Source organism: Nannobrachium achirus (genome assembly GCF_963921795.1).
Source record: "Nannobrachium achirus genome assembly, chromosome: 1".
Lineage (NCBI taxonomy): Eukaryota > Metazoa > Chordata > Actinopteri > Myctophiformes > Myctophidae > Nannobrachium > Nannobrachium achirus.
The window spans coordinates 18,832,124-18,976,302 of record NC_137810.1 but is presented as its reverse complement, the minus strand read 5'-3'; the positions used below and the strand labels follow the sequence as shown (position 1 = coordinate 18,976,302).

Sequence of the window (144,179 nt, the reverse complement as noted above, 5' to 3'; positions counted from 1 at the left end):
TCCTCATTGGGAATCAGTGGGAGCATTTAAATGATTTGCAGTCCAACAAACCACTACTTGGTGGTGCTGACTGTTGGTCTTGCGACCTTGGTCTCATGTTTGTTTTATTCTTTGCTCTGCCAGGGTGAGTAACAAGTGACATGTACAGTACTTGATGTTTAATCATGATGTTGACTGCTACTGTAACACCATTTTATTATGTTCAGGAGTTCATGTGCCTATGAGGTGATGAGTTCATGTGGCAAGTGGGCTAGGACAAAACACTGCAACTTCAGGTACACCACTCAGAACTTGTATTGCTCATGTGGTTAATTGACAGTGTACTAAATGAGTGTTTATATTCTCCCTCCTTTAGAACGCCACTGCTGTTTTGTTTAGGCTGTTTTATTATTGTTGGTCTTGGTTTATTGAGCTATTTCTTATTGTTTGTTAATAAATGTTTTTGTCTTTTTATTCTTTCCCCAAATACTGAGCCCTTTACATGCCATACATCCAGAGTCCGGAAGCCAAGTGGTGCAGCCGACAGGGGTTATAGGTCTCACAGTAGCCAGCAGTCCTGGAGGTTTGATTTATTGTAGTGAATGCGTGCACCCTTTTCACAGTGGCACTCTTTATCTCTGCATGCTCTTTGGTGTGTGTGTGTGTGTGTGTGTGTGTGTGTGTGTGTGTGTGTGTGTGTGTGTGTGTGTGTGTGTGTGTGTGTGTGTGTGTGTGTGTGTGTGTGTGTGTGTGTGTGCTTCTAGGCTCAGGTGGGCATAGTGTGGCCTTAAGTTCTAGCCTTTATGCTAACTTCCCCTATTGATGGTTATCAGTCACCCACTGGCAATTGACTCTGTTTAAGTAGGTTGTAATGCTAAATACAGTGTACTTTGGCCTTGATAATGGTATTTTAAGTTAAGTGCTTTTAATTAGGAGCTTAATGAAGTGTCTTATTGCATTATGAATACATGTACGCTATTTATCTTTCCTGTCCTTTAGTAAAATAAATAATGTGTTTGGGGGAAAATCATGTCTCGAGTCTCATTGTTTTGAACATGTGCACATGGGGAACCCAATTTATAGAAACTACATTTATTCTTTTCCTTGATATAAACTTCAAGGTGGCGTTGTCTTACATTATTTATAATAAAGGGTAAATTCCTTTGCCCACCCTGCTACATTCTGGCGTTGTCGGCAGCTTTCAATGAGACAAATGAGACATGATTTTTGTATTTTTATTTTATTGTGGTGAAATAGCTCAAAGTAGTTGTCTAACAAAACAGCAGTTGGTGCTCCGTGGGACCAGCTGATGATCTTCCCAGAGTGACATCAGAGGTGTCTGTGGGCTATGGCTGAACTCCAGCACCTGAGAGAGTTGGTGCGGCAACTGCAGGCCGAAAAGGAGCAGCTATGGGTTGAACAGATGACAGAAATTAAAAGCATGTTAAAACGGCAGCAAGAGCAGCTTAGTATTCTTTCACAACTCCTCTTAGCGCTACAGTCAGAATCTAAACCTTCTCGTCCAGCCTCTAGGCCCTTCCAGCCTCACTTTTCAGGTCCAGTTGTATGCTGGAGGTGCCAGAGAACAGGTCACCTGGCCAGAGACTGTGATAATGATCGGGTTGTTCAAGCGAGCCAGCAGCCACGACGCTACCAAACCATGGGCATCTTGGCGCAGGACTGTGCTATAACCCCGCTACCGGTGACCGTACTGCGAGCTGCAGGAGTAAGACAGCAAACAGTCACTCAGACAGCCAATTCTGCCCCTCCAGAACAGTCAAATATTGACCTGGCAGCCCTACAAACTGCTGATTCCTCGATAGGTGCTCTGCTGCAGTTCTGGCAGGAACAACGGATGCCGGGCGTACTGAGAGGCAAGGCCTTCCTTCCGAAACCAGGGGCCTCCTTACACAATGGAACCGTCTCACCCTGAAGGACGGACTGCTGCACAGGGTATACAGAAGACCAGACGAAGGGGGGAAGGTCTATCAGCTTCTGCTTCCAGAAGGTGTGAGGGAAGATATGTTCCACCAGCTACACCACAAACATGGTCACCAGGGCACAGAGAAGACCACTGAAATGATCAGGCAGAGGTTTTACTGGCCAGGCATGGGGCAGGCAATCAAAAGATGGTGCCTGCGATGCAAAGGATGCAGCTTCCTAAAGGACACATGGGCCCCCACCATCCATCAGGTTGTCCAGCCCCCTAAAGGGCCATTTATAGTTACATATGGTTGATTTTGTGTACGTTTTGGGTGAGGAACTACGTACGGTTACTGCGTCGCCATTCATAGTAGACATGCACGTTATTTATGTGCCGACCCGCTCTCCGCTCCAATTCTGCTCCGGTTTGCGTCCGCGCGCCACATGAAGGTGGTTCTCACACGTGTAAAAACCGAAGCATTTAGCCAAAATATGTAGAACCACAGATTTTTGACCCGCCGTGATGCTTGGTACAGTATAAATACGTGGTAACAGTCTGGACTGGATCTGCTGTCGGCAACATTATTATCGCGGTAAATGCAACTCCGCGAGGGTACACATTTAACCACATGGATGCGGACCCGGAGTAGGCTAATTATAACAAAACACACGTACACACAACCGCTCATATATTGAACATAATTCCCAACCCCAAGTAATAAATGAGCCGCATCATCATCTCTTCTTGTGACTTGTGTGCCTCGCTGTCTGTGCTCAGCTGATGACTGTTGATGCGTGATGAGTGAGTTGAGGCGTCCTCTTCAAGTGGTTGTGTAACGATCTTTTTTCCGTTTCATGATAAAATATATTTATTATTGGGACACACAGTTTGAGAACCGCTGTTAGAGCAGAGTGTGAGCTGTGTGTGTGTGTGTGTGTGTGTGTGTGTGTGTGTGTGTGTGTGTGTGTGTGTGTGTGTGTGTGTGTGTGTGTGTGTCAAGCCGTCCTGTTGCGAGTTGCGACGTTCCTTTTCTTTTTTTTTTTTACCGTTTCTTGATACAATATATTTATCATTGGGACACATAGTTTGAGAACCGCTGTCATAGAGCAGAGGAAAAGTAATTTTCCTCACTACTGCGCCTATGTTTGACAACGGTGGCTGTGGGTACTTCTTGCTACGGATACATCTTCAGTCCGTTCAGTCCGTTCAGTCCGTTCAGTTGGGTGCTGTCCGTAAGCGTCCGTATACGGAGATAAATCATCCGGAGTGTTACGTACTGGGAGTCAAACCGGACCAAACGGAGTAAAGTTCTCTCCCCCTCCGTTTCTTGTGTATTCCTGCGGTCCTTATGTACGACTATGCATGGTACTTAAGCCAGAGGGTTGTGTTCACACAGTGGCACCACACACAGCTCAGTGATCAAGCCTGTGCCATGTATCAGTTCTGTTTCTCCAACCATTGGGAACCAAATGTCCAATGGGCTCAGTGATACAGAGGAAGAATACGGCGAGTTCTACGTCATGGTAAACCCTGCTGACTCGCCGGTGCCACGTCCAGATGTCACAGCCGGTGACACCCCCTCCCCTGGCCCGTTGGTAGTGGTGAGCTGTCCTCCTGCCCCGGTGCATCCACCAGCCCCTCCCGGTGAAGTGGTTGTAAGAAGAAGGTCTCCCCATGAGACAGCCGGTAGACATTCAAATCCACATCACCTACCAGTGACGATGGGGGATGGGATTACAAATTCTCTGGTGCCTGGTGTAAGCACTTCCTCCATTGTGGCTTTGTTTAGGCCGTGGTGTTAAATTGGTACTGTACATTGTCGGGACGCCAATGAAAAGAAAAATCACACCCGTGTGAACTGAGCGGTGGTTTACCCACCTCATAGATCATGTGTACCGATTTTTGTGACATTTGAAGAAAATATGTAGGAAAAGGAGCAAAAAGTGTGTTTTGGAGAAAATTCAAGATGGCGGAAATCTATCCTGGCGCAAATGGGCTTGGCCTATATGGGGAGATGCGTCTTGACCCAAGGAATCCAGGGAAAAAAGAATCTACGGTTCAAGAGTTACGGGCAAAACGTAAAGTGGGCCGTTATAGCGCCACCATGAGGCCGAGTGATGTAATTATTTTTTGATTCATTCTTAAAATCATTATGAATCTCCTCTCCGAGGTTTGAAACTGTAGCTCCTATGGTTTACGAGAGAAAAATACTTGAAAGTGATTTCTTGCAGTGTCCCATTATAAGTCAATGGGGGGCACGGTGGCGCAGTCAGTAGTGCTGTCGCCTCACAGCTAGAAGGTCCTGGGTTCGATTCCCGCCGGGGGACACTGTGGGTGCTGGGGGCGTGTTCCCTCCTCCGCGTCATCAGTGCCCACACCTTAGGTGGGGTTGGCAAAAGGGCCTTTCTGTGTGGAGTTTGCATGTTCTCCCCGTGTCTCCTAGGGTAGATACCCTCACAAAAACATGCAGTAATCCTGGTCTCTATAAAGCCTCCCCCTGGCCAGCCGGGGCGCCTGATGGAGGGGAGTGGAACTGGTTGGAATAACGTGTTCCTTCCACGCGCTACGTCCAACCGGGGAAGCTCCCCCTGTCAGGTGATAAGAAGCGGCCTGCTCACTCCTCATGCATTGAAGGAAGCATGAGCTCAGTTCGGGGCCCTCCCCAGGTTGGCAGAGGGAGAGTAGAGCCCAGGATCACAGCTTAGGCAATTGGCACCGGGTGAAAAAATGGGTTACAAAAATCGTGGGATAAAAATTTTAAGAAAAAAAAATAAGTCAATGGGGACAATTAAGCGTCGTTTTTTGCCGATTACGTCGGCATGGTAAGGCGGATCGGAACGAAAGGTAATAGCACACCATTCCCGGCCGAGCCGCACATTTTGATGTATATATTGCGCGAGTGGCGTAAATGGTGCGGCACTAGTTACGCGCCGAAGTTTAGGCTACATACAGACACGGACGGAGACAGACCCACACACACGGCCACGTATAGGAGCGTTGTGACCACCGCTCAAAAATGGGGGTAAATGTAGCCAGTCAGAGATGAGCCTTAGAGGCCACCATAGGACAGCTGCACAGTCACTTCACTTCCTCATTGGGAATCAGTGGGAGCATTTAACCCTCGTAGGATCCTCGTGTTTTAGTCACACCCTGCAGGGCTTTCGGGTCACTTTGACCCGGCTCATATTAAACCATTCTAAAGTAGTTAGAAATCCCAAAAAATCATATTAAACACAATTTGATTGTCATCAATTCAATCAATATTTTGTATTATCCCCGCCAGGCCGGGATGGCCAAAGGTGCCCAAAGGTGAGGGATTATGTTTTCACTTAGTGTGAAACTACACACACACACACACACACACACACACACACTCCTGGGAGGCCTAGGAAGAACCTCCTCCCCAAATTCTTCACATTGGCCTCTTATAGCGCCACCATCAGGCCGTTGTGTGAACAGCTAATCTCAGGCACCACTTCAGCATCAAACTTGGCACACATACACACACAGAGGCCTAGAAAGAAACTCCACTAGACATCTTTCCCATCTGTCTTTTATAGCACCAGATAGATAGATAGATAGATAGATAGATAGATACCTTTATTATCCCAAGGGGGATTTTGCACCACCATGAGACTGATCTTTGCAAAATATCTTGTTGGTATTACCATGTAGACTTTGTCCAAACCTCACACCAATTGGTACATATTATCCCTATTGTCATTTGATCAAGAACTATATGTCAAATATTTCTTTTCCCATTCTGATTTGCACAAAGTGCTACAGGTGCTCGGGTGGCACAGTGTCCCTGCCACCACCACAGAGGTTGTGGATTTGAATCAATTGTGGGGCATCTATGCAAACACAATTGTGGAAAGGGAAGGGAAGCTGGGTGGAAAGGGTGATAATTGTCACTACATGTATTCCTACAGCCAGGCTGGGCGGCAGCTGGTTTTGGGAGGGAGGAGTAGGACGAAGGGCGAAGGCCCTACGTCCTCTCGGTGGGGGCTCCTCACTGCCAGGTTATTCGGTAGGATACAACAGCAGTGACAACATAGGGGAGGAATCAATTGGCATAAGCACTGGATTGGTGAGAAAAAGAGGGTAAACCATAATTGGCTACTCAAAATAAAATATAATAAATGCTACAAATCACATCGGAATGCTGTGGAACTTGGAATTTGTAAAGTGGCATAGGGATGAAGTTCCCATTTGGTAGCAAAATGTGCCACTCCCGCAAAAATCGTAAGCATCTTTGGAATCATGGCCAATCTGAATAGAACATGTGACACATACTGTAGGTCATGACATTTATCAAATGACCAGAGAAAATTGGTATTGTAAATATCCCCCAAAACTTGTTTTGCTCAATTCTGCCTCATGGTGGTGCTATAACAGGACGATTTGGGGTTGAATATCTTCCTAGGCCTCCCGAGGGAGTACATGTAAAGTTTCACGCTGACTGGTCCAGCGGTGACTGAGATTAGCTGTTCACAGACAGAAGCAACGAAAACATAATCCCTCACCTTTGGCCATCCCGGCCTGGCGGAGATAATATTGAATTAATTGTTATCAATGTACTTTGTAATGGTGTGCAAATTATGTACTCGAAAATCCATATGTCCAATGTTTTCTCAGAAAGAAATGGCCTAAATATTAGCCATTTAGCATACACTTTCAATGGCCGGGTCAAAGTGACCCGAAGACCCTGGGTGTTATATGTTGATACAGGGGGGTGTTGCAAATGCATGACATGTACCATTTTCATATCACATGTTTAGTACAGTAAATAAGCCAAGCAGTAGAAGTTTCATGGAAAAAAAACATATTTTAACATACTTTTTCTTGATGTTGAAAATTGAAAACTGGGTCAAAGTGACCCGAAGACCCTACGAGGTTTAAATGATTTGCAGTCCAACAAAACCACTACTTGGTGGTGCTGACTGTTGGTCTTGCGACCTTGGTCTCATGTTTGTTTTATTCTTTGCTCTGCCAGGGTGAGTAACAAGTGACATGTACAGTACTTGATGTTTAATCATGATGTTGACTGCTACTGTAACACCATTTTATTATGTTCAGGAGTTCATGTGCCTATGAGGTGATGAGTTCATGTGGCAAGTGGGCTAGGACAAAACACTGCAACCTCAGGTACACCACACTCAGAACTTGTATTGCTCATGTGGTTAATTGACAGTGTACTAAATGAGTGTTTATATTCTCCCTCCTTTAGAACGCCACTGCTGTTTTGTTTAGGCTGTTTTATTATTGTTGGTCTTGGTTTATTGAGCTATTTCTTATTGTTTGTTAATAAATGTTTTTGTCTTTTTATTCTTTCCCCAAATACTGAGCCCTTTACATGACATACATCCAGAGTCCGGAAGCCAAGTGGTGCAGCCGACAGGGGTTCACTATTAGGTCTCACAGTAGCCCACAGTCCTGGAGGTTTGATTTATTGTAGTGAATGCGTGCACCCTTTTCACGGTGGCGCTCTTTATCTCTGCATGCTCTTTGGTGTGTGTGTGTGTGTGTGTGTGTGTGTGTGTGTGTGTGTGTGCAGTGGTGCTTTGGGATTTCTTTTTCCGGGCGGACGGTCATTTATTGACGTCACGTGCACGCGCGTGCACGCGCCTCTAGAGGCTATTTAGATAGAAAGGATGTCAGCAGATCTAATGGTGGGAAAACAATAGTTTTCTAGTCTTAATTACATTTGCATTGTTACTTAAGATTTTATGTTCTACTTTCTTTTAATTCATTTGCAGTAGGATAGAGAAACAAAGTTTGGCTTGAACGAATCTCAAACACTAAATACCACAGTAATATGGAGCCATGTATGAGGACACACACACATCGACACATGCACAATGCACATTCAGTCACAGCTGGAAACCTAGGTGTTAGGCTATCATATGAATAGAGGCTTGAGGACGCTCAGCACCTCTAGAAACCTGTTATGCAAGTAGCCACTGATAAAAGTATTGCTTGTAGTTATCGCGGATTCGCGGGGTGGGGGGTTGTGTGTGTGTGTGTGTGTGTGTGTGTGTGTGTGTGTGTGTGTGTGTGTGTGTGTGTGTGTGTGTGTGTGTGTGTGTGTGTGTGTGTGTGTGTGTGTGTGTGTGCGCGTGCGTGCGTGCGTGTGCGTGCCAGGATAGGGCGCGACCGAGTATTTTACCTGCCTCCGCTGCTCCACCCTGCATGATCAGCGCATCGTTGCTGTGTGTGGTTCTGTGTGCAGTGTGCATGTATGGATGTTTGTGGGTAGCCCTGAATACAGGACTCTCATATACATGAGAGTCCTGGTGCCGCCTCAACATGAGGAGTAGTGGGCAATCGAGCCCTTAACGGTTTGAGCTAGGAACGTCAGATTTCAAAAATAAAGTGCTTACCTAAGCCAACTTTGATAACAATTTGACGCCGCACAACGTTCATTACACGCCGCTACCGGATTGTTGAATAAAAAGCATTTTTGTCCGAAATTATTTTGCTTAACATAGGACGTCCGCCTCTAGTGGACAGTCGCGTCATCTCCGGTTGATCATTGTAGTGAACGGAGATGATGCGATGACGCGTCTGTCCTGACACATGACCAATCAGTGAACGCCTCATGATGGCAAGGCAAACAACTGTCTCTCAGTTTGTATTGCTACCGTGTCTTGCGTGGGATTATCAGAACGAGGTGGCTTTGGAAAATGGTAAGAAATGGTAAAATACAGACTACATGATTTGAAGGTAACAGCTGAGCATGAAAGAATGGTCTGTTAAATTGGATATTAAAAAATATACATAGGATACATAGACTAGTGTAAAGTAAAGTAAAGTTTACATGTTTGGGAACCCCTGCCGGGCCAGACAGACCACTATGGTAGAGGCTGGGGTTGTGTACAGTCGTTACCTTGCCATGATGTAACAAGAATCTAAAATATGTTTTCAATTGACTAGAAATTGATCATTACAGTTTTTCTTTTCTTTTTCTTTCATTTAAATACCAAGTGCTTGAAAATAGGTGATCTACAAGCTCACGGTGTGTGACGTTGCAACACGCTCTGAGCTTGTAGCCTACACCCCAAGGCAGAAGAATAGGGATGCTAGATTTTATTATAGGTCAAATGTCTTTAAATGTATGATGTATCTGTGTGTGTGTGTGTGTGTGTGTGTGTGTGTGTGTGTGTGTGTGTGTGTGTGTGTGTGTGTGTGTAATAGCCAAAAGGATGAACATAAGAAAGCTGTCAGGCTTATTTCCATTATGGTCCTTTCCAATACAATATAATTAGGGCTGGGATGCGATTAAAATTTTTAATCTAATTAATTACAGGCTCTGTGATTAATTAATCGCAATTAATCGCATTTTAATCGCACATCGATATTTGACCTGAGAAGCATTTTTTTTCAAGTAAAACACATTTTGTTTTACGAGTGAATCAACGAGTGAGTTTTTTAAATCTAAATTTCGCATCCACTGGGCTAAGCAAAGCGCTCTGATCGGTTAAAGTCCCAGCCTTAAATATAATACAATAATACAGTACAACAATATTCTCTAAATTAAAGCATCTTACTGATTTGATAATATTTGGAATTTATTTGGACACTTGAAAAAAACATTATTTAGTATAATTTTAAACTTGAAGTACAAAGTTATTTTCAGTCAGTTCTAACCAAAATGGATATTATCTCAACGTTTTCCTCGCAACATCACTAAAATATCGTCACTGTCGGGCAGAAACCTTGTATCTCCAAGTTTCAAATGTGTACGTCTTTTGCCCTGCTTCATCATACAAGACTGTCGCACAAAACTAGCGAAAACAGCCGATCTACAAGCACAGTGCTTGTAGATCTGCTGTTTTCACTAGTTTAGTACATTTTATAGATGATAAATACAAAATGAACGGTTTACCCGACAATGACAATATGCTATGGGGATTTCAAAACATATTTATGGAGTGCCCTGAGACAAAAAAAGTTTGGGAACCCCTGCCCTATGCCCATCTACCCCATAATACACGCATTTAACTCACATTTAAAATCACATTTAATGCCTCATTTCAACAATTGCTAAAACCTGTGGATGTCATAATGACATAAACAATAAGCTGAAGGGTACATTTATGAGGTTCAAATAATTTATAGTCTAGCTAACGTTATTTAATACAAATTTCCAAAGCATTATATTATTTAGGCTACTTTTGCAGTTTTACATTGGCAGTGGTTTGCAAAATGTGAAAAAACACAATACATATCTGGTGTATAACTGAAGCATTGCAATTCATGTCTGAATAGAATAGAACTTGTAACAACCATGCTAGTTGTGATGTAGTAGATGCAGGTGTATGTAAGCCATGTATGTACATTAAACAAGAAAGTAAACATGAAAATAAACATTCCTTTGGCTTTACATTTCTAGTTTCCCATCAGCCTGTTTTATACAGCTCCCAAGAATGAATACATGTAACTGCATCTTTTACATCACAAGTAAAGAGCTGTGGTTTGACTGGTTTGATTTTAACTCGAGAAAGTAGAAAGTGTGTGCACCAGACACAGCTGAGGATTGTAAAGTTTCAGTCTAATTCATTTTGAGTAGGCATACTTTTTAAAAGTACTTGGCCTGTGTATCCATATCGATGTCTGTATACAATCTTTTATTTCCTTACTAGAAACGGTTCGTTATCATGCTATCATGTACTTTTATTCGACTACAAATTATTTTAAGAACGGTTTAAGCATCACTAGTTACGTTATGAGTAAGCAGTCGTCGTCCAACACCCGTTAGTAGTTACAAACTAACTAGTTACTAAGCCTCAACGACCAAAGTCAATGTCGGAGTGCCGACATGTCGGGATGGCGACGTTAAGCCCTATACATTTCGGCCATTTGAAAATAGCCGATCTACAAGCTCACAATGTGTCTAGAGTAATTCATTTGAGTAGGCCTACTTTTGTAAAAGTACTTGGCCTGTGTACCCATATCGATGACTGTGTACATTGGAGAGACAGAGCTGTTGACAAAAGACGATACAATCTTTTATTTCCTTACTAGAAACGGTTCGTTATCATGCTATCATGTACTTTTATTCGACTACAAATTATTTTAAGAACGGTTTCACTGGTTACGTTATGAGTAAGCAGCCGTCGTCCAACAAACGTTAGTAGTTACAAACCATAGTCTTGTTGCGCCGTTTTTAGCCCAAGGAATGTTTTTTTGTGCAAAACAGATGCTTGCAATGGATTCAGAATCATGAAAAAGCTTTGACCCCTGATATGCTACTTAAAGCAGATTCATTTTTTGCTTTTTCCCCCCTGTATATTAAGTTAATGGGACACCAACTCTAGCGGCTGATAACACCAATTTAGCTGTGTCTCAGAAAGGGTTATCATACCAAAATATAATCTAGAGCTTTTCAAAAATGCATGATAACCTTTGCCACCTTTCGGATACCGACATCTCGTATGGCCCATGGACTAAATGTAGACTATAGAAAAGGGGTCTTCAACGTTTTCAGGCCAAGGACCCCTTAGTTGAGAGAGAGATGAAGCAGCTGGAACCCCACAATATTTTACAGCAATTAGTTTGGTAAAACATCACTTTCTTTAATTTTGGTGAATTCTTATCTGCAATTTCAGTGGATTTTCAGGGTTCTACGATCAATAGCGAACATATTTTGAAGTGTAGAACCTTGAAAGTCCTTGTGCCCGGCCGGTCTGGGCACAGGCCGTTCTCCCAGTCATAATTGACATTTATGAAGCATAGCGTTAGTTTATGCAGGACACGTAAGTCTCGCCGGGGTCCACCCTATGTTCCCCAGGTTCTATGTTCCCCACAGGTTAACCTGCATTCGTTTTACTCAGGTTAGGGTTAGGGTTAGGGTTAGGGGTAGGTTTAGGTGGTAAGAAAGTGGGGAACATAGAACCTGGGAAACATAGAACCTGGGGAACATAGAACCTGGGGAACATAGGTACAGTCCCAGTCTCGCCCACCTCAGCTGTCAGTCAGACCCTTTTCTCATTCACAGATCTGCTGATCATTACATCACATTGTCATAATCCAATCAGAGCTAATTCAAGCTAATATGTCAATGTGTTGCTATTGTACTACTATTGTAGCCCTATGGGGGGGTTTTACTTAAAGGAGTAGTTCACCCCCAAAATGACTTTTTTTCTATTGATTAGTCACGCCATGGAGACTAGAGTTCAATAATATTTTTAGTTTTTTGTCGCATTCCTAAGACAAAAATGTGATAACAATAAATTTACCCCCATTCGTTCCCGATGGGGACCCGTTTCGAAACGGGTCCCCATCCGGAATCAATGGGGGTAAATTTACTCTAATAAAATTTTTGTCTTTGGAATGTGACAAAAAACAAAAAATATTATTGAACTCTACTCTCCATGACTAATCAATAGAAAAAAGTCATTTTGGGGGTGAACTACTCCTTTAAAGTTCCCTGATTTTGCATAGCAGGTATGCTTGAACAACTCAGGGAACATCTCCGAACGCGGAGCCCTTTAACGCCAGAATAGAAAAAAGTCATTTTGGGGGTGAACTACTCCTTTAAAGTTCCCTGATTTTGCATAGCAGGTCTGCTTGAACAACTCAGGGAACATCTCCGAACGCGGAGCCCTTTAACGCCATGTTTAACTGTATTCCATTTGTTGCAATAAATGGTTAAATCTACTTTGATGTGAGTGTTCCTGACTAAAATGTATTTTCTTCTTGTTTGCTTCCAGGCGGAGGGGGTCCAACCACCGATGGCAGCAGCTCAGCAGCACGCTCAGGTCAGAACCATAGACTGTAAAAAAAATATGGACAGTGGGAAGCCACTGTTTTCTATGGAGCGAAAATGAAGTAGCCCAGGCGGGCTCCCTAACCATTCAGCTATGCTACCTAATTTATTTTGGCTTAGTTTTTTTTTCTTCTTTAATAAATCAAATAGCATAACCAACTAAAATGTTTATAGTGTTATAATGGGTGGCTGACTACATTTTTATTAAAAGGAGTTTTGATAAGACTGACTGATGCTCGGCAAATGTACACAGAATGTGTGTGGTTTACAAATGACCACAGAGTTACCATGGCTTGGTGGTAGAATCAATGTAATACAATTCTAGAGAGCAAATGAAATGTAGCTTTCCGGAGCTTTTCCTGGTTTATGAGGCTAATGTCTCTCCTCCTCCTCTCCCCTCTCTGGTTCCAGGTTCTAGAGGAGCCCTCTCTGCTGCTGGCTAGCCCCAGGATGCTGCCTCCCAGCACCCCCCTTGTCGGTCCAACCCCAGATACAGCTGCTGCTGCTGCAGCAGCAACTCCAGCAGCAACAGCAACAGACACAAGTGGCCGTGGCACAGGTAGGGGTCTCTCTCAAATAAATCGAGAGAGAGAGAGAGAGAGAGAGAGAGAGAGAGAGAGAGAGAGAGAGAGAGAGAGAGAGAGAGAGAGAGAGAGAGAGACTTGGTTGCTCTTCTCTTTCTCTCTCTCTTGCTTTGCTCTTACTCACTTACTCAATTGGTGGGTAGCCTGGTAATCAGAAGGTCACTGGTTTGTACCCCCTGGCCCCAGTCCATGTGTCAAAGTGTCCCTGAGGAAGACACTTTGTCCTTAACTAATCCCCTCTGAGTGCTCAGCATAACCATCAGAAAAGCCATCAGCTGGGTGAAGCTGAAACTGAATTTCACCCACAGGGATAAACACGCGGGTCTCTCCTCGCTCCCCCTTCTCTTACATTAACCCTACCGGTATGTCTCTCTAACCTCGTAAACCAGCCTCCACCTGAAATGGCATTTCCATTTGATTTCCTAGAGAGCAAATGAAAAGTAGCTTTCCAGAGCATTTTCCTGGTTTATGAGGTTAATGTCTCTCCTCCTCCTCTCCCCTCTCTGGTTCCATGTTCCAGAGGAGCCCTCTCTGCTGCTGGCTAGCCCCAGGATGCTGCCTCCCAGCACCCCCCTGTCCATTCACTACCAACAGCAGCAGACACAAGTGGCCGTGGCACAGGTAGGTCTCTCTCTGTCTGTCTGTTTCACTCACTCACTCACTCACTCACTCACTCACTCACTCACTCACTCACTCACTCACTCACTCACTGACACAGACACACAAAATACTATTTTTGGGTTGCAACTACAGAATTCTATTTTTGGGTGCTTGATTGATTGATTGATTATTTTATTAGACAAAAGTGGAGAACAGTACAAGTATAGTCAATACAATTGAAATGTAGTACAGTACAAGTACAGTTAAACACCCTGCCTAAAAGGAACATCTCAAATAAGACTTTTTATGGTCTTTTGTACGTTGAAAGCCCTCTGTATTTAATTAATTAACATAATAAACAGCAAGCAAAGAAAACATACAATAATATCGCAGTTATAAAAACAATATCACTAATGGTGCTTTTTCTTTTTTGGATATTTGCGTGTCTTTTACACCGGCTGCCTGCATTATATATAGTTCTCGGAAGAAGAAGAGGAGAGTGATGTAAGTATCCTGGAATCTTTAACCTTGACATATAACTGCATTGATAGGGGGAAACAAGGGGGTGGGGCTAAGGTAAACGGGTCATCAATCCCAGGCCGGAAACGTTAATATTAAGTCCATATATGTACTGTATATGGATATATATTACTAGTAAGACACTTGAGGGTGGAATGCGACCTCAGGGAGACATGCGACCTCGCCCTAAAGGCCAACCACAGCGTTTCTCTGACGATTCTAGTTGTTGTCATTCTGGGGGGAGTTTGTTCATGTTTTTGTGAGGGTATCAACCCTAGGAGAACATGCAAACTCCACACAGAAAGGCCCTATCGCCAACCCCACCTAGGGTGTGAGCGATAGGGCCTAAACATGGAGATGTGGAGAACACTATATATGGAGATAGTCCAGTCCATCATGTCATATGGGACTACCGTCATAGACAGTAGCCATTGTTAGGCCGGAGTCAATGGCTGTCTGTCTGATTGTCTGTACAGGAAGTGATGTCACATGACATACTTTTTATGCCCATATATGAGTCATTCTGTACCACATCTCCATGTTTAGGCCAAACAGGTTCGCTCCATTTCTCCATGTATAGGTCCAAATGCCCAATGTCGAGCTTGACAAGGAGGATACCGCACATTGTACCTCCTCCACCCTTTCTTCTCTCTCCTTTTGGTATCTTTATCCTCCTCCTCCTTTTTTTCTTTTTTATTCTTCTCTTTTTTTCACAGCGTGAAAAAAAAAATGTGAAAAAACACAATACATATCTGGTGTATAACTGAAGCATTGCAATTCATGTCTGAATAGAATAGAACTTGTAACAACCATGCTAGTTGTGATGTAGTAGATGCAGGTGTATGTAAGCCATGTATGTACATTAAACAAGAAAGTAAACATGAAAATAAACATTCCTTTGGCTTTACATTTCTAGTTTCCCATCAGCCTGTTTTATACAGCTCCCAAGAATGAATACATGTAACTGCATCTTTTACATCACAAGTAAAGAGCTGTGGTTTGACTGGTTTGATTTTAACTCGAGAAAGTAGAAAGTGTGTGCACCAGACACAGCTGAGGATTGTAAAGTTTCAGTCTAATTCATTTTGAGTAGGCATACTTTTTAAAAGTACTTGGCCTGTGTATCCATATCGATGTCTGTATACAATCTTTTATTTCCTTACTAGAAACGGTTCGTTATCATGCTATCATGTACTTTTATTCGACTACAAATTATTTTAAGAACGGTTTAAGCATCACTAGTTACGTTATGAGTAAGCAGTCGTCGTCCAACACCCGTTAGTAGTTACAAACTAACTAGTTACTAAGCCTCAACGACCAAAGTCAATGTCGGAGTGCCGACATGTCGGGATGGCGACGTTAAGCCCTATACATTTCGGCCATTTGAAAATAGCCGATCTACAAGCTCACAATGTGTCTAGAGTAATTCATTTGAGTAGGCCTACTTTTGTAAAAGTACTTGGCCTGTGTACCCATATCGATGACTGTGTACATTGGAGAGACAGAGCTGTTGACAAAAGACGATACAATCTTTTATTTCCTTACTAGAAACGGTTCGTTATCATGCTATCATGTACTTTTATTCAACTACAAATTATTTTAAGAACGGTTTAAGCATCACTGGTTACGTTATGAGTAAGCAGTCGTCGTCCAACAACCGTTAGTAGTTACAAACCATAGTCTTGTTGCGCCGTTTTTAGCCCAAGGAATGTTTTTTGTGCAAAACAGATGCTTGCAATGGATTCAGAATCATGAAAAAGCTTTGACCCCTGATATGCTACTTAAAGCAGATTAATTTTTTGCTTTTTCCCCCCTGTATATTAAGTTAATGGGACACCAACTCTAGCGGCTGATAACACCAATTTAGCTGTGTCTCAGAAAGGGTTATCATACCAAAATATAATCTAGAGCTTTTCAAAAATGCATGATAACCTTTGCCACCTTTCGGATACCGACATCTCGTATGGCCCATGGACTAAATGTAGACTATAGAAAAGGGGTCTTCAACGTTTTCAGGCCAAGGACCCCTTAGTTGAGAGAGAGATGAAGCAGCTGGAACCCCACAATATTTTACAGCAATTAGTTTGGTAAAACATCACTTTCTTTAATTTTGGTGAATTCTTATCTGCAATTTCAGTGGATTTTCAGGGTTCTACGATCAATAGCGAACATATTTTGAAGTGTAGAACCTTGAAAGTCCTTGTGCCCGGCCGGTCTGGGCACAGGCCGTTCTCCCAGTCATAATTGACATTTATGAAGCATAGCGTTAGTTTATGCAGGACACGTAAGTCTCGCCGGGGTCCACCCTATGTTCCCCATGGTTCTATGTTCCCCACAGGTTAACCTGCATTAGTTTTACTCAGGTTAGGGTTAGGGTTAGGGTTAGGGGTAGGTTTAGGTGGTAAGAAAGTGGGGAACATAGAACCTGGGAAACATAGAACCTGGGGAACATAGAACCTGGGGAACATAGGTACAGTCCAAGTCTCGCCCACCTCAGCTGTCAGTCAGACCCTTTTCTCATTCACAGATCTGCTGATCATTACATCACATTGTCATAATCCAATCAGAGCTAATTCAAGCTAATATGTCAATGTGTTGCTATTGTACTACTATTGTAGCCCTATGGGGGGGTTTTACTTAAAGGAGTAGTTCACCCCCAAAATGACTTTTTTTCTATTGATTAGTCACGCCATGGAGACTAGAGTTCAATAATATTTTTAGTTTTTTGTCGCATTCCTAAGACAAAAATGTGATAACAATAAATTTACCCCCATTCGTTCCCGATGGGGACCCGTTTCGAAACGGGTCCCCATCCGGAATCAATGGGGGTAAATTTACTCTAATAAAATTTTTGTCTTTGGAATGTGACAAAAAACAAAAAATATTATTGAACTCTACTCTCCATGACTAATCAATAGAAAAAAGTCATTTTGGGGGTGAACTACTCCTTTAAAGTTCCCTGATTTTGCATAGCAGGTATGCTTGAACAACTCAGGGAACATCTCCGAACGCGGAGCCCTTTAACGCCAGAATAGAAAAAAGTCATTTTGGGGGTGAACTACTCCTTTAAAGTTCCCTGATTTTGCATAGCAGGTATGCTTGAACAACTCAGGGAACATCTCCGAACGCGGAGCCCTTTAACGCCAGAATAGAAAAAAGTCATTTTGGGGGTGAACTACTCCTTTAAAGTTCCCTGATTTTGCATAGCAGGTCTGCTTGAACAACTCAGGGAACATCTCCGAACACGGAGCCCTTTAACGCCATGTTTAACTGTATTCCATTTGTTGCAATAAATGGTTAAATCTACTTTGATGTGAGTGTTCCTGACTAAAATGTATTTTCTTCTTGTTTGCTTCCAGGCGGAGGGGGTCCAACCACCGATGGCAGCAGCTCAGCAGCACGCTCAGGTCAGAACCATAGACTGTAAAAAAATATGGACAGTGGGAAGCCACTGTTTTCTATGGAGCGAAAATGAAGTAGCCCAGGCGGGCTCCCTAACCATTCAGCTATGCTACCTAATTTATTTTGGCTTAGTTTTTTTTTCTTCTTTAATAAATCCAATAGCATAACCAACTAAAATGTTTATAGTGTTATAATGGGTGGCTGACTACATTTTTATTAAAAGGAGTTTTGATAAGACTGACTGATGCTCGGCAAATGTACACAGAATGTGTGTGGTTTACAAATGACCACAGAGTTACCATGGCTTGGTGGTAGAATCAATGTAATACAATTCTAGAGAGCAAATGAAATGTAGCTTTCCGGAGCTTTTCCTGGTTTATGAGGCTAATGTCTCTCCTCCTCCTCTCCCCTCTCTGGTTCCAGGTTCTAGAGGAGCCCTCTCTGCTGCTGGCTAGCCCCAGGATGCTGCCTCCCAGCACCCCCCTTGTCGGTCCAACCCCAGATACAGCTGCTGCTGCTGCAGCAGCAACTCCAGAAGCAACAGCAACAGACACAAGTGGCCGTGGCACAGGTAGGGGTCTCTCTCAAATAAATCGAGAGAGAGAGAGAGAGAGAGAGAGAGAGAGAGAGAGAGAGAGAGAGAGAGACTTGGTTGCTCTTCTCTTTCTCTCTCTCTTGCTTTGCTCTTACTCACTTACTCAATTGGTGGGTAGCCTGGTAATCAGAAGGTCACTGGTTTGTACCCCCTGGCCCCAGTCCATGTGTCAAAGTGTCCCTGAGGAAGACACTTTGTCCTTAACTAATCCCCTCTGAGTGCTCAGCATAACCATCAGAAAAGCCATCAGCTGGGTGAAGCTGAAACTGAATTTCACCCACAGGGATAAACACACGGGTCTCTCCTCGCTCCCCCTTCTCTTACATTAACCCTACCGGTATGTCTCTCTAACCTCGTAAACCAGCCTCCACCTGAAATGGCATTCCCATTTGATTTCCTAGAGAGCAAATGAAATGTAGCTTTCCAGAGCTTTTTCCTGGTTTATGAGGTTAATGTCTCTCCTCCTCCTCTCCCCTCTCTGGTTCCATGTTCCAGAGGAGCCCTCTCTGCTGCTGGCTAGCCCCAGGATGCTGCCTCCCAGCACCCCCCTGTCCATTCACTACCAACAGCAGCAGACACAAGTGGCCGTGGCACAGGTCTCTCTCTGTCTGTCTGTCTGTCTGTCTGTCTGTCTGTCTGTCTGTCTGTCTGTCTGTCTGTTTCACTCACTCACTCACTCACTCACTCACTCACTCACTGACACAGACACACAAAATACTATTTTTGGGTTGCAACTACAGAATTCTATTTTTGGGTGCTTGATTGATTGATTGATTATTTTATTAGACAAAAGTGGAGAACAGTACAAGTATAGTCAATACAATTGAAATGTAGTACAGTACAAGTACAGTTAAACACCCTGCCTAAAAGGAACATCTCAAATAAGACTTTTTATGGTCTTTTGTACGTTGAAAGCCCTCTGTATTTAATTAATTAACATAATAAACAGCAAGCAAAGAAAACATACAATAATATCGCAGTTATAAAAACAATATCACTAATGGTGCTTTTTCTTTTTTGGATATTTGGGTGTCTTTTACACCTGCCTGCATTATCTATAGTTCTCGGAAGAAGAAGAGGAGAGTGATGTAAGTATCCTGGAATCTTTAACCTTGACATATAACTGCATTGATAGGGGGAAACAAGGGGGTGGGGCTAAGGTAAACGGGTCATCAATCCCAGGCCGGAAACGTTAATATTAAGTCCATATATGTACTGTATATGGATATATATTACTAGTAAGACACTTGAGGGTGGAATGCGACCTCAGGGAGACATGCGCCAATTCTTGACTATCTGGCCAACCACAGCGTTTCTCTGACGATTCTAGTTGTTGTCATTCTGGGGGGAGTTTGTTCATGTTTTTGTGAGGGTATCAACCCTAGGAGAACATGCAAACTCCACACAGAAAGGCCCTATCGCCAACCCCACCTAGGGTGTGAGCGATAGGGCCTAAACATGGAGATGTGGAGAACACTATATATGGAGATAGTCCAGTCCATCATGTCATATGGGACTACCGTCATAGACAGTAGCCATTGTTAGGCCGGAGTCAATGGCTGTCTGTCTGACTGTCTGTACAGGAAGTGATGTCACATGACATACTTTTTATGCCCATATATGAGTAATTCTGTACCACATCTCCATGTTTAGGCCAAACAGGTTCGCTCCATTTCTCCATGTATAGGTCCAAATGCCCAACGTCGAGCTTGACAAGGAGGATACCGCACATTGTACCTCCTCCACCCTTTCTTCTCGCTCCTTTTGGTATCTATATCCTCCTCCTCCTTTTTTTCTTTTTTCTTTTTCTCTTTTTTTCACAGCGTGAAAAAAAAATGTGAAAAAACGCAATACATATCTGTGTAACTGAAGCATTGCAATTCATGTCTGAATAGAATAGAACTTGTAACAACCATGCTAGTTGTGATGTAGTAGATGCAGGTGTATGTAAGCCATGTATGTACATTAAACAAGAAAGTAAACATGAAAATAAACATTCCTTTGGCTTTACATTTCTAGTTTCCCATCAGCCTGTTTTATACAGCTCCCAAGAATGAATACATGTAACTGCATCTTTTACATCACAAGTAAAGAGCTGTGGTTTGACTGGTTTGATTTTAACTCGAGAAAGTAGAAAGTGTGTGCACCAGACACAGCTGAGGATTGTAAAGTTTCAGTCTAATTCATTTTGAGTAGGCATACTTTTTAAAAGTACTTGGCCTGTGTATCCATATCGATGTCTGTATACAATCTTTTATTTCCTTACTAGAAACGGTTCGTTATCATGCTATCATGTACTTTTATTCAACTACAAATTATTTTAAGAACGGTTTAAGCATCACTGGTTACGTTATGAGTAAGCAGTCGTCGTCCAACAACCGTTAGTAGTTACAAACCATAGTCTTGTTGCGCCGTTTTTAGCCCAAGGAATGTTTTTTGTGCAAAACAGATGCTTGCAATGGATTCAGAATCATGAAAAAGCTTTGACCCCTGATATGCTACTTAAAGCAGATTCATTTTTTGCTTTTTCCCCCCTGTATATTAAGTTAATGGGACACCAACTCTAGCGGCTGATAACACCAATTTAGCTGTGTCTCAGAAAGGGTTATCATACCAAAATATAATCTAGAGCTTTTCAAAAATGCATGATAACCTTTGCCACCTTTCGGATACCGACATCTCGTATGGCCCATGGACTAAATGTAGACTATAGAAAAGGGGTCTTCAACGTTTTCAGGCCAAGGACCCCTTAGTTGAGAGAGAGATGAAGCAGCTGGAACCCCACAATATTTTACAGCAATTAGTTTGGTAAAACATCACTTTCTTTAATTTTGGTGAATTCTTATCTGCAATTTCAGTGGATTTTCAGGGTTCTACGATCAATAGCGAACATATTTTGAAGTGTAGAACCTTGAAAGTCCTTGTGCCCGGCCGGTCTGGGCACAGGCCGTTCTCCCAGTCATAATTGACATTTATGAAGCATAGCGTTAGTTTATGCAGGACACGTAAGTCTCGCCGGGGTCCACCCTATGTTCCCCAGGTTCTATGTTCCCCACAGGTTAACCTGCATTCGTTTTACTCAGGTTAGGGTTAGGGTTAGGGTTAGGGGTAGGTTTAGGTGGTAAGAAAGTGGGGAACATAGAACCTGGGAAACATAGAACCTGGGGAACATAGAACCTGGGGAACATAGGTACAGTCCCAGTCTCGCCCACCTCAGCTGTCAGTCAGACCCTTTTCTCATTCACAGATCTGCTGATCATTACATCACATTGTCATAATCCAATCAGAGCTAATTCAAGCTAATATGTCAATGTGTTGCTATTGTACTACTATTGTAGCCCTATGGGGGGGTTTTACTTAAAGGAGTAGTTCACCCCCAAAATGACTTTTTTTCTATTGATTAGTCACGCCATGGAGACTAGAGTTCAATAATATTTTTAGTTTTTTGTCGCATTCCTAAGACAAAAATGTGATAACAATAAATTTACCCCCATTCGTTCCCGATGGGGACCCGTTTCGAAACGGGTCCCCATCCGGAATCAATGGGGGTAAATTTACTCTAATAAAATTTTTGTCTTTGGAATGTGACAAAAAACAAAAAATATTATTGAACTCTACTCTCCATGACTAATCAATAGAAAAAAGTCATTTTGGGGGTGAACTACTCCTTTAAAGTTCCCTGATTTTGCATAGCAGGTATGCTTGAACAACTCAGGGAACATCTCCGAACGCGGAGCCCTTTAACGCCAGAATAGAAAAAAGTCATTTTGGGGGTGAACTACTCCTTTAAAGTTCCCTGATTTTGCATAGCAGGTCTGCTTGAACAACTCAGGGAACATCTCCGAACGCGGAGCCCTTTAACGCCATGTTTAACTGTATTCCATTTGTTGCAATAAATGGTTAAATCTACTTTGATGTGAGTGTTCCTGACTAAAATGTATTTTCTTCTTGTTTGCTTCCAGGCGGAGGGGGTCCAACCACCGATGGCAGCAGCTCAGCAGCACGCTCAGGTCAGAACCATAGACTGTAAAAAAAATATGGACAGTGGGAAGCCACTGTTTTCTATGGAGCGAAAATGAAGTAGCCCAGGCGGGCTCCCTAACCATTCAGCTATGCTACCTAATTTATTTTGGCTTAGTTTTTTTTTCTTCTTTAATAAATCAAATAGCATAACCAACTAAAATGTTTATAGTGTTATAATGGGTGGCTGACTACATTTTTATTAAAAGGAGTTTTGATAAGACTGACTGATGCTCGGCAAATGTACACAGAATGTGTGTGGTTTACAAATGACCACAGAGTTACCATGGCTTGGTGGTAGAATCAATGTAATACAATTCTAGAGAGCAAATGAAATGTAGCTTTCCGGAGCTTTTCCTGGTTTATGAGGCTAATGTCTCTCCTCCTCCTCTCCCCTCTCTGGTTCCAGGTTCTAGAGGAGCCCTCTCTGCTGCTGGCTAGCCCCAGGATGCTGCCTCCCAGCACCCCCCTTGTCGGTCCAACCCCAGATACAGCTGCTGCTGCTGCAGCAGCAACTCCAGCAGCAACAGCAACAGACACAAGTGGCCGTGGCACAGGTAGGGGTCTCTCTCAAATAAATCGAGAGAGAGAGAGAGAGAGAGAGAGAGAGAGAGAGAGAGAGAGAGAGAGAGAGAGAGAGAGAGAGAGAGAGAGAGACTTGGTTGCTCTTCTCTTTCTCTCTCTCTTGCTTTGCTCTTACTCACTTACTCAATTGGTGGGTAGCCTGGTAATCAGAAGGTCACTGGTTTGTACCCCCTGGCCCCAGTCCATGTGTCAAAGTGTCCCTGAGGAAGACACTTTGTCCTTAACTAATCCCCTCTGAGTGCTCAGCATAACCATCAGAAAAGCCATCAGCTGGGTGAAGCTGAAACTGAATTTCACCCACAGGGATAAACACGCGGGTCTCTCCTCGCTCCCCCTTCTCTTACATTAACCCTACCGGTATGTCTCTCTAACCTCGTAAACCAGCCTCCACCTGAAATGGCATTTCCATTTGATTTCCTAGAGAGCAAATGAAAAGTAGCTTTCCAGAGCATTTTCCTGGTTTATGAGGTTAATGTCTCTCCTCCTCCTCTCCCCTCTCTGGTTCCATGTTCCAGAGGAGCCCTCTCTGCTGCTGGCTAGCCCCAGGATGCTGCCTCCCAGCACCCCCCTGTCCATTCACTACCAACAGCAGCAGACACAAGTGGCCGTGGCACAGGTAGGTCTCTCTCTGTCTGTCTGTTTCACTCACTCACTCACTCACTCACTCACTCACTCACTCACTCACTCACTCACTCACTCACTCACTGACACAGACACACAAAATACTATTTTTGGGTTGCAACTACAGAATTCTATTTTTGGGTGCTTGATTGATTGATTGATTATTTTATTAGACAAAAGTGGAGAACAGTACAAGTATAGTCAATACAATTGAAATGTAGTACAGTACAAGTACAGTTAAACACCCTGCCTAAAAGGAACATCTCAAATAAGACTTTTTATGGTCTTTTGTACGTTGAAAGCCCTCTGTATTTAATTAATTAACATAATAAACAGCAAGCAAAGAAAACATACAATAATATCGCAGTTATAAAAACAATATCACTAATGGTGCTTTTTCTTTTTTGGATATTTGCGTGTCTTTTACACCGGCTGCCTGCATTATATATAGTTCTCGGAAGAAGAAGAGGAGAGTGATGTAAGTATCCTGGAATCTTTAACCTTGACATATAACTGCATTGATAGGGGGAAACAAGGGGGTGGGGCTAAGGTAAACGGGTCATCAATCCCAGGCCGGAAACGTTAATATTAAGTCCATATATGTACTGTATATGGATATATATTACTAGTAAGACACTTGAGGGTGGAATGCGACCTCAGGGAGACATGCGACCTCGCCCTAAAGGCCAACCACAGCGTTTCTCTGACGATTCTAGTTGTTGTCATTCTGGGGGGAGTTTGTTCATGTTTTTGTGAGGGTATCAACCCTAGGAGAACATGCAAACTCCACACAGAAAGGCCCTATCGCCAACCCCACCTAGGGTGTGAGCGATAGGGCCTAAACATGGAGATGTGGAGAACACTATATATGGAGATAGTCCAGTCCATCATGTCATATGGGACTACCGTCATAGACAGTAGCCATTGTTAGGCCGGAGTCAATGGCTGTCTGTCTGATTGTCTGTACAGGAAGTGATGTCACATGACATACTTTTTATGCCCATATATGAGTCATTCTGTACCACATCTCCATGTTTAGGCCAAACAGGTTCGCTCCATTTCTCCATGTATAGGTCCAAATGCCCAATGTCGAGCTTGACAAGGAGGATACCGCACATTGTACCTCCTCCACCCTTTCTTCTCTCTCCTTTTGGTATCTTTATCCTCCTCCTCCTTTTTTTCTTTTTTATTCTTCTCTTTTTTTCACAGCGTGAAAAAAAAAATGTGAAAAAACACAATACATATCTGGTGTATAACTGAAGCATTGCAATTCATGTCTGAATAGAATAGAACTTGTAACAACCATGCTAGTTGTGATGTAGTAGATGCAGGTGTATGTAAGCCATGTATGTACATTAAACAAGAAAGTAAACATGAAAATAAACATTCCTTTGGCTTTACATTTCTAGTTTCCCATCAGCCTGTTTTATACAGCTCCCAAGAATGAATACATGTAACTGCATCTTTTACATCACAAGTAAAGAGCTGTGGTTTGACTGGTTTGATTTTAACTCGAGAAAGTAGAAAGTGTGTGCACCAGACACAGCTGAGGATTGTAAAGTTTCAGTCTAATTCATTTTGAGTAGGCATACTTTTTAAAAGTACTTGGCCTGTGTATCCATATCGATGTCTGTATACAATCTTTTATTTCCTTACTAGAAACGGTTCGTTATCATGCTATCATGTACTTTTATTCGACTACAAATTATTTTAAGAACGGTTTAAGCATCACTAGTTACGTTATGAGTAAGCAGTCGTCGTCCAACACCCGTTAGTAGTTACAAACTAACTAGTTACTAAGCCTCAACGACCAAAGTCAATGTCGGAGTGCCGACATGTCGGGATGGCGACGTTAAGCCCTATACATTTCGGCCATTTGAAAATAGCCGATCTACAAGCTCACAATGTGTCTAGAGTAATTCATTTGAGTAGGCCTACTTTTGTAAAAGTACTTGGCCTGTGTACCCATATCGATGACTGTGTACATTGGAGAGACAGAGCTGTTGACAAAAGACGATACAATCTTTTATTTCCTTACTAGAAACGGTTCGTTATCATGCTATCATGTACTTTTATTCAACTACAAATTATTTTAAGAACGGTTTAAGCATCACTGGTTACGTTATGAGTAAGCAGTCGTCGTCCAACAACCGTTAGTAGTTACAAACCATAGTCTTGTTGCGCCGTTTTTAGCCCAAGGAATGTTTTTTGTGCAAAACAGATGCTTGCAATGGATTCAGAATCATGAAAAAGCTTTGACCCCTGATATGCTACTTAAAGCAGATTAATTTTTTGCTTTTCCCCCCCTGTATATTAAGTTAATGGGACACCAACTCTAGCGGCTGATAACACCAATTTAGCTGTGTCTCAGAAAGGGTTATCATACCAAAATATAATCTAGAGCTTTTCAAAAATGCATGATAACCTTTGCCACCTTTCGGATACCGACATCTCGTATGGCCCATGGACTAAATGTAGACTATAGAAAAGGGGTCTTCAACGTTTTCAGGCCAAGGACCCCTTAGTTGAGAGAGAGATGAAGCAGCTGGAACCCCACAATATTTTACAGCAATTAGTTTGGTAAAACATCACTTTCTTTAATTTTGGTGAATTCTTATCTGCAATTTCAGTGGATTTTCAGGGTTCTACGATCAATAGCGAACATATTTTGAAGTGTAGAACCTTGAAAGTCCTTGTGCCCGGCCGGTCTGGGCACAGGCCGTTCTCCCAGTCATAATTGACATTTATGAAGCATAGCGTTAGTTTATGCAGGACACGTAAGTCTCGCCGGGGTCCACCCTATGTTCCCCATGGTTCTATGTTCCCCACAGGTTAACCTGCATTAGTTTTACTCAGGTTAGGGTTAGGGTTAGGGTTAGGGGTAGGTTTAGGTGGTAAGAAAGTGGGGAACATAGAACCTGGGAAACATAGAACCTGGGGAACATAGAACCTGGGGAACATAGGTACAGTCCAAGTCTCGCCCACCTCAGCTGTCAGTCAGACCCTTTTCTCATTCACAGATCTGCTGATCATTACATCACATTGTCATAATCCAATCAGAGCTAATTCAAGCTAATATGTCAATGTGTTGCTATTGTACTACTATTGTAGCCCTATGGGGGGGTTTTACTTAAAGGAGTAGTTCACCCCCAAAATGACTTTTTTTCTATTGATTAGTCACGCCATGGAGACTAGAGTTCAATAATATTTTTAGTTTTTTGTCGCATTCCTAAGACAAAAATGTGATAACAATAAATTTACCCCCATTCGTTCCCGATGGGGACCCGTTTCGAAACGGGTCCGGTCCCCATCCGGAATCAATGGGGGTAAATTTACTCTAATAAAATTTTTGTCTTTGGAATGTGACAAAAAACAAAAAATATTATTGAACTCTACTCTCCATGACTAATCAATAGAAAAAAGTCATTTTGGGGGTGAACTACTCCTTTAAAGTTCCCTGATTTTGCATAGCAGGTATGCTTGAACAACTCAGGGAACATCTCCGAACGCGGAGCCCTTTAACGCCAGAATAGAAAAAAGTCATTTTGGGGGTGAACTACTCCTTTAAAGTTCCCTGATTTTGCATAGCAGGTCTGCTTGAACAACTCAGGGAACATCTCCGAACGCGGAGCCCTTTAACGCCATGTTTAACTGTATTCCATTTGTTGCAATAAATGGTTAAATCTACTTTGATGTGAGTGTTCCTGACTAAAATGTATTTTCTTCTTGTTTGCTTCCAGGCGGAGGGGGTCCAACCACCGATGGCAGCAGCTCAGCAGCACGCTCAGGTCAGAACCATAGACTGTAAAAAAATATGGACAGTGGGAAGCCACTGTTTTCTATGGAGCGAAAATGAAGTAGCCCAGGCGGGCTCCCTAACCATTCAGCTATGCTACCTAATTTATTTTGGCTTAGTTTTTTTTTCTTCTTTAATAAATCCAATAGCATAACCAACTAAAATGTTTATAGTGTTATAATGGGTGGCTGACTACATTTTTATTAAAAGGAGTTTTGATAAGACTGACTGATGCTCGGCAAATGTACACAGAATGTGTGTGGTTTACAAATGACCACAGAGTTACCATGGCTTGGTGGTAGAATCAATGTAATACAATTCTAGAGAGCAAATGAAATGTAGCTTTCCGGAGCTTTTCCTGGTTTATGAGGCTAATGTCTCTCCTCCTCCTCTCCCCTCTCTGGTTCCAGGTTCTAGAGGAGCCCTCTCTGCTGCTGGCTAGCCCCAGGATGCTGCCTCCCAGCACCCCCCTTGTCGGTCCAACCCCAGATACAGCTGCTGCTGCTGCAGCAGCAACTCCAGAAGCAACAGCAACAGACACAAGTGGCCGTGGCACAGGTAGGGGTCTCTCTCAAATAAATCGAGAGAGAGAGAGAGAGAGAGAGAGAGAGAGAGAGAGAGAGAGAGAGAGAGAGAGAGAGAGAGAGACTTGGTTGCTCTTCTCTTTCTCTCTCTCTTGCTTTGCTCTTACTCACTTACTCAATTGGTGGGTAGCCTGGTAATCAGAAGGTCACTGGTTTGTACCCCCTGGCCCCAGTCCATGTGTCAAAGTGTCCCTGAGGAAGACACTTTGTCCTTAACTAATCCCCTCTGAGTGCTCAGCATAACCATCAGAAAAGCCATCAGCTGGGTGAAGCTGAAACTGAATTTCACCCACAGGGATAAACACACGGGTCTCTCCTCGCTCCCCCTTCTCTTACATTAACCCTACCGGTATGTCTCTCTAACCTCGTAAACCAGCCTCCACCTGAAATGGCATTCCCATTTGATTTCCTAGAGAGCAAATGAAATGTAGCTTTCCAGAGCTTTTTCCTGGTTTATGAGGTTAATGTCTCTCCTCCTCCTCTCCCCTCTCTGGTTCCATGTTCCAGAGGAGCCCTCTCTGCTGCTGGCTAGCCCCAGGATGCTGCCTCCCAGCACCCCCCTGTCCATTCACTACCAACAGCAGCAGACACAAGTGGCCGTGGCACAGGTCTCTCTCTGTCTGTCTGTCTGTCTGTCTGTCTGTCTGTCTGTCTGTCTGTCTGTCTGTCTGTCTGTCTGTCTGTTTCACTCACTCACTCACTCACTCACTCACTCACTCACTCACTCACTGACACAGACACACAAAATACTATTTTTGGGTTGCAACTACAGAATTCTATTTTTGGGTGCTTGATTGATTGATTGATTATTTTATTAGACAAAAGTGGAGAACAGTACAAGTATAGTCAATACAATTGAAATGTAGTACAGTACAAGTACAGTTAAACACCCTGCCTAAAAGGAACATCTCAAATAAGACTTTTTATGGTCTTTTGTACGTTGAAAGCCCTCTGTATTTAATTAATTAACATAATAAACAGCAAGCAAAGAAAACATACAATAATATCGCAGTTATAAAAACAATATCACTAATGGTGCTTTTTCTTTTTTGGATATTTGGGTGTCTTTTACACCTGCCTGCATTATCTATAGTTCTCGGAAGAAGAAGAGGAGAGTGATGTAAGTATCCTGGAATCTTTAACCTTGACATATAACTGCATTGATAGGGGGAAACAAGGGGGTGGGGCTAAGGTAAACGGGTCATCAATCCCAGGCCGGAAACGTTAATATTAAGTCCATATATGTACTGTATATGGATATATATTACTAGTAAGACACTTGAGGGTGGAATGCGACCTCAGGGAGACATGCGCCAATTCTTGACTATCTGGCCAACCACAGCGTTTCTCTGACGATTCTAGTTGTTGTCATTCTGGGGGGAGTTTGTTCATGTTTTTGTGAGGGTATCAACCCTAGGAGAACATGCAAACTCCACACAGAAAGGCCCTATCGCCAACCCCACCTAGGGTGTGAGCGATAGGGCCTAAACATGGAGATGTGGAGAACACTATATATGGAGATAGTCCAGTCCATCATGTCATATGGGACTACCGTCATAGACAGTAGCCATTGTTAGGCCGGAGTCAATGGCTGTCTGTCTGACTGTCTGTACAGGAAGTGATGTCACATGACATACTTTTTATGCCCATATATGAGTAATTCTGTACCACATCTCCATGTTTAGGCCAAACAGGTTCGCTCCATTTCTCCATGTATAGGTCCAAATGCCCAACGTCGAGCTTGACAAGGAGGATACCGCACATTGTACCTCCTCCACCCTTTCTTCTCGCTCCTTTTGGTATCTATATCCTCCTCCTCCTTTTTTTCTTTTTTCTTTTTCTCTTTTTTTCACAGCGTGAAAAAAAAATGTGAAAAAACGCAATACATATCTGTGTAACTGAAGCATTGCAATTCATGTCTGAATAGAATAGAACTTGTAACAACCATGCTAGTTGTGATGTAGTAGATGCAGGTGTATGTAAGCCATGTATGTACATTAAACAAGAAAGTAAACATGAAAATAAACATTCCTTTGGCTTTACATTTCTAGTTTCCCATCAGCCTGTTTTATACAGCTCCCAAGAATGAATACATGTAACTGCATCTTTTACATCACAAGTAAAGAGCTGTGGTTTGACTGGTTTGATTTTAACTCGAGAAAGTAGAAAGTGTGTGCACCAGACACAGCTGAGGATTGTAAAGTTTCAGTCTAATTCATTTTGAGTAGGCATACTTTTTAAAAGTACTTGGCCTGTGTATCCATATCGATGTCTGTATACAATCTTTTATTTCCTTACTAGAAACGGTTCGTTATCATGCTATCATGTACTTTTATTCAACTACAAATTATTTTAAGAACGGTTTAAGCATCACTGGTTACGTTATGAGTAAGCAGTCGTCGTCCAACAACCGTTAGTAGTTACAAACCATAGTCTTGTTGCGCCGTTTTTAGCCCAAGGAATGTTTTTTGTGCAAAACAGATGCTTGCAATGGATTCAGAATCATGAAAAAGCTTTGACCCCTGATATGCTACTTAAAGCAGATTCATTTTTTGCTTTTCCCCCCCTGTATATTAAGTTAATGGGACACCAACTCTAGCGGCTGATAACACCAATTTAGCTGTGTCTCAGAAAGGGTTATCATACCAAAATATAATCTAGAGCTTTTCAAAAATGCATGATAACCTTTGCCACCTTTCGGATACCGACATCTCGTATGGCCCATGGACTAAATGTAGACTATAGAAAAGGGGTCTTCAACGTTTTCAGGCCAAGGACCCCTTAGTTGAGAGAGAGATGAAGCAGCTGGAACCCCACAATATTTTACAGCAATTAGTTTGGTAAAACATCACTTTCTTTAATTTTGGTGAATTCTTATCTGCAATTTCAGTGGATTTTCAGGGTTCTACGATCAATAGCGAACATATTTTGAAGTGTAGAACCTTGAAAGTCCTTGTGCCCGGCCGGTCTGGGCACAGGCCGTTCTCCCAGTCATAATTGACATTTATGAAGCATAGCGTTAGTTTATGCAGGACACGTAAGTCTCGCCGGGGTCCACCCTATGTTCCCCAGGTTCTATGTTCCCCACAGGTTAACCTGCATTAGTTTTACTCAGGTTAGGGTTAGGGTTAGGGTTAGGGGTAGGTTTAGGTGGTAAGAAAGTGGGGAACATAGAACCTGGGAAACATAGAACCTGGGGAACATAGAACCTGGGGAACATAGGTACAGTCCCAGTCTCGCCCACCTCAGCTGTCAGTCAGACCCTTTTCTCATTCACAGATCTGCTGATCATTACATCACATTGTCATAATCCAATCAGAGCTAATTCAAGCTAATATGTCAATGTGTTGCTATTGTACTACTATTGTAGCCCTATGGGGGGGTTTTACTTAAAGGAGTAGTTCACCCCCAAAATGACTTTTTTTCTATTGATTAGTCACGCCATGGAGACTAGAGTTCAATAATATTTTTAGTTTTTTGTCGCATTCCTAAGACAAAAATGTGATAACAATAAATTTACCCCCATTCGTTCCCGATGGGGACCCGTTTCGAAACGGGTCCGGTCCCCATCCGGAATCAATGGGGGTAAATTTACTCTAATAAAATTTTTGTCTTTGGAATGTGACAAAAAACAAAAAATATTATTGAACTCTACTCTCCATGACTAATCAATAGAAAAAAGTCATTTTGGGGGTGAACTACTCCTTTAAAGTTCCCTGATTTTGCATAGCAGGTATGCTTGAACAACTCAGGGAACATCTCCGAACGCGGAGCCCTTTAACGCCAGAATAGAAAAAAGTCATTTTGGGGGTGAACTACTCCTTTAAAGTTCCCTGATTTTGCATAGCAGGTCTGCTTGAACAACTCAGGGAACATCTCCGAACGCGGAGCCCTTTAACGCCATGTTTAACTGTATTCCATTTGTTGCAATAAATGGTTAAATCTACTTTGATGTGAGTGTTCCTGACTAAAATGTATTTTCTTCTTGTTTGCTTCCAGGCGGAGGGGGTCCAACCACCGATGGCAGCAGCTCAGCAGCACGCTCAGGTCAGAACCATAGACTGTAAAAAAATATGGACAGTGGGAAGCCACTGTTTTCTATGGAGCGAAAATGAAGTAGCCCAGGCGGGCTCCCTAACCATTCAGCTATGCTACCTAATTTATTTTGGCTTAGTTTTTTTTTCTTCTTTAATAAATCCAATAGCATAACCAACTAAAATGTTTATAGTGTTATAATGGGTGGCTGACTACATTTTTATTAAAAGGAGTTTTGATAAGACTGACTGATGCTCGGCAAATGTACACAGAATGTGTGTGGTTTACAAATGACCACAGAGTTACCATGGCTTGGTGGTAGAATCAATGTAATACAATTCTAGAGAGCAAATGAAATGTAGCTTTCCGGAGCTTTTCCTGGTTTATGAGGCTAATGTCTCTCCTCCTCCTCTCCCCTCTCTGGTTCCAGGTTCTAGAGGAGCCCTCTCTGCTGCTGGCTAGCCCCAGGATGCTGCCTCCCAGCACCCCCCTTGTCGGTCCAACCCCAGATACAGCTGCTGCTGCTGCAGCAGCAACTCCAGAAGCAACAGCAACAGACACAAGTGGCCGTGGCACAGGTAGGGGTCTCTCTCAAATAAATCGAGAGAGAGAGAGAGAGAGAGAGAGAGAGAGAGAGAGAGAGAGAGAGAGAGAGAGAGAGAGACTTGGTTGCTCTTCTCTTTCTCTCTCTCTTGCTTTGCTCTTACTCACTTACTCAATTGGTGGGTAGCCTGGTAATCAGAAGGTCACTGGTTTGTACCCCCTGGCCCCAGTCCATGTGTCAAAGTGTCCCTGAGGAAGACACTTTGTCCTTAACTAATCCCCTCTGAGTGCTCAGCATAACCATCAGAAAAGCCATCAGCTGGGTGAAGCTGAAACTGAATTTCACCCACAGGGATAAACACACGGGTCTCTCCTCGCTCCCCCTTCTCTTACATTAACCCTACCGGTATGTCTCTCTAACCTCGTAAACCAGCCTCCACCTGAAATGGCATTCCCATTTGATTTCCTAGAGAGCAAATGAAATGTAGCTTTCCAGAGCTTTTTCCTGGTTTATGAGGTTAATGTCTCTCCTCCTCCTCTCCCCTCTCTGGTTCCATGTTCCAGAGGAGCCCTCTCTGCTGCTGGCTAGCCCCAGGATGCTGCCTCCCAGCACCCCCCTGTCCATTCACTACCAACAGCAGCAGACACAAGTGGCCGTGGCACAGGTCTCTCTCTGTCTGTCTGTCTGTCTGTCTGTCTGTCTGTCTGTCTGTCTGTCTGTCTGTCTGTTTCACTCACTCACTCACTCACTCACTCACTCACTCACTCACTCACTGACACAGACACACAAAATACTATTTTTGGGTTGCAACTACAGAATTCTATTTTTGGGTGCTTGATTGATTGATTGATTATTTTATTAGACAAAAGTGGAGAACAGTACAAGTATAGTCAATACAATTGAAATGTAGTACAGTACAAGTACAGTTAAACACCCTGCCTAAAAGGAACATCTCAAATAAGACTTTTTATGGTCTTTTGTACGTTGAAAGCCCTCTGTATTTAATTAATTAACATAATAAACAGCAAGCAAAGAAAACATACAATAATATCGCAGTTATAAAAACAATATCACTAATGGTGCTTTTTCTTTTTTGGATATTTGGGTGTCTTTTACACCTGCCTGCATTATCTATAGTTCTCGGAAGAAGAAGAGGAGAGTGATGTAAGTATCCTGGAATCTTTAACCTTGACATATAACTGCATTGATAGGGGGAAACAAGGGGGTGGGGCTAAGGTAAACGGGTCATCAATCCCAGGCCGGAAACGTTAATATTAAGTCCATATATGTACTGTATATGGATATATATTACTAGTAAGACACTTGAGGGTGGAATGCGACCTCAGGGAGACATGCGCCAATTCTTGACTATCTGGCCAACCACAGCGTTTCTCTGACGATTCTAGTTGTTGTCATTCTGGGGGGAGTTTGTTCATGTTTTTGTGAGGGTATCAACCCTAGGAGAACATGCAAACTCCACACAGAAAGGCCCTATCGCCAACCCCACCTAGGGTGTGAGCGATAGGGCCTAAACATGGAGATGTGGAGAACACTATATATGGAGATAGTCCAGTCCATCATGTCATATGGGACTACCGTCATAGACAGTAGCCATTGTTAGGCCGGAGTCAATGGCTGTCTGTCTGACTGTCTGTACAGGAAGTGATGTCACATGACATACTTTTTATGCCCATATATGAGTAATTCTGTACCACATCTCCATGTTTAGGCCAAACAGGTTCGCTCCATTTCTCCATGTATAGGTCCAAATGCCCAACGTCGAGCTTGACAAGGAGGATACCGCACATTGTACCTCCTCCACCCTTTCTTCTCGCTCCTTTTGGTATCTATATCCTCCTCCTCCTTTTTTTCTTTTTTCTTTTTCTCTTTTTTTCACAGCGTGAAAAAAAAATGTGAAAAAACGCAATACATATCTGTGTAACTGAAGCATTGCAATTCATGTCTGAATAGAATAGAACTTGTAACAACCATGCTAGTTGTGATGTAGTAGATGCAGGTGTATGTAAGCCATGTATGTACATTAAACAAGAAAGTAAACATGAAAATAAACATTCCTTTGGCTTTACATTTCTAGTTTCCCATCAGCCTGTTTTATACAGCTCCCAAGAATGAATACATGTAACTGCATCTTTTACATCACAAGTAAAGAGCTGTGGTTTGACTGGTTTGATTTTAACTCGAGAAAGTAGAAAGTGTGTGCACCAGACACAGCTGAGGATTGTAAAGTTTCAGTCTAATTCATTTTGAGTAGGCATACTTTTTAAAAGTACTTGGCCTGTGTATCCATATCGATGTCTGTATACAATCTTTTATTTCCTTACTAGAAACGGTTCGTTATCATGCTATCATGTACTTTTATTCAACTACAAATTATTTTAAGAACGGTTTAAGCATCACTGGTTACGTTATGAGTAAGCAGTCGTCGTCCAACAACCGTTAGTAGTTACAAACCATAGTCTTGTTGCGCCGTTTTTAGCCCAAGGAATGTTTTTTGTGCAAAACAGATGCTTGCAATGGATTCAGAATCATGAAAAAGCTTTGACCCCTGATATGCTACTTAAAGCAGATTCATTTTTTGCTTTTCCCCCCCTGTATATTAAGTTAATGGGACACCAACTCTAGCGGCTGATAACACCAATTTAGCTGTGTCTCAGAAAGGGTTATCATACCAAAATATAATCTAGAGCTTTTCAAAAATGCATGATAACCTTTGCCACCTTTCGGATACCGACATCTCGTATGGCCCATGGACTAAATGTAGACTATAGAAAAGGGGTCTTCAACGTTTTCAGGCCAAGGACCCCTTAGTTGAGAGAGAGATGAAGCAGCTGGAACCCCACAATATTTTACAGCAATTAGTTTGGTAAAACATCACTTTCTTTAATTTTGGTGAATTCTTATCTGCAATTTCAGTGGATTTTCAGGGTTCTACGATCAATAGCGAACATATTTTGAAGTGTAGAACCTTGAAAGTCCTTGTGCCCGGCCGGTCTGGGCACAGGCCGTTCTCCCAGTCATAATTGACATTTATGAAGCATAGCGTTAGTTTATGCAGGACACGTAAGTCTCGCCGGGGTCCACCCTATGTTCCCCAGGTTCTATGTTCCCCACAGGTTAACCTGCATTAGTTTTACTCAGGTTAGGGTTAGGGTTAGGGTTAGGGGTAGGTTTAGGTGGTAAGAAAGTGGGGAACATAGAACCTGGGAAACATAGAACCTGGGGAACATAGAACCTGGGGAACATAGGTACAGTCCCAGTCTCGCCCACCTCAGCTGTCAGTCAGACCCTTTTCTCATTCACAGATCTGCTGATCATTACATCACATTGTCATAATCCAATCAGAGCTAATTCAAGCTAATATGTCAATGTGTTGCTATTGTACTACTATTGTAGCCCTATGGGGGGGTTTTACTTAAAGGAGTAGTTCACCCCCAAAATGACTTTTTTTCTATTGATTAGTCACGCCATGGAGACTAGAGTTCAATAATATTTTTAGTTTTTTGTCGCATTCCTAAGACAAAAATGTGATAACAATAAATTTACCCCCATTCGTTCCCGATGGGGACCCGTTTCGAAACGGGTCCGGTCCCCATCCGGAATCAATGGGGGTAAATTTACTCTAATAAAATTTTTGTCTTTGGAATGTGACAAAAAACAAAAAATATTATTGAACTCTACTCTCCATGACTAATCAATAGAAAAAAGTCATTTTGGGGGTGAACTACTCCTTTAAAGTTCCCTGATTTTGCATAGCAGGTATGCTTGAACAACTCAGGGAACATCTCCGAACGCGGAGCCCTTTAACGCCAGAATAGAAAAAAGTCATTTTGGGGGTGAACTACTCCTTTAAAGTTCCCTGATTTTGCATAGCAGGTCTGCTTGAACAACTCAGGGAACATCTCCGAACGCGGAGCCCTTTAACGCCATGTTTAACTGTATTCCATTTGTTGCAATAAATGGTTAAATCTACTTTGATGTGAGTGTTCCTGACTAAAATGTATTTTCTTCTTGTTTGCTTCCAGGCGGAGGGGGTCCAACCACCGATGGCAGCAGCTCAGCAGCACGCTCAGGTCAGAACCATAGACTGTAAAAAAATATGGACAGTGGGAAGCCACTGTTTTCTATGGAGCGAAAATGAAGTAGCCCAGGCGGGCTCCCTAACCATTCAGCTATGCTACCTAATTTATTTTGGCTTAGTTTTTTTTTCTTCTTTAATAAATCCAATAGCATAACCAACTAAAATGTTTATAGTGTTATAATGGGTGGCTGACTACATTTTTATTAAAAGGAGTTTTGATAAGACTGACTGATGCTCGGCAAATGTACACAGAATGTGTGTGGTTTACAAATGACCACAGAGTTACCATGGCTTGGTGGTAGAATCAATGTAATACAATTCTAGAGAGCAAATGAAATGTAGCTTTCCGGAGCTTTTCCTGGTTTATGAGGCTAATGTCTCTCCTCCTCCTCTCCCCTCTCTGGTTCCAGGTTCTAGAGGAGCCCTCTCTGCTGCTGGCTAGCCCCAGGATGCTGCCTCCCAGCACCCCCCTTGTCGGTCCAACCCCAGATACAGCTGCTGCTGCTGCAGCAGCAACTCCAGAAGCAACAGCAACAGACACAAGTGGCCGTGGCACAGGTAGGGGTCTCTCTCAAATAAATCGAGAGAGAGAGAGAGAGAGAGAGAGAGAGAGAGAGAGAGAGAGAGAGAGAGAGAGACTTGGTTGCTCTTCTCTTTCTCTCTCTCTTGCTTTGCTCTTACTCACTTACTCAATTGGTGGGTAGCCTGGTAATCAGAAGGTCACTGGTTTGTACCCCCTGGCCCCAGTCCATGTGTCAAAGTGTCCCTGAGGAAGACACTTTGTCCTTAACTAATCCCCTCTGAGTGCTCAGCATAACCATCAGAAAAGCCATCAGCTGGGTGAAGCTGAAACTGAATTTCACCCACAGGGATAAACACACGGGTCTCTCCTCGCTCCCCCTTCTCTTACATTAACCCTACCGGTATGTCTCTCTAACCTCGTAAACCAGCCTCCACCTGAAATGGCATTCCCATTTGATTTCCTAGAGAGCAAATGAAATGTAGCTTTCCAGAGCTTTTTCCTGGTTTATGAGGTTAATGTCTCTCCTCCTCCTCTCCCCTCTCTGGTTCCATGTTCCAGAGGAGCCCTCTCTGCTGCTGGCTAGCCCCAGGATGCTGCCTCCCAGCACCCCCCTGTCCATTCACTACCAACAGCAGCAGACACAAGTGGCCGTGGCACAGGTCTCTCTCTGTCTGTCTGTCTGTCTGTCTGTCTGTCTGTCTGTCTGTCTGTTTCACTCACTCACTCACTCACTCACTCACTCACTCACTCACTCACTGACACAGACACACAAAATACTATTTTTGGGTTGCAACTACAGAATTCTATTTTTGGGTGCTTGATTGATTGATTGATTATTTTATTAGACAAAAGTGGAGAACAGTACAAGTATAGTCAATACAATTGAAATGTAGTACAGTACAAGTACAGTTAAACACCCTGCCTAAAAGGAACATCTCAAATAAGACTTTTTATGGTCTTTTGTACGTTGAAAGCCCTCTGTATTTAATTAATTAACATAATAAACAGCAAGCAAAGAAAACATACAATAATATCGCAGTTATAAAAACAATATCACTAATGGTGCTTTTTCTTTTTTGGATATTTGGGTGTCTTTTACACCTGCCTGCATTATCTATAGTTCTCGGAAGAAGAAGAGGAGAGTGATGTAAGTATCCTGGAATCTTTAACCTTGACATATAACTGCATTGATAGGGGGAAACAAGGGGGTGGGGCTAAGGTAAACGGGTCATCAATCCCAGGCCGGAAACGTTAATATTAAGTCCATATATGTACTGTATATGGATATATATTACTAGTAAGACACTTGAGGGTGGAATGCGACCTCAGGGAGACATGCGCCAATTCTTGACTATCTGGCCAACCACAGCGTTTCTCTGACGATTCTAGTTGTTGTCATTCTGGGGGGAGTTTGTTCATGTTTTTGTGAGGGTATCAACCCTAGGAGAACATGCAAACTCCACACAGAAAGGCCCTATCGCCAACCCCACCTAGGGTGTGAGCGATAGGGCCTAAACATGGAGATGTGGAGAACACTATATATGGAGATAGTCCAGTCCATCATGTCATATGGGACTACCGTCATAGACAGTAGCCATTGTTAGGCCGGAGTCAATGGCTGTCTGTCTGACTGTCTGTACAGGAAGTGATGTCACATGACATACTTTTTATGCCCATATATGAGTAATTCTGTACCACATCTCCATGTTTAGGCCAAACAGGTTCGCTCCATTTCTCCATGTATAGGTCCAAATGCCCAACGTCGAGCTTGACAAGGAGGATACCGCACATTGTACCTCCTCCACCCTTTCTTCTCGCTCCTTTTGGTATCTATATCCTCCTCCTCCTTTTTTTCTTTTTTCTTTTTCTCTTTTTTTCACAGCGTGAAAAAAAAATGTGAAAAAACGCAATACATATCTGTGTAACTGAAGCATTGCAATTCATGTCTGAATAGAATAGAACTTGTAACAACCATGCTAGTTGTGATGTAGTAGATGCAGGTGTATGTAAGCCATGTATGTACATTAAACAAGAAAGTAAACATGAAAATAAACATTCCTTTGGCTTTACATTTCTAGTTTCCCATCAGCCTGTTTTATACAGCTCCCAAGAATGAATACATGTAACTGCATCTTTTACATCACAAGTAAAGAGCTGTGGTTTGACTGGTTTGATTTTAACTCGAGAAAGTAGAAAGTGTGTGCACCAGACACAGCTGAGGATTGTAAAGTTTCAGTCTAATTCATTTTGAGTAGGCATACTTTTTAAAAGTACTTGGCCTGTGTATCCATATCGATGTCTGTATACAATCTTTTATTTCCTTACTAGAAACGGTTCGTTATCATGCTATCATGTACTTTTATTCAACTACAAATTATTTTAAGAACGGTTTAAGCATCACTGGTTACGTTATGAGTAAGCAGTCGTCGTCCAACAACCGTTAGTAGTTACAAACCATAGTCTTGTTGCGCCGTTTTTAGCCCAAGGAATGTTTTTTGTGCAAAACAGATGCTTGCAATGGATTCAGAATCATGAAAAAGCTTTGACCCCTGATATGCTACTTAAAGCAGATTCATTTTTTGCTTTTCCCCCCCTGTATATTAAGTTAATGGGACACCAACTCTAGCGGCTGATAACACCAATTTAGCTGTGTCTCAGAAAGGGTTATCATACCAAAATATAATCTAGAGCTTTTCAAAAATGCATGATAACCTTTGCCACCTTTCGGATACCGACATCTCGTATGGCCCATGGACTAAATGTAGACTATAGAAAAGGGGTCTTCAACGTTTTCAGGCCAAGGACCCCTTAGTTGAGAGAGAGATGAAGCAGCTGGAACCCCACAATATTTTACAGCAATTAGTTTGGTAAAACATCACTTTCTTTAATTTTGGTGAATTCTTATCTGCAATTTCAGTGGATTTTCAGGGTTCTACGATCAATAGCGAACATATTTTGAAGTGTAGAACCTTGAAAGTCCTTGTGCCCGGCCGGTCTGGGCACAGGCCGTTCTCCCAGTCATAATTGACATTTATGAAGCATAGCGTTAGTTTATGCAGGACACGTAAGTCTCGCCGGGGTCCACCCTATGTTCCCCAGGTTCTATGTTCCCCACAGGTTAACCTGCATTAGTTTTACTCAGGTTAGGGTTAGGGTTAGGGTTAGGGGTAGGTTTAGGTGGTAAGAAAGTGGGGAACATAGAACCTGGGAAACATAGAACCTGGGGAACATAGAACCTGGGGAACATAGGTACAGTCCCAGTCTCGCCCACCTCAGCTGTCAGTCAGACCCTTTTCTCATTCACAGATCTGCTGATCATTACATCACATTGTCATAATCCAATCAGAGCTAATTCAAGCTAATATGTCAATGTGTTGCTATTGTACTACTATTGTAGCCCTATGGGGGGGTTTTACTTAAAGGAGTAGTTCACCCCCAAAATGACTTTTTTTCTATTGATTAGTCACGCCATGGAGACTAGAGTTCAATAATATTTTTAGTTTTTTGTCGCATTCCTAAGACAAAAATGTGATAACAATAAATTTACCCCCATTCGTTCCCGATGGGGACCCGTTTCGAAACGGGTCCGGTCCCCATCCGGAATCAATGGGGGTAAATTTACTCTAATAAAATTTTTGTCTTTGGAATGTGACAAAAAACAAAAAATATTATTGAACTCTACTCTCCATGACTAATCAATAGAAAAAAGTCATTTTGGGGGTGAACTACTCCTTTAAAGTTCCCTGATTTTGCATAGCAGGTATGCTTGAACAACTCAGGGAACATCTCCGAACGCGGAGCCCTTTAACGCCAGAATAGAAAAAAGTCATTTTGGGGGTGAACTACTCCTTTAAAGTTCCCTGATTTTGCATAGCAGGTCTGCTTGAACAACTCAGGGAACATCTCCGAACGCGGAGCCCTTTAACGCCATGTTTAACTGTATTCCATTTGTTGCAATAAATGGTTAAATCTACTTTGATGTGAGTGTTCCTGACTAAAATGTATTTTCTTCTTGTTTGCTTCCAGGCGGAGGGGGTCCAACCACCGATGGCAGCAGCTCAGCAGCACGCTCAGGTCAGAACCATAGACTGTAAAAAAATATGGACAGTGGGAAGCCACTGTTTTCTATGGAGCGAAAATGAAGTAGCCCAGGCGGGCTCCCTAACCATTCAGCTATGCTACCTAATTTATTTTGGCTTAGTTTTTTTTTCTTCTTTAATAAATCCAATAGCATAACCAACTAAAATGTTTATAGTGTTATAATGGGTGGCTGACTACATTTTTATTAAAAGGAGTTTTGATAAGACTGACTGATGCTCGGCAAATGTACACAGAATGTGTGTGGTTTACAAATGACCACAGAGTTACCATGGCTTGGTGGTAGAATCAATGTAATACAATTCTAGAGAGCAAATGAAATGTAGCTTTCCGGAGCTTTTCCTGGTTTATGAGGCTAATGTCTCTCCTCCTCCTCTCCCCTCTCTGGTTCCAGGTTCTAGAGGAGCCCTCTCTGCTGCTGGCTAGCCCCAGGATGCTGCCTCCCAGCACCCCCCTTGTCGGTCCAACCCCAGATACAGCTGCTGCTGCTGCAGCAGCAACTCCAGAAGCAACAGCAACAGACACAAGTGGCCGTGGCACAGGTAGGGGTCTCTCTCAAATAAATCGAGAGAGAGAGAGAGAGAGAGAGAGAGAGAGAGAGAGAGAGAGAGAGAGAGAGAGAGAGAGAGACTTGGTTGCTCTTCTCTTTCTCTCTCTCTTGCTTTGCTCTTACTCACTTACTCAATTGGTGGGTAGCCTGGTAATCAGAAGGTCACTGGTTTGTACCCCCTGGCCCCAGTCCATGTGTCAAAGTGTCCCTGAGGAAGACACTTTGTCCTTAACTAATCCCCTCTGAGTGCTCAGCATAACCATCAGAAAAGCCATCAGCTGGGTGAAGCTGAAACTGAATTTCACCCACAGGGATAAACACACGGGTCTCTCCTCGCTCCCCCTTCTCTTACATTAACCCTACCGGTATGTCTCTCTAACCTCGTAAACCAGCCTCCACCTGAAATGGCATTCCCATTTGATTTCCTAGAGAGCAAATGAAATGTAGCTTTCCAGAGCTTTTTCCTGGTTTATGAGGTTAATGTCTCTCCTCCTCCTCTCCCCTCTCTGGTTCCATGTTCCAGAGGAGCCCTCTCTGCTGCTGGCTAGCCCCAGGATGCTGCCTCCCAGCACCCCCCTGTCCATTCACTACCAACAGCAGCAGACACAAGTGGCCGTGGCACAGGTCTCTCTCTGTCTGTCTGTCTGTCTGTCTGTCTGTCTGTCTGTCTGTCTGTCTGTCTGTCTGTCTGTTTCACTCACTCACTCACTCACTCACTCACTCACTCACTCACTCACTCACTCACTCACTGACACAGACACACAAAATACTATTTTTGGGTTGCAACTACAGAATTCTATTTTTGGGTGCTTGATTGATTGATTGATTATTTTATTAGACAAAAGTGGAGAACAGTACAAGTATAGTCAATACAATTGAAATGTAGTACAGTACAAGTACAGTTAAACACCCTGCCTAAAAGGAACATCTCAAATAAGACTTTTTATGGTCTTTTGTACGTTGAAAGCCCTCTGTATTTAATTAATTAACATAATAAACAGCAAGCAAAGAAAACATACAATAATATCGCAGTTATAAAAACAATATCACTAATGGTGCTTTTTCTTTTTTGGATATTTGGGTGTCTTTTACACCTGCCTGCATTATCTATAGTTCTCGGAAGAAGAAGAGGAGAGTGATGTAAGTATCCTGGAATCTTTAACCTTGACATATAACTGCATTGATAGGGGGAAACAAGGGGGTGGGGCTAAGGTAAACGGGTCATCAATCCCAGGCCGGAAACGTTAATATTAAGTCCATATATGTACTGTATATGGATATATATTACTAGTAAGACACTTGAGGGTGGAATGCGACCTCAGGGAGACATGCGCCAATTCTTGACTATCTGGCCAACCACAGCGTTTCTCTGACGATTCTAGTTGTTGTCATTCTGGGGGGAGTTTGTTCATGTTTTTGTGAGGGTATCAACCCTAGGAGAACATGCAAACTCCACACAGAAAGGCCCTATCGCCAACCCCACCTAGGGTGTGAGCGATAGGGCCTAAACATGGAGATGTGGAGAACACTATATATGGAGATAGTCCAGTCCATCATGTCATATGGGACTACCGTCATAGACAGTAGCCATTGTTAGGCCGGAGTCAATGGCTGTCTGTCTGACTGTCTGTACAGGAAGTGATGTCACATGACATACTTTTTATGCCCATATATGAGTAATTCTGTACCACATCTCCATGTTTAGGCCAAACAGGTTCGCTCCATTTCTCCATGTATAGGTCCAAATGCCCAACGTCGAGCTTGACAAGGAGGATACCGCACATTGTACCTCCTCCACCCTTTCTTCTCGCTCCTTTTGGTATCTATATCCTCCTCCTCCTTTTTTTCTTTTTTCTTTTTCTCTTTTTTTCACAGCGTGAAAAAAAAAATGTGAAAAAACGCAATACATATCTGTGTAACTGAAGCATTGCAATTCATGTCTGAATAGAATAGAACTTGTAACAACCATGCTAGTTGTGATGTAGTAGATGCAGGTGTATGTAAGCCATGTATGTACATTAAACAAGAAAGTAAACATGAAAATAAACATTCCTTTGGCTTTACATTTCTAGTTTCCCATCAGCCTGTTTTATACAGCTCCCAAGAATGAATACATGTAACTGCATCTTTTACATCACAAGTAAAGAGCTGTGGTTTGACTGGTTTGATTTTAACTCGAGAAAGTAGAAAGTGTGTGCACCAGACACAGCTGAGGATTGTAAAGTTTCAGTCTAATTCATTTTGAGTAGGCATACTTTTTAAAAGTACTTGGCCTGTGTATCCATATCGATGTCTGTATACAATCTTTTATTTCCTTACTAGAAACGGTTCGTTATCATGCTATCATGTACTTTTATTCAACTACAAATTATTTTAAGAACGGTTTAAGCATCACTGGTTACGTTATGAGTAAGCAGTCGTCGTCCAACAACCGTTAGTAGTTACAAACCATAGTCTTGTTGCGCCGTTTTTAGCCCAAGGAATGTTTTTTGTGCAAAACAGATGCTTGCAATGGATTCAGAATCATGAAAAAGCTTTGACCCCTGATATGCTACTTAAAGCAGATTCATTTTTTGCTTTTCCCCCCCTGTATATTAAGTTAATGGGACACCAACTCTAGCGGCTGATAACACCAATTTAGCTGTGTCTCAGAAAGGGTTATCATACCAAAATATAATCTAGAGCTTTTCAAAAATGCATGATAACCTTTGCCACCTTTCGGATACCGACATCTCGTATGGCCCATGGACTAAATGTAGACTATAGAAAAGGGGTCTTCAACGTTTTCAGGCCAAGGACCCCTTAGTTGAGAGAGAGATGAAGCAGCTGGAACCCCACAATATTTTACAGCAATTAGTTTGGTAAAACATCACTTTCTTTAATTTTGGTGAATTCTTATCTGCAATTTCAGTGGATTTTCAGGGTTCTACGATCAATAGCGAACATATTTTGAAGTGTAGAACCTTGAAAGTCCTTGTGCCCGGCCGGTCTGGGCACAGGCCGTTCTCCCAGTCATAATTGACATTTATGAAGCATAGCGTTAGTTTATGCAGGACACGTAAGTCTCGCCGGGGTCCACCCTATGTTCCCCAGGTTCTATGTTCCCCACAGGTTAACCTGCATTAGTTTTACTCAGGTTAGGGTTAGGGTTAGGGTTAGGGGTAGGTTTAGGTGGTAAGAAAGTGGGGAACATAGAACCTGGGAAACATAGAACCTGGGGAACATAGAACCTGGGGAACATAGGTACAGTCCCAGTCTCGCCCACCTCAGCTGTCAGTCAGACCCTTTTCTCATTCACAGATCTGCTGATCATTACATCACATTGTCATAATCCAATCAGAGCTAATTCAAGCTAATATGTCAATGTGTTGCTATTGTACTACTATTGTAGCCCTATGGGGGGGTTTTACTTAAAGGAGTAGTTCACCCCCAAAATGACTTTTTTTCTATTGATTAGTCACGCCATGGAGACTAGAGTTCAATAATATTTTTAGTTTTTTGTCGCATTCCTAAGACAAAAATGTGATAACAATAAATTTACCCCCATTCGTTCCCGATGGGGACCCGTTTCGAAACGGGTCCGGTCCCCATCCGGAATCAATGGGGGTAAATTTACTCTAATAAAATTTTTGTCTTTGGAATGTGACAAAAAACAAAAAATATTATTGAACTCTACTCTCCATGACTAATCAATAGAAAAAAGTCATTTTGGGGGTGAACTACTCCTTTAAAGTTCCCTGATTTTGCATAGCAGGTATGCTTGAACAACTCAGGGAACATCTCCGAACGCGGAGCCCTTTAACGCCAGAATAGAAAAAAGTCATTTTGGGGGTGAACTACTCCTTTAAAGTTCCCTGATTTTGCATAGCAGGTCTGCTTGAACAACTCAGGGAACATCTCCGAACGCGGAGCCCTTTAACGCCATGTTTAACTGTATTCCATTTGTTGCAATAAATGGTTAAATCTACTTTGATGTGAGTGTTCCTGACTAAAATGTATTTTCTTCTTGTTTGCTTCCAGGCGGAGGGGGTCCAACCACCGATGGCAGCAGCTCAGCAGCACGCTCAGGTCAGAACCATAGACTGTAAAAAAATATGGACAGTGGGAAGCCACTGTTTTCTATGGAGCGAAAATGAAGTAGCCCAGGCGGGCTCCCTAACCATTCAGCTATGCTACCTAATTTATTTTGGCTTAGTTTTTTTTTCTTCTTTAATAAATCCAATAGCATAACCAACTAAAATGTTTATAGTGTTATAATGGGTGGCTGACTACATTTTTATTAAAAGGAGTTTTGATAAGACTGACTGATGCTCGGCAAATGTACACAGAATGTGTGTGGTTTACAAATGACCACAGAGTTACCATGGCTTGGTGGTAGAATCAATGTAATACAATTCTAGAGAGCAAATGAAATGTAGCTTTCCGGAGCTTTTCCTGGTTTATGAGGCTAATGTCTCTCCTCCTCCTCTCCCCTCTCTGGTTCCAGGTTCTAGAGGAGCCCTCTCTGCTGCTGGCTAGCCCCAGGATGCTGCCTCCCAGCACCCCCCTTGTCGGTCCAACCCCAGATACAGCTGCTGCTGCTGCTGCAGCAGCAACTCCAGCAGCAACAGCAACAGACACAAGTGGCCGTGGCACAGGTAGGGGTCTCTCTCAAATAAATCGAGAGAGAGAGAGAGAGAGAGAGAGAGAGAGAGAGAGAGAGAGAGAGAGAGAGAGAGAGAGAGAGAGAGAGACTTGGTTGCTCTTCTCTTTCTCTCTCTCTTGCTTTGCTCTTACTCACTTACTCAATTGGTGGGTAGCCTGGTAATCAGAAGGTCACTGGTTTGTACCCCCTGGCCCCAGTCCATGTGTCAAAGTGTCCCTGAGGAAGACACTTTGTCCTTAACTAATCCCCTCTGAGTGCTCAGCATAACCATCAGAAAAGCCATCAGCTGGGTGAAGCTGAAACTGAATTTCACCCACAGGGATAAACACGGGTCTCTCCTCGCTCCCCCTTCTCTTACATTAACCCTACCGGTATGTCTCTCTAACCTCGTAAACCAGCCTCCACCTGAAATGGCATTCCCATTTGATTTCCTAGAGAGCAAATGAAATGTAGCTTTCCAGAGCTTTTTCCTGGTTTATGAGGCTAATGTCTCTCCTCCTCCTCTCCCCTCTCTGGTTCCATGTTCCAGAGGAGCCCTCTCTGCTGCTGGCTAGCCCCAGGATGCTGCCTCCCAGCACCCCCCTGTCCATTCACTACCAACAGCAGCAGACACAAGTGTCCGTGGCACAGGTAGGTCTCTCTCTGTCTGTCTGTCTGTCTGTTTCACTCACTCACTCACTCACTCACTCACTCACTCACTCACTGACACAGACACACAAAATACTATTTTTGGGTTGCAACTACAGAATTCTATTTTTGGGTGCTTGATTCATTGATTGATTATTTTATTAGACAAAAGTGAAGAACAGTACAAGTATAGTCAATACAATTGAAATGTAGTACAGTACAAGTACAGTTAAACACCCTGCCTAAAAGGAACATCTCAAATAAGACTTTTTATGGTCTTTTGTACGTTGAAAGCCCTCTGTATTTAATTAATTAACATAATAAACAGCAAGCAAAGAAAACATACAATAATATCGCAGTTATAAAAACAATATCACTAATGGTGCTTTTTCTTTTTTGGATATTTGGGTGTCTTTTACACCTGCCTGCATTATCTATAGTTCTCGGAAGAAGAAGAGGAGAGTGATGTAAGTATCCTGGAATCTTTAACCTTGACATATAACTGCATTGATAGGGGGAAACAAGGGGGTGGGGCTAAGGTAAACGGGTCATCAATCCCAGGCCGGAAACGTTAATATTAAGTCCATATATGTACTGTATATGGATATATATTACTAGTAAGACACTTGAGGGTGGAATGCGACCTCAGGGAGACATGCGACCTCGCCCTAAAGGGCGAGGTCGCGCCAATTCTTGACTATCTGGCCAACCACAGCGTTTCTCTGACGATTCTAGTTGTTGTCATTCTGGGGGGAGTTTGTTCGTGTTTTTGTGAGGGTATCAACCCTAGGAGAACATGCAAACTCCACACAGAAAGGCCCTATCGCCAACCCCACCTAAGGTGTGTGAGCGATAGGGCCTAAACATGGAGATGTGGAGAACACTATATATGGAGATAGTCCAGTCCATCATGTCATATGGGACTACCGTCATAGACAGTAGCCATTGTTAGGCCGGAGTCAATGGCTGTCTGTCTGACTGTCTGTACAGGAAGTGATGTCACATGACATACTTTTTATGCCCATATATGAGTCATTCTGTACCACATCTCCATGTTTAGGCCAAACAGGTTCGCTCCATTTCTCCATGTATAGGTCCAAATGCCCAACGTCGAGCTTGACAAGGAGGATACCGCACATTGTACCTCCTCCACCCTTTCTTCTCTCTCCTTTTGGTATCTTTATCCTCCTCCTCCTTTTTTTCTTTTTTATTCTTCTCTTTTTTTCACAGCCGCCCCCATATTTACTTTAGAAAATATATATTATAAATTCTAAGAACGTTTCGAGTACCAGTTTGATACAAGAGCGAATAAGCGCTACACTTCTGGAATCCTGTGAGTCGACTTAAAGTCAGATCCAGGCCTAATAACTTTATCTAGCCGCCCCGTTGCCACCTCCTTGTTACATTTTCTTTTCTGAGACACATTGTACCTCATCCACCCTTTCTTCTCTCTCCTTTTGGTATCTTTATCCTCCTCCTCCTTTTTTTTCTTTTTTATTCTTCTCTTTTTTTGTCTTTCTTAGTCTTGTGTATCCCTCTCTTTTGGCTACTGTCTATGACGGTAGTCCCATATGACATGATGGACTGGACTTTCTCCATATATAGTGTTATCCACATTTCGTGTAGCCGCCCCGTACAGGAAGTGATGTCACAACTCGCTGACATCACACTGACATCACTCCCGTACAGAAGGAAGGTTTCAGAAGGAAGGTTACGGAAGGAAGGAAGGAAGGAAGGAAGGTCACTCAAGCGACACGGTTTTTCAGAGTATATGCGACCTTCGGTCGCAATTAATAAAGGATAAAATAAATAAAATGTCCTTATAGCCTACATCAGGGGTCCTCAAATACAAATCTTGAAGGTCCACAAATATTTTTTTGAAACAGGTCCGGGTCCGGGGAAAAATAAATACATTATATATATATATATGTTACAGTATGTTCAAGAAACCAGTAAAAGTTGTCAAGGAGCACTCGTTTTGACGTTCACCACACACTAATCACCACCAGATGGCGACGTCAGCCACTGCTCTCACCAGAGTGTATATAAGAGAGTTACGTCACGCTTTGAACTCGCCGCAGACCGGAAGTGTTTACTCTTTATTTACTAGCCTAGCCTAGCCTAGCCTAGCCTAGCCTAGCCATTAGCTCCATTGTAGTCACTTGGACAGGGCGTTTAACGTGCGCTTGCCCAGGCCTTACGGCCTGGGCATAAATATAACGATTGCATTCACCACGGCTTCGTAACTCGCGCGGCCGGCCCTGGCCCGCTCTTCGCGGCCACTCGCGCCTGCGGCGCTCGGGGGCGAAGAGCAGGACCAAGGTCCGCTGGCCTTCGCGCCGCTTGGGGCTTCGTGGACCCAGGGGGGCCTCGTAACTCGTTTGGGCTTCGTGGATACAGGGGGGCTTCGGTAGCCGCTCGCAGTGTCGTGGACAATAGAGCGGCGCACCGCCTGGAGTACGTTGTTATGGCGACCGCTTGCTCCGCCCCGTGCCGCACCACGAGTGCTCCGCGTCTCGAATGTGCTGTTTCTCTAATATACTATGACATATAGACCTATATATATATATATATATATATATATACAGGTCATGGCCACTTGCCCTCATAACCTTAATTAGGGATCCCTTTCATACATTGTTTTACATTGGCTAATGTTTTTTTTAGTAGTTTGTTGATTCAGTAATGGTCTTTTTCTGTTTCTTTCTTTATTAAAAGGGTTAAGTCCTTAATTATGACTTCACTTTCATCTGGCCTGGGGACTCCTCCAAAATCATTTGGGGTCCTGAGGTCCTCTTTGACCCACAAGTTGACTCACTTGACTAAAGAGTAACAACCCGTTGAAGGGAGAACAGAATGTAATAAATCAAGGTGGAGCAGAGATATTTATTTTACGAAAAGTATTTGTTTGCGCTAGTGTTTGTTTCTTTTAGCAAACTGGGATAATCTTCGAATGATTTATGCTTGTGTCGCAACGTGAATATCGATCCGAAAACGAGGTGTCGCGCGTCGGAGACGATGCGGAACGTGGCTCACTCCTATACCGTGTAATGCGTGTGGCTCGCAGCTGGCTTTGCTGCATGGCTCGCTGGCTGCAAATCCATGGAGAAAGAGAGAGGCAGCCATGACCTGTGGCACCTCGCGAAAACTCTCTGGAGAGAAGATTATAATCCTCATCCTGCAAACGTATTCACGTTGATGTTGTGCTTGTGCGCGAATGAAACCCACAACTAGTTTACAGCCTGCAGCTAATCGCTGCTATCGCTGCTGCTGCGTGCTCCCTGCCTCGAAAGCTTCCGCACTCCGCCGTCGGTGAAATGAACAGAGGCGGTGGTAACAGACTATCAGCGCGTCGTTGTCATAGAGATGACAACCTATAATAGTTTATGCCCCGGCATCAGCCAATCAGCGTGGCGTTCTCTCTCTCTCTCGCACACAGACTTCAGAGCGCATGCAATGAAGTGGAATACAATGAGAAGTGGAAACAAAACGGAGATTTTTTTTTTTTTTATAATTCGTCCTGGGTCCGGTCGGCGGTGCCTCGCGGTCCGGACGTGGACCGCGGTCCGCCTATTGAGGACCCCTGGCCTACATTATGGGCATTCCCAGATGATGCCCTGTTAGGTTACCACCTTATGCCCATATTATATGGAGATCCCCAGGCATCAAACCCAGGCCCTAACTCGCCAAGGCCCTGCTTGGCTTTACTAATTAACATACGTTTTATGCCCATATATGGAGACTTATTACTTTGTGGAATATTACATAATTATTTTGTATTATGTAGGCCTAGTAAAAAGTTAAATATTAATATTAATAAAAGACCAGGATTTTTTCCTTTTCTGTGTGTTTACTTTTTTACCCTACTTTATCTACAGGAGTCCAATTCTGATGTAAGTATTCTTTTAGCCTTCCTATCCTTCCTTTCTTCTACTTTATCGCTGCTTGCAGCTATATTTTCCTTTGTTTTAGGTGAGTCAACATAAGGTTTAACCCCAAAGAAATTGGTACAAAAGGTTTTTCAATGGATTCTGGTAGTATTGGGTGTGCTAAATAACATACTCAAAATCTACCTCCAGAAAGCCACCATTTTCAAGATAGGGTCCGAGTAGATTGCGGGGAGCTTAAAATGGCTATATCTCGAATGGAAAAGATTTTGCTCATATTTTGTCAACTGATTCTGGTACCTCTGGACATTCTTTAGAGCATACTAAAAATAGAGGACAATATTCCTTTCGGAAAGGCTTCATTTTCAAGATGGCGTGTGACTGGCATCCACGATGGCTGCAGGAGCTTTAAATGCTTTAATGATGTAAAAAATCATAAATATTACGCACTTGGTGACACGTTTTTGACTTTTGGCATGGTGTTGGGTATGACATAAGGTTTTCAAAAACCATCGGCAACAAGTTGGGCTTGACCCCTAGTGGTCTGTTTGAAATTAATCCATTATTACATTAGCCTTGCGTAGCCAGGCTTACTCATCTGCGAAGAGAAAAGCCTGGTCAAGATATGAGGCAGAGACCGTTCTAGGAGGTGGGGCTGAATATTCGCGGAAGTTGTCTTCTTTTCACTGTGCGGTGTTCCTGCAAACGTATTCCCCGCTGGAAAAAAATCATGTCTACGTCTCCTGCTCTGTCGGTTGCTGATAGATATGAATTATGATACATAATTGTATGATTTGTGTATGAGGCTCATATGACCATATAAGGTTATATTATGAACTGAACTTACAGTATAGGAGACCATGTTTTTGGTGGTACTGTAAGTTCAGGCTATTGCTAATGGATTACAGGTCATGGCAACTTTGGTTGCCCTGACTACGAAATCAGGTTTTGGTTTATACTGTATGTATATGGAAAATTACCAACACTCTACGTGTCTGTCGTCTTGTTATGATCTGGGAACAAATGAATAAGTCCCACGATCTTACATGTCATAACTATACTCTTTATATACTGTATGTTACTGTAACTTCCATCTTGGAAGAGAGAGAATTTGCAAAGCTGCCACTAGGGTGGTACTGTAGCTCACTGTTTGTCTCCTTGTCTGACTCTCTTCAAATACAGCAATTGATTGATAGTCCTTTGGCTCGTCTCTGTCTTATTTGGGTTATGGATTTATCCATGTCCATATTTATTTAACTTAATTAATAATTTATTCATCAGTTGCGCTCACAATAAACAATATATAAACTAAAACATTGATTCAGGCGATATTACACCTATTAAGAGCGAGTTAAGAGCTACAATCTATTTTAGTTTTTTCGCTAGGGAATGTAAACAGACCCGCACTGCATGACGTAACTTCCGCTAAACGCAGCACTTCCGCTAGAAATCTTGGAACCAAGCGGAAGTCATATCTTGGCCAGGGTGTTATTAAATAGGTCTATACATGGTTGAAACCCCAAATAATTGATAGAAGGGATTTTTCAATGGATTCTGTTACTATTAGGTATGCTAAATAAGTTAAATAACATCCTAAAAGCTTAGGAGAAACAAACCACTGAAAAGGCATAATCTTCATGATGGCGTCCATGGGAGCTTAAATGGATATTTCACTTAAAAATTTTTTTTTGGTAATTTTATCATCTAATCAGGCTTTTATGAACTCCCTGAACAGTTTTTATTTTGCTCGATTTAGTATTTAGATATTTGATGTAAATGTTATCAGTCGTCCTCCTCCAGGTCTTCTCCCCACACACCTGCATTGTAACTTCAAACTCCATTTTAACCATGATAGATTAATTAAAAACACCTATTATTTGTTCTGGTAACTCATACTACCCTCCTAATACGTGAGCAGGCTGTTTTTTCGATAACTTTTTCATTTATTTTTAATAATTTGTTATTGTATTACATTTTTCCATTTTCAGAAAGAATTATTAAAAATAAATGAAAAAAGGTTATCGAAAAAACATGGCCTGCTCACGTATTAGGAGGGTAGTAGAAGTCACCATAAAAAATAATGGGTGTTTTTAATTAATTTATCATGGTTAAAATGGAGTTTGAAGTTACAATGGGTGTGTATGGGAAGAGGCCCTGGGCCTGGAGGGCCTGATAACATTTACATCAGATATCTAAATATTGAATCAAGCAAATTAAAAACTGTTCAGGGTGTTCATAAAAGCCCGATTAGACGATAACATGACCAAATGTTTTTTTTTTAAAGTGGAATATCCCTTTAAAATGCAAATTGGGAGTTAATATGTGCCATCTTGAAAAGTATGCATTTTCAGTAGTTTTTTTCCTAAGCTTTTAGTATGTTATTTAGCATACGCAATAGTAAGAGAATCCATAGAAAATTCTCTTCCATCAATTATTTGGGGCTTCAACCATATACTGACCTATTTAATATTGGATTCATTGCAAACAGACCACTAGGGGGTGAGCCCAACTTGTTTGCTATGTTTTTTGAAGACCTTATGCCCATACCTAACACCATGGCAAAAATTTAAAACTAGTCACCAAGTGCATAATTGTTATGATTTTTTACATATAAATCCGAGGTTATAAGCATTTTAAGCTCCCAGCGACCATCATGGACGCACCATCTTGAAAGTGAAGCCTTTCTGGAAGGTGTATTTTCCTAAATCTTTAGTATGTTCTCAAGCATGTCCAGAGGTACCGAAATCAGTTAAAAAAATCATTTGAAACATTTTTTCCATTCGAGATATAGCCCTTTTAAGCTCCCCGCAACCATCTGGGATGCCATCTTGAAAATGGCGGCTTTCTGGGAGGTAGATTTTGGTAAATTTTTACTATGTTATTTAGCATGCTACCAGAATCCATTGAAAAACCTTTTGTATCAATCTTTAGGGGGTATATTTTCTCTTAGATTGACTCACTGATGATGAAATGATGAAATGACTGTGAAAAAGGGCTGTATAAATTATGATGTTTTCAATATTGTGTAGGATGGGATGCAAATCCTCAACCATCTCTACCAACAGGTAAATTATTATTATTATTATTATTATTACCCTTATTACCCCCCTTATTATTAGTGTTACCCTTTCAGGCCAAAAATATTGTGGAAGCTGCTTTAGACTTATAATACAGTATTTGTTAAAGATCTATGCTGTTGTATTGTCATCACTAATGGTGCTTTTTCTTTATTTTTTGTGTTTTGTATTTTATTATTCTATAGTACCCGGAGTATGAGGATGATGTAAGTATTGTTATTGCTTTCTTACAATTCCTTTTTTTGTTGTAATATCTACTTTGATATTGCATATCAAAGTAGCCTGTTATGCTCCCCCGCTCCCCCCTCTACACATACACCCACGCATGCATGTACGCACGTGCGTGGGTGTGTGTGGGTGTGTAGAAAACGTGTTCACCTATAACTTCACCGATCAGTGTAAGGCCAATGAAAATGCCTTGCATTATCAGTCACAATAACCTACCAGACCTGGCGGAGACCTGTTATCGGAAGAGCACTGCTTCTAGTTATTATTATTGTTATTATTATTTCAGGCCCAAAATAGTCTGGAAGCTCCTTTAGACTAGCCGGGTCTCAGACTCAGCTCACGCAGTAGTCTGAAACTGTGCCCTATTGTGGGCGATTTCTGGAAGGGAGGGGGGTGGGAGGTGCTTTGATTAAAAAAAAAACAATCACTACAGGTCTCCTGACTCTCCTCGTGAGCACCCACGTGAGCACCTTGTCTTCTAATGATGACACTCTGATGATGACGTCGCTTGAAAAAACGATTGGATATTCGTTAGACCCACCCCCCGCGCTCATTGGCGCAGCCGGAGATTTTGGCTGATAACTGCCGAGTGCTGATTCATGTACTCAGCTCCAGACCAGAGAAACAGTCCACTCTGAGAGTGGGCGGGGTCTATGGTCTGGAAGCAGGCTACCTTTAGACTGTCTTGACTCTTTTGTGCTTTTTATATTGTGACCGTAGGTCGCAGTTAACTATGGAACCTGGCACGTCTTGTCCATATGTCCGTCCATCTTTCATATTCTATCGTGGTTGCCATCAGATTGACATCTGATGTTTGCAGGTCTGGTCTGTTTTGAACAAAATGCCTCAAATCATGAATGCAGCATCCAATTGCAGTGAAACTTGCAAGCACATTTCCACTAGGAGGCCACAATAACCTAGGCTACCTGACCTGGCGAGACCTGTGCTCGGAAGAGCACTGCTTCTAGTTGAGGGTGTATATTGTTGTATTGGTCATCACTGATTGTTATTTTTCTGTGTGTCTCTGTTTTGTCTTTAGGACTGGAGGGAGAAAGTCAGTCAAGTAAGCATTGTTTTTTGAGCGGTGGTAAACCGCTCCTATACGTGGCTGTGCGTGTGTCTGTAGCCTTTTTCCTCAGCGTTTTGCCATAGTAAAATGTGTGTACGTAGCATCATGTTTGTCTAGTGATGTCATCGTCGTGTGTCTGTAGCCTTTTTAGCAAAACGTGTGTGTGTGTAGCATACCCTGTACATCCTAGACTCAAATCCTAGTCTGATGATGTTATGCAAGCACGACCACCGCTCACTTCACATTGGGTGTGATTTTTGCTTTCTGTATAAAATGATTGCCATAAAACCGGGACAACAATTAAACGCCATTACTGTAGACCTTTATGTACTGTAAAGCGACTGGGTACTTAGAAGAGCGCTATATAAATATGAGCTATTGTGGTGATGATTATCATCTTTTTTTTTCACTGTGGGTCACGGGCGGATGGGCGGATTCATTGATTTGTATAATTAGTCAGGGGATATCTGAAAAAAAGTCCTGGAATAAATTTCTTACCAAACAATAATGTGTTTATAAAGGTGTCTAGTAACACATCTCACAAAGAAATTCAGTCTCCCTAGGAGAATCTGTTACAGCTGCTGAAAGTTGGGGTCCCATTAACTGAACTATACAGGAAAAAACACACCAAAATAAATATGCTTTAAGTACCATTTGAGGGGTCAAACTAGGGGTTTTTCATGAATCCATTGCAAGCATTTGTTTTGCATGAAAAACATTCCTTGGGGTAAAGGCGGCTCCCATTTTTTGCCCAAGGAATGTTTTTTTGCGCAAAACAAAAGCTTGTTTGCCATGTATCTTTCACATCTGCCTTTATAGCACAACCAGGAGGGCGACTTATATATGGTGCATATATAAAACATGTTTTTGATATTATTTAATCTATTTTCCAGGTCTCATATGAGTGGGAAGAAGGGAGCAGCTCAGACGAAGACTTCTGAAGTTTTGCTATGATTTTGTCTGCGCTATGATTTTGCTATTTGTTTAAATACATTTGATTGTATTGTATTGTATTTCCTTTGTTTGTGTTTGTTGAATTATTTTAGCCTAGCTGTTTTCTTGTGATATACAGTATCGAAAGTTAATTTTTGGATTCTTTTTGTGTTATCACTTGTTTTCTCCTCACTTAGACATGACTATCCTTATCTTCAAACTGTACATGAAAAAGAGAATTATCTTATTACATGCTCACACGATCCTCCACTCAAGTTTGTCTCTACAAGTCTACCCTTTAGAGTAGACTGAACCCTATGTCATTAAGTACCTCATAGGGCCTATGAGGTACTTAATGCCTATATGAGCTATACTGTCTTGAATACATCTTGTAGATTGCTGTCCTATTACAAATTTCCTTTCAAGTTGGACACTAAGGTGTTATTAATCCCTCATATACAGAATATATGGCTGTTGCAAGGGCCAAGAGGACCTTAAGGCCATAAATAACGTGGACAAATTGAGAGAGTAGAGTTCGCAAAGTTATAACCAAACAATAATTCCTGAAATTATTTTAATTCATGTGGCTTTTGTTGTCTACAGGTGGACTGAATATTTTGCTTTTTATATTTTTGAATTGCAGTTTTGATGTGTCTTTCCTGCTTGTGGCCACTAGATGTCACCTTTAGCTCATACCTGAAACGCCGACTGGCTTCCCTTCTGTATGGTACGTACACACAACAACAAAGGTCCCTCTGTGCATAGTCTTCTTCATGTGTTCACATTAGTTCCTTCCAGGTCCTCTGACATGACTGTGGGCTTACTAGTCTCATGTTCACACTTTTGTGAGATGCTCCACCAGCCTCTATTTAAATAGATTACATAAAAGTAAAACTATGAAGGTAATCATTGCTTTCATTTCCACTATTTCAATGTAAGAGGAAGCCGTTTTTTTCTGTTTGGGACTGAAGCTCTCAAAAATCTGTACCCGTTTGAACACCGTTTGAATAGTTCCTCTGCAAATCTAATTTAAAAACTTAATTTGATGTAAAAAATACATTAATTTTGATCAAATGTAAATATTATGTGGCCTAAAGACATCATTGTGTCTGTATACTGCCAAATTATCCATACGCATATTTATTATACAATTATTAATGCCCATGTGTCAAATATACGAATTATCGCATTAAATATGCACAATACAAAAATGTACATAGCAGAAATGGATTCTACAGGAAAAAATACATAAGGATCAACTGAGAAAAGTTTGGTATACCCTTTTATCAAATTGTTATAGGATTTTCCTGTTATTTCCGCCCATGTGTCAAATATGCTAATTAACTCATTAATTGTACAGCCCTATTCACGACCCGCCCACTCAGCAAATTTCTCAGCATCCCCTGGGTGCTGACATCAATTTAGAAGGGGAAACTATAACATATATAGCATAACATTTATATGAGATACTTAAAGTGTGGTTCCTGTGGAAATAAGCCTCTGCTTTCTAGGATCTCCTTTTAGTTGACCTTGTACCAGTGATTTGTACTGTCATGAAACTGTACTTTTTTCTATTGCAAACTTCTAATAAATTCTTCAATCAATCAAAACAGAAATAGCTGGACTTAAAGCCAACAAATCATTATTTCGAATGGTAAAGTAAATTATAATGCTTTGTGCCTTTTACTATCTTGAGTTCTTGATCATGCTAGCCATATTTTATACTTTACTATTCGGAAATTGCATTAAATTTGTGATTTCTCTATAGACTTAGCAGGGTTTTACCCCTTCAAAATGTGACTTCAGCACCCGGGGGATGCTGAGAGGGCGGGTCGTGAATAGGGCTAAATGGATTCTACAGGAAGAAATACATGAGAATCAACAGAGTGTGAAAAGTTTGATACACCCGGTAATCAGGTCGTTATAGCGTTTGCCATGTCTATTTTGGGGGCTTTGTGCCAAGATGAAGAAGACCAAGCTTCGCATCCCGGACAAAGCCAGATGTTGGAGCTTAGCTCTTTCCAGGAGCACCGCTCAAAAACACACAAGCTCAAATTGACATCCCTCATCCCTGGCATGTAAACGATAAATAAATAATAATAATAAATACATCTGGTTACTCATTGGATACATTCCACTAAATTAAATACAATTAAAATGTTAATTTAAAAACTTAAATTAAATTAAATTAAATTAAAATGAGTTACCGGTATATTGCCATGAGAAAACATACTTTATATTGCCAAAGCAACCAGCTCATTCCAGCACATACCACCAGAGGGCGACTCACTTTCACCTTGTAAATCCTTTGCGACTGTCGTTGCGACGTTACGGGAACGACTTACGACTGTTTTGGAGGCTTATTCAAAATGGAGTAGTACCATAAGCTGCTAACAACAACATTCACATTTAAGCGCATCGTCTCTACGTATCAAACAAGTGTATTTTAATTTAGTATTGTTTGAATAATTAGCGGGCTCCAAGTCACACGATGGCCGAGGAAAACAAGTCTGACTCCTTTCGTTTCTTTTCGGGCTACGACGATCTGAGTGACAGCAGCAGTGATGGAGATGAAGAAGGAGACGACGGCCAAAAGCCAAGCGAGAAATCACAGTCAAATCCTTCGGGAAAGCTCCAACCAGGGAGCAAACGACCAGCCAGTGGTCCCTCCTTGCCTAAACCCGACGATCTGTTCCGATCCGTATCAAAGCCTGCCTTTCTGTACAACCCGCTGAACAAGCAGATTGACTGGGAAAGTCGCACAGTCAAGGCTCCCGAAGAGGTAAAACCAGTGGAGTGGTGGAAAAAGTACTGAAATGTTTTACTTAGGTAATAGTATCGATACTGCAACGTAGAAATACTCTCTCTTACAAGTCAAACTAAAAGTCCGGTATTAAAAATGTACTTGAGTAAAAGTACAAGTATATTGGCAGCAAAATGTACTTAAAGTACCAAAAGTAAAAGTACTGTACTTATTAAGCAGAATCTCCCATTCCATGTTTTCAAATGTATAAAAAGCTTTTGAAAATAGCAGATCTACAAGCTCACAATGCGTCACATACATCGCAAGCTTAAGTGGTTAATGTATGTTTTATAATAATCTCTAAATCTACAAAGCAAGCTAAGCAACTATAGGCTAGCAAGCTAAGCAACTATAGGCTAACTAAAGTTTTCAAATAATTATAGTGGATTAAAAGTACTGGAAATTGGAAATACTCAAGTAAAGTACAAATACCTCTATTGAACTTGGAAATGTACTTACTTTACAGTGTAAAGTTAGTACATTTACACCACTGGTGGTAACGTGCTGATATAACTAAACATAGACAACTAGCCCTAGAATGGCAGATATTCCATACTATCCCGATATGTTCCACATGTTTAATAACATAATAACACAGGCATAGCCTATACACTCCATGCATTTTCTTGGGGCGATTAGTCTCTGTGGTGGCATTCAATTTTGTATTTATTTTATTAATTTATTTTTATTGTGCTGCCATTAGGACAAATCTATTTTCACTAGGCCTATTATCTCAGCCAATATTGCACTTAACTGAAAAACTAAGGTGTCCAGACCTATGTTTGCATGGGACTCAAAGCGAGTCCCTGGATGGAGCAGAGAGGCATTGAAAAGCCTCAGGGCTGCCAGCATGAAGGACTAACCAGGTCTTTTGTTCTGTGGGGAGGATGAATCTTCAGTACCCCTCAGAGTAAGCCACCCCACTGTCCTTCTGGAAGGGTGGATTAGTCCCCAGACTTTCCACTCTCAAGCTTTTTCCTCATTGTCACCTCTGCCACCAACTCCACACTGTGCATTTTAGCTCTGATGACAGAGCCATCTTTCTTCACCAGCTTGTTCATGCAACTGGAATAGAAGAGGGAATTGGGCATTACAGTCCGGTAGAACATCTGCAGCATCCTTTTGCACACATTGAAGCACATTGCTTCAATGTTGTCAGCATTGTCAGTCCAGTTCAGTAACTTTCTTATTCACATAAATGGCTAGGGGTACTTCAGCAGGTCTCTCCACCTCCTCCTCGTGGATGGTGCTGGAAGTATCCTTTTGCTCGTATGGTAGTCCACCACCATTCTATCCTTCGTTGGTCATACCACCATTTGTGTGTTGTCCCCTGTGATGTGGCTGACAATGACTTCTGAAGGTGACACATTTCGGAGTTGAAAAGGGAAGGGGGACCGCAGTGTGCACCCATGTCCTGTTGTCGGGACAAGTAATACATCCTTCGGGACAAGTTCATTAAAAATGTACTTGGACAAGTAGTGGATAACATTGTTCTGTGACGTTCCTTGCAGCTTTGTGCTGTATGCAGACTATGGAATGGCGATACTATGGAGTGGAGGGAGCAAGGGGGGTTGTTAGCAGTCCTTTTGTTATTAATCTCTTTAAATGTCTCCTATGCATGCATTTAAGAAATAAATGACTGTGAAATGTCTACACCGGACAAGTGACTTTTTTGCCAGGACAAGTGAATGGGAAATGTACCTGTCCAAAGGTCAAGTGCCTCAAAAAGTTAATGTCAAGCCCTGCACTGTGTGGAATATCAGCCATTCTAGAGTTAATATTCAACAAGAATGAATACAATAACACCACCCATTCTAATCTTGTCTTCATTCTTCTACTCTCTGCAGCCTGCCAGAGAGTTCAAGCCATGGAAGACCAATGCAGTGCCCCCTCCCCAGAGCTATGCCACAGAACCAGAAAAGAAAAAGGGAGCACCCCCAGGGATGGACATGGCCATAAAGTGGTCCAATGTCTATGAGGACAATGGAGAGGACGCACCACAGCCTTTCACTGGCAATGCCCAATTCCTACCAGATGAGGAGCAACCTTCTGACTCAGGTTAGAACTGCAGGGCCTTCAAAGTGTGATATATTCTTATTTTAGTAGTCAGCCTGAATATTAAAATACTTGGCTTTATTCTGGTCTGGGCTGTGTTCAATGTAAAAATGTTTAGCCATTGATTTATTTCTGTGTAAGAAACCAAGTGTTCTACACTAACATTCATGTGATTCTTAAGCATGCACAGGTACAGAGTTCAGACCTAAAACAACCTGTGATCATGCAAGTGGTCTTTAGGATTTAATAGATTTTTATTTTTTATCTGACTTCTTTCATTTCACAGCATATTATGTTTGTATGCATGTACCTTCTTATCCAGCTACAAAATCAGGCTCCCCTTATTTCCAATTATCTGTTGTTTCCCACACTTTTAACAGCCTACGCTCTATATACTTTGTTGCATGATCAATAGTGAAAATAGCGCCTTGTGTGCTTGTAGATCTGCTATTTTCTGTATATTACATTTGATATCTTCGTTCGCTTATGATGACCAATGATGACCAAAATAGGGATGCCAGGTTGAAAGTGGTTAAGTCTGACACACTGCTCTCCTGTTTTCCCCTGCCTTGGACTTTAGATGAGGAGTCAGATAAGGCAGCGTCTGCAAAGAAACGCAGAGTGGAGACCTTCCAGCAGAAGGAGAAGAGAAAGAGAGACCTGGGACAAGCCACCTCTGACAAAAGCTTTGTAGAGGAAGAGAAGAGAATCCTCAGGCAGCAGGCAGAGTGAAGCCTGCTTTCAACAAAGCATCAGTTGCCCAAACAAACATTTTTATGTTAGTGAAGAAATTTCACAGACATTGGCAAGTGGACTAGTGAGGTGGTGGTACATGATGGCACGTACAATATGATGTGCCCTTTTGGCTATGGGGTGCCATGATTTGTAATATTGTGCTGATAATATGCCCACAAATCAATGTTACCACACTAGATACATTTACATGTTGCATCCTATGTAATGTAATGCAGCTTTTAAGACCATGAGAGAACAATGTTTAATCTGTTTTGCAATATTGCCATAGTCATATTACAGGTGATATCTAGACTTTCATCACAATATTGATACATTTATAATATTGCTCAGCTCTAACTTAAAGGGCAACCTTTCAGATTTTAAACCGCACTCCTATCCTTATAATACTGTGAGCTGGACAACAATCTGACATTATACTTTTCTATGAGTTCTCAGTGTTCTTTGTATCTTTGAGAGGTTGCTCTCTGGTGCTGAAAATCTGCCAGTATATGTAAAATGTATCAAACAAATGCTTAGATTTAGGTTAGCGTTGCTCTTTAATTGTGAGGGGCTTACTTTAAATGAGCTTAATTCGATTGTCCCCCAAAACATTTCTCAGATTCTCAGACTAACATTATTTTCAAAAGGCTGAAGCCTAAAATAAACAAATACTGAAATTACATCCAAGTGATTAAATGGACGTGGAAGGACCTTAAATTGCACCCAAAGAAACAATATATGCACCCTATTCCCCAATCTACTGTGACTGTATCTTACAATAAATGCGAGAAGTCTCTGCATGTATGTAATCTGCGTATCTCGAGAACTGCTCGTCCCACCGGCTTCAGATTAGGCACGCGCGTTCCCCGCTGCGGAGTGCAGTGCCCAGCCTCGACCGACCCGATACGCGGTTTTCCGGAACGGGCGTGAAACGTTCGGAATCTCCATATGCGGAGTTGATTGTTGACATCAGGCTGTTCCGGAGGAACCGGCGCAAGCGCTGACTCATTGTGACATCACGTACGCCACATGAGTAAAAAAAAAATCTCTGTGAGAGTGTATGTAATCCACGTATCTCGCGAACCGTTCGTCCGACCGGCTTCAAATTCGGCACGCACGTTCCCCACCGCAGCAGGTAGTTCAGTCCCCGGCCTTGACCCGACCCGATACGCGATTTTCCGGAACCGGCGCGAAAGGTTCAGATTCTCACTTTAAAGAAAGATGAAAGTGATGTGAGATGAATTTGTGTAAGTGTTCAATACTGTGTGAATAGGGTGAATGGTGGCAATAACGTGGGGGTGTGAGGTGGTGAGAGGACGCCACTGTGAAGTCTACAACCCTTGAAAAGAGATACTAAACTGTAAGGACTAAGGAGTTAAAAACCGTGCACCGTTTGGCACGTCCCTGTGTGTAGACGGTTACCCAGAAGACGTTAAAAGAAAAATACGAAAAGTATGTTTTTTTTTTGGTAGATCCATACAGATATGAGACCAGGTTGATGTCTCCACCATCAGTAACTACCTTGTGAATATCCGTATTAGCTTGTATATTGTCCCATATCAACCAGTGATGTGCAGAGATAAAGGACCAATTACTATTTTATTGCTGGTAATATAAATCATCTTCAGTTCATTCAGAAGATTCGATTTTTCATTTGGGCTTAATTTAGAGAGGTTTTGCATCAGCATGGGTTGCAAGGGCCAAGAGGACCTTAGGGCCATAAATAACGTGGACACATTGAGAGAGTAGGTAGAGTTCACAAAGTTATAACCAAACAATAATTCCTGAAATTATTTCAATTCATGTGGCTTTTGTTGTCTACAAGTGGACTGAATATTTTGCTTATTTTTGAATTAGTTTTGATGTCTTTCCTGCCTGTGGCCACTAGATGTCACCTTTAGCTCATACCTGAAACATCTTGAAATGTTATCACTGGCTTCCCTTCTGTGTAATGGTATTGGTACACAAAACAACAAAGGTCCCTGTGCATAGTCTTCTTCATGTGTTCAGTTCACATTGGTTCCTTCCAGTTCAGCTGACATGACTGTGTGCTTACTAGTCTCATGTAAACACTTTTGTGAGATGCTCCACCAGCCTCAACATGATATTTAAGATTACATAAAACTATGAAGGTAATCATTGCTTTCATTTCCACTATTTCAATGTAAGAGGAAGCCGTTTTTTACTGAAGCTCTCAGAATCTTAAAATCTGTACCCGTTTGACCAGTACCGATGTTTTAATTAAAATAATACATACACCATAGATGCAATAAACAATGTATTTCTTACCGATGCAGCTGATCTAATCTTTTATTGTAATGTAGAGACCTTTTAAAACAAAAAATAAATACAGAATCTCATTAAGAAATTCCCCCCTCCTGTGTAGATAAGAGAGAGGCCAACATTTTACTTGACTGAAATTAGCTTGTTGCTTGTCTTGGCCACATAACGAATCTTAAATGTATTTGAAATGGGATTATTTCATGCTCCCCTGAGAATCTGGCTCAAATGTACATACTCTCCTTTGAAAACAAATCCGTGAGCAATGGAGCAAATCAAGCAATTTCAAGAAGTAAAAGTACACTTCCATGACTCTTACTTCGCAGCAGTTTAGTGATCACAGGAATTCCTGGCCTATCTGTCATCATGGGTTGACAAGAAATAATGGTAAATATGCTTCTGATAAAATTCCAGCTTCCAGGTATGTGCCTGGCCTTGTCTGAAATGCTTACCTGGCCCTCACAGCAGCAGCAGACTGATTTTATCAGCCATATTTACGAACAACAACTCCTCTTTCTGACTAATTTTATGAGAATTCGACAGGAGTCATATCTTCAAGAATGATTCACACCACTCAGTTTTGGAGATGACGAGGACATTTCCCAGAAAATAAAAGTTCTCACTCTTGGAATGGCATTGTGTGACTAGAAAATATTTATTTCCTGTGTTTGTTTTGTTGAATTATTTTAGCCTAGCTTTTTGTGTTATCACTCACCAACTGGAAAGGCAGGTTTTCTCCCCACTTAGACATGACTATCCTAATCTTCATACTATACATGAAAAAGAGAATTATCTCTGCCTTAAATTGCATTAAATATGCTCACACGATCCTCCACCCACTCACGTTTGTCTCTACAAGTCTAGCCTTTAGAGTAGACTGAACCCTATGTCATTAAGTACCTCATAGGGCCTATGAGGTACTTAATGCTATATGAGCTATACTGTCCTGAATACATCTTGTAGATTGCTGTCCTATTACAAATTCCCTTCATTTTCAAGTTGGCCACTGAGGTGTAATCCCTTAAACAAATTATTATATATAGGCCTATATATATATATATATATATATATGGCTGTATGCATAATTGTGCAAACACAGTGTAAAAAAGGTTTACGTAAACCCTGCAGTGAGCTGAGTGATGTCAAGTAAACATAGAAAAATAAAAACAAATGTATCCTTCATTTATAGTCAGTCTTGCAGAGCTGTTGTTGGCAAGCGACACCATCATACGACACAGGGTATGAATTAAGCTTTAACATCCTGGCTCCCTGCATTTCCACTGACTTGTTGACTTCCTCAAAATGTCTGTCATCCTTACAATCTTCAGCCTTAGCCTGGGACTATATTTACCCCTGAGAGGCCTGTTGCTAAGTGCCAGGATAGGGAGCTGTCAATGTGGCTCGCAGAGAATGTTGGCTGCTGGGAGGCACACTGTTCATGTCTTCTATCACCCCCTCTGCCAGCAGTTGGGCAGTTGGGGCCACATGCAGATGTTTTCTAGAAGCAAACAGTTGCTTTTCACACCAGCAAACTGACCAACAGTGTGAAACAGATGTTTCATGGAAAAGCCCCTCTCTAGAACTGGTTAAGGACATGGGATTCTGGAATCTAGTCATTTTCGATTTAATGTAAAACATGTAGCATATTAATTGTATGTTATTTATCTAAGTAAAGTGTGGTGCTGTAAAGTGGCCTAATAAACATTATTATCTTTTGTAAGTGAGTGAAAAGACCACAACTACATGCAGTTGCTCAAAAAGTTTTCATCATAAAGTTTAAACATCAGGCAAGAGTGCTTAGACAGCGCTGTGATGCAGTGGAATTTTCCAAGCCAGCGTCAGAAAGTAACACGATATTGGAGTTTGTGGTTATACTGCGGTAATGGCAGCTGATGGCAGCTAAACACAGTCAAACAATTTCCCCTATATGTAATATACCTATAGAATAGTTCCATCCCTCTTCTACCCAAGAACTACTGAATGCACCTTGCATTTCATAAATTAAAAAATAAACTCATTGGAAGATAGATCTCTGTCAAACCCCACATGAAAGTCAAATTGGAGCTTGTTTCCTAGTGGCACCAGTAGCAATACTATGGTGATTCAAAGGATGAAAACTGTATAAAAACAAAACTTCTGTTTCTGGGATAAAAACTAATGTTTTGATGCTGTGGCAAATGAAAAGATACGTCAGTGTTTACAGAAAATAAAACCCTCTTGTTGATACTGAAAATCAGGGGAAAGGTAACAACTCAAATTCCTCCTGGGTTAAAAAAAAGGTGAAATGTTAACATTATGCTCACTGAGTCTGTATCTAGTCAAGATTTTTCTTTGTTGCCAGACCCAGGGGGTCGGCCTACATAAGGCTTTGTCGGTCGGTCTGTCGGTCTGTCGGTCCCTCTTTTCCTCAGTTTGCCTGTCCTCTTTTCCTCTGATTGCCTTGAGTGCCGTCACCTGTACAGGACCAGCTGAGTTGAGTTGGCTGACGAGCTGCTGACACTATAAATTCCTCAGCCCAGCTCACAAACATTTCCAGCTGCTCAGCCTATACAATCCTGTGTGTTCATGTGTTAGTTCAGTGCCATACTAGTGAAAACAGCCGATCTACAAGCTCACTACGCTTTGTTGCTGAGACTATAAAATCCTGTGTGTTCATGTGTTAGTTCAGTGCCATACTAGTTTTCATTGCGGGTCTGGCACGTCCAGGTGACCTGGTCTAGTTTTCAGAATACCTGAGCAAGGTGACCGAACCTTGCTCAGGTATTCTGCCACTGTGTATTCTCTGTTTAGTGCCAAATAGCATTCTAGTTTGCTCTGCTTTTGGGTTGCTTCTCTCCAATGTGTCAGGTAGCTTTCTTTTTGCTGTTTTATAATTTGGTTTAATCCCGTGAGTTCTCTGTCTGGTGGCTCAGCTTGTGTTTGAGTTCCTGGACCAGTTGGCTGAGGGGGCATCTCTCTAGATTTTCTCTGTATGTGAGAGCCTTGTTATGGAGTGTATCAGGGTCACTTTCTTTTAGGTGGTTACAACATTTAAATGCTCTCTTTTTGAGCGGTGGTCACAACGCTCCTATACGTGGCCGTGTGTGTGGGTCTGTCTGTTTGTCTGTCTGTCTGTCTGTCTGTCTGTTTGTCTCCGTAGCCTGCACTCCTGCAGTAACCTTTTCTGACCACACATGTTAAGGGAGGGGCGCTGTTGCACACACACACACACACACACACACACACACACACACACACCACCGCTCAGTTCACACGAGTGTGATTTTTATTTTGATTATGAGTGGATATCTTCCTAATTCTGCCCTGCTTGCATTATTTATTTGGTGTTTTTTGTTGGATCCGGAGAATTGATTTGCAGAATTCTGTGTGCAGGGTCTCGATTTGGTGTTTATCCCATTTTTCTAAATCTTGATTTGCAGAAGGTCCCCAGATCTCACAACCATATAGAGAAATTGGTTCTATCACTGAATCCAGTATTTTAAGCCAGGTTTTTATTGGGATGACACACATACATTAGATAGAACAATGACAAAATCAAGTACACTTATGCAAATTAGAATAAGAGAATGAAATAAACAACACACAAATTACAAAAAAATAGGGGCTATAGCTTGGCTTATCCTACATTGTTAACCCATTTAGGCCTAACCTATAGAATAGGGCTAAATCAGAAATTAGCCTACAAAACAAATATGTTGCTACATACTGTACATGTACTGTAAGCCCCTCCCAAACAGCAAAATGTGTTCCCGGCCTGAATGGGTTTCTTCTTTTCCCCAAGAAGATTTCTCTTGAAATTAACAATGTTTAAGTGTTTAACAGATATTCCAAATTACACAATTGGAAGAAGATAATGAAACACATTTATCTTTGTATATTGGAGGGGCGGGGGGGGGGGGGGGGAAGGTATACGTATGAATAAACCAAATGACATTTAAGTGGCAAAGCACAGTAGCAGGAGACAAGGAGTCTGACCTCTGGCATGATAAACATGTCAGAGCCTTGATAAAGATAGAGAGCAGACACATTAGACAGCCCAACTGCCTAGACCAGGCCAGGTGTGTGTGTGTGTGTGTGTGTGTGTGTGTGTGTGTGTGTGTGTGTGTGTGTGTGTGTGTGTGTGTGTGTGTGTGTGTGTGTGTGTGTGTGTGTGTGTGTGTGTGTGTGTGTTGTAAGAGAAAGAGATGAGCCAGATACAGGGCTACTGACCTGGCGGCTACTGGTTAGTAGCCCTGTTAGAGATGGTATCAGTCTGTACACACACACACACGCACGCACACATGCACATGCACATACTGGCCTTTACATGGACTAGTTACCAATGGTTACAGGAGATGCTTTGCCATCTTGGAAGAGGTGAGTCAGCCTGTTGAAACATAATATATACTTTGAAATGCTGGACATTTTATGGACATTTGGAAAGCAAATGTGATGGAGAAACTCTATCTACGCATAAAGCCTTTCAATATTCCTGTCAGCTGCCAGTGATGACTTTTTAAGGTAAATGTTGCATACCAAGTCTATCTAGTGATCAAAACACTGGGTACGAATCGTTTATCATGTAATGTTTATTGAGTGGCTGGTTTTCATTCACACCATTTAACATTCCCCATAGAAATGTATTAAAAATCTCACCCAGTGTGAAGTGAGCAGTGCTTTTCCCATTTCAATTTCATTAAGTGAAGTGTCCCGTGAAGCTTGGCCAATGAGCCAAGTGTCACATACGTACATACATACAAACAGACAAAGCCAGATGAAGGACGGAGCAGCAGTCAAAAAGAATGGCTACAGATGAGAGCTATCATGTACTGGAAGGAAGGAATCAAGCATGTCTGCCTGGCTGTTACTGAGTTTTACTCTTTATAACATCCTTGGTACAAAGAACCAATCTTTGTTCTTCAAGTCGTTGCTGTAACATTTAAAGTATTTAGCCTATAATATGCATACAGTATTCCACATAATATCCCACAGAGTAACATATACCACTGTCCAGATATCTGGATTTCTTATGAGCTTGTCGCTTGTGTCTGTAAGTTATCTTGGTTACCTGAAAAAAGAAGAAAAGAAAATAGTGAATGATTGAATAATTAAATATCTATTAGCACTTAGCAGTACTTTGATGCATGTAAAGACACTTTAGGTTTAGAAACAATAGGATTCCTGTGTTATTTCTTTATTTTCTTCCAATTTGAGTGAATGGCTATGAAGTAAATGTGATTCTCTGGAGCGTAAATAGGAGGCCCTTGGCAAAGCTGCTGTGACAGAGGGATCGCCGGTCTAATTTATGCTCTGAGAAAGGCTGCAGGTCCAAGGACATAAATTTAGTTGCGGTGTGCATTGAGAAAAGGGGAAGGCCCATAAACCAGCCAGGACAGAGAGAGAGAGAGAGAGAGAGAGGGACCTGGAACAATGGCCTGCCATCATGAGGAGAACCCCGACAGCTGCAAGGCCTTGTATCCCAACACACACTCTCTCAGACACAGACACACACACGTGCATGCACGCACGCACACACACACACGCGCTCTCACACACACACACACACACACACACACACACACACACACACACACACACGCACGCACGCACACATAAACACACACACGCACACACTTTTTTCTCTCTCATCCACTCCCTGGCCAGTCTGAAAGGGGGCCAGCCAAGCAGATGTTCATCCTCTGCCATCACAAAAAGGGCAAGTGACTTTGAGTTGACGCAAAGAAAGAAAAGAGAGATGGAGACAAAGTTGCTCATTTTCCCAGCAGGCTGAAATTGCTGAGACAGCTTCCAGAGCATAATTGAAAAGTGTTTCTTTTGTATGAAATGTGTTTTCTTCGAGTGCCACGCTGCGAGCTTGTAGATCTGCTATTTTTGAAAAATCATGAAAATCTTTGAATATTTTACCTACCTATACCAATGTTTCTATGTCAGTGGAGCTCAAACCTTCTCATGTGAAGGACCCCCAAAATGGTATGTATTTGGCCACGGAACCCCATCTCAAAATATTGAGTTCCAGGGACCCCCCAGAAGCAAAATTTTAGTTACAAATGTTCGCTTAAAAAATACATTCAAAGATTTGCACACATTTTCACGACTTTTCAAAAATAGCAGATCTACAAGCTCGCAGTGCGGCACTCGGTGCCGCGCTGTGAGCTTGTATATCTGCTATTTTTCAATAGCTAAAGTATAAAATAATTAAGGCCCCTCCACCACCTTGGGCCCTATAACTCAGTCCCACTTTCCTACCCCTTGTGACGCCCCTGCACACAGGGCCTGGTGCCTGCAGGCTGTGACCTGTGAATATGTGTCCAGACAGGGTCTAGTCAGTGAGGGCGTCAGGGCCCACACGGCTCCTCAGGAGTAATAACAGATGCTTATCATGTTCTACTGAAGGAGGGGCCGCGTGGCTGCAGGATGGTGGCAGGAATGACTCGGCTCTGACAAGAAATGCCCTCAGTCGTTGTGCTCTTCATAATGTGTTCGAAAGGGAAACCTATCAACCTCTGTATGTGTCCACTTGTAGAGAAGGGGGGAGGGGGGGGGGGGTGTCACACAACCACATTCCAAGTAAAGACAACAGCAAACAAACGACTTTAAGGTTCAAGTGAAGTATGTTTCATTCCTTTCCCTGCTTGTCTTGCCCATTAGTGCCCTGGTTTGTGCTGCCTGCATGCCCGGGGGTGCTGGGTTCATGGGTTGGATGGGAGGTCAAAGAGGAAAGATTAATCAAGATACACTTTTGATAAAAATGTCAGTCCAATAAGCTTTGGCGATCTATCAATTGTAGAACATGCACATAGAACAATGCAGTCATTTAAGGACAAATCTATTGAATAATAAAGGTGGTGGTATTCAGAAAAAGTCTGTCTTTCAATGTTAAATTATGTATTCCTCTGTAAATAAGGTAAAGCTAACTAGGGTCCCCTTTTAGTTGACCTTGTAGAAGTGAAAACTGTACTTGTTCCTATTGCAAACTTCTAATAAATTCTTCAATCAATCAATCAATAGTGGATGGATGAAATTACACAGTCCTAATTATTCTACTATGCAACGTTGCACATGAGTTTGTGTACAAGGTCTCTCTCAGTCTCACCCCGCCAGAAAATATTCCAAATATTTTTGCTGCAAGTCAAGATCGTGAGAGAGCGGCGCTAGAGAGAGAAAAACAAAGAGCAGAGAGAAAGAGAGAGCAGAGGGGAGAGAGAGAGAGAACATTAGAGAGAGCGAGAGAGAGAGAGAGCCTTGGAAAGAGAGAGAGAGACGTGGTGTAGCACAGAGAGAGAGAGAGAGAGAGAGAGAGAGAGAGAGAGAGAGAGAGAGAGAGAGAGAGAGACGTGGTGTAGCAGAGAGAGAGAGAGAGAGAGAGAGAGAGAGAGAGAGAGAGAGAGAGAGAGAGAGAGAGAGAGACGTGGTGTAGCAGAGAGAGAGAGAGAGAGAGAGAGAGAGAGAGAGAGACGTGGTGTAGCAGAGAGAGAGAGAGAGAGAGAGAGAGAGAGAGAGAGAGAGAGAGAGAGAGGTGGTGTAGCAGAGAGAGAGAGAGAGAGAGAGAGAGAGAGAGTGGAGGTGACAGACAGTGGAGAATGGAGAGGGCTCGGGACGCCCGGCGAGTTTTGACCGCGGTGTGCGACGAGAGGAACGAACCCAGTCTCTTCCCTCCGAGGAGAGCGTGCTGAAAACCCGGAGGATTTACTGGCTGGACAGGAATGGCTGATCCTCTGCGGAGGACTTTACTAGCGAAACTCCGGGGGAAGAAATCCAAGAAAGGCACAACAACGACAGCAGCAGCAGCAGCCGCTGCTGGTGGATACGGCACTACTGCTGCCACTGCGGCGAATGGGGGCCGAGAAGGTAAAGAAAAAGTTTTGCACATGATGCAGCGAGACAGTGAGCTCGATCCGTCGGTAGTGTTGCTGGCAGAGAGGATGAGCACTTACGAGAATTATGTAGACGGGGCGCTAGACATAGAGGACTTTCTGGTCCGGGAGAGAGCGTTGTTTCCCCGCAGCACCGCGCACACACACACCGGCCGAGGGGGAGACGTGGTGGTGGTGGGCGGCAGCGGCGGGGCTCCTCCGGGGGAGAGGGGTCGGGTTAACGAGGAGCTCCTGGGGGTCTCACTTCAAAGAGAGGTCGAGTCCGGGGGAAATGTTATGAGGGAGAGTGACGGGGTCCAGCAGGGACCACGCTCTGCGGGCAAGGTGCGCACAGCGCCCGCCGGGGCGCCGCCGCGTCCACATCCACAGCACAAACACTTCGTCACCATCCCACGGCAGTGCAGTATTGGAGATTCGATCGGGTTCGGGGGGGACAGTTATGATCGCATTTTATACCATGCGCAGGTGGGCTCACATAGCGGGTTATTAGCTGCTAACCCGGCCGATGTCCAGGTTTCTTTCCCCAATAACAATGGGACGACAGCGAGCCCTGGGAAAGATGAGAGAAGTCGCAGCGACCGAGCCCGACACATGACAGAGGACGAGGTGGCTGCGAGCGAACACACACATAGTAGACCCGACGCCAACGCGAACACCGACTGCAGCCGAGCACAAGAAACTAGTTCTAAAACGTTCTTGTTTAAAAATAGCCTCCCCGGCTGCCGTTTAGCCGGTTGCAACACAGAGGAAAACATTGTGATAAGAAACATTGAGAGTTATGGGATCTCGCCTGAGTGTTACAGGGTGACCAGTCTTCAAAGCCCAACGTTTTTCCCCACGGAGTTAGAGATATGCGACATAAACATGGCATCTCTGTGCGCCAGAGAGGGATCACTCAGACACCATTCTTTAGACAGTGAAGACGACGATTACTATGATAACGAAATTCTCCCTTTTTATGAATCCATAAAAGCTGGCACTAATGACAGGAAAGCTGATGATGTGGAGGGGACGCAGACTAGCATAGATGGAGGACAGTTGAGCAACAGCAGTGCCCAGGAGACAGACAGGCTTAGGAGCCAGCTGAAAGAGGCTTATTACCTCCTTATTAACGCCATGCAAGACATCAACCTCGATGTCCAACATCTTAGTGCTGGTTTGATTGACCAGCAGGCCACTTCCGGCAGCAGTAGCCACTCCCGGGATAGCCTGTGCTCTCGGCTGTCCAACAAGAACATTGACAGTGACTCCTGGTCCTCAGGAGGAGACCACAGCCAGCAGCAGGTGTCTGACACCGATTCACTGCTGCTGTGCCTCAGTGGGAACCTGGAGTCAGGCCTCTGTGGCAGGCTGAACAGTAAGAGCATGGTGAGCCTGTCCTTGGCCAAGATAAGACCCACTTTACAGCGCTCTGCCAGTGACGGAGCTATCAGGTATCCTGGTGGGCACTTGTTGTGTAGTGAGGCCACTGGAGGCCAGGGCCCAGAGATTCGTGGAGAGACAAACGTGGGGAAAGAGGCTGATGGGGTGAAAGGGTCTGCGCTGTTAGACCTACTGTCCGCTTATGAGGCCACCAGCAGCGAGGAGCTGCTCCAGGAGGACACCGGCGGCGAGGATGAGCGCGGCGAGCGGCTGCACGAGAGCAGTGGCTCGGTCAACAGCCTCACCGGTTCTTCGGACAACAACGCTGACCCACCTGCTGCTCAGGGCCACGAAAACACCCAGGAGGCGATGATGAGCACGGCCTGCTGGGCGCGAGAGGCGGCCGCCGGCTGTTCCAGCAAGGGCCACGGGGTGACCGTCAACAAGATGCAGGAGTGGATGCACAAGGGTCGCCTGCTGTCTTCCGAGATGAAGCAGCGCATCGAGGGCTCCCCGTCCTCGTCGCCTCGTGGCGCGCAAAGCCCGGAAAAAGGTGGTGCTGCTCAGGCCAACCCTGGAGGGTCTAAAGCAGGGGCACAGACCCTCAGCCATGGTGCTCGTGGAGGGATATCTGCCAAGCCCAAGTCACTGAGTCCAAATCATGGGGGGAAATCTGCCTCCAAGGTTCCGTGGCAGTTCGATCCATCATCACAACAACAACAGCAGCCAGGTACAAAACACTGTGGATCCATTAAAGTTGGGAACTCTCACCCTCCTTCCTGCCGTCTGATTATTGTCATCCTCCTTCACTCATAGTAATCTGATCTCCGTCTGGTGCTGGTCCTCACTCCCCTACTCATCTTCTGGATGCAAAGCAAAGGGACGGGTCGTCTCAACTCTCTTTGCTTTCCTTTTCGAGATTTTCTAACTGGTGGCGGGTCCTCTCCTTCACACTAATTTAGGTGCATTTTAACACTAAAGAGTGTAGTACTTTCGATTGTAGGATCACTCACAGTATAGTAAAATAACAACTAACTCACTTCTCTTCTTCTAGCTGCAAATCACGTTTTTTTTGTGGTGATGGTGGTGGTGGGGTTCTATGCATGAATGAAGTGATTATATGTGAATGTGCACTAAAACATCTGTATCATGAAACATTTGAAAACATTCAAAAGACAATTATCTGTATGTGCTCTTGACTTTGCATTGCTGTTTTGATGTAACATCCTGTGTTAATAATGTAGCATGGAGATGAGCACAAAATACATTTAATTTAGGCACTGACTATAAAAGATCATAGCAGCCGGGCAGTAAGACTGTTTAATCATAGACAGGGATGGAGGAAACTGGAAAATTGTGGTATTAAAATTAAAGTAGTTAAACAGGCCATGGCAGTGGTTCCAACTTGTAGGCGGTAGACCAACATACACCATAAAATCCTGACTGTGAGTGTTCATTTGAATCTGAAAGTGTAGTCTAATTTACCCAGAGTTAAATCATATAAACATTTTATTATGTTTTGTTTAAATGGAGTGTGTTGTCTTGACAGTCAGTGTTACATGTGCACGCACAGTCATGTGTCTTGTTTGTGTGTGTGTTTTGTGTGTGTGTGTGTGTGTGTGTGTGTGTGTGTGTGTGTGTGTGTGTGTGTGTGTGTGTGTGTGTGTGTGTGTGTGTGTGTGTGTGTGTGTGTGTGTGTGTGTGTGTGTGTGTGTGTGTGTGTGTAACGTCACCTGTATGCAAAAGCCTCACTTTTAATCTATCCATTTGTAACTCAGAAAGAGTACTATTGTAACCAAATGGGTCCATTTGGTTCTATTTGTACACTCTCCAAGTTAAAAGAACATGGAGGACTTTACAGTGTGTGAGTGTGTGGTGGTTTGACTGTGTGTTCCAGAGTAAACAGCCAGCAGGCCACATGTGCAGGCTCTTGTTGACCCTCTGTGTGCTGTGCTGCTAGAAATAGAGTGTGAACTCTGATGTCGGGGAGCGGAAGGCCTCTACGTTTGTTGTCCACAATTTGCACAGCTCTCTCTGTGTTGGCTCAGCCTGGTTCTTCACACTTTCTCATTTCTCCCTTATTGCCCCCCTCTCTTTCACTCTATCTCTTTCTCTTCCTCAGTGGTATTCTCTCTATGATGCATTGCCAGCCTTCTCTTGTTATTAACTGATGGTTTCTTTCACCCCTGTATAAAAAAAAATAGATTATCTTTCTTTCCACTTTCTTTAGCTAATTTTTTCACCCTCAATTTTCCTTTTCCATGCTTTTCCCCCCTTTGTGTCCCCACTGAACTTTTCCACAGCTGTAGCCAATGGAATCCTAAGCAATAGAGAAGCCACTGCATTTTCTCTGTGGTGAGAGGGAGAGAGGGAGAGAGGAACTGAGGTAGAAATGTGTGTGTGTGTGTGTGTGTGTGTGTGTGTGTGTGTGTGTGTGTGTGTGTGTGTGTGTGTGTGTGTGTGTGTGTGTGTGTGTGTGTGTGTGTGTGTGTGTGTGTGTGTGTGTGTGTGTGTGTGTGTGTGTGTGTGTGTGTGTGTGTGTGTGTGCGTGCGTGCGTGCGTGCGTGCGTGCGTGCGTGCGTGTACATATACTGTATGTGTGTGTGTGTGTGTGTGTGTGTGTGTGTGTGTGTGCAGTGGTGGAAGAAGTACTCAGATATTTTACTTGCGTAAAAGTAGCAATACCATGTCTGTAATTGTTAAAAGTATAAGGCCTGTATTTAAAAGTACCATACTCGTTATGAATAATTGCCGTTTAACCATTTTTTTCAAATGTAGCAGATCTAGCTCAGATCGCATTTTTAGATGAGCTATATTTGAGCCGAAGTGTAAATTAGAATAGTAAAGTATACAAAAATGGAAATACTTAAAGGGGAAGACCACCCATTTTCAATTTTGTACTGTGTCATTAATATACCTTTGAGGAGTTGTGTGGAAATAGAAAAAAGGTTCCCCCCCTTCTGTGTTGCCTAGAACTGGAGGATTGATTTTGGGGTTTGTATTGTAAAGTACAACTTGATGACATCACACATTGTACTTTACAATACAAACCCCAAAATCAATCCTCCAGTTCTAGGCAACACAGAAGGGGGGGAACCTTTTTTCTATTCCCACACAACTCCTCTAAGGTATATTAATGACATATTTCAATATTGAAAATGGGTGGTCTTCCCCTTTAAGTAAAGTAAAAGTACCTCAGTCAGAATTGTACTTAAAGTTGTACCATGTAACTTTTTTTATAAAACAAATCTTAAAATTGTCCTAACTCTTAAATCGCTAAAGTTTTAGAACACCCACTCCGTTATTTTCAGCTTCTGAAGCCTTCTCTTTATATGTTTTCTATGATCCTGACCGGGGTCCGGTTTTCGCGCAAAAATTACGTCATCATACACTACCGGCCAATCACAGCGAGGGTTATACACTGCCGGCCAATCACAGCGCATCTTGAAGTGGGGTCGCTAGCTATCACAATAGGGCGGCCATATTTGTAGGCGCCCGTGTGTCTCTATCTATACTCGGGTGAAACACTCCGTTTCTCCGGAATGCCTGAACGCACAGGAACCAGGGACCCCTCTAAAGATAGATCTCGGCGAGGTGGAGGCAGACGCGGGGGTGACGCGGGGGTGTGAGGCCCGGTCCGCGGCGAAAAACGGCCGAAAGACGCGGACGCTACTGACCACTAGTTGAGCAACTTACACAGTATAGCTTTAAGTACAGTACAGAGTAAATGTACTTACTTAGTAAGTAGTAGTGCATTCACGCCATAGTGTTTGTGTGTGTGTGTTCACGCGTGTGTGTGTGTGCGCGCGCGCGTGTGTGTGTGTGTGTGTGTGTATGTACGCGTGTGTGTGCGTATGTTTGAGGGGGGGTTGGGCTGTCATGTTGCTTCCTCCTCTCTGGTTTGCTCTGGTAGGCTCCATGGTAACTGGCATTTTAAAGAGACCTGGGAGTGAATATTTAGAATGCCATTCCTGTTGTTTAACTTGTTTGCACCATGTTATTTAATTCCTCACCATGAATGAACAAAATGAAGGGCGATTAAGTATTTATTAAGGTCAGCCCTGGGCTTATCTTGCCCCTATGGGCCTCTCACTGCCGCACAAAGAGCCATTTAAAAAAAAGAAACGCCATGGCTCTCAAAAGGGCCAATGAATTACTACTCCCAGCTTGAAGCTCCCTTCATAATGTTTATGGGTCTTGTCTTAATTTATGCAGATATTTACACACTTATAGCTCACTGAAAGGGAACCATTTTTTGGGGCTGTGATTGTTTAATTTACTTGAAAATGTAACTTCACTTTGTTTGAAGTCACTTTGTGGGATTTCTATTCCAAATTTGAAAGGTTTGATGAATACGTTTTGAGTTAGCATAGCCTAAGACTTCTCTCAACACTGACTTACTTGTTCTCTAATCGGAAGTAGGAAAAAAGTGTCGCAAACTGGCTCGATACGCATGTCTCTTTTACTTAGATGGCGATTCGGCCCTCAGGAGTTCTTCAATATAACAATAATAATGTGTTCTTTAATCGCAACACAAAAAAGTTGTGTTGATGATCACCCAGAGGTGTGCGTGGCTAGGAATTCTGGCTGCAATTGAGAAGTTATACATTGTCAGACAGGGGTGTCACACCAAATTCTGTGCCCTCAGTGGGTACAAGGATTCACTGTGGGCCCCCATGAATGTTCTTCATAGGGGGAGGGGGTTTAACCCATTTAGACTGGGAACGCATTATTACACATTATTTTGTGCTTTAACTATTGAAAAATAGCAGATATCATATAAAAGCTCAGCTGCGAGCTTGCAGATCTGCTATTTTTGAAAAATCGTGAACATTTGTGCAAGTCTTTGAATATTTCAAATCCTTCTAAGGTTTTTTGAAAAATCTATGTTTCTATGTCAGTGGTGCTCAAACATTTTCATGTGAAGGACCCCCAAAATGATATGTATTTGGCCACGGACCCCCATCTCCAAATATATAGTTCCAGGGAACCCCCAGAAGGAAAAGTTTAGTTACAAATGTTTGCATAAAAAATACATATATTCAAAGATTTGCTCACATTTTCACGACTTTTCAAAAATAGCAGATCTACAAGATTGTGAGCTTGTGTATATCTGCTATTTTTCAATAGCTAAAGCATAAAATAATTAAGGCCCCTCCACCTTGGGTCCTAATAACTCAGTCCCACTTTTTCCCCCCTTGTTGTGACGCCCCTGTTGTCAGATCACAGAAGTATTAGGACAGTCTTCTTGTGGCGGTGCTGGTATTATAGGTTGAGTTCATACAGTACGTGCATGCACACATGCTCTTCTGCGCAACTATGCCTGTTCTTTGCTGTCTGTAGGCATTTGTTTAGGTAGATAGACAGATGGATTCATTTATAGATTGATAAAAATGATAGTTAAAAATTGTATTGATCCCGAAACAGTAATCTCTAAATATTCTTGACTTCTGTACACAATATACAAATATATGTTGATAGCTGTAGCAGCCAGTATTTCATTTTAAATTCTGCTTTGTGGTAGAATGCAAAAGTGCAGACAGGCATCCAATAGTGTTATGTTTTGTCCAGACTTGAAATCGGAGAACCACTTCCTGTGTTAAACCATGAATTGGAAGTTTGAGAGATCTCTATACTCACGAGTAGTTCTGAAGGAGAGCTGACCAGGATAAAAGTATATGACATATTCAACTACTCAAAGTGCACTTGCCGTAGCTGTGGTAAACAGTTGGCTAAACAGCCTCAAAAGTAGACCATTAATTTGAAAAATAAAATGAATAAAGCTTGTCTTGTGTTTGTGACCTAGATGTATTCAGCTATGTTGCTGGATTTAGTCTCGTTGCTATATGAATCAGGTTTATACTGTAGTATTGCTTAACAGTTTGAGGAAAGCGATCGCTTGCTTGCTTAGTGAATTTGAATATAGCGAGGTAGACATGAGAAGGCAGAAAACATGTAATCTTACCCCTGTAGGCTTTTGTCAGGTCATGTCAGGACGCTGTGGCATTAGGTGTCCAAATCATGCCAAAACCTTATTACCGAGTTGCCATGGTTGTTTTTGTACATAAACATACAATGCGTATAATGGCGGTACAATACTACCTCTTGTCTTGTGTGTCTGCACTTGAACAGATTTATGGAGGATGGTAGCACTAAAAGACAGATCAGATGATGAGGAGACACTCTAGGCATCAGCCAGGGCAGCACACCACGATAGTTTATGAATCGTATGACTCACATGAAATCCTCTAAGCGTATGCAATAATACAGGCAAGCACCAGCATCTCATTTTTCCTGGAATTAATCTGATTAGCCAAGTTCTGCTTGCTGTCTTTGACTGTAGGCCTTTTTGTTATGTGGTAACATTAGGAGGAGGCTAAACTCTTACTGGAGATTGGGTGTTTGTTTACCCAAGTGATATGGCACCAAAAGCTTTAGTGTGCCCCTTTTCTACTCCCCTCAAGTATCATTTATTATTTTAAATAACAGATACAGTGGAGAAGTTACCTGGCAAAGGTAGGGAGGATTGACGCCATGGCACTAGGGATGGGACGATATGAAAATTTCACATCACGATTATGGTGATAATCAAAATATCCCCAACATCCATTCTCCTGGGGCAGAACATTTGCCAAAAAACAGCAGATCTACAAGCTCACAACACTTGTAGATCAGCTATTTTTTTGGCAAAGAGATTTGGTAGAGAGTGAAAAAAAAAGACTATCAAGTACGTATATTATTATAAGTATGTTTTACCAATAGAGAGTTTAAAATGGTACTGAATATGCAGCTCGGCAAATAAAAGGTGAATTGATCCCAGTGCATGACGGAGGACGATATCACGATAAATAAAATCTCCAGATACGATTATTGCAAGTGTTTTTTATCACGGTTAGGGCTGTCACGATATGACATTTTACATGACGATTAATTGTCACTCAAATAATTGGCGATTAACGATTTAATTGTGTTTTTGTCATTGACAATTACATTTCTGTTTGGCTTTTAGGCTTTGAAGTTGCACATGGCAGATATGACACAAAACCTAAATACACGAAGAAATTACTGACATATTTGACAACTTACTACTTAAAAAATAACCGCGACGCGTTGTGAGCTTGTAGATCTGCTATTTCCACTATTTCTGAAATTTTTCAACATCCACGATTATGACGATTATGACAAAATAATTGCGATAATGTCAAATAATCACGATTAGACGATTATGTAATAATTGTGACAGCCCTAATCACGGTAAACGATAATATAGCTTATCGTCCCATCCCTGCATGGCACAATTTGGGATTGAATCCGCCAGTGGTGGAGGAAGTGGTGTTTAGTAGGCTGAGCCACCAGGATGTGATTCAAGTGTTGACGTGGGATGCTGCCCTGTACCATTTTCCTTGGCTTAAAAAGAAAAATCTCCGGCAATTACCATATGAATGAGAATCTATTGGAATGTATGGTACGCCGCTAAAGGCTCTCCATTAAAGGGGGGACTCTGTATACACAACACAAGTGACACTTGTGTTGTGTATACAGACTGTGTGTCTGTACTGGCCAGAAAATAAACTGGTGTATCTTATCAAAACAAGAACCTCTTTATAAAAGCATTACATGAAATAAAGGAAAGAGCTATGGGAAAGTGGATCAAGTATTTTGTCTTGTGTTTGGAGTTAGGAGAATGAGAGTGAATAGGAGAATGAGTACATTTCGGTGGTTTGGCAAGATTTTTGTTGATGTGGATGATCCAGATTGATGATTGATGCACACTGTACTGTGCAGTTGTACAGAACTATGGTTCATTCAGCTCATGATCTGTGTCACATTGCGTCCTCATTTTCAAGACCCCTTTTCTCATCAATCTAATAATTCCTCATTGCCTGAAAACACTCTTTAAAAATGTTTATATCATGATTCATGTACGTATGTCATTGGAATCAAGTGTACTTCATTTGCACGCTACACTCCCTCCCTCACACTCACAAGCACACAAGCACACCCACCCACAAACGTGCAAGGACACACAGATGTACACCCCCATGTTATGTGCTCTGACCATCGGTTGCCTCCTTCCGGTCAGGGGTGCGTGAGTGTTTGCTGCTTTCTCCAGGCTGAACGGGGCCGCAGGGGAGCAGGGAGAGAGGCAGGTAGCGGCGCTCACTCACTGCTCTGCTGCTCAGTGTAGGAGATACTGGTGAAGGTCACTGGTCTCTCTCTCATACCAGACAGGCATGCAGGTCCAGTCATTCTTAGTGCACAGGTACGAGGGTGAGGGTTGGAGACCAGTGGTAGCACGCATGCACACACAGACTCATTGATGAAGAAACATATGTTTGTTAAAGTATACCAGTATAACTACATCATGTCATTGTCCGATCAATTACATGTTTACCTAAATCTAAATATCAATCATTTCCCTCCAAATTGCTTCAATTGTTGTTGTTGTTTTTTATCTCCGCCAGGCCGGTAGGCCAGGAGGTAGAAACTATGTTTTCATCCCTATCCGTTTGTCTGTGTGTGTTTGCACCAGTACGTCCATCCGCGGATGTGTGTGACTGTGTGGGAGCAATCGGCAGATTCGGTTGGACGATAAAATTGTGAAGATACATTGTCTCTGTCGGGTGGATATATGTCCTGTTACCTTTCCGGATTCAAATTCAAAATCAGCGAAAGTAGCAGATCTACAAGCAAAAAACACTAAATGTAAGCGAGTTCTGCTCGACAGTGACCACTTACTTCTGGGAGCACTGCTCATTGACATGCACAAACACTACTAGGCTGCTAGGCTGCTAAGTGCGTATCATAACGAGAGAAGTGCCTGAGGGAGAGAGAGAAATGCAAGTGATTAAAAACTCACACAGTACTTTGAAAGCAGACATCTGGCCACATCTCCATTTTACTACACTGTCAAATCTTCAGTTAATTTAACGACAATGTTCAATGACGATCAACAACACACTCGTTGCTCAAGCTAGCGCTCCACAGATACGTAAGCTCACAGCAACGCGTTGTGGTGTGACACGCCATGAGCTTGTAGATCTGCTACTTTGAGAGAGCACCACTGTCATACGAAGAGGCTTCACGGCCCACAGGTAGCCTACATTGATTGCACTGACTCCAGAATGATTTATGTTTTGAATATTTGAATAGGTGACAGGCGTATTTATGTATTTTGGTAAAATGGAATTTCATTTTTTATATATATATTATAAGGAGAGTGATTATACACACATCACAATAAACCCAAATTTATATATATTTGGCTGTTGACCCCATCTCAAAATGTTTTCTACCAGTGACCCCAGAAGAGAAGAAAAAAATATATATATTTCTTTTTTAAATAGCAGATTGTGAGCTTGTATATCTACGATTTCTGAACAGCCACATTTAGCTGGGGACATCCTGGAACCTCCATAGGACCCCTGGGGGTCCCCGGACCCCACTTTGAGAACCACTGGACTGGGCCACCCAGCCTGGCCAACCTGTGCTCAGAGGAGCGTATTTCTTTTCTAGTTTTAGATCAAATAAATTGCATGATTTGGGTCAAAAGGGTGAATTACCATGACCTAGCAACTTTAAATTGAGTGTTTTTCCACACCGTTTCAACTTGAATGGCGGCAACTGATCTTTAAAAATGTACTCAGTGATCTACACAGGCATATACACACATACATTTATGTAGACAAAAGTTTTAAAAGGCTGATGACGGGGAATCTCTTCTCATGGAGAAGTCAACATTAGACTGGTATGTTCCTTTAACGCAGTGGTTCTCAAAGTTGGGTCTGGGGACCCCAGGGGTCCTTGAGGGGGTTCCATGGGGTCTCCAGCAAAATGTATTAATATAGCACCAAAAGCAGTTTAACCACTTTAACCCAGCTATTTGAACATAGCCGATCTAATGGCTCACAACGCGTTGTGATGCGACAAGTTGTGACTGTGATCTTGTAGATCTGCTTCACAAAATCTTTTTTTAAAAGAATCTTGAATATTCTTGAAACATTTAAGACCACACATCCTTGTATGTGGTTTCCTGTCACAATATTTTCAGATGGAGATCCTTGAGATGAAAAAGAACCACTGCTTATATCCTATTTTGTTTGGCCTTTTACTTTGCCCATTTTTAAGTAACTAGCCCTTACCCGTTCAAAGATATGAGCTCTGAAATGATGTGCAGTGTGTGGGTTATGGGATGTGCACTGTGCACACAGTATATGAGGGATGGAAAGTAACTTTAACTGGTGCTTGCATGCTAATATGTAGGAGCATCAATGTAAGAAATACCCGTTCCATTTAACGGCTACAGAGATACTGTGTACCGATCTGCATGATTTTTGGACAACATCTGTAACAGGGCCAGGACCCCCCCCCCCCCCCCCCCCCCCGCCCGCCCGCCTGCCTGCACCCCCCCCCCCCCCCTGTGTGTGTGTGTGTGTGTGTGTGTGTGTGTGTGTGTGTGTGTGTGTGTGTGTGTGTGTGTGTGTTTGTGTGTGATTGCGCATGGCCTGAACAACAGCGCCCCTCCCTTAACATGTGTGGTCACAAAAGGTACTGTAGGCTAAATAGATATAGATACACCATAAAAATGCTAATATACAGCATACGATTTGTGAAAGTGACAAACGGGCTTCACAGTTATGTCAGGTGTGTTCATATGGTAATGGTGATGCGATTTCAGAGCAATTGCTCCAGCCACTGAGGAGAAACGCGGTTTCAGACACTCACTCAGACATCTCCAAAATTATAGTATAGATAACTTAATAATGGTACATCTATGAGAGTTATTCATTTAATTTGCAGGTGTTTTAGTACAGTATTCCAGTGTATAGTAGACATCATCTTTTCATGGAGGTGTACTGTAGATGGCATGTACCATGTACCAACCAACAGAATTTGTTATAAATTAATGACAATTTAACTGGTCACAATCTTGCGTACAAAATGTGGCTGCTTGGCACCAAGCTAGGGTGTTCTAGGAAGTGTGTGCGGTTGGGAGGAGGGGAACACTGTAAATCTGGAGCGTCGGTATGGAATGCTGTACATGTTAGAGCCTGCTTTCCTCTGTCAGTTATGAAAGACCCCTTGCAGGAGACAGGAAGCCTGACAACAGCACGTAGAAGAGAGAGCAGTCTCAAGCAGGGGCGTCACAAGGGGTAGGAAAGTGGGACTGAGTCACTAGGGCCCAAGGTGGTGGAGGGGCCTTCATTATGTTATACTTTAGCTATTGAAAAATAGCAGATATACAAGCTCACAGCGCGGCACCGAGTGCCGCGCTGCGAGCTTGTAGATCTGCTATTTTTGAAAAGTCGTGAAAATGTGGGCTTTGAATATACAGTATGTATTTTTTTAAGCGAACATTTGTAACTCAAATTTTGCTTCTGGGGGGGTCCCTGGAACGAAATATTTTGAGATGTGGGTCCGTGGCCAAATACATATCATTTTGGGGGTACTTCACATGAAAAGGTTTGAGCTCCACTGACATCGAAACATAGATTTTTCTAAAAACCTTAGAAGGATTTGAAATATTCAAAGATTTTCATGATTTATCAAAAATAGCAGATCTACAAGCTCGCAGCGCGGCACTCGGTGCCGCGCTGTGAGCTTGTATATCTGCTATTTTTCAATAGTTAAAGCACAGGGGCCCCACAGTGAATCCTTGTACCCGGGGCCCAGAATTTGGTGCGACACCCCTGGTCTCAAGGTAGAGTTGTGTGAAAGACCTCTGAATGCCAGCAGATACTTTGGAATTAAATCTGGGGTCAGACTGGATGTCTAGTGGATTAGCCCGTTGGCTACAACATCCACGCGAGTTATGCACACTTAAGTGTTTTTTTTTTTTTAGCTAGTTGCACAATGCCCGTAGAGGAAAGGAACGCCAACAACATCAACATCAACAACAAGAAGTGCACAGTGGTTAACCCATTTAGGCCTAAAATTAGTGGATGCTTTAACTATATAAAAAAAATAGCAGATATACAAGCTCACAGCGCGGCGAGCTTGTAGATCTGCTATTTTTGAAAAAGTCGTGAAAATGGTTGCAAATCTTTGAATGTATTTTTTAAGCGAACGTTTGTAACTCAAATTTTGCTTCTGGGGGGTCCCTGCCTGGAACTAAATATTTTGAGATGGGGGTCCATGGCCAAATAAATATCAGTTTGGGGGTCCTTCACATGAAAAGGTTTGAGAACCACTGACATAGTAGTCTCTCAAGAACAGACTAACATGAGCTCCATTGAAGTGAAAAGGACCTTTTCTTTGACGATGGCTGGCCAGATTGCTGACATAACATAGGGTTTTTCAAAAAAAACCTTAGAAGGATTCAAAAGACACTTATAGAATCAGGTCAAAATTCAAATTTTCATGATTTTTCAAAAACAGCATTGCAGCGCGGGACTCGGTGCCGGCGCCGCGCTGTGAGCTTGTATATCTGCTATTTTTCAATAGTTAAAGCATAAAATAATAATACACTATAATGTGTACCCGTTATAAAGGATGCAGCCACATAAGAGTTCCACACAAGTTATAGTAAAATATTGCTATTTAGCTTGTCAGCTAGGGCCCACACACTAGCTCATGGTAAAGCTAAAGCTAACATACCATTCCCCTCCCCTCAGTAGTCAGCAGATGCTAAACCTACACAGCTCTTGGCTCTCAAAGAGAACATCAGTCTAATCCTGGCTAATGTAAACACACTGTTGGCTCGGTTCACGCAAACACGTTTCTGGCTGGCACTGTGTAATTTAAACAGAGTAGCAGAGTGGCAGAAGTACTTAAAGATATGCCTTCTATCCTGACTGTTTAAATTAAATTGTAACAGGAGCCCGAGAGGTATGGCGGCATCTTGAATTTCACTCTTTGTAAGGCTTTGAGTCTTTCTCTTTGCTGCAGATTAGGGTAGGAGGAGTGTGTATTAAAAAGTGGCTTCTGTTCCAACCATGAAAAATGTTTTACGTTACTCGTATCTTGTATAAGTGGCTGAAGGCTGGCGCTACGACATCCACAACAGAGCCCACGTTGTAGCCTATCGTGTTTCTCAAGTAATCACAAGAGGAGGGGGCAAAACAATCAAGCTGAATGGGTTCTCTATAAAGTGGGGAAATCAACTCGGTTCAAGACTTCTTCTGTTGTGGTGCGAGGAACTCAGAGGCCATGGGTTTTAAAGGATTCTGTGGCTGCGGAGATGGCAGCATTTATTGCAAGTCAACAGTTACTCTCTTGAAGCGTTAATAAAGTTGCCTTTACAGATCACAAGAAAGCCGAGCCTACAGCTCAGAGGGATTGGTTGACTTTCAGGGAAAGACTAATCCCAGAGGAGCCCTCGCACCACCGAATCTTGTGCTCTCAGTGCTTTTAGGGCCAGTGTCAATAAAGCAACCAAGCTAAAAAGCACCGTAGTCCCAATCTACTGAATATCGCTTATGCAATGTTAAATAGCCATGGGATTCTTTCCCTCTGTCAAATTAATTCTGTTTCTTCAATTGAAAAATAACCATACTAATAGGTATCATTGTTTAGTCTGACTCATTTTGTACAAGGTCTTTAAATTCTGTTTACACACAGTCACTGACTCACACACACACTGGACATCCGATAGTATTCTGCTTTCATGAAGTGAAAATATTCCCAAGAAGGAGTCTGTAATTTAGTGGATGTAGCCTGGCTTACATGTAGATGCATTTCCTAGAGGAAAGGAGAAGTTATCATTATAGCATGTTGTGGAAGGGGGCTCGTCTGGGGAGCTGAGGATCAAAACAGTCTTTTACACGGGCCTGTTGTGCATGTCACAGCAAGACCCTGCCCTCAGCACCTCTCTCAAGCACAGGGCTTGTTTTTCTCTCTCTGCGTCTGCTCATCAACCCACGGCTCGTCAGCACTGTATGGGGAAGAAAAGGCATGCGGAAGACTGTATCGGTTACTTTGTGATTTGTAGAAAATGATTGTTTTGTTTTTTTGTTTTTTTTTGCCATCTGTTTCTGTTATCTGTTGGGTGAACGACACGCACACACGTACTGTACACACGCACACAAACAGAGCAGAATTGTTTTGACTTGGGACTTCTATGGAGTCTTTGAGAAAGGCATGGCTCCACGTCACCACCTCTATTATTTGGCCCTTTTTGAATGCACACGCTTATCGCCAGTGGCTGTACTTATTGTCAACCCCCTGCTCCCTCCTCTCCTTGCTCTATTTTCACAGCTGTGAATACCCTGTGATATGCCGAATTTTTTTGCCTCGTCGTACGACGGTGTGCACACACCGGAAATGGCAAATCTACAAGCTCATGATGCGGCGCATGGTGTGTGACACCATTGTGCGACAACGTATAAATCCAGGCTATAATTATTTTAACTTTCCACATTCCACAAACCGACATTACCAAGATGCAAAGTCACGGGAGAGTAACGTGTCAGAGCAGAGAGCAGAGAGGTCATGTATTCCAGGGGCTTGTGGTGCTAGCATAATTGAAAGTTTGTCTTTGGCTGGCAGAAAGCTGAGACAGAGGAAAAGCAACAACATGGATCACTCTGTGGAAGAGATGATAAAGACAGCCGGTGGATCCGTTCTTTTGTGTGTGTGTGTGTGTGTGTGTGTGTGTGTGTGTGTGTGTGTGTGTGTGTGTGTGTGTGTGTGTGTGTGTGTGTGTGTGTGTGTGTGTGTGTGTGTGTGTGTGTGTGTGTGTGTGTGTGTGTGTGTGTGTGTGTGTGTGTGTCTAGCTATACTTATGGGGACTAAACGCATATTCACACAGTCACCTGCAGGGGACCTCTGACAAGTGTGGGGACAAAATAGTAGGTCCCCACTAGGGTTAGGGGTTAGGTTTAGGGATAGAGGTTAGGGTAAGGCCACAGGACTTGCATACAAATGAATGGAAGTCTATGTAATGTCCCTACAAGTGATGTAAATATATAGTGTGTGTGTGTGTGTGTGTGTGTGTGTGTGTGTGTGTGTGTGTGTGTGTGTTTGTGTGTGCGCGTGCGTGTGAATTCTTTGCATGTCTAAAATAAACCAGAGAAAACCATTATAAGAAGACTTCATAGTGTAATGCCACTGCCAATGTCTGGTTTCATGATACAGATGATAATGATGACACTAAACAGCACACTGTACAATCCTCACCATTCGTTTAACTCTGGGAGTGTGCAAAATGTGACCAAATTGACCCATAAGGGTGTTCATTTGTTCTCAGTTACAAATGGATAAATTATCGCTGAGTATTTTACTCTGTAATGTAGTCAGTCGAGGTGAGGAGATGTTAGCGTCTTTTCTGTCAGACTTAACCCTCTCCTGCCTTCTGTCTCTCCCTTTACCTCGGCCCCTGCTTCCCTCCACTCCAGCATTCATTGAGAATGTACAAGGGTCCTACCCCAACAGCCACGACGCGGGCAGGGCCAACGAGCCGTCGTTCTGGCGGCCGCCGCTCAACACCATCACCGTCTCCAAGAAACGCAACTGGCTGCAGCAGAGCTCCCTCGGGAAGGCCCACGGTGCCAAGGATGAGCCCCAGGGAATGCTGGGAGCTGAGGAAGAGAGTGGGCAGGGCCCTCACCAGCCTCCTCCTCCCCCCAGCCCGTCCCCAGATGATCTGAGAGCCCCCGGAGGAGGCCCACCCTTACGGCCACTCAGGTTGCACTTGCCCCAGGTTAGTGTCCAACGTAGTTCCTATGTAGCAGGCCGGGTCGTATTTTGCAGAGGTTAACTGTTGTGATCCGTCTAGCTGTTTAAAAGGATCTGTGGCTAACAAGACAAATATGCGTTAATACATTATAATTGCCCTCTACAACTAAAATCTGAAATTTAACACCTTAATTATTTAATTTGTTTTATAAATAGGTACAACTCCCGTCACAAGTTGATGAAGTCATTTGTCCATGTGTGGTCCAGCCCTATGGAATGCATATGCTGTTAATAAGTATTTGAAATATTGTTTTGATGCTTATATTAACCCTTGGAAGTATTGTTTTTCAATAGCATATGCATTCCATACATTCCTGTACCACACATGGACAAATGAGTGAACACATGTCCGTGTGAAAGACTATCTATTTATAAGATTAATACAATATTTAAAGTGTTCATAATTTTTAATTTAAAGGAGTAGTTCACCCCCAAAATGACTTTTTTCCTATTGATTAGTCATGCCATGGAGACTAGAGTTCAATATTCTTTTTTGTTTTTTGTCGCATTCCTAAGACAAAAATGTGATAACAATAAATTTACCCCCATTCATTCCGGATGGTGACCCGTTTCGAAACGGGTCACCATCCGGAATCAATGGGGGTAAATTTACTCAAATCAAATTTTTGTCTTAGGAATGTGACAAAAAACTAAAGATATTATTGAACTCTACTCTCCATGGCATGACTAATCAATAGGAAAAAAGTCATTTTGGGGGTGAACTACTCCTTTAAATTATAGAAGGCAATTATAATGTATTAAGGCATATTTGTCTTATTAGACAGGGATCCTTTTAACGTATGTTTTGATAGTTTCCTCAAAGCTTGAATGTGGGTTCTTAAAGGGACACCCTCACTGATTTTAGACATCAAAATGTGTTTACTCGTCATGTGTTATATAACGGCATGTTCAGTTTTTAAAACTTTTCTGTCGTCAGAGCGAGCGATGGAAACTCTTAGAAAATAAATTATCCCAATGATGTCATACAGGTGATCTGACTCGAGGCTTTAAATGCTACTATGTTAAACTCGACGACAAGTAAACATTCTGATCATTTACTAACTACTAAACACAGTCTAGTGAGCATTAGTGAGGAGAGGAGGAGTTAAAAAAAACAGCATTGTTCCTTTAAAACACAATCTTGGCACCAGTGGCAGCCCCATGAGGGACCCCCAGGGGGGTCCCCAAATGGTTTTGGGGGTCCCCAGATGATTAACTTAATGAGAAACATTGTTTTCTCACTCAACAACATAAAGTCTAAGTGTATAGAGGGTATCTGCACATTTCTAAAGTGACAATTTAAGGACTTTTGATTACCTCTAAAATGACAAATTAAACATTGGACAAATTTTAGAGGCAGAAATGGTGTGAAAATAGACGATCTACATGCTTCACAATAGAACCGTGTTATAAAAAGTATAATGCCTCAACTCTTAGTGCTCGTAGGTTGGGGGGGGGTCCCCAGTTAAAATAGGATCACAGCCTGAAAAGGTTGAGAACCACTGCCTTAGAGATGACCCTGCGCTCCTCTTTTTGAATGGCTCTATAGGTGAGCGTGGGCCAGACCAGGGTGGCCCCGCAGCCTCGCTGCGTGGACCCGGCGGAGGAGAACGACGCCGACGACGAAGGCGAGATCTGGTACAACCCCATCCCCGAGGACGACGAGCCGGAGACAGGCCACCGCCGCCGGCCTAGCGTCAGGCTGCTGGTGCCTCCTCCCCGGCAGGAGTCGTCTCAAGCCCCCCAGAGGCGACCCAGCAGGGGCGTAGGAGACGGGAGCCAGCGCAGCGGCAGCAGGGCCCCCGAGAGCTCCAGCAGTGCTGGACTGGAGGGGCCGCCGGGGGAAGGCCTGGGGGGAAGCGGAGGAGGAGGAGATGGGAGTCAGGGGAATGCCACGCATTCCTCTGAGGCAGTACATCTGCACAGACAGATGCTCGCGTGCAAGCCTCAAGAGGAAGGGGGGCCCTCCTCCAGTAGAGCTACAGGTAAGGCAAAAAAAAACTACGCCTATGCTATCCTTTTTTATTTTACCTTCACTCCTCCTCTTTCCCCTTCATCATCCAGCCTCCCTTTGTGGTCTTTTAAAAAAAAGTATTATGATCTATTTTAACAACCCCTTTTCTCTGGATTTCTGCTCCAGGGCCAGTTGTTATGTCTTTCAGCCAGTCTGTCTAGGGCAGATGTTTGTGGTTTTGTGCACTCCATGAGCGCTAATTACTGCTGATGTTGATTGGTGTCACTCATCAAAGGATCAGCTGGCATATTTACCTCTCAAGTCATTTTGAGCTCACTGTTATTATTATTTTGACATGCCACAATGTGAAAATGTGTCTGTTGAAAATGATCCGAGGCTAGAGTGATAATTGCAGTTTGATAATTCAAAGTAAAGCTAATTTCTCCCTAAGGATTTCTAAGCACTTTCATGTCATGGACCCCCAAATAGATGTTCATTTGGCCATGGACCCCCATTTCAAATGATTCAGTCCTACAATCCTGATATGAAAAGATGTTTTGTTTTAAATGAAATATATCTAAATGCCATAATTGTACGTGTGAAATAGATTAGTTGTGGTGTAGCCCTATATTCAAACTTTGAAGTCTGCGATACAAGCATATTAATTACCGGTAGTTCACTACTGTAGTGTTGAATATCAGACTTCTCTGTTGCACTTGACTGCAAACAAAGTGCATTCAGTGACAGCAATGACAGAGGAAGTACAATGAATCAGGTGAGCTTAAGAAGACCGCCAATTTGGTCAGCTGCTTGACACGTCACATTCACAACATCGGCCACATAGTTCTGCACATGCATGAAAACATCTCCAGGCTATCTGCCTGAACTAGCCCTCAGGCTACGCATCATATCTGCAATCTTGTAGATCGGCTATTTCTAATAGCCAAAGCATAAAATAGGGCATACCCTATTAATATTTAAAAACAGTTTCAACAAAAAACAAAAAAAATCAATTAAAAACAATTCCAAAATGTTTAAAAAAGATCTAATAATTTATATAAATAAAGGATAAAAAGTTTAAAAAGTACTGAAAATAGCTTTCGACACGGCGTGCCATGAAGCAACCCGTTGTGAGCTTGTATATCTGCTGTTTTCACAAGCTTGGGGCCCGTGGCAAATTGTCTCTTTAATTTCTCTTTTTGGGTCTTGAGCTAAAACGTTTGGGAACCCCTGCTTGACACGTTGAAAACAACTGCTCTGTAGCTTCAGCCGGTGGTCATGTTCATGGCCAGTGTGATAGGAGCAGACAGGAGCCCTGGCTGTTTGATCATATCACTCCAGCTCAGTGTCACTCATTAGCCAAACTCAGACAGACATTAGCCAGGTGGAATTTAGAGTTGGCGATCCGGAGGGGGAAAAACACACAGCTCTTACTTGTTACAGGAGCTTGCACAGAGACCTGTAAACTTTGTAATCAGTAGTACTTTTTAGGTCCTCAAATTGAACCAAATTTCTTTTTTTAAATCTGTCTCAGAGTGGCTGTGGGGGCTCGGCCCACTAAAACAGTGCTCTTACTGTGTGCTGATTCAAAAGAAGCAGGGCCATGGCACGTAGAGTTAAAGCAACAGTACCGCATCTGTGTGTGTTTGAAGGTTGTTGGGGAGTGGCATCTCTTGGAAGCCGGTGTAATGATGACAACCAGCACACGGACCCCTGTCTCTTAACCATTCTTTTTTATACTTTGGCTATTTTTGAGATTTGTGCAAATCTTTGAATATATTATTTTAAAGCGAACATCTTTAACTAAAATCTTTGCTTCTGGGGGGTCCCTAGAACAACATATTTTGAGATGGGGTCTGTGGTCAAAAACATATAATGTCAAGGGGTCCTTGACATTAAAAACTTTGAGCACCACAGATAATTAAACATACGTTTTTCAGAAAACCATTAGGATTTAGAAGACATTTTTAGGTATCGTTCAGGTCTTAAAGCAACAGTGTGTATGTCTGAAGGTTGTTGGGGAGTGTGGTTTCTTGGAAGCGGTGTAATGATGACAACCAGCACACGGACCCCTGTCTCTCATTAAGCTTTATTTTGTTTCCATGTACCTCCTCCGTTTTGTCCTCTCTGATGTGGCAACACGCTAGTATGGAACGCTCGGCACATCTTTTAGCTGAGCCCATAATTACAACTTTTCACAACTCTTCTCTGTGGCACGCAACAGTCATTTCTGCTGGTCTGAGCACAAAGTGAGGCTTACTTTTGGTTATACTTCATTCAAATCTAACATAGCATTTGTTTTCTTTTTTTCTTGCTGTCATCATCAACACTTTGACCGTGGCAGCCGTGGCCAGTACTAATCGGCATCTTCTGAGAAAAAGAAAAACACTTAATTTGGAGAAATGATTCAAATAAAAAGTAATTTAAAGCGGTAGTTCTCAAAGTTGCTGCATCAGGGCTCACTTGAAAATCTCAAAAGCATTCCGGGCCCACCCATCTGACCATTTAACACGGCAGCCGCGTTGTGAGCTTTTAGATCTGCTATTTTCAAACATTATGTACTTGGGTACTTTTTGGGGTACTTCAAGTACATTTTGATGCCAACACATTCATACTTTTACTCAAGTACATTTTGAATTCCGGACTTTTACTTGTAAGGGTGCCCTCACACCAAAATACCTAGAGTGGAATCCGCCAGCATTTCAATGCGAATGGAGCGTTCTTTTTTTGCAGAAATCCTCTACTGGCAAAAAAACGCTCCATTCTCATTGAAATGCATTGGCAGATTCCACTCTAGGTATTTTGGTGTGAGGACAGGGCACCCTAACAGAGCATTTCTATAATGCAGTATTGATACTTTTACTTAAGTAAAAAATCGGAGTACTTTTTCCACCACTACCGATGCCCACCTCTCATGATAACTTGTCACTGGTATGAGACTGATAAAGGACGATCCTACTATAGGTTGTTGCATCATCGGGGAAAGGAGAGTTGGCCTTGTTAATCGTGTGAATGGCATTGAGAAGGACAAAAGCTTGATTGACAGCTGGTAAACAGCGCCGACCTCATTGATAGGCCACAAAGCCACGGCTTTCGGTGACATCACGTGTGGTGTGGCAAAAAGTCTCCGTTGTGAAAAGACTTTCCGTGTGGGATTAGGATTTTAATAGGTCTCAAGGAATCTTGGTGAAAAAAAAAGATTTGCCATATTGCTAATTAAATCAATGTTATTTCCTTAGGCATTGAGATTATAAAAAGGGCTTATAACAGCATACAGCATCACTCTGAATGGAGCACATTTTGATACTACTACCATGCTACTACTTAATCAAATAGACTATATAACACTGATAAGGATAAAGCTTGATATACATACACACATATAATACATAATGTACAGATAGGCCTTATATACTGTTATATAGTGTATACACACAATATTGTATTGTATTATTACTGCATATATTTGTTATTGTCCGATTCAGGAATGTATTCTTGTGCTGTGCGAGCATAGAGTAACAGTCGATGGAGTGGGCTGAGTTTCCTTAGCCTGGCTTGGCCAGACTATATACTAATGCAGCTAACTAACTGCAGTAATAGTCCCCACCTTGTTTTAACATGGGTGGACTGTTTAGCTGTGCTAGGCTAGAGTTTTCTGACGGTGCCTCATGGCTGCTGTGAAAACGAGAAGACAGAAGAAGTGTTCTGTTTTTTTTGCCCTTCTGCTCCGGAACTGCACCGTGCCCCTTGTTGACTTTGAGGTGGACTCCTGTGGGGGCTTGGCCACGCCATTTGCACAGTTCACCCCAACAAAAAGCAAGCTCATCTGCGTGTCATCACAGTGGAATACGCTCACATGTACTCTGCCTGTGTGTGAGCGCACACACAAACACGTGGCTTTGTTGCAGCCAGTAATAGTCGCAGTACAAGCAGCTGTTTGATTGAAACCAGGAGGATTCATTTAACTCTTGAGAGTGTACAAATGGAACCAAATGGACCGATAGGGTTCATTTGGTTTCATTTGTTCTGAATCATTTGCTCTTTGAGTTACAGTACAAATGGATATTCAAACACTGAGGGTTTTTACTGTGTGTTTCTTCCTGACCGTCAGTCAATCAGATAAACCTTGACTGACACATTAGTGTCTGGATGCTGCTCTAGTGATCCTATTACAGGGCTTGGTGTGTGTGTGTGTGTGTGTGTGTGTGTGTGTGTGTGTGTGTGTGTGTGTGTGTGTGTGTGTGTGTGTGTGTGTGTGTGTGTGTGTGTGTGTGTGTGTGTGTGTGTGTGTGTGTGTGTGTGTGTGTGTGTGTGTGTGTGTGTGTGTGTGTGTGTGTGTGTGAGATTGTGTCTAGGCTGTTGTCTAGCGGCTAGACTGTAGCCAATGTGTCAGAATCCGGTGGATGAGAATGCATCAGACCAGCCCCTCATGTGCAGTTGCATGGGCTGGGACTGGGAGCGTTGGTTGGATGGTGGGCTGGAGTTTAAAGAACCAGGGCTTACTAACCCACTACAGGTTCAAACAGGGCCAGCCACGGATTACTAGTTATTTGCATTGCGCACTTTGACCCCCTGGCCTAACAACACATTGGTTATACTGTATTATGTTTTCTTCCTGGTAGAATTGTAAACCCTTTAACAGGGCTTTGAAGTGCAAAAGAAGGCTATTTTAGGTGGATGATTTTCCTCTTTCTTCCTGTCCTGCTTCAGAAGTTCGCTCTTTGAGAAGATGGCCCTGCACAGAGTAGACCCCTCTTTATTTTCAGTGCTAAAAATGTATGAATCCTTCGTTCTTTGACTGTGAATCAGGGAGTCTGCTGAATTAATGAGGCGGCGCAGATCTATGCAGATGATGGACTTCCTCTGTCCGGCTGGCTGCTTCTTTTTCCCAGGCCGGATGCACCCCAGACTCCTCATGTGCTGCTATTGACCAGCTTTTTGTTCATCTGAATGCTCAATTTGTGTGGAGAATAATGATTGATAGACTGTGGGTGTGCTGAGTGTTCAGAATCAAAGTGTATCTTCAGTTTAGTAGCTATTTGAGCAGTATGACTTGGTCATTGCTGATAAATGCCATCACAGCTATTTCTGGGGTTGTTTTGATCAGTGCTGTGAAGAGACTGGCTGTCCTGTTCTAGGATTAGCCATGATGTTAGAGTTACATGGGAGCTTGGTTCTGTGTTGTAATGTCTTCTGAAATGGGAGATTACAATTTTACAAATGTGATTTTCGATGGACAGGGCAGCTCAGTGGGCTGACACCTATAGTTTGCCTTTACTAGTTGTGATGTTCGGTTCACATGCACTGATCGTTGTTTTACGCCAGTCGTGTGTTTTTTCACGATGTTACAAGAACAAAACTAAAGTAGACAAAAGAGAAAAAAGAGACGGTGAGTGAATGGTCTTTGAATTAATATCAAATGGCTCAAGAGTCAATAGGCTATGCCGTTTTTAGTTTAGTTTAGTTTATAAACTAAACTTTAGTTTAGTTTGGTTTGGTTCTTTTCAGTTAATAATGGACTGTTTGTATCCACATCCACACATTTAAATGAACATACTGTATTTGTATTCACACAGTGTGTTGCTTGGACAACGAGACCAGCAGGCAGTGCTGATTGCACATCTATCCATCCATGCTATTTTTGGTGGTTGTTTTGATCTGGATGGTGCATGGAGGCCATTCTGGCCGCAGGGTGTTGTAGAATTAGCTGACACTCTGTTGCTAGAGTTACAGGAAAGCCGGAATGCCTGTAGCAGTAGGCTAGCGCAGTGGCGTCAGTTCAGCCAAAGCTAGGGTATGGCAAAGATGGGAGTCCTCATGGAAAAGAGGCATTACATTTTGTATAACACGGTTCTATTGTGAAAATAGCAGATCTACATGCTCACAACGCCTCGCGCTGCGAGGCGTTGTGAGCATGTAGATCGGCTATTTTCACAATGTCTAAAAAGAAAACGAGTTTTGACAGTTTTTTACACAGGTTTCTACGTTTTCTTGGGCTGGATATGGCAGCCTGGAACGGTTGTTCAAGTGCAGCTAAACTTGGCATGTTAGTAAACTTGCCACAATTAACAATAATGCATTGCACCTGTGCAGCTGACCTGCGGAACCTGGGAATATACCATTCTGTCAAGATGGGGAGAATACAAGTGTGGAGAATATAATTATAATACCTTGTTAAAGTGACCATTTTGTTAAATTTTGCATTTGTAGTTATTTTACTGTAATTTAACAACATAATAACCGGCACAGATAGACAAAGAGACATTCATAGATTTATATTTAAAAGCAACTTTTATTTTCCCCCTGGACCCCAGGGTATGGCAGCTGCATGACCCTGCCATACCCAATTGACGCCCCTGGGCTAGCGAGGCTACATGAGGCCTGCGCTGGCAGGGGGCCATGTTGTGCTAGCGAGAGGACCTGCATGCCTGGCTATATTAGCAGGGGTTTTGTAACCATTGTAATGAAACGCCTGGGCTCCTGTGGCCTCTGAAAGGCCTTCCAGTGTTTAATGATTTAGAGCCAAAGGAGGGGAACCAATACAGTGCTGGTTGGGCCTTGGTCGTGGAGAGGAGAAACCATGGGACAAGTATGCCATTCAACCATTTATGTGTGCACTCCTCCTGTTTGTTTGCCAGTTGCTCCCTGGGCCTTCCTCTCGTGTTTGAGAGGAAGGCTACGTACGCACGCACGCACGCACGCACGCACGCACGCACGCGCGCGCGCACGCACGCGCGCGCGCACACACACACACACACACACACACACACACACACACACACACACACACACACACACACACACACACACATGCCATTCAGTACAGGGGTAATCAAGGACAGCAGATTATTGTCTCCTCCAAAGCTTATCGTGAAAGTTCTCCTTCTCTCTATCTTTCTCTGACACACTCATACACACGCATGCGCCAGCGCAGACACGCCCTCCTTCTGCACCTGTGGGGTTTATTAAGAAGAGCAATCAACAGTGGTAAATTCCTGGGCTTTGTTGAGAGGTGTCAGACAGAGAGTGCACAGGGTGGGCCCTGAGGGTCAGGGAGGAGGTGTGTGTGTGTGTGTGTGTGTGTGTGTGTGTGTGTGTGTGTGTGTGTGTGTGTGTGTGTGCGAGTGCGAGTGCGAGTGCGAGTGCGAGTGCGAGTGCGAGTGCACGTGCGTGCATGCGTGCGTGCGTGCGTGTGTGAGTGCGTGCATACATGTTTCTGAATATCTTTATGTTAGCCTTCATATATTTCCGATTCTGCATTTGTGTGTGTGTGTGTGTAATGTGTTCAAATATCCATGTGTGCGTGCGTGCCTGTGAAGAGTGTTATGAGACGGGGCTGGGCATGGTCTCCCAGCTCAGGTGTCACCCAGTGGAATGCAGGCCTTTTGCCCTTTGACCCCAGGGACATGGCCCCTGAGGGTTGGGTGTCAAACCATTGGCCCTGAACCTCAGCTAGTGGGGTGTCGGGTAACCCTCCCGACTGCTGCCACAAGGTACAATGCCAAAGGCTACGGAGGACACAGCTCTGTGTGTGTACATGTATGCGTGTGTGCGCGTGCGTGTGTGTGTGTGTGTGCGTGTGCGTGTGCGTGTGCGTGTGTGTGTGTGTGTGTGTGTGTGTGTGTGTGTGTGTGTGCGTGTGTGTGTGTGTGTGTGTGCGTGTGCGTGTGCGTGTGTGTGTGTGTGTGTGTGTGTGTGTGTGTGTTGAACTTCGGAGGACAACATGAGTAACAGTCATTAGCTTTGTCAAAGGTGTCTGTTCTGTAACGTGAGCTGTCTCACAGGGCCCTAAGTATGAGAAATGGACATTGGCCAGGTTGATATTACATGCTTAGATGCCTAAGTCACAGGACATGACATAATCAATAAAATCACCACTTTTTACCGGGACTTTAAAATAATTTTAGATAATTATTGGAAGTGGATGCTGGTTTGGTTTGTGAGACTGTAGTCTTGCGTAGCCAGACAACTATATTCCACAATCTCCGAATGCTATATGGAGTCTGAAAGTACACCTCCCGAAATCCGAACACAGAAGTGGTCATTTAACAAAAATATATTTTAAAATATCTTCACATTAAATGTTTTATTTTCCATTTCAAACTTTGTTGTTGTTTTCAGCAGTTGCACATGCTCAGCTAACCAATCAGAAAACATGAACAATGCATTCCGTGTCTGAATTCAGCGCTGATGTGGGTGTGAATGGATGTGCACATTCATTTAAGGGTCCCGGTTTGGGGGGCTGAAAATATGGTCACTCCATATCAGTGCTAACTACAGTTAGCTATGCTACAGAAGGTAACCGCTCTACTCGCCAACAACCTTCTCGTCCTTTTTTCCCCCGCCGACCTCACATTGACCGCTCGGTGGGACGGTTCTAGTATTCTTGTATTTCTTTTACTGAGAATATGGTTAGATATAACTTTAGGGTTAAGTATATTTTTACTAAGGTTACGATTAGGAATAGGGTTAGGTTTTGGCACCGTATTACTGAGGTTAAGGTCAGGAATAAGGTTAGGTTTAACCATAGTTTACAGAGGTTACGTTTTGGAATACCGGGCAGAGACCGTTCTACCATTCCGCCGGATAGACGCCCAAGGCGACTTGGTTTTATGGCGAGCATTCTGGTATTCCTACTGAATGGCTTTGTCGCATTATCTTTCATTACATTATTAAAATGTGCACTTTTAGATGTTCCTGTACATTCCTTTTGCTGTCAATCAATATGTTTTATCTTTTTGACAAGGCACAATTTTTATGCCTGTATTGTTTTGTATAGACTATTCCAATTAAACAACATAATACTGTATATCGTCACTGTCGGGCAGAAACCTCGTATCTCCAAGTTTCAAATGTGTACATTTTTTCGCAAAGCAAAGCCCTGCTTCATCATACAAGGCCGTAGCACAAAAGTAGTGAAAACAGCCTCGCACCGCAAGGCGTTGTGTGCTTGTAGATCGGCTGTTTTCACTAGTTTAAATAATTTTTAAAATGATAAATACAAAACAAACGGTTTTGGACATACAAGGTTTCCACCCGACAACGAGAATATACATACAAGACTGAGGTAACGATTAGGAATAGGAATTTATACATATATAACTAATATATCCAACCTCACTCACAGGAATCACTTCATACCATACATGGTGTGGTGAACACACACAGAAAACATGGTTTGACCCAGCCTCTCTGCCTGCGTGGGCCTCCCCACAGATGTTGTGTGATGTTTTTACACCTTCAGCCCACTCCACCCATTTTCACCTTCTCAGAGAGTCTCTCTGTGTCTGTTATTGGCAGGAAGCAGTAAGAGGGAGTTCTACTCAGCTAAAAGGGAAATGAGGCTAAACATGGTTTGGCATGGAATGTCAGAGAGACCAGCCCAGTTTGGTCGTACACTGGCCAGTAGGGATGGGACGATATGAAAATGTCATATCACGATTATTGTGACAAAAGAAATCGCGATTTACGATATTATCGCGATAATCAAAATCCATTATCCTGGGGCGGAACATTTGCCAAAAGATTGCAGATCTACAAGCTTGCGATGCGTTGTGACTTCGGCTATTTTTCGGCTATTTTTTGGCAAAGACATTTGATAGAAAGTGAAAAAGAGACTGTATCAAGTACGTACAGTATATTATAAGTACCTTTTACCAATTATTATTTACATGGTACCGGATATGAAGCTCGGCAAATAAAAAGGTGAATTGATCCCAGCGCATGACGGAGGACGATATCACGATACATTTAATCTCCACGATACGATTATCGTGAGTGGTTTTTTTATCGCGATAAACGATAATATGGCTTATCGTCCCACCCCTACATGGCCAGCCATCAGGCCAGCCAGACATCTGAGTCCCCAGGACAAGGGGTGCCTTTGTCCCCCATCTCTCTCTGCTATTCCCTGCCCTGCTTCTGCCCCCCATCTTACCCCTTTAACTCTCCATCCTGTGGCGGCTCCTCTGCCTCTCTCTCTCTCTCTCTCTCTCTCTCTCTCTCTCTCTCTGTCTCTCTCTCTCTCTCTCTCAGCCCCTCACTCCAGAATAGCACAGCAGGCCCCCTCTGAAAATAGAGCTGGTGATGTTGGCAGGTCAAGCCATGTGGCGTCACACCAAATTCTGGGCCCTGGGTACAAGGATTCACTGCGGGCCCCCCATGAATGTTAACTATTGAAAAATAGCAGATATACAAGCTCATAGATTGCGAGCTTGTATATCTGCGAGCTTGTATATCTGCTATTTTTGAAAAATCGTGAAAATCTGTGCAAGAAACCTATGTCAAGGACCCCCAAGATGATATGTATTTGGCCACGGACCCCGATCTCAAAATATTTAGTTCCAGGGACCCCCAGAAGCAAAATTTGAGTTAGAAATGTTCGCTTAAAAAATACATATATTCAAAGATTTTCACACATTTTCACAACTTTTCAAAAATAGCAGATCTACAAGCTCACAGCGCGGCACTCGGTGCCGCGCTGGGCCCCAGTAACTCAGTCCCACTTTCCTACCCCTTGTGACGCCCCTGGGTCAAGCACTCTCTCTCTCTCTCTCTCTCTCTCTCTCTCGCTCTCTCTCTCTCTCCGTGTTTCTCCCTTTCCCCCTGAGTTTCTCCCTCAATCTATCCTTTGTTTCAGCGGGTGGATTCATAAGAAACAGTTAGCCAATGTAAATGCTAAATGCAATTATATAATTATACATGAAGTAAGAAATGCAAAATGAACTTAAGTTCGTTTGTGTATTCTCTCTATGTCTGAATAGCCCAACCCCGTCTTATAAACCAAGTCCCAAGAAAGCATTTAGTGTGATTTGCCTTAACACCAGGCAGTTTATGGCTCCCAGGGCCGGGCCAAAGACTGGCGACAGCCAATTCCTCCCTGCCAAGTCACGTGGTCCAGCCCCCATGTCCTACGAACCCATGCAGCGAGGAATTCCCTGTAATGTGTAAAAAAAGGCAGTTTAGTCAAAGGAGGAAATCTTATTAGCAGAGAGCTGGGGGAGCTAAAGTTCATTTTTTTCTGTTTGAAACAGGTTTTGTGTAGCAGGACGCCCATCATTTGAAAAATTGCACTTTAATCATTCGAACTGTGGCTGGCTCCAGCTCTCTTTCTCTCTTTCTCTCTCTCTCTCTCTCTCTCTCTCTCTCTCTCTCTCTCTCTGGTGGACAGATGGATTAACTGAACTTGGCTAACTTCCGAAGCTAAAGTCCAGTCCACAGAATTATATACACTGTCGTTTAGAGTCACAATTAATACACTGATAAGCATTTACATTGTGGAAGAAAAGAAAGAAAGATGTTGGGTAAACATGTTGGGTAAACTGTTCATAACATAAGAAATGGGGAAAAGTTTTTATTTAGCTGTTGACGAATGGAAATATTAGTCTTGTATCTATCTATGCGTGCTGCATGCTTTGTATGTTGAAAGAGCCTGTGAATGAAGCTGTTGTTTCGGGTAAATGACCTGTAAAAATAACATAGATACAGTTTTCAAGAGGTGGTATCCACAATTCAATCTTGTGTAGACTAAACAATGGCATGTCATTACACCGTACAACTTTACGCCCTCACATTTCACAAGGTAGACACCTAGTTAGAGCAGAACTGCCTGCGAGGTCCACTCCAAATGGATATTTTTACAACACGAATAATGTCTAGGAGTAATACTAGCTCCTAAAGCCTCAAGCCATGGTGTCCCTCTCTCCATTTAGAGGTCTGCTTTCCCGGAGGCCCTGTTCTAACTTTGCTAATGACATTCCAGGTGATTTGCTATTTAATTGAATGAAGCACTTTTTGAGGCTAAGTTAAGGTCTTTTCATGGAGCCTGGTATAGAATTAGCACAGTGTAAAAAAATAAATAATAATAATAATAATAATTGAGGCATTATCTCTGTTTGATCCACCATTTCCATGAAAACGGCATCCGTGATACAGATCTACCTTCAGGTGCGGGTTGTATCTGTGAAACCTGACTGGAAACCTGTCAGATTACTTAGTCACTCACTCACTTATGTCGTTTATTTATATCGGTCATGATTTAACAAAACAGTTGGACATACAGAATACAGATTCTTGCAATAGAATAACTGTCTAATAAGAATAGCCTTTAAACTTACGTTAAAACATCTATTGTCTTGCATATGCTCTGATGTAGTCTTACTAGTTACTACCAATAGATTATGGACACATAGCATTAGCATGACAATATAATGGCAAGAAAACCCCATATAAAGAAATCATGCAGTAGCTCATACTCTCCTGAAGCATAGAATGCAACATGTTTAATCATAATTGTGTCTCTTCTTCCTTGTCAACCCTGCAGATGGTCCTGAGCTCCTGCCCCCTCCGCCGGGCTTCTCTCCTCCCTCCAGTCCCAACCCTGCCAAGAAGAGCAGCTCTATCAACTGGTCCTTCCCGGACAAGATCAAGTCCCCGCGCACTGTCCGGAAACTCTCCATGAAGATGAAGAAGCTTCCGGAGCTTAGTCGAAAACTCAGTGTCAAGGGGATGCCGAGTAGCAATAACAGCAACAATGGCAACGGAAGCGGCCAATCGGAGCCCAGGGTGCATTCTCCCAAAACCAATAGCAACGCAGCGGAGGCCGTGCAGCAGCAACACATAGGCCCTCGATTGTCAGCCTCTGCCGGCGGTCAGACGGCGGCGGCCAGCCGCAACGTGATCTCACGCTACCACCTGGACAGCAGCGTGTCCACCCAGCACAGCTACAGCAAGAAGAAGAGCAGCGGAGGCTCCAAGTCGGCCAGCAAAGGTGGCTACCTCAGCGATGGTGACTCCCCGGAACTGGTGGCCAAGTCCGGGAAGCACGGCACTACGGAGGGCAAGGGAGGGAAAGGGAAGGAGATGGTTTCAGGCGGCGGAGGAGAGAGGACAGGAGGTGCCGGAGGAGGTGGGGGAGGAGGCGGCGCGAGCCCCAAACTCCACGGCACGGAGCTGGACATTGACGCCTTCCGGCACTACAGCTTCACAGAGCAGCCCAAGTGCACCCAGTACATCTCCGGCCTGATGAGTCTGCACTTCTACGGCGCGGAGGACCTAAAACCGCCGCGTGTCGACTCGCGCGACGTCTACTGTGCCATCCAGGTGGACTCGGTGAACAAGGCGCGGACGGCGCTCCTCACGTGCCGGACCACCTTCCTGGACATGGACCACACCTTCAACATTGAGCTGGAGAACGCGCAGCACCTGAAGCTGGTGGTGTTCAGCTGGGAGCCCACGCCGCGGCGCAACCGCGTCTGCTGCCACGGGACGGTGGTGCTGCCGGCTCTCTTCAGGGTGACACGTTCCCACCAGCTGGCGGTGAAGCTGGAGCCCCGGGGGCTCATCTACGTCAAGCTGAACCTGATGGAGCAGTGGCAGAACTCGTTGGATGGGGGCCCGGGCGGAGACAGGGAGCCCCAAGTGTTCGGGGTGGAGGCTTGGAGGGTGGTGGAACGGGAGACCACAGGACTCATGGTTCCGCTGCTCATAGAGAACTGCATCACGGAGATCGAGAAGAGAGGCTGTCAGGTGGGTACATCTGCCTGTGGCTCATTGATTTTTCATTTGCCCGCTGAATGTCTGCCCAAAGATGAAGTGATAGCCGGGTGTTTATTTGTACAATTGATACACTTTTGTGCTTTGTGGCTGACTGACCAGATACAGTTCCCTACTCCGTAGTACTCACTCTGTCTTTCACACTCCTAAGCCTAAGAGACATAGTATATCCAGTAGCATTTTGTCAATGGTGGAATAGATCTGGAAATACTACAGTAAGTATGTAAGACATGAACCAGTTGTATAATATTCTTTTCTTACTCTGTGGAATGGTAGAATACATCGCTATACAAGACACCATGACGTAAAAAATATATATTTGTCTTAACCTCAGGGAGACTGGCTTTTGTATTCAGCAGAGACAATGGAACAGAGGAGTAGAAGGGTGAGATTCAATAAGCTGAGGGAAAGAAAGAAAGTAAAACATTTAAATAAGATTATGGCAAGATGAAATGGAGAGGGCAGGGCTCCAGCGACTAACATTTTACACTGTTGTTAAGTGTTTCAGTTAATGACAGTAGTAGCGCATCATTTGGTTGGACTAATAATTTGCCTTGACACACAACTGGGTGACTGCATCTTAACTGTTTTGGAGGTCTTCCATATGAAATCAAAGTACGTACAAGAAATGTTAAAACAGTATTAAGGTACAAACAGGGTCTGGTCGGTGGTCTAACTCTAACCTCAGGTACTCAGGCATTTTTCCTTAGATGTATGTATGTATGTATGTACAATATTCTTCAAGTTTTGTGAGCACCAAAGATGACCTACAACCTGAAGGCTCTAGGTTGATACTTTGTGTGGGAGCAGGCTGTCATAGTATGCTATACAGTGCTAGCTACAAAGAAAGAAATGCCAACAGCGGGTGGAGGATAAATGTAAAAAACAAAAAAACTGCCAAAAACGGGGCCCAACTGTTGTTTACTAATAATAACAATTATTATTACCCGTATTAATATTGTTATTATTTATTATTATGAATCATCAGCATTTTCAATAAGCTTTCTTTAAGATAAGTGGTGCATAACGAGGTATCACACATATAATAACACTAAACGCTAACACTAAAATATGTAATTCTGTGCCAGTGCACACAACACGTGCTGAAGCACACAGTCCTTTGTTTGGGGGAAGGCTGGCAGCCAACCCTGGCCCCTGTGTCTCTTCTAGACAATCTATCAGTGGAACTCAAGAGGGGCTGTCCAGACCACCACATGGCCACACTCACTTGACTACTGTCTCCATGCTCCAGCTAGCACTCTGTTCACCAGTGGCTTCAACCACTTAAACCCTGTACTTGGTTGACCGGAGTCCCTCTGGGCTCTGTCCTTGTGGAAATTAAATATCTTTGCTGACAATAAGCCGATGTACAAGCTCGCAACAATGCGTTGCGACGTGATCTGCCGTTTGCTGTGAAGGTTTTCCCCCCCCCGATACGGACGCTGGGGTTTAAATGGTTAAAGGGCCCGATCTATCAGCTCAGCTGGGAGTCTGTGTGCAGCACTTGATCTGTGTCATCTCCTATCTGTCGCATCTATAGCTTGTATCTTTCTGTTTCATTTCCCCAGCGTGTCTCTTTTTGGCAACCTCTCTTTCTCTAAATTGTATGTACTTTTGTTATTCAATCTCTCTCTCTCTCGCTCTCTCTTTCTCTCTCTCTCTCTCTCTCTCTCTCTCTCTCTCTCTCTCTCTCCTCTCTGTCCTTGCTGACTTTGGACAGGCTGTCAGTGTAGTATCCTGGGTTGAGGTATATACCTCCTCCAGGTACAGAGCAGTGGGCTCGACACTGGATCCCTGAGGAATTTACCAGGCTGTTACCGAGGCACGCATGGCCAGGCGTGTAGCAGTATGCCTTTACAAATGATTATGTGGATCTTTAATGGAGGAGACCCTTTTCTGAGCCTCTCAGAATTCCATGTCCCGAGGGATGGTTCCTCCAAGCTTTTAAGATGCTGGATGATTGTGGCTGTTTTGAAAAGACCACGGATAATGTACTGTATGTGCCAGAGATGGTGTTATGCATGTGCGCTCTTTGTGCTTGTTAAAGAGACAGGAACACTCTCAGAAAGCAGTTGTAGTGATGACCTGCTAGCACCCATAACACATCCGAAATAGCAGATATTATTTAGCTGACCGCTTGCCTCCCTGTTCACCCTGTTTAAATTGAGGAGTCAAGTAGCCATTATTATAGTTGTTGGTTTCTTGGTTGCCAAAGTGTAAGCGATTTAATATGTACGGTACACTAAACTTGGATCTGTGTTGTCTCAAATAATAACAGACGTGTGCATTTGTGGCCATGTGCATTAAATGTATGTTCTTGTTGTGTAGTGTGCATGCAGTAAACATGCATCACCTTTCTATCATTAGAAATGACGTTGGGACAGATCACCTGTTTACAGACTGTTGACTAGACCAGCTATTAGATGGACAGGACATTTCAGTGGGCTGACTTGGGGCCAGTCTTCAAAGAACATTATGACATTTTAAGTTTGCTGTTTTTCTCTGTGTGGGTACTTTGATATTTGAATCAAAAATGAAAAGTGTGCTCCTCGGAGCACAGGTCTCCCCCAGGCTTGGTTGCCAAATCCAGGGTTTGGAAGGCAACCAATTGGAACGGGGTCTGACAAATCGGACCATACATCTTGATCACATGACCCCAGAGACTTCTGTGCGTTTTAGACAGAATCTGTAGGAGTAGTAGCACAAAGTGTGTTTTGAGGAAAACGCACTATGGCAGAAAATGTAAAAAAAAAAAGAAATCTGCCACAATGTGTTATATGTTGGGTCATGATCTAAAACAAGTAATCCAGAGGAAAATGTGTTTGTACAACCTATGGTTCAAGAGTTATAGGCCAAAATGTGAAGTGGGCTGTTGTAGCGCCACCATGAGGAGATTTGAAACATTTGGGATGGCTTAGTGGGAATGTGCGTGCAAGGTTTCTCAGCAATCTGGTGCTGCATTCATGATGTGTGGCATTTTGTGCATAGCGGGCCACCCCCGCAAACTTTGGGAGCCAATCATAGCCAATCGGAAGGGAATATGAGATATCTGACATATTGATCACATGACTACAGAGATAATGTATGCCAATTTGTGTGAGGTTTGGGCAAATTCTGCAACAAAAAAATGTATATGTCTCATAGTGACGTTATAACAGGCCGATTTGAAAAAACAATTGGATGGAGATTCTTCCTTGGCTTACGGGGAGCGTGCGTGCAAGGTTTTCCGCCGATCGGTCCAGCGGTGCTTCTAGCTTGTCATGCAAAACGGGACCCTCCAGCAGACTTTGAAAGCCAATCGTAGTCAATCGGAATAGAATCTGAAAACTTGGCTGATCCCAGCAGAAAGAAGTCTGTTGTATGTGCTTTCCATACAGTCGCTGTCTAGGTTACTTGACTGTTTTGCTGCTCTTATGCAAGGGCTCATTCCATATGGATTGTTTTGTTGCCAATACAATAGGGAGTTAAAAGTTTCAAAATGTTTTGCAAAGACATTCAGATAAAAAAAAGAAAAAGAAAATAGGTTTAATGAATCACTTTATTAGTCTCTCAAAATGTATGAAACAAGAATATGATATCTAAAACAAACCTCTAATAAATAACACTATAACAAACCTTGACATCAACTCTGAAACAAGAGCAAATCCAGTGAAATATGCAAAATCCAATCAAATAAACCTTTTAGATAGTTCCTGGATTAGGAAGAATGGAAATACCAGCAAATAAAACAATCCTCTTAACAATAACTAGCAGTTAGCAGCTTTGAAATGAGCAAACTAGTTCAATAATATATTTTTCTAATAATAAATCATATATTTTGAAATATATGTAAAAGTAAACCTCTTTCCATAACAAATAATAATAACAATAAATCAAATCACATAAAAAATCTAATTTCTAACATAAAAGATCTTGTGTTCTTTCGGTGGGTTCTTCTCAAATTCCCATCTGTGGAAGCTGGAAATCAGCCTGCTGATAAACTGTATCTGTATGGGACTCTGGCTCTAGTCCAGGGGTTTTCAAAGTGGATGACGGGGCACCCTGGGGTTACGGGGCACCCTGGGGTGACGGGGCACCCTGGTGTGCCGCGACGGCAGTCCAGGGGTGCCCGCGAGATAATTTGATAATATTTGCAATTTATTTGGACACTTGAAAAAATATAGTTATTTTCAGTCAGTTCTAACCAAAATGGCTATTATCTCAACGCTTTCCTCGTAACATAATCGCTAAAATATCGTCACTGTCGGGCAGAAACCTTGTATCTCCAAGTTTCAAATGTACATATTTTGCCCTGCTTCATCATACAAGGCCGTCGCACAAAACTAGTGAAAACAGCCGATCTACAATCGCGAGGCGTTGTGTGCTTGTAGATCTGCTGTTTTCACTAGTTTAGTACATTTTATAGATGATAAATACAAAACGAACGGTTTTGGACATACAAGGTTTCCACCCGACAACGACGATATGCTAGTATAAATACAAGGTGCTGGGAGTGAAAATTATAATGTAGGGGTGCCTCGAATTAAAACAATATTTATGGGGTGCCCTGAGACAAAAAGGTTTGGGAGTGTGAACCCCTGCTCTAGTCTTAACCTCACAGTGCAGGGCTCAGCTGGTGCTGTGGGCTGCCTGGCCGTGGCAGCCGACAGGGGCAAGCCCACTTTCTCTAACAGCTGTTCCCCCGCCTGCGCCGGGCTCACCCCCAAAAGAAAAGGCTCCTTTTTTTTTCTGAATGGACTTGTTGTTCATTGTGCCCAGTGACTTCTGTTTACTCTCACACAAAGCCAAATCCCTCTAATCTGTCGTCCTCTCTGCCTCTCGTGTGAGGTTTGAAAACAGTGCTCAACTAACAGACGGAGAGATCTCACACATAGTTTGGCCCATGGGACCGGGGTGTGTGCGCGCGTGTGTGCATGAGTGCATGTGTGTGTGCGTGGGCATGAGTGCATGTGTGTGCGCGTGTGTCTGTCTGTCTGTCTGTGTTCCTATTAAGTGTGTACGTGTATATACTAAGTGTGTGTGTGTGTGTGTGTGTGTGTGTGTGTCTGTCTGTCCGTCTGTCTGTCTGTGTGCCTGTATATTAAGTGTGCGTGTGTGTGTGTGTGTGTGTGTGTGTGTGTGTGTGTGTGTGTGTGTGTGTGTGTGTGTGTGTGTGTGTGTGTGTGTGTGTGTGTGTGTGTGCGCGTGTGCGTGTATATATATATATATATATATATATATATATATATATATATATAGTGTGTATGTGCGTACGACAGCCTGCCGTACGTGCATGTGAGTGTGTGTGTGTGTGTGTGTGCAAGCGGCTCACCATTTACAGCCCACTGACTTAATGTGTTGCCGGGGTAACCACAACAGTTGGCCCGGTATGCCCACATACCAGACAGACACATGTAGGAGAAATTATGGGATGTCTTTAGCTGAGCCTAATCCCCAACACAACAAGGAGACCATTAAGCCTAATTTATACTTTGTCGCCATGAGGCCAACAACACCAATCCATTGCATCGCGTTGTTTGTCTGTCATTTCTAGCAAAGTGACACCATCGTGCAACAAAGTATAAATTAGGCCTCCACCCCAGTGTTTCTCAAAGCTTTTCATGTCAAGGACCCCAAAATTCATATGTATGTGGCCACGGACCCCCATCTGAAAAAGGGATTTAGATTTATGGAAATATAATTCAAAATAGTGCAAAGGTTTCCAAAAATGTTAGAAAATAGCAGATATACAAGCTTTGTATTCCTTTTTTTTAATAGACATAGACATACGTATATATTATATATATCGTCGTTGTCGGGTAGAAACCTTGTATGTCCAAAAGCGTTCATTTGTATTTATCGTTTAAAAAATGAACTAAACTAGTGAAAACAGCCGATCTACAAGCACACAACGCCTCGCACCGCGAGGCGTTGTAGTGCTTGTAGATCTGCTGTTTTCACTTGTTTTGTGCGACAGCCTTGTATGATGAAGCAGGGCTTTACTTAGCGAAAAAAATTACAAATTTGAAACTTGGAGATACAAGGTTTCTGCCCGACAGTGACGATAGGTAAAGTGACTTTGAGAACCACTGCTCTACCCTACCCTCTCTTCAAGTATCAGATATCAACTTGTAAAACCTTTTCTAGAGGAAATTGACATTTGTTAAGAGTTCCTTTGGGTCAACCTGCGGTCTTGGGCGGAGGGCCTATAAATGGTTAACTGCTTGTTAACTCTAGTCTGTCAGTAGAGTTTTTTTAAGTGAGCACATTGTGGACACGTAGCCCCACCATGTGTCATTTTCGACACGTCTGTTATTATTTGTGACAACACAGATCCTGAATTGCTTCTCTGTATGTGTTTAAGATGTGTTAAAAACAACACATTTGTTAGCACGGCAAACAACTCATTATGGCAGGGGTTTTCAAAGTGGGGTGCCGCGACGGCAGTCCAGGGGTGCCGCGAGATCATTTGATAATATTTGGAATTTATTTGGACACTTGAAAAAATATTTAGTATCATTTTAAACTTGAAGTACAAAGTTATTTTTAGTCATTATCTCAACGTTTTCCTCGCAACATAATCACTAAAATATCGTCACTGTCGGGCAGACACCTTGTATCTCCAAGTTTCAAATGTGTTCGTCTTTTGGTAAAGCAAAGCCCTGCTTCATCATACAAGACTGTCGCACAAAACTAGTGAAAACAGCCGATCTGCTGTTTTCACTAGTTTAGTACATTTTATAGATGATAAATACAAAACGAACGGTTGTCGGGTTTCCACCCGACAACGACGATATGCTAGTATAAATATAAGGTGCTGGGAGTGAAAATTATAATGTAAGGGTGCCTCGGATTAAATGATATTTATGGGGTGCCCTGAGACAAAAAAGTTTGGGAACCCCTGCATTATGTATATATTTGAACCACTTAAATATCCAGAATCTGTATTCTGGGGAAAGCTGGGAAAATAGCATATTGAGCTATTATCTGCAGAGATATTTTGTGTAGAGCAAGTAAGAGAAAAGTACTAATATAGAGCCCTGAGAGACTCCGGTCAACCAAGTAAAGGGTTTAAGTGGCTACGTTCTTAAAGCTACAAACCCTACATTTTATGTCTGTTGTTGTCTCCCTCTCACAATGGAGAGGGGTAATTGCGACGCTGCCCAATCTCCAATAAAGGCGGTGGTGCGTCCATCCAGTGTCCAATCCACTGCACAGTCTGCTTCAAATAACTTTATTGACGTCGTCAACAAAGGAGGTGTCAAGTAGGTGTCCTTCCCGACACCAGGGTCTAACTTTCTCAATGCAAGAGTAGTGAAGCTGACGTTCTAGTTGTTTTGCTCCAGGGGGTCCCCAGGAAAGGTAGTTAATATAGCATCACAATCATTTCGTCCATTTAAATGTTGGCTATTCGAAAATAGTAGAGGTAGTGAGGTACAAGCTTGTACAGTACATGTGCTATTTTTGAAGATATTTGAAAAAGATATCAAAGGGTTTGGAACATTTTTTACACAATTAATGTTCTCTTCTGGTGTCACAAACCCTTTTCAGATGAGGGGGTCCACGGCCAAATACAGATACTTCTGGGGGTCCTGACTTTAAAAGGCTTGAGAAGCACTGAGATAGGAGAATGGATTTAGTCTTCTCATGGAGACTAGAGCTGTTTTGTTTTGAGCTGCTGCTGCAGTGTCACACTGTGATACTTGTGCCATTTACGGTAGCTTAGTGTCACCAACAAATAATACACATGACATACAAAAAAACTAAGAATGTAAGTGAAAAAGAAAAAAGAAAACTGACAAAACAAAACACACAGGCATTCAAAACTAATCTGAAACCTTGTATCTCCATATTCAATATTTTCATGTATTCCCCCCCCCCCCCCCCCATTAATTCATTTCTTGCAAAAATAGAGAAAATAGCTGATCTACGTGATCACAAAGTGCTGCGGTGCAACGTGAAGGTTTCCCCCTATAATTATACAGTACATACCAAACAGAGGCACGCCAAGATAAAAGTGATTAAGTCTGTCAGGGTTTTATGACTGTTTAACCACTGAAAAGTGTTAACAAGAGCATGTGACAAAATAACGGGGATCCATTGAAACATGTTTCTTGAATCTCCTGAAAAGTAGCAGTTTTGAACATACAGTACAAGGTTTCTGTCCAACAGATGGTTGATTGTGATAAAATATATATATATATATATATAATTAGCTAAAGTGAAAGATTTCTTCTGTTTTTCTGCTAATAATAATGCTACATTGTGTCTGTTCATTCGTCAAACGGTATCAACCTACACCATACCGCCTTGGATTGTCGAGCTCCGATAAACATGAATTGGGAGACCTGCACGTGGACTCTGCAGTAGTTTTGGCTTCCCTCCAGCGACACATTGTTTGGATAGACGTAGAATTTGATCGATAGGGTTGTAAAAACGTCTGCCTCTCAGTTGACTTGGCTTGACTCTTTGGCTGCGGGTTTATTTGACCTACTTGTGTTCCAGGTGGTGGGTCTCTACCGTCTGTGTGGCTCTGCGGCTGTAAAGAAGGAGCTACGCGAGGCCTTTGAGAGAGACAGCTACACCGTGGAGCTCTGTGAAAACACCTATCCAGACATCAATGTCATCACAGGTAAACTCACACCACATGTGAATCGAGAGATCTGTGTCACGCACAATTGAACCACTTAATTAAGGCCTATAGCAGGGTTCCCCAATTAGTTTTCCCCAAGGGCCGAATTATGTCTAGGGTACCAAGCCGAGGGCCACAACATTGCAGGGGGCGACAGTGGCGTTCCCGCTACTCCAGCATCAGTTTTCGTCGTTGTCGGGTGAAAATCTTGTATGTCCAAAACAGTTCGTTTTGAATGTATAATTTTTAAAATGATTTAAACTAGTGAAAACAGCCGATCTACAAGCACACAACGCCTCGCGGTGCGAGGCGCTGTGTGCTTGTAGATCTGCTGTTTTCACTACTTTTGTGCGACGGCCTTGTATGATTTGCGAAAGAACGTACAAATTTGGAGATACAAGATTTCCACCCGACAATGACGATATACTAGTGTTGTTACTGTTCTTATACCACCATTATTACTGGTGTTGGTGTGGGCCAGACAGTAGTCCCTCGCGGGCCGCAAATGGCCTGCGGGCCGCCTATTGGGGAACCTTGGTATAGGCTGTTCGTCATACCACTAAGTATATAGCGCTTGTATACTTAGTAGTTTGATGAACAACAATAATAGCCAATCTACAAGCTCACAACGTGTCACAGATGTGGTGTGTTTTGAGCTTACATAGATCAGCTATTTAACTTTTTTTGTTTTTATGTTTAACATTTAGAAATGTATCCAAAATGTAGAAATGCATCCAAAAGCTTTCGGAACATGTTCACCTATAATAGCATTGCCCTACTTGGGAGTGGGGGTGGGGGGTGATCGGTGAAGCCCCTACATGGCCATTTCCCCCATTGACACACACACACACAACACACACACACACACACACACACACACACACACACACACACACACACACACACACACACACACACACACACACACACACACACGCACACACACACACACACACACACACACACACACACACACACGTGTAACTTTCACATCCGTATGTATGTCATCAAGCAGGTCAAGGTTCATGGTGGGCTCAGGTACAGATGGGTTCAGTATTATGCTAACAGAGACCACAGAGATGATATGCAGTATGTCCACTCTCAGAGTAAATGCTACTCTTTCAGCACTATTACATAGTTTACAGTGATGCAGGACACTGTGATATCCTCAGTGTTAATGTAACTCTGAGAAAGTACAAATTGTAACCAACTTTTGAACATTTGTCTTAAGAGTTGCAGATGATATACTGGATCCCAAAATATTGGGAACTGTTTCAACTTTTTCGTTGAAACAGTGATGGGGTGAATCCAGGTGACAGCTCCGGTCATCCCATATGAATGTCACATTTTGAGGGGAGCTATGAAAGATCTGCACATGTCTTTACATGTGCATAAGTTATTTTGGTGAAAGTTAGTGAAATATTGTTTTCCCAACATTTTGCATTTAAAAAAAATAGTCATAAGAATAGAGAAAGAAACAAGGAAACAAAGTCAACTAACAGGACACAGTGTCAGATATGCAAATATGCAAATAACCCTCTAATGACACATTATTTTCCTTCAATAAACAAGCCTGAATGCAGGCTCCTGTATTGTCCTCTCTGTAACGTTTTTATCTGGAGATAGGTCAGAATGTGTGCATTTGTGACTTTGTGTGTGTGTGTGTGTGTGCGCGCGTGTGTGCATGTGCGTGAGTGTGCGCATGTGCGTGAGTGTGCGCGCGCGTGTGTGTGACTGGTGGTAAAAGAATTCCACTAGTCAACATACCAGTATAGACCAATGCCTGAGGGAAACACTCTCTCTCTCACTCACACACACACACACACACACACACACACACACACACACACACACACACACACACACACACACACACACACACACACACACACACACACACACACACACACGCGCGCACACACACACACACGTAAACCAGGCCATGTAGTACATTCAGGTCATTCTTTTTGTCCAGGTCCCTGGTTGAGACATGCTCTCTACAGTTCCCTAGAATGAGGACCACAGGCTTAGTTGAGACAGAAAGGCTTGTTGCAAATGTAAACAATGTTGTTGGAGGATACTACTGACTCTAAACCTTAAGCCTCACAACAGTCTGGCTTTGATTTACGTCACTTTTCTCTCCCAACAGCAGTGTCCCTGCCGCTTCGATTCAGCTAATGTTTCATTTAAACGTAATTGTTTAATTACTACGGTACTTACATACACATACATTGCACCTTTATTTATTTTCTATTGTTTTGACATTGAAATGGGAAATAGGCCTTGAGTTGTATCAGTATTCAGTACTCAGTATTCAGTAGTAGCCTCGGAAACCCAGGCTTATTTTGGCGATCGGAAGAAAAACAAGCCTGGGCAAACCCCCCTATAACTGTGCTGGATCATGACATTTTAATTGTATAAAATAAATGTAGCCGTTCAGATATCTTATTTTACATCAGTATTGTTCAAGTGAACTGGTTTGTTTAGGCTTATCCATTATAATGATAAAATCGCTATGATTTATGTTTTCCACCGCAGATCACTTCCTCATTTATTCAAAGCAGGAGTCATGTCCTCCTCCACGTCATTTGGAGACGTCGGAGGGCCCGGTGAGATCCGCCGGGCAGCATAGAATGTGCCGCGTTCGGTTAGACGATATCAGTAGCTGACCAGTTTATGCATGACCACAACATCTCTGGTTTGATTCGGAAAAACTAAACAAAAGAAAAACAAACACACATTAGGGCATGATGTGTTGCCCAATATCTGTTTCTGCGTCTGCAAGTTAAAGTTATCTGCAGCCCATAGTTACTCTTACAACAACAGCTGCGTCATCGATTGAAACTTATTGTGATGCTGCTTGTGGCACATGGGGGAGGTGGGGGGTGGGGGGATACTTGGTCAAAAATTACTTGGTCATGATTTTTTTTTCTCCCACAAAAAGAGGAAGACCATGGAAGCCCCTGGGCATTGTGGGAGCTGCTGTTGGTTTTGGGAAGAGGCCCCATATAGGCATCCTCCTATCATGCCTGCTTTGATCCGCATGCATTTGCATTGCAGGGCAAAGAACACAGTTAACAGTTGAGCGGGTTAGAAAAAAAGGGCCAGCACCAGCGTGGATTGTTGGTTTTTGCTTGCTGTCTAAATTTGCTCTGCCAAGCGAGTGGCTGTTGCAGATGGAACCAAGTGAGTGAGTGAGTGAGTGAGTGAGTGAGTGAATGAGTGAGTGAAGTGAGTGAGTGAGTGAGTGAATGAGTGAGTGAAGTGGGTGAGTGAGTGAGTGAATGAGTGTGTGTGTGTGCGTGTGTGGTTTCTGTTTACCACAAAAAACATCAACTAATACCAAAGTAATACAAGAAACATAATTTCAGATTTAGTCATACAACTTACTCTCTTGAAGTAAGTGAAAAGTAAAAGACTATGGTACCTGTTTGCGTAGATGTATCATTTATAGGTTAGAAACGTGACATGTCGCATGATTAGCTTGCAAAATGAATTTATTATTGGCAAGTAGCACCACTGTGCGACAGAGTATAAATTAGGCTTAAAAAACCAGGCCAAAGAGAGGAGTGGAGAGGGCTAATTTTAAAAGCAGAGGTAGTGAAAGGGATTATCCAGGGGTCAGGGTTCAATCCAAAGCTTGCAAAACATGCTCGGTGCGTGGCCTTCCATTATGAAAGATCACAGTCCTTTGTTTCAAATCACAATCCACTCAAATGAACCGAAAAAAAAGTCTTCTAAACTTGAAAGTGTGAGAGCTAGTGATTTAGAAGGCATTTGTAGGTCTTAATGTGTGAAAGACGAACAACATGATCCTCACTCAGCAGCTACCGCTCGCCGAAAACAACAGATTTTCATCAAATCACAAGTTTCAGGGGCACAACATATAATTGGTCCCAGAGTGACTTTATGCAGCTCGTGCTGCATGCATGCAACGGTGCAGCAGGGATGAAATGTCTGCCTTTTATTGACTTCAGATTGTGCTGCAGAAGATGCATATCTAACCGTGATAGCAGACAGATGAGAGATGAATAGTTGATACAATACCCGTTGGTACAATGTATATTTATATTGTTGTGCTAAGCATAGTAGTAACAATTAGTCCTTTTTACTGTTTTTAGGGCTTGTTTTGAATGAGCCAACATTAGAGTGTTTCTGGGTGACACTGTGTTATAGCGTTTACTATTCTCATGTGTTTACTAATCTCATATTATGAGAATGCTTCTGTGTCTCTATTGAGGAATACGTTTATATTCCTCTGACTTCCAGTTTAAAGGGCCTTTGTAGGTTTGTGTTTAGAGAGTTGTAAGATCCTCAGAGTTAAGGATTTTCGGAGAAGGCTGGTTTGCGAGGCTACAGCAGTGCTAAGTGGACCTAAGCCAGTGTTCAGAAATATTATTATATTTTAATATTTCTTTTACCCCTACTTATACCGTATAGATCCTACCAGATCCTGCCATTATGACTCACAGGCTTATTTGTGGTCAAAGTGATTGACATTAAAGTATGATCAAGCCTAGGCTAAAGCCATTTGGCCTTGATGTGGAAACCAGACACTCCATGACTTTCAAATGAAACAGAGCGAGACTTTGACGGGAAGTCAGCTCAGACGTGTGTCCTCTGCAGGATGAAAGGAACCGTGTGTCTTGAGACCAGTAAGCTGCTGGAAGTTTCCAGCGGTGTAAAAAGCAACTGAGTACACGTAGCCTACTCAAGTACCCATTTAAAACGGGTGCACATTATTGTGTATCATTATTTTATGCTTTAACTATTGAAAAATAGCAGATATACAAGCTCACAGCGCGGCACCGAGTGCCGCGCTGCGAGCTTGTAGATCTGCTATTTTTGAAAAATCGTGAAAATTCGAATTTTGACCCGATTCTGTAAGTGTCTTTTGAATCCTTCTAAGGTTGTTTGAAAAACCACATGTTTCTATGTCAGCAATCTGGCCAGCCATCGTCAAAGAAAAGGTCCTTTTCACTTAAATGGAGCTCAGTTAGTCTGTTCTTGAGAGACTACTATGTCAGTGGTTCTCAAACCTTTTCATGTGAAGGACCCCCCAAAATGATATTTATTTGGCCACGGACGGACCCGTATCTCAAAATATTTAGTTCCAGGGACCACCCAGAAGCAAAATTTAAGTTACAAACGTTCGCTTTGAAAATACATATAGTCAAAGATTTGCACACATTTTCACGTCTTTTTCAAAAATAGCAGATCTACAAGCTCGTGAGCTTGTATATCTGCTATTTTTCAATAGTTAAAGCATAAAATAATGATACACAATAATGTGTACCCATTTTAAATGGGTTAAAGGGATATTACACTTTCAAAAAAACTTTTAGGTCTAATCAGGCTTGTATGAACACCCTGAACAGTTTTTAATTTGCTTCATTCAGTATTTAGATATTTGATGTAAATGTTACCAGGTCCAACACGCCCAGGCCCTCTCCACATACACACCCATTGTAACTTCAAACTCCATTTTAACCATGATAGATTCATTAAAAACACACATTATTTTTTCTGGTGACTCATAATACCCTCCTAATACGTGAGCAGACCGTGTTTTTTCAATAACTTTATTCATTTATTTTCAATAAAATATTATTGTATTTAATGTTTTCCATTTTCCCAAAGAATTATTAAAAATAAAAGAAAAAGGTTATTGAAAAAACACGGTCTGCTCACGTATTAGGAGGGTATTATGAGTCACCAGAAAAAATAATGTGTGTTTTTAATGAATCTATCATGGTTAAAATGGAGTTTGAAGTTACAATGGGTGTGTATGTGGAGAGGGCCTGGGCGTGTTGGAGCTGGTAACATTTACATCAAATATCTAAATACTGAATGAAGCAAATTAAAAACTGTTCAGGGTGTTCATACAAGCCTGATTAGACCTAAAAGTTTTTTTGAAAGTGTAATATCCCTTTAAGTACAATTCTTATGGATTTCTTTTACTTTACTGGAGTATTTCCAACTTTCATTAGGCTACTTTTACTTCTACTCTACTACGTCTCAGATCCAAATTTGTACTTTTACTACGCTTCAGTTTTTTAGTTACAAGTTACTTTTACTTTATTACAAAACATACTTTAACAACTTCAGCTCTTTATAGACGTCAGCTATTTTAAAATAGCCAATCTACAAGCTCACAACGCGTCGCTTTGCAACACGTTGTGAGCTTGTAGATCTGATATTTTCAAATGATTTCTATTCATTTTGAAAACTTGGGAAATGGGACGTTCTGCGCAACAAGTACTTTGACATTTGGTACTTTAAGTATATTTTGATGCCAATACCTTTGTACTTTTAATCAAGTTGAATACCGGACTTTGACCTTGTAGCAGAGTATTTCTACATTGTGATATTGATACTTTTACTTAAGTAAATAATGTGTTTCAGACCGTTCAACACAGTTATTGATCCTAACTTTGCCGTCTGTAACTGACTTTGCTGACATGTCTTTTTTCCGTGGCTTGCCCCGCCCCCTACTCCCCCCCCCCATCCCGGCTGTGTGTTACAGCCTTGCCCCAGTGAAGACATGGAAAGTCATTAACAAGTGCCCCCTTTGTTGCCGAACAAACACAGATGGTATTTGGCTCACGCATGGGGGATTAGCTGAACTTTGGGCCGGCTAGCGAAGCAGGCAGGCTCCACACACACACACACACACACACACACACACACACACACACACACACACACACACACACACACACACACACACACACACACACACACAGCACACCCACCCACACACACACACACACACACACACACACACACACACACACACACACACACACACACACACACACACACACACACACACACACACACACACACAAAGCTTCAGGCTCATGTGTGTATATCTGAGTAGCACTTTCATTCCCTTGTTTTTATGATTATTGCTGTGGTGGTTTCTGCTCTGCTACTGACTAGGACAGCATGGAAAGAAAGAGAGACGGGGAATGAAAAGGGGGGTGGAGACGAGGGAGGTGGTGACGCGCAACGCGATTCTCAGACCTGGAATCGAACCAGAAAGGGCGAGACCCCCCCCCTCCCCCAGCAACACTTCCTCTAATATGGGGGCGGGGATCACGTGGGCCCGTAGGCCTGTTTGTGGGCGAGTGCCTGGACGACTGCTGGTCACGATATAATTACAATTTAGGAATTTAGCTGTCGCTCTTACCCCAGAGCGATGTACAAGGGGCAGGATCAGAGTGAGCAGTGTCAGCATGAATCCTCTATACCAGTGTTTCTCAAACTTTCACACAAATGGACCTGTGAGGGTCCATTTGGTTACATTTGAACACTGTTCAGAGTTACAGACTTGTAAGGGTCAGTTTAGACCCCCGTAAAGGAACCTACAGAGTCCATGGAACCCACTTTGAGAAACACTGCTCTATACGCAGTGGTTCTCAAACCTGGGGTCGGGACCCCAAGTGGGGTCCCCAAATTATTTTGTGGGGTCCCCAGATGATTAGCTTAATGTAATTTGTTTTCTTACTCAATGGTAAACAAACCAACACACAGTATAAGTGTATACAGGGTACCTGCACATTTATAAAGTGACAATTTAAGGACTTTTAAGGACGTTTTAATACCAAACTGGCCAAACTGTCAAATATTAAGTAACAAGAGGCGAACATTGTGAAAATAACAAATCTACATGCCGATCACAACGCCTCGCAACGTGAGGCGTTGTGATCGGCATGCTTGTAGATCTGCTGTTTTCACTACTGTTGTCCGACAGCCTTGTATGATGAAGCAGGGCCTTACTTTGCGAAGAAATGTACACATTTGAAACTTGGAGATAGAAGGTTTCTTCCCGACAGTGACGATATTTACACCCCTGTATTATGTTGGTGTGCCCATGGATTCTTGGGACATGAAAAGTGTGCCCATGCAGAAAAAAGGTTGAGAAACACTGCTCTAGTCTAGTGCTGTGAGGGTGTGCAGAGCGGATGGCATGGAGGAGGGGTTGGGTTGGGTGGTCCAGGAAGAGATGAAAGAACAAGTCCCCATTTGTTCTTTGGGTGAGGCACTGGCTGCAGCACTGGAGGACCTGCCGCTTTGTCTGAACAAGAGGTCAGAGGTAGAGTCGTGCCCCATTGCATTATGGGCCTTGTAGTGTTTGGTGGCACGTTTTGGGACGTCAAGGAAAGTGTGCATTGTTGTAGTGGGGAAAAATAGAGATTGATAGTGGATGTATAGTAGTGCACTATATTGATTTGCAGATTATGGGTGATTCTTTTGTCATTGTTTAACTACACTGTTTGCAAGTTGCAACATTAGGAATCACTGATCTTGAATGGTTTTACAATTAGAAGTCACTGCAAATCTGTCCGGATATGAACAACTACCTGATGTCTTAACCCATTCAGGCCGGGTACACATTCTAGTGTATGGGAGGGGCTTACAGTACATGTACAGTATGTATCAACATATTTGTTTTTGTAAGCTAATTTCTGATTTGGGCCTAAGTATAGGTTAGGCCTAAAGTGATGATCAATATTTTTAATTGACAAGAACCCCCTGTTTGATATGCATAAGGCCATGGACCCCCATGTGATATGTTTTTTCTCTATGGCCTTGGTGAAGGACCAGTTACTGACTGTGAGTGTCTGCTGTGAAAATAATTGCACATAGTAAAATGCAGAGTGCTATTACCTGATAGTGTGCAAATGGTCTCTTTTTGGTTAAAATCTAAGTAGCCTATTTAGGATATAGAATTTGCTCTATTGGGAAATGAGTGCTGATATAGTAAATTAAAGCAATAAGTCACATGAAGCTGTAGTTTACCTCAGATTTTAGAACAGCTGTTCTAAAATAATGAAGAAGGAAAGAAAAAACCCTTGCATGGCGTATTGCTTTTCTAAACGGTTACCAAATACAGCAACACGATTTAACAAGATTCATTTCCACTAGAAAGTTGACCCTGCAAACTGCCTCCACAAACAAGGAAGTGTCTGTGCAAACGCACGGAAGTGCTCCTCACACCTTGCCATGGGCAAAACAACATAGCGTGACGAACTGTTAGTATTGTAAACAAGACGTTGGTGGAGTGACGCTGATCCATGCGGTTCCAGGTGTGTGTTTCTTCCTTGAATATTTTACAACAGGACTTTGTACATTTTTATACAGTTTCAGTGCATTGCAAATAATGCGTGGTTGCAGGGGCGTCACACCAAATTCTGGGCCCTGGGTACAAGGATTCACTGCGGGCCCCCCATGAATGTTAACTATTGAAAAATAGCAGATACAGTATACAAGCTCACAGTGCCGCGCTGCAAGCTTGTAGATCTGCTATTTTTGTGAAATTGTGAAATTGTGTGCCAGAAACCCATGTTTCCATGTCAGTGATAACTTTTTCATGTGAAGGACCCCCAAAATGATATGTATTTGGCCACGGACCCCCATCTCAAAATATTTAGTTCCAGGGACCGCCCCAAGAAGCAAAATTTGAGTTACAAATGTTCGCTTAAAAAAATACATATTCAAAGATTTGCACATAATTATTTTCACGACTTTTCAAAAATAGCAGATCTACAAGCTCGCAGCGCGGCACTCTGTGCCGCGCTGTGAGCTTGTATATCTGCTATTTTTCAATAGCTAAAGTTACTAGGGCCCCTCCACCTTGGGCCCCGGTAACTCGGTCCCACTTTCCTACCCCTTGTGACGCCTCTGCGTTGTTGTCACAAAATCCCAAGGCACACCTGGACCCGTCTCACGGAACACCAGTGTGCATTGGCACACTGTTTGGGAACCAGTGGGTTAATTTACCAAAGTAAACACAGGCACTGACTCATATAGCAGGCTAATGATTTACCTCAATGGCTGTATTCTCCTCACCTTAGAGCTCCACACACACACACACACACACACACACACACACACACACACACACACACACACACAAACACACAAACACGCGCACACACAGTTGGACCATTGGACCGCTGTGTTTATAAAAACATGGAAATAGAAAGAGCCTACTATGCATGCATGCATGTTGTGAATGAGGTCGTATGTGTACACATAATTAGGTTGTGTTGTTCCGTGAAACAATTTGACTTTTATTAAAACAAGTGTGCTTTTCTGTGATTCGAGCTGGCCTGGCTCTCACTATCTGTAAACTCACAGCACCAATTTTACCCAGCGGTCCCTATTTTGGGCATAGGCAAAAAAAAAAAAAAGAATATATATATATATATATATATATATATATATATATGTATATATATTCTTTTTAATCTATATCTATATCTATATATATTCATAAATCGTTCAAAGGTTGTTATACAATTTCAAAACAGAATGTTTATTTCAAAGAATTTCATGTTTCTAAATAACATAAAACATTTGAGAATAGCTGATATACAAGCTTACAATGCATGTCACGATGTGACGCACGGCGAGTTTGTAGATCGGCCATTTCAGTCGCTATTCGCGGTACGACAGACGACGTACATTTAAGGGCTCATGTGAAGGTCACTGAGGTCCACCATGCTTGACTTTCCATTTGTAGAAAATACAAGTCAAGTGGCCGCTCTTGGCATTTTATTTACTCCATTTGTAGACTCTGAGAGTTAAAATAACTCTCAGGTACTGTATGTACAGTGCAGTGCCAGGGGGCCAAGGTAACCCTTTGCTTTTGCACAAGATAAGATAAAAACATGTGACACACTACAGTATTTTGCATCCAGGTAATCTTGTTTTCGGCGACGAATTGGCCTGATTACAGTTATCTCAATAGGGCCACAATAGATTGATAACGGGGACGCCGAGTGATTCTCATAAAGCATTTTTGTCTTATCTTGTTGTGGAAATCAGCACGTCTTCAGAGAGGCATTGAGAGGAGTCTTCTGTAAAGACGTTTATCTTGTGTTTATATCTCGTCCACATCACGTTCTGAGCATACCAAACTCTCCTTAAGATAAAATATGTAACTTTTTGGGGTCTGCTCCCGACCCCCACCTAGCACCTACTACCTGCAAACTAAACATCTGTCTTTAGCAGTGGTGGAAAAGTAGCAATACTGCAATATAGAAATACTCTGTTACAAGTAGAAGTCCAGAATTCAAAATGTACTTGACTAAAAGTACAAAAGTATTGGCATCAAAATGTACTTTAAAGTACTCATTATATACTCATTATATAAGTTTTCAGATGTATACAAAATACATCTTTTGAAAATAGCAGATCTACATCTATTTTCAAATGGCCGAATTGTATATAGGGCTGAAGTAGTTAATGTATGTTTTGTAATAATAATCAAAAAGATAACTTAGTAACTAAAGTGTTCAAATAAATGCCGTGGAGTAAAAGTACAATATTTGGGATCCAAAATCGTTTCCCTGTTTGTCATGGTGTCAGTTCATGACAGTGGAGTTGAAGTAAAAGTATTGGAAATTGGAAATACCTGAATAAATTACAAACACCTCAAACAGTGGTGCTCAAGTAAATCTACTTGGTTACTTTCCCCCACTGGTTGTTTAGTATCAGAGCTTTCCATCTGGGTGCACGGTGAACCCATAGAGCCGTCATTGTGAATTCAGCTGACACAGAGAGGGCTGTGCAGGGGCGTCACAAGGGGTAGGGAAGTGGGACTGAGTTTTACTGGGGCCCAAGGTGGAGGGGCACTAATAACTTTATCTATTGAAAAATAGCAGATCTACAAGCTCACAGCGCGGCACTCGGTGCCGCGCTGCGAGCTTGTAGATCTGCTATTTTTTAAAAGTTGTGAAAATGTGTGAAAATCTTTGAATATATGTATTTTTTTTAAGCGAACATTTCTAACTCAAATTTTGCTTCTGGGGGGGTCCCTGGAACTAAATATTTTGAGATCGGGGTCCGTGGCCAAATACATATCATCTCGGGGGTCCTTGACATAGGTTTCTTGCACACATTATCACGATTTTTCAAAAATAGCCAACCCATTCTCACCCCCTTTGCTTCACCCTCCCGACGCCGTGTCTTTCTTTCCTTTGGGAGTGACTATTGCGTCTAGGGTGCGACGGAGACGGAGAGTTTTTGGACGAGACAGAGTCTTAGTACGCATGCGCCGACATGTGTTTACTGGAATATTTTTCACAGACGGCCGTCACGGGGAATCGAACCCCGGTCCCTGGATTTGTATCTTCACGCTCTACCGACTGAGCTAACCAGAGTGACTGGGAAGTACCTTTTTTTTTGTGCTTTTATCTTTGACAAAACGTGGAATGATAACGTAGTCCCTTCTTTGAGCCACATTCGGAGGCGGAAGCAGTCCCCTGGTCAAGATTTACTATTCTGTCCATAACGGCACGTAATTCGGTAACGCGGCTGAGTCGGCTCATGCGGCGTTCCCACCGCTCGTCGCGGCAACTCGGCTCGCTATCGCTCGCCTCGGTGGCGACTCACGGGGGTCATCGCCGCCTGAGACGGCGCCGCTCCGTCGTTTATAGTGGCGTGAACGGTAGCGACGGGTGGCTGGTAAACCAAGAAGCCTTCAGAGCGTATCGAATCCCGCATCAGGAACTACTTTTTTTTCTTTCTTCTTAGACCACCCAATGCGTCTAACCCTTGAGACATTAGGCAATCCGTCCGCGTCTATGGTGAGAAGCATTCGGTATTTAAGATCGCGTCAGTTGTATGACGCAATAGGGGTGAGAACCTGTTGAAATAGCAGATATACAAGCTCGCAGCGCGGCACTCGGTGCCGCGCTGTGAGCTTGTATATCTGCTATTTTTCAATAGTTAACATTCATGGGGGGCCCGCAGTGAATCCTTGTACCCAGGGCCCAGAATTTGGTGTGTCGCCTCTGGGGCTGTGACTGCTTGACACAACACAACAGACAGACGTAGTTGTTTGGCTTTCCTTTTTTTTCTTTCTTTTTTTTTTAAGCCGCCACCAGTAGCCTTAGGAATGCACCTCTCTCTGCTGTCTCTCTCCCTCTCTCTCTCTCTTTCTCTCTCTCTACCTCGCTATCTCTTTCCCTCTCTGTCTGTCTGCTGTGCGTTGCTTTGTTGAAACGTGTTGAGTCTTGAGAGGAGTTGGGAGGGGGGGTCATAGTGCTGAGTAGAAAAACAGAGCCGCTGTTGGCTCCGTTAAGTGGAGATTGTCACGGACACTGGCTTTTATGATGCTGTATATCTAGGCCAGAAGAAGGGAGAAAGAGGAGGAGTTCAGTGTTGTTTTTGACAGCAAATTTCGTTTTAGTCATAGTCTTTTGAATAAAATGTAATTTAATTTTAGTCATAATTTAGTCACCTGAAAAGTTTTAGTTTTAGTCTAATTTCAGTCGACGAAATATCATACGTTTTTAGGCGACTCAATCTATAGTTGATTTAGTCAACGAAAATGTATTTTGACAGGCCTTGATGGCATCGTAATGACTGATTTTACACTTGGTTGTGTGCTGAGAATAGCCGATCTACAAGCTCACAACGCGTCGCAGCGCGACACGTTGTGAGCTTGTAGATCTGCTATTCTCAGCACGCAACACCTGAGAGCAACCAAACATAAAATGACTCTCTTCTCCACTAGTCCCTCCCTAATGTTTTAGTCTAGTTTTTATTTTGTTGACAAAATTGTCAATATATTTAGCCTTAGTTTTAGTCATCACAGCAACAAAAACTTTTCGTCATAGTTGACGATCGCCAACTATGATGACATTTTGACGACAGATGGTCGACAAAATCAACAATGGAGGAGTTATTCGAAAACACCTTTTGACACAGGTATAGCCCGAATGTGTAAGATAATACTTTCCATAACCACTGATGTAATTGCATGAGTTTGAATTATTCCAACTGTTGTTGTTGTTTCATTGTTAAATACCTTAACGTTGTTGATTTAGATTGTTCTTTAGTTAAGACATACTAGAATTGAAGTAAAATAAAACAAAACAGAACTTTAAAAAGTACTAAATGGATATTTGATAACTGTTCAGTCATTTTGTACTGATCTGAATGTAAAAAGGATAATTCCATTGAACTGAACAAAAGCTAACCTGAAACTTTGTAACAATGAACTGCACTCAGATCCACCTTTCAACCCGCCATCCAATCCCACGTTCAGTGTCTTCTAATGCCAATCTACTTGTTTCAAGGAGAGGAAACGTGGGTATTCTTGCCACCCAGAAGCGCCATAATCTCAGGCTAATTTTCGAGTCTTCGCTGTGTCTCGTTTCTCTGCCAAGATTAATGGGCAAGGGGTTCAACAATGGCAGATCGAAATAGACTAGAAAGCGTTACACCACCTCAGACTCCCTTAGGAGAGGAGAGTGGGGGATTAGGGGGATTAAAAAGTGAGCGTGTTAAGTTTTGCCCTCAGCTCTCCTTACCAGACGTAAGGGGATGTCAACAGGCCTGGAGTGAGTCATACTGTAGCGTGCTGTAAATAGCAAGCATGGGACTAACTTGTAAATCGCCTGGGATTGTTCAGGGATCAGTGATGTGCAAGTCATTGTGAAGGAGCTCCCATTGACCAAATTCACACGACGGGCTCTTACATCATACAGGAGAGACATTACTTAAGTGTAAAATCATGGTCTTCGCCCATCTAAACTGATGCAATTAAAACATCCCTTGTGTGCAGGCCATTGGAGTCAAAGGACCTAATTCCTTATGTAACTTATTATTCTCCGTAGAAAATGCTGTAACTTATGCTTCGGTTTCAAGCTTGGAGATGGAAATGAGAGGTGAAGTCCGCCACAAAGGATTGTCATGCTGCCAAAAGCAGCTTTTATTGTTCCCTTACAGACATGGCAGTAATATTTTGGAGGATTAGTGGTGATAGTATGGGTTTCATGTTTGTCTGGTCCACGGGAGAGCTGGAGACACAGGTGTGAAATCACACTCGCACACTGAGGCCTAGCAACACTCTGAAGCAGGGACGTGCTGGGCCCCTGATTCAGCCCGGGAAAAAGAGTTGGAGAGGCCCTCATTGCGTGCTATAGAGAGAGATCTCTCTATAGCGCTACTGCTGCTACTCAAAGTGACAAGCCAGTGGGCCAATTACTGTACATGAGTTATATTTCGTCGTTGTCGGCGTTGTGTGCTTGTAGATCTGCTGTTTTCACTACTTTTGTGTGACGGCCTTGTATGGTGAAGCAGGGCTTTGCGAAAAAAAATTACAAATTTGAAACTTGGAGATACAAGGTTTCTGCCCGACAGTGACGATTTACTTTGTTGACTGCCCAGCCCCCAAAATGGAACGAAGGCCGACATTTTTCTTTTTTTTTTTCCTAATGGCCGGCCTGGACCGGCTGGGAATGAACCGGCCGCTCGGTTGTCCCGCTTTTCCCAATGGCCAGCACGTCCCTGCTCTGAAGCCTAATGTTATATTTCATCCTGTGACTCTGGCTGCCGTGTTATTACGCCTGCCTCCTATCAGGCATCTCATCAGATGTCACAAACTGTGGAAGCCCTACTTTGACAATAAGGTGTCTCTTGGCAGCTACAGTAACAAAGCATGTCATTCTATCCAGTCATCCAAAAGAGTGGGAAAAAGAAAATGATTGTATATCTACATTGACATGATTAGCAATGTGTCAGGTGATGGACCTGAGGGTTATTTCTTCATTCAAACAAAACGTCTGAAAGTCCATCTATTCTTCTGCTGGTCCAAAGTATGCAATTTCTCGAGTCTTTGGTCTCTGTCAACTAGGGATGGGACGATATGAAAATGTCATATCACGATTATTGTGACAAAAAAAATGTGTGATTTACGATATTATCGCAATAATAATCCATTATCTTGGGGCAGAACATTGGACGCGTTGTGAGCTTGTAGATCGGCTATTTTTTGTCAAAGACATTTGATAGAGTGAACAAAAAGACTTTTATACAATTATAGTGAGTTTAAGTGGTACCGGAGATGCAGCTCGACAAATAAAAGGTGAATTGATCCCAGTGCATGACGGAGGACGATATCACTATAAATGAAATCTCCACGATACGATTATCATGAGTGCTTTTTATCCCGATAAACGATAATATCGCGTATCGTCCCATCCCTACTGTCAACACCTTCTGAACTTACACGACGTGTCTCTGTTTCCCTGTCTTTCTCTCCTCGCTCTCTCCAGGAGTGTTGAAGGACTATCTGCGAGAACTGCCCTACCCTCTGATCGATAAGCAGTTATATGAGGCAGTGTTGGAGTCCATGTCCAGGAGACCTCTGAGGATTGGTCCAGGGGGCTGCGAGAACGACCAGTCGGACACAGAACACACCGTCAGCCTACTGGACATCCTACCAGAGGTGGAGAGGGTAAGGAAGTACTAGTGTTCGAGGGCACTAACGAAAAAGTCGACAAGTCGACTCCCACCAGAGAAAGTCGAAAGTCGAAGTTGAAAAAATATATTTATTTTGTGAAAATAGCAGATCTACATGCTCACAACGCCTCGCATTGCGAGTCGTTGTGAGCATGTAGATCGGCTAGTATTAAAAAGTCCTTAAATTGGCACTTTAGAAATGTGAAGATACCCTCTATACACATAAACTTTATGTTGGTTTGTTTACAGTTGAGTGAGAAAACAATGTTTCACATTAAGTTAATCATCTGGGGACCTCCCAAAATAATTTGGGGGTCGTGTGTGATGTGATGACGTCATCAAACGATAAAGTCGACTTCAACTCAACTTTTTACTGAGTCGAGTCAACTTGCAAAAATCACAAGTCGTTAATACCCTATAATACCCACTGTTCATCTTTCCCCCTGGTTCCCAGTAGTGCCTTATACTCCATCGCATGACTGTGTTGCTTGCTTGCCGAGAAGATCTGATCGTATAGAGCTAACAACGCGTTGCCTGTGAATTGAGCTTTATGGTTATTGTGACAGCTGAAATATGAACAAATAGTTTCTTCTGCTACTAAAACCACTTATTGCGACCGTCAGGGAGCAGCTTACTATGAAAACCTCCACCGGCCGTCCGTCGGTCGGTCGGTCGGTCGGTCGGTCGGTCGGTCGGTCGGTCACACGTCACACGTCACACCTTTGCCCTGCTCATATCTCCGCATCAGTATATAGGGCTTGTTTGTTTATTGTATGACATCACGCCACATCATCAGCTGTGGACTCTGTGATGTCATCGTATCGCATCAGTATATAGGGCTTGTTTGTTTATTGTATGACATCACGCCACATCATCAGCTGTGGACTCTGTGATGTCATCGTATCTCCATATATGGCCATCTCCGTATATGGAGATATAAGTCGTCCATGCCCAAGTATGGGCTGGTGAGGTCAGACTTTGTGTGATGCGTAGGTTATCTCCATATATGGAGATTCAACATTCCAGGCAATGCTCTCTTCCCTGGTGAGAATTGCCCCTTTATATAGGGCTTGTTTGTGTATTGTATGACATCACGCCACATCATCAGCTGTGGACTCTGTGATGTCATCGTTTTGATTGATTGAAGATTGATTGAAGAATTTATTAGAAGTTTGCAATAGAAAAAAGTACAGTTTCATGACAGTACAAATCACTGGTACAAGGTCAACTAAAAGGAGATCCTAGAAAGCCGAGGCTTATTTCCACAGGAACCACACTTTAAGTATCTCATATAACATTGAAAGACAGACGGATAGAACATAGTACTTTATCTAGGATAATATCAGTTTCAAAAGCATAACATCAAATACAAAAGGCAGAATACAAAGAAAAAGGGGGGGGGGGAGCATGGGGGCTTAGTCTATTTACAAGTCACGGGTAGCTGCTGTCTGAAGGTGACTTTTCATACCAATTTTGAAGGAGGCTAGGGACTTGCTCTCCTTTAGGGCTTGTGGAAGGGCGTTCCACATGTTGATGGTATAGCAGGAGAACGAGTTAGCGCCTTGTTTAGTGTTAAATCTACGCTGATGATGATTAGTGGAGCTGCCTCTGGTGTTATGATCGTGAACATCCTTGACCTTTAAGAAGTAGTTTGTCAGGTACATGGGAATCTTGGAGGTGTAGTGTATCTTGTACACCAGGCCCATTGCAAGATGCTGTACTCTGTCAGCTACTTTGAGCCACCCCACGCTTTCGTGGTGATGCTCGGTAAGGTGGGTCAGAGGAGGGAGACCAAGCACAACCCTAATTAGTTTGTTTTGGGCTGTTTGGAGCTTTAGCTTTAAGGCAGCTGGGGCGTCGCGATACCAGACAAGGACTCCGTAATCAATGAGGGGCCCAATAAGAGCACCTCCTAGTGTCTTTCGGGATTTAATATTGATCAGTGGGGCAACTCTTTGCAAGAAGCGAATTCGTTGATTGACTTTATTGATTACCTTGGTGGTCATTTTTTCACTGGATAGGTTAGCCTCCAGGATGCAACCCAGGTAGCAGATGTGGTTTTTTCTTTCTATCACAGTGTCACCTACTTTAATTGTGAAGTTCTCAACTAGGCTAAGTTTCTGACTAGATCCAAAGAGGATACATTCAGTTTTGCCTAGGTGAATTGAGAGTCTGTTGTCATTGAGCCAGGTGCAGATCTTGTTAAGTTCACAGTTAAGGGCCTTTTCAACCTGCAAAATGTCTCTGCCTGAGACTAGGAGAGCCGAGTCATCCGCGAACAGAAACAGATTGCAGTCACAAGCAGATGACATGTCGTTTACGTATATTAAGAACAACAGTGGTCCTAGTATACTCCCTTGAGGTACTCCACAGTTTACTGGGAGGGGGGGGGACAGGGTTCCGTTGACTTCCACCATCTGTTCCCTCCCCACCAAGTAAGAGTGCATCCATCTCACTGCTGTGCTATCAAGACCAATAGCTTTGAGTTTTTCGATCAGAATAGAATGATCGACGGTGTCAAATGCCTTCTGGAGGTCCAGCATGACCATGCCACAATATTTGCCATCGTGAATTTCACGTTTGATGTAATCATTCAAATAGATGAGGCATGTGTCTGTGGAATGGGACTCTCTGAAGCCAGACTGGAACTCGTAGATCAGTTTATTCTCTTCAAGATATTTAGCCACCTGTTCATAGACAATTTTTTCCATTACCTTAGAGATGGAACTAAGGATTGAGATTGGCCTGTAGTTGCCAGGGTCAAGTTTACTGCCTTTTTTGTGCAGGGGGGTTACCTTGGCTAATTTGAAGTCCTGGGGGACATAACCCTGCTTGATAGATAGATTAATAATATGGGTAATGATTGGGGCAATGGTGGCAGCTGAGTCTATGAGAAATTTGGGGGCAATTTTATCATGGCCAGCGGCCTTGAATTGAGGTAGGGTGCGCAGTTTTTTAAACACTTCATCAGTTGACACCGTGGCAAGTTTAAAGTTGTCTTTGCATACCCCAAGGTTCCTGTAGAATTTCAAGATGTGCCTAACACCAAACAGCCCAGATGGAGCGGGCAGTTTATTGACCAGATTTTTGGCCATGGAGGTGAAGTAGATGTTGAGATTTTTGGCTACATCAAGACTATCCGTGAGGAGGGTTATGGGAGTTTGGATGGATATGTTGCTGGCTATGGATCTGAGTTTAGCACCACAGCCTAGCTGGGTTTTAAATAGCTTCCATAGGTCTCGTGGCTTGTGGATGTTTTCCTCAACTTTCTCATCCAAGTAGTTTTTTTTGGCAGAAAGGATTAAGGAGGTTGTCCGATTTCTCAGTTTATTAGCCTCTAAACTGACTATTTCTAATTTGACTTTAAGGTGTTTATTGGGGCCTTTTTTGAGTTTGTGAAAATATTTGCGTTTCTCAGAGTATTTTTTGTCTCTGAGTTTCATTGATTCACAGATTTCCGAATTCCACCATGGCTGTGAGCGGGCTTTAACCCTGACCCTACGCAAAGGAGCCACTTCGTCTAGGGTAGTGTTGAAAATGGATTTAAAGCCTAGCCAGGCTTCATCGACCTGAGTGCTAGCTAGTACTGGGGACCAGTCAGATTTCTCCAGTTTGTGGTTAAAGGCTTCGCTAGAGTAGGTTTTGAGGTTTCTAGCTTCAACTGTTTTGTGGCCGTCAGCTTTGGACTTATGTATTTTGCGGGTGCAGTAAATGATATCATGGTCGCTTAGACCACCACATTCAATAGTCCCACTCGCGGAGACTTTAGATTTGTCTGTGGTTACAATGAGATCTATGGTGGTTTGAGAGTTATCTGTAACCCTAGTTGGCTTGGTGATGAGCTGAGTGAAACCCTGTTGATTACATAGCTTATTGAACTTTTTGAATAGAGGAGCTTCTTTACGAAGCATGTCTGTGTTCCAATCGCCAATAATGTATTTTTCAACATTGTCCACCGGTGCAAGGCTCTCCTCCAGTAACTCATAGAAATCATTTTGGTCGGGCGGTCTATAGATGGCACCGATTAGTATGTTTTTAGCTTTCTTAAGAATCACTTCCACCCATACAGTTTCTAAAGAGCTGTGTTGTAGGTCAGGGCGGGGGATATACTTAATACAGTTATGAACATACATGCATACACCACCACCAAATCTGTTTCTATCATTTCGGATGACCGAGTAGTTGTCAATTTCGATCTGAGAGTCAGTGATAGAGTCATCAAGTTTGGTCTCTGAGAAGGTTAGAAAATGGACCTTACCTTCGTGAACCATATGCTTGATTTGTTCAAATTTAGCAAACAAACTGTTAATGTTTAAGTGCATAATATGAATACCTCTTTTCACAAAGCGGCTGGCAAAGTCCATGGCGAGGTCTATGGAAGTGTTCGCAACGGCGTCGGTGGGGGAGGGGGGGTTGGTTGCAGTCTCTGGGGGCTTCAGAGGGGGACAAAGGGACAAAGGGGTCTCCATGAAAAGTTGGGGGATGGGGTGGTGAGGGCCCGTGGTCACCGATTTAACCCAGGTTGAGAACAGCGCTCTGGCCTTCTCCGTTAGCCAGCGTGGAGCAGAGTTAATGTAGACTCTGTTCTGGGGTGCTGGGTCCATGAGGGGGTCCACCGGGTCCATGAAGGGGTCCGCCGGGTGCGTCTGCAGGTCGGGTGGGTCGGTGGGGCCGCCGGGGTCCGGTGTTGTGTGACTTGCGTTGATGATGCTGGTCTCGTGCTGAGCTAGTCATGCGGGGGCGATCGCCGAGGGTTCACCGGGGGTCCGTGAGCCAGGGGGTCCTTCGACGATCCGTGAGTCCGCGGAGGCGACTGCCGTGTGATCGTCGGAGGTCGGCTGGTCAGGACATCTGGAGTAGCCCGTTGTTAGTCCCTCAGGATTCATCAGTGAGGAGCTAGCTAAGTTAGCATCGTTAGCTTCGCTGATCACAGACAAAGAAGGATCTGCCGTCGTCAATCCAGCTGCAGTAGCGAGAGCAGCTAGTCTTCGGGTCATCTGTCTGGTAGCTACAGGCCCTGGATTCAATTCTAAATCTCCTGATTGCAGTAATAATAAGAAGATCAAAGATCGACTCATACAACCATTCAGGGGTTTGTCCCTTTTGTTCCGGTTAGCAGCCAGCAAAGATTGAATAACATGAGATCCAAAGCTCGGGTGCTTAGCTACCGTTTTGGCAAGAAGATATAACTCACTGTGTTTTTCGTCCGTTTTGTCCATTTCCCATAAAAGATTCTCGTATTCCATTGGTGTTAGGATCTGTGGTGATTTATAGCATAAATCCGTGATCCATAGTAGAAATAGGAGAAAATGTGGGATGAACCAAGCCTTTGGTGTTTTGGTTCCGGAGCGTGAGCGAAAAACACGTCCTGCCATGGTGATGTCCGGAAGCTAATCGTATCTCCATATATGGCCATCTCCGTATATGGAGATATAAGTCGTCCATGCCCAAGTATGGGCTGGTGAGGTCAGACTTTGTGTGATGCGTAGGTTATCTCCATATATGGAGATTCAACATTCCAGGTGTAACTATGGCTACCCGTATGACGTGAGAGGTGGAGGTTGTGATATTTGTGGAGATAAGCGACCAACGGTCGCTTGTCTCCCGATTAGGGAGTCTTACTGGTAATACTAACTAGAAAGATGCCATTGGAAATTGCAAGTGTGGTTGCCGTGACGCGAGGCACACTTGCAAAAAAAAAAAAAAATTACTACTATGTCAGTGGTTCTCAAACCCTTTCTTGTGAAGGACCCCCAAAATGATATTTATTTGGCCACGGACCCGTATCTCAAAACATCTAGTTCCAGGGACCAGAAGCAAAATTTGAGTTACAAACGTTCGCTTTGAAAATACAAATATACAAAGATTTGCCGCGCTGTGAGCTTGTATATCTGCTATTTTTCACTGGTTAAAGCATTCAATAATTCTAGGCCTAAATGGGTTAATAACAATGCTGACATTAGTGTTTTTTATGTGTGTGTGCTTCATCAAGGCAACGCTGCGGAAGCTTCTGTTCCACTTGAAGCTGGTGGCGTCCTACCAGGAAGTGAATAAGATGACGTGCCAGAACCTGGCGGTTTGTTTTGGCCCCGTGCTGCTCAGCCAACGCCAGGAGGCCTCGTGTCACACCAACCGGGTCTTCATTGACTCTGAGGAGCTGGCCAGTGCCCTGCACTTCAAGAAGCACATCGAGGTTCTGCACTACCTGCTTCAGCTATGGCCTGGTAAGTCTGAGTCTAATTCTGTGCTCTGTCTCAAACCTTTACATTCCAAGGATCCCCATAATTCTTCTGACAGTGTACAAATGGAACCAGATGGATCCGTAATGGTCCAACTGGTTCCATTTGTACACTCTCAAAATGACAGATCTGTTAGGGGTCCATTTGGAACCCCCTCAAGGAACCCAGAGGGTCCCTGGACCCCACTGTGGAACCAGTGGTGTAATTAATTTGAGTTTTGAGTCATTAACTGGAATATTGTTTCGCCTACATTACGATATAGCTGCTCTGCATACAGTATATGCCCCTCCCATACTGCTTTTTCTGCCAGAGGGTATTGTGCAAATTGCTACCAGCTCTGTGGCTTGAGTTCCACGCAGAACCTTGAAAGGGCCGGGGGGTGCTTTGATCCCTGAGGTTACCCACCACTGGCACGAGCACAGCAGATAGGCATCGGCCACCATCTGTTGATCCGCTACAGATGAGACCTTGCCACAGTGTGCTTCATCATGGCAAGCCACAGAGGCCAGAGCCAATCAGAGCCAAGCGAGTAAAGCCCTGCCATAAACCGAAACCTCTGAGGTGTGGCCCTCTTGTTTGGACAAATCACCAGCCAGGGAACTGACATCCAGAGCCAGCCGTCCTGGAGTGCTAGTCGTCTGTCCGTATGTCCAACAGTTGTATGCTGGGCTGGCCACAGTTGTCCCTTGCAGTTGCTCATTGAGATGTGAATTAACTAAGCAGTCTGGGATGAATATGAGAGATGACACCTGGAGGGGAACGGTCAAAAGCATTAAGCATATTCCCCTCACGTAAAAAACCTTTTGTTGTATTAAGTTGCTGTTCACCTGTCACACGCTATGTACACATTCTGTGTGTGCATGTTCAACTGTATTTATTCACCCTCCAGTCACCCCTTAATGAACTGTGTTAACTGTCACTGTCAATGTGTGCTTCAGTGGATGTTAACGCGTTACTGAGGTCTATGGATAGGGAAGCACATTCACCCCAAACCTCAGACTGTTCTAGACTGTTTACAGGCAGGCAGAGCATAAATATGTGACTATGTGAAGTATTTTCTGTTGACTGAGTTTGCTAAAAGTGGGGTTTTGTTGTTTTTTTCTAAATGTGAAAAGCAAGGCATGGCTATATTTGTTGATCATGAATTTAATGTTGTTGTCGTAACAGTTATTAGGGGGGAAAAACATATAAACAAGCTTCTATACTGAGTATTTAAAAAAATGTTTTGCTAATAGTCACTAACAAAGATCACCATCCACCACTAACCAACTAATTAAATTGACCCTCCATTAAAACTGTTTAAATAGACCTTTCTGATCTTACCTCAAAAACTAAGCCTCCCAACAGCAGTACTGTGGAAACCTTACAAGTTTAACATCTTCTGCATGGAGGGATGAGGCACACAGAACAGCTTACACAGGAGCTGAATAAAAGTCAGCATTCATAAGTCTCATAATAGCTGGTAGCCGAGTAATGGGAGAGTACAAGTGAAGCTGTGCAAAATGAGACAGACAGTGCTATGTACGTAAAAAGGGAGAGGTATTTATTTATATTTATAAGAAAACTGCTTGCAGCCAGAAGAGGAGTCGGTCTATAGCAGTGGTTTTCAAACTTTTTGTGCGGAAGGCACACCCAGGGAGAAGTGAAAAAAAATATATATTACAATTCTTCACCTATGATGACATGTCCAAAATAGGGACACCAGTTTGAAAGTGGCTAATATACAGTATTAGGCCTATGTATTCTAGGGTATAGAATTAGATTTGGAAATGAGCGCTGATGTGTCAAACAAAGTATTCATAACCTTTCGTAACATTTGTGTATAGTTGTATATCGTCGTTGTCGGGTGGAAACCTTGTATGTCCAAAACCGTTTGTTTTGCATTTATCATTTTAAAAATTATTTAAACTAGTGAAAACAGACGATCTACAAGCATATAGATCTGCTGTTTTCACTACTTTTGTGCGACGGCCTTGTATGATGAAGCAGGGCTTTGCTTTGCGAAAAAACATTCAAATTTGAAACTTGGGAGATACAAGGTTTCTGCCCGACAGTGATGATATATTGCAATAAATAATGTGTGGTTCGGAACCAATGCCCGGCCTACAGTATGCTCTGTCTTAGATAGATGTGCGTGTGTTAAGACTGCACTAGCATGTCTGGCTAGTGGCTAATGACCCCGTCTTGTGAGAAATTCTAACCTTGATCAGGCTTTCAGCGTGGCTTCAAGGCAATGTTTCCCCTCTGTTAGCTCCTTTCAGTCCACTTCCCCTGCTCAAGAGCGTAGGATGTCTGGGCTATAATTAAAGACATTCCTGGCCTAACCTTAGCCCTCAGCCCTCTAAACTTCACCCTAACATTTCATGGCCATTATGGGATATTTTCATCCGCCTCTTCACACCCCACACGCATACCCAACCAATCCACTGTATTGTTGCTCTGGGCCTCAAAGCCTGCACGCCTTGTGTCTTTGGGCGAGCGCGAGGATACACGACATACAGTATGTGCTTTCTGTCAGGTCAAGACAAGGGGCCAGGGGCGTCACACCTTATTCTGGGCCCTGGTACAAGGATTCACTGCGGGCCCCCCATGAATGTTAACTATTGAAAAATAGCAGATATACAAGCTGTGCAAGCTTGTTTGTCCGCTATTTTTGAAAAATCGTGAAAATGTGTGCAAAAAAAACTATGTTTCCATGTCAGTGGTGCTCAAACGTTTTCATGTGAAGGACCCCCAAGATGATATGTATTTGGCCACGGACCCCCACCTCAAAATATTTCGTTCCAGGGACCCCCTAGAAGCAAAATTTGAGTTTACAAATGTTCGCTTAAAAAATACATATATTCAAAGACTTTTCAAAAATAGCAGATCTACAAGCTCGCAGCGCGGCACTCGGTGCCGCGCTGTGAGCTTGTATATCTGCTATTTTTCAATAGCTAAAGTTACTAGGGCCCTTCCACCTTGGGCCCTAGTAACTCAATCCCACTTTCCCCCCCCCACTTGTGACGCCCCTGCAAGGGGCTCTTTATGTCTGTGTCTGACCACCATCGTGTCTTGGAGGTATTTGATTAATTTGATAAGGAGGCATCACATGTGGAGAATTTGTGTGTGTGTGTGTGACTGTGTGTGTGTGTGTGTGTGTGTGTGTGTGTGTGTGTGCGTGTGCGTGTGCGTGTGTGTGCCATGTGCTTCAACCAACTGTGTTCTGAGTGGTTGCTGTTGAGCAGGTGGTCAGGGATGGATCACATGATGGCAGTGTACGACAGCATGCGGTGGTGGAGGACATTGTGTGCATCACTGTGTGCGTGTGGGTTTGTTTGTGTGTCTTTGGTATTTTGAAGTGGTGGCTTTAACACAAAAGTGTTTCCTTGGGAATGAAATCACGCACCAGTACCTTGTGGTATTATATGTCTTTTCAAAACAGTAGAGAGACTCAGGAGCATGTGATGTTCATAAAAGGTACTGTACATTGTGTCTTTTGTCACTTGCAGTACAACATAGCATAACAAATCAGGAAGCATCCGTCATACCCTGAAACATTCTTGTCCACAGTGTCTAAAGTGTTTTCATTTCCAAATGACAATAAAGGTATAACAGGCTTACCTCTTTATGCTTTATGCGTTTTGTTTTCTGTTCCCTTCTGATCCAGTAAAAGACAGCTAGCGGTGTCCAAGTGTAGATACACAGAGAGAAATAAGAGAGAGTGACAGGTAACTGAGCTGTGTTGGTTTTGCTGAAGTGTTTTTTACAATTTATTTTTGTAGTGTATCCACCTTACTCTCTTGTCCAATGAGATTAAGAAGATTAAGTCATCTTTATTAGCATAGTTTAATTTACCTCAGTTTAAACAGTATTGAAAATCAAGAACCCAAGAAGACAGTGAAATATAAAGGCTAGCTACTGTAAACCTCAGAGACAAGCCAGAGAAGTTTCAGGGGTGTGTGTTGGAGTGAATTCAGCATGCATATTTGTCTTAAGCATGGCATAACATGAGCATGGCATGGCGTGTTGTCTGGGATCCCACTTGGGGACCATTTGTGATATTTCTGCTACGGGACCTTGTGTGCTCACAGTGGTCATATTTGACTCAACAGCAGTTGGACCTTTAGTCCTGCTAGTGGCAGGGCTCGAAGGATGACGGTGTCCGAATGCCTGGCCGTCTCCCTCTGGACGTCCATGCATCAAAACATGACAAACAAACAAAGCTACTGTCTCGGTTGCCAGAAACCTTTGCTGTGCACCTTCATGATCCCTGTTGGACAAAGCCTACTGATTTCGATGATCCAACCACCCTTACAATCTAATAAGGACCCTATGATCTTAAAACTGTCTTTGGAAACTCGATCAGTTCACAACATTATATGGTTCATCATTATGATTTGCACTGGGTCAAAATGAATGTAAAAATGATTTTGTTCTGCGTCAAACATTTGTGGTACTCGTTGTTAAGGCTTGTTTTTAGTTTTAAGGCATGTTTTGAAATTAAATTATAATAATTATAATGATCAAATAGCTAACCTTCACTTTCTGACTTTGCCCTATGTCTTCCTGGCTGTTTTCACAGTAGTGGACCCATACACAGTAGTGGCTCCCACCGCAGCTCTCGCCGCCTCCACCGACCTGCTGACCGTCCCGCCTCTCCGACGGAGAAAAGAGCGCCCGCAGGTGCTGAACCTGAGCGACGCCGAGATGGCGGGCGTCCTGAGGCCCAGGCCGGGGCGCCTGGACAGCCCCAGCAACCGCTACGCCGGCGACTGGAGCGGCTGCGGAGAGTGCTACTTCCCTCTCGAACCCACGCCGCTTCCCAGCAAGGAGGAGGCGGACTACGACGACGTGGCCTCCGAGGACACGGAGGGCGCCGGCGAGGAGCGGGAGCGGGCGGAGGAGGGAGGAGAGCACGAGGACGCGGACAAAGGACAAGATGTTAAAGGACAGGAGAGGGAACAGGACATACCCACCTCTGCCCCGCTTGACTCTCCCGAGGAGGAGGAGGGAGACGAGGAGGAGGAGGAGGTGCATGGGCCAGCGGAGGAGGAGGAGGAGACGGAGGTGAAGGAGGAAGAGGTGGAGGAAGGGCAGGGGGAGAGTGATGGTTCAGGCAACAGTCAGCCCAGAGAGGAAGAGGAGGTGGAGGACGAGATGGAGGAGGAGGAGGAGGAGGACGTGTGCGACCACCACATCCTCCCACCGCACCTTCCCAAAGAGCACACCTACCAGGCCTACATGAAGATCCAGGACATCAGCCCCGTGCTCAGCAACAGGGTCAACCTCAGAGACCTGCAGGAGAGCATTGACACTCTGATAGGCAACCTGGAGAGAGAGCTGAACAAGAACAAACTCAACGTAGGGTACTGACTCGCACCACGTGCACACACAGAAAAGGCTTGTGTGTGTGTGTGTGTGTGTGTGTGTGTGTCTGTGCGTGTGTTGGCAGACACATTGGGGGGGGGGGGGGGGGGTCTGGGTCTGGGGGCAGGTCTGACTTACCCAATCACGGTGCTTCAGGAGTGATTCCATGGAGATCCTGTGTATGGTGCTGTATATTCCTGCACAAATCAAGTGGATGGATGAGTTGAAAAGACATGTAAAGGGGCACTTCTGTTGTTTTTTGTTTTTTTTTGTTGTTTTTTTGTATCAGTGTCATTTTGTACTTTACCCCTAGACATTCCGCTTTTTTTTTTTTTTCTTTTTTTTTTTCTCAGCTATATGTTGTTTTCCTTGTGTTTTGGTCCAGATCTGTGCTTTGTTTTGTTATTGTTGCTTCTCTTCTTATTAGAAGAACCCATTGACCCCCAGGGGTGTAAAAGGTGCCTTAATTGTGTGAAGGTGGTACATTAAGGGGACAATCCACCCTATAACATAATTCACATACTGTGATGCCAGTCTTGTGATCTTAGGTCAGTCTTAGGAGGCAAAAAAAAATCGAAGTTCGTAATTCAGCATCTTCGTGCAGATGCAAAGCCTGCAGGGGTCTTGACAAGTGAATTGAATGCCGACTTTGTGAACACCAACAGATTAGCGCGATGTGCTCTGTTGCATTATAGAGTGATTATAGAATGTTCAACCCAGTAAAATGTTACTGATTACTGTCCCTCAAAGTCCATCTCCTATTCACTGTTGGCAATGCATTCCCAGCAGCTGTCCCTCAATGACAGGGTCCAAGAGTTATGGGTTGACTCTTGCAGATCATAGAAATAACCAGAAATGTTAATTCTGCATTAGAGTGGATTTCCCCTTAAAGGCAGCAGAAAGCTTTTCTATTGAGGTACGAAACTCAAAATGTTGTACAACAATAATGCACTTATGAGGCAGGCGGTAGTGTAGATTGTCATTATAGTGCAGCAATATGTTGGCTGTGGACTGAATGACGGAGTAACAGCCAATGAAACCTCCTCTATAGGGTACTGGAGCCTGGGAAACTACACACACACACACACACACACACACACACACACACACACACACACACACACACACACACACACACCTCTGCCCCATTGGGATGGGAGATATCGTGTGGTTAGATTGTCTCTGCTTGCACAAGCATGCACACTACTAGATGTACGGTACATTTCATCGTATTCAGGCAACTATAAAGAGACATAAAAGTGCATTTTATGTGATGTAATAATATCGACCTGACAAGTGAAAAGGCTTAAAGACCAGCACTTTTCTGCTCTTCCCAACAACAACCCCACCTTTTGGCATGGTGTGCATTAAAGTTAAACCATGAAAGAGACAAAGGAAAAATGTGAAACACAAACTGCAGAGCAGCAGTTCAAATGGTTACTGCAGAGGCCTTCGGCTAACATGAGTTTGCTGCCTAAATAGTCAAAAGTACATTTTCAGCAATCCAGGGATTCAGAATGATCAGTATTTAACATATATATGTATATAAATGTATTCGGAGTATATTATTTTTTACAGCTTATGTTTCTGTGGTGTATTTAAATGCTCCCAATGATCTTCTTAGTGTTGACTTGTAGTAACAGTTGCATTATTTCCCTTCATGCTACCTGTTCACATTTTAATGTGCTGGACTAATGGTACAAATTTAGCTGTAAAATATTATGATAAAAAATGTTCATGCAGAAAGAGATATTGTTATTTTTGTTATATTGTGTACATATTTGACATCTGTTTGTTGTCTCTGGTGGACTAAGCTGTGTTCATTTTTGGTGTTTTGTTTTTTTAAGGTACTGAACGTTGCATGGTCAAAAGCTTTACTGACATAAGATTATTTCCCATCTGCCTTGGTTATTGATATTTATGTGTATCGACACTATGTTATGTAAAGAATGCACACTTCTAGGGCTGTCACAATTATTACATAATCGTCTAATCGTGATTATTTGACATAATCGGGATTATTTTTCATAATCGTCATCATCGTTTCCATGATGAAAAATGTTCATATATTAAAAAGAACGTAAAAAAATAGTGGAAATAGCAGATCTACAAGCTCACAACGCGTCGCGATGCGACGCGTTGTGAGCTTGTAGATCGGCTATTTCCACTATCAATGTTCTTTTCTAAGTGTAGAGTTGTCAAATATGTCAGTCATTTCTTTGTATATTTAGTTATGTGTCATATCTACCATGTGGAACTTAAAAGCCTAAAAGCCAAACAGAAATGTAATTGTCAACGACAAAAACACAATTAAATCGTTAATCGCAATTATTTGAGTGACAAATAATCGTCATGTAAAATGTCATAATCGTGACAGCCCTACACACTTCTTCACCTGGTTCATATGGATGATGCATAATTGTTCAAGCATTGCTCTAGAGCAGTGGTTCTCGACCGTTTTGATTCCAAGGATCCCCATTACTGTCAAAGACCTGTAAGGGTCTATTCGCAAACCCCCTCAAGAAACTCCCAACCTTTTGAGAACCATATTTCTCCAGAGGGACTGGAAGGCAGACAGCGTCAAACTCAGTTCCTTGAAGTCAGACGGTCAGCGCACACGAGGCTGTGTTGTAGACATAATGTAATGTAGAGGCCAGATTCATGCTCAAAATGAGTGCCAAAGTTGGTTCAACTCCTTTTGCCCTAAAACTTCCCACGTTTACTTCTAGATTCAATTCACGGGGGGAAAAATCAATTAAAACAATGTTGGGATATATGTATAGAGTAGGACATTTAAGTATATCCAGTGGATAATTGCCAAAATTCTACCCCATTCTTCTCCATATCAAACTTGTATTACTAGCTGCAGAGATGTCCTTTTACTTACTACTTACTATAACTGAACGGTCCTGCTCCACGGTCTGTCTGCCACCTACGCTCCATGGCCTACTCTATCACTTCTGCCCTCTAGGTGTGAGAAGGACTTGTGAAAATGATTTTCACCAGGGTGCCTTTTCAAGCCATCTGTCTGCCCGTTCAAATGGGAGGACAGGACGCAAAGGACCCATTTCATCCTCAGCTTGACATTTCAACATTTCAAGCAACATTAACAGTCATGTAGATTTGT

The 144,179-nt window shown here is 42.9% G+C and overlaps 2 protein-coding genes across 2 annotated transcripts; both read left to right on the top strand.

Annotated features, from left to right (window-relative positions):
- Positions 1-58,659: 58,659 nt before the first annotated feature.
- On the top strand, positions 58,660-63,995 carry cUnh1orf52 (chromosome Un C1orf52 homolog). Its single transcript, XM_080735744.1, has 3 exons — positions 58,660-59,077; positions 60,946-61,156; positions 61,734-63,995. Exons 1-3 carry the CDS (start codon positions 58,787-58,789, stop codon positions 61,883-61,885), a joined length of 654 nt encoding a protein of 217 aa, XP_080591870.1. The 5' UTR covers positions 58,660-58,786; the 3' UTR covers positions 61,886-63,995.
- Positions 63,996-72,272: 8,277 nt separating this feature from the next.
- syde2 (synapse defective 1, Rho GTPase, homolog 2 (C. elegans)) lies at positions 72,273-141,110 on the top strand. Its single transcript, XM_080734853.1, has 8 exons — positions 72,273-74,134; positions 88,740-89,044; positions 90,629-91,064; positions 103,356-104,560; positions 113,072-113,198; positions 129,278-129,459; positions 135,457-135,688; positions 140,268-141,110. The coding sequence occupies exons 1-8, from the start codon at positions 72,319-72,321 to the stop codon at positions 141,056-141,058; spliced, it is 5,094 nt and encodes a 1,697-aa protein (XP_080590979.1). The 5' UTR covers positions 72,273-72,318; the 3' UTR covers positions 141,059-141,110.
- Positions 141,111-144,179: the final 3,069 nt, after the last annotated feature.

What these genes read in the sequence shown, in the direction of transcription:
- cUnh1orf52 (XM_080735744.1), top strand. Translation starts at nt 58,787, where the DNA reads ATGGCCGAGGAAAACAAGTCTGACTCCTTTCGTTTCTTTTCGGGCTAC. An exon ending in CAGTCAAGGCTCCCGAAGAG is followed by an intron (nt 59,078 to 60,945) that starts GTAAAACCAGTG and finishes TACTCTCTGCAG; the next exon opens with CCTGCCAGAGAGTTCAAGCC. An exon ending in GGAGCAACCTTCTGACTCAG is followed by an intron (nt 61,157 to 61,733) that starts GTTAGAACTGCA and finishes CTTGGACTTTAG; the next exon opens with ATGAGGAGTCAGATAAGGCA.
- syde2 (XM_080734853.1), top strand. Translation starts at nt 72,319, where the DNA reads ATGAGGGAGAGTGACGGGGTCCAGCAGGGACCACGCTCTGCGGGCAAG. An exon ending in CTCCTCCAGTAGAGCTACAG is followed by an intron (nt 91,065 to 103,355) that starts GTAAGGCAAAAA and finishes TCAACCCTGCAG; the next exon opens with ATGGTCCTGAGCTCCTGCCC. An exon ending in TCCTACCAGAGGTGGAGAGG is followed by an intron (nt 129,460 to 135,456) that starts GTAAGGAAGTAC and finishes TGCTTCATCAAG; the next exon opens with GCAACGCTGCGGAAGCTTCT.